The sequence below is a fragment of the Coregonus lavaretus genome (assembly GCF_964263955.1).
Source record: "Coregonus lavaretus genome assembly, chromosome: 14".
NCBI lineage: Eukaryota > Metazoa > Chordata > Actinopteri > Salmoniformes > Salmonidae > Coregonus > Coregonus lavaretus.
Genome location: NC_140001.1, coordinates 2,714,503 through 2,858,681, shown reverse-complemented (window position 1 = coordinate 2,858,681; position 144,179 = coordinate 2,714,503). Strand labels below are relative to the sequence as shown.

General features: G+C 43.5%; 2 protein-coding genes across 3 annotated transcripts in view; both read left to right on the top strand.

Moving 5' to 3' along the window:
- LOC311141774 (WD repeat and FYVE domain-containing protein 3-like) overlaps positions 1–8,417 on the top strand; it is a gene marked incomplete at its 5' end in the record, with an annotated part of 22,541 nt that extends 14,124 nt beyond the window's left edge. The window contains 7 exons of the mRNA XM_084177227.1: positions 2,747–2,929; positions 4,354–4,450; positions 4,927–5,085; positions 6,053–6,325; positions 7,385–7,496; positions 7,719–7,916; positions 8,255–8,417. Coding sequence (XP_084033353.1) covers positions 2,747–2,929; positions 4,354–4,450; positions 4,927–5,085; positions 6,053–6,325; positions 7,385–7,496; positions 7,719–7,916; positions 8,255–8,375 — 1,143 coding nt within the window. The 3' untranslated portion in view covers positions 8,376–8,417. The remainder of the gene's footprint in view (positions 1–2,746; positions 2,930–4,353; positions 4,451–4,926; positions 5,086–6,052; positions 6,326–7,384; positions 7,497–7,718; positions 7,917–8,254) is intronic.
- Positions 8,418–30,359: 21,942 nt separating this feature from the next.
- Positions 30,360–129,906, top strand: LOC311141711 (phosphatidate cytidylyltransferase 1-like). 2 transcript variants are annotated; one of them, XM_084177135.1, is made up of 13 exons: positions 30,360–30,669; positions 62,901–63,043; positions 68,279–68,375; positions 92,223–92,320; positions 104,581–104,720; positions 114,850–114,908; positions 116,167–116,249; positions 118,917–119,004; positions 121,589–121,657; positions 121,810–121,962; positions 123,035–123,154; positions 124,520–124,623; positions 129,688–129,906. In XM_084177135.1, exons 1-13 carry the CDS (start codon positions 30,622–30,624, stop codon positions 129,821–129,823), a joined length of 1,338 nt encoding a protein of 445 aa, XP_084033261.1. In that variant the 5' UTR covers positions 30,360–30,621; the 3' UTR covers positions 129,824–129,906. The 2 variants fall into 2 exon arrangements, with proteins under 2 accessions (XP_084033261.1, XP_084033262.1); XM_084177136.1 differs by having other exon boundaries at positions 129,476–129,780.
- The last annotated feature ends 14,273 nt before the right edge of the window (positions 129,907–144,179 follow it).

Below are 144,179 nucleotides of genomic sequence, written 5' to 3'. Positions count from 1 at the left end.
TCGCTGTAGAATGCTGTGGTAGCCATGCTGGTTAAGTGTGCCTTGAATTCTAAATTAATCACTGACAGTGTCACCAGCAAAGCACCCCCACACCATAACACCTCCTCCTCCATGCTTCACGGTGGGAACCACACATGCGGAGATCATCTGTTCACCTACTCTGTATCTCACAAAGACACAGCAGTTGGAACCAAAAATCTCAAATTTGGACTCATCAGACCAAAGGACAAATTTCCACCGGTCTAATGTCCATTGCTCGTGTTTCTTGGCCCAAGCAAGTCTCTTCTTATTATTGGTGTCCTTTAATAGCGGTTTCTTTGCAGCAATTCGACCATGAAGGCCTGATTCACAGTCTCCTCTGAACAGTTGATGTTTAAATGTGTCTGTTACTTGAACTCTGTGAAGCATTTATTTGGGCTGCAATTTCTGAGGCTGGTAACTCTAATGAACTTATCCTCTGCAGCAGAGGTAACTCTGGGTCTTCCTTTCCTGTGGCGGTCCTCATGAGAGCCAGTTTCATCATAGCGCTTGATGGTTTTTGCGACTGCACTTGAAGAAACGTTCAAAGTTCTTGACATTTCCCTGATTGACTGACCTTCATGTCTTAAAGTAATGATGGACTGTCATTTCTCTTTGCTTATTTGAGCTGTTCTTGCCATAATTTGGACTTGGTCTTTTACCAAATAGGGCTATCTTCTGTATACCCCTCCCCCTACCTTGTCACAACACAACTGATTGGCTCAAACGCATTAAGAAGGAAATAAATTCCACAAATTAACTTTTAACAAGGCACACCTGTTAATTGAAATGCATTCCAGGTGACTACCTCATAAAGCTGGCTGAGAGAATGCCAAGAGTGTGCAAAGCTGTCATCAAGGCTTTATATAGCTAGCTACATCTATGGGCTTTATATAGCTAGCTACATCTATGGGCTTTATATAGCTAGCTACATCTATGGGCTTTATATAGCTAGCTACATCTATGGGCTTTTATATAGCTAGCTACATATATGGGCTTTATATAGCTAGCTACATCTATGGCCTTTATATAGCTAGCTACATCTATGGGCTTTATATAGCTAGCTACATCTATGGGCTTTATATAGCTAGCTACATCTATGGGCTTTTATATAGCTAGCTACATCTATGGGCTTTTATATAGCTAGCTACATATATGGGCTTTATATAGCTAGCTACATCTATGGGCTTTATATAGCTAGCTACATCTATGGCCTTTATATAGCTAGCTACATCTATGGCCTTTATATAGCTAGCTACATCTATGGCCTTTATATAGCTAGCTACATCTATGGCCTTTATATAGCTAGCTACATCTATGGCCTTTATATAGCTAGCTACATCTATGGCCTTTATATAGCTAGCTACATCTATGGGCTTTTATAAAGCTAGCTACATTTATGGGCTTTATGTAGCTAGCTACATCTATGGCCTTTATATAGCTAGCTACATCTATGGCCTTTATGTAGCTAGCTACATCTATGGGCTTTATGTAGCTAGCTACATCTATGGGCTTTTATATAGCTAGCTACATCTATGGGCTTTATATAGCTAACTACATCTATGGGCTTTTATATAGCTAGCTACATCTATGGGCTTTATATAGCTAGCTACATCTATGGGCTTTATATAGCTAGCTACATCTATGGGCTTTATATAACTAGCTACATCTATGGGCTTTATATATCTAGCTACATCTATGGGCTTTATATAGCTAGCTACATCTATGGCCTTTATATAGCTAGCTACATCTATGGGCTTTATATAGCTAGCTACATCTATGGGCTTTATATAACTAGCTACATCTATGGGCTTTATATAGCTACCTACATCTATGGGCTTTATATATCTAGCTACATCTATGGGCTTTATATATCTAGCTACATCTATGGGCTTTATATAGCTAGCTACATCTATGGGCTTTATATAGCTAGCTACATCTATGGGCTTTTATGTTTTTCTGTCATGCGTAATGTGGGGTAGCCTGTCATAGGCTATGTATTGGATAACGGCGCAATCATTTGGGCTTTTTAGGGCTTGGGATCAGAAAATGTTTTTAATGTATGACTCAGGTAACATCAGGCTTGAATCACGCTGTTTGAAGCTCTAATCAAATCCAGACATATTTAAATGCTTTAGAATGACGCTTCCCGTTTTGGCGGGAAATACCGTTTTACCCGGGAGAACATTTGTAAAATACCGGGAAAATATATAACCCTAATTCACACACACACACACACACACACACACTCACACACACACTCATTCATATACACACACAATGAACGCACACACACACTCATATACACTCACAATGAACGCACACACACATTCATATACACACACAATGCACACACACACACACATATACACACACAATACACACTCATTCATATACACTCACAATGAACGCACACACACACTCATATACACACACAATGCACACACACACACACACATATACACACACAATACACACTCATTCATATACACTCACAATGAACGCACACACACTTTGAATTGCATGTTTCTAAGGTTTTTTTTAATGGGATCCTGTGGCCAAATAACGTAACATAATATGCCTAAAATATCTAGATATTTAAGATATGGACCAAAAAACTGTCTCTGGGTATCAACACCAACTGGGATGAGTGGATGATGTCCACATGTCAAAATCCTGACTCTCTCTGTGTGTGTGTGTGTGTGTGTGTGTGTGTGTGTGTATACAGGGAGACATAGTGTCGGCAGCGGGGACCTACATCCATGTGTGGAGCATCAACGGCAGTCCCATAACCAGCGCCAACACCTTCACAGGCCGCTCCCAACTGATCCTCTGCTGCTGCGTGTCAGAGATGAACGAATGGGACACGCAGAACGTCATCGTCACCGGACACTCCGACGGCGTCGTCAGGGTAGCCACCACTTCCTGTTCCTCTTGCTGCTTCTCCTTCCAACAGCTTGTGTTCTTGGCACGGTTTCAGATTAAGCCCTGGCACTGGAATAAAAAGCTAGCTCGATGAGGAATCTCATTGATCTTTAGTGTCTGGGAAATCGCCCCTGAATGTCCGTCACAAGTATGCACATTTGAGTTTTTATGCTTCAAAATGAATTCCTCATCCAGGATATTAAAGGTCCCACAGTAAGTGAACCATCCTGAACAGTCAACATCAGGTTTCTTCAGGAAATGTGATGATATTTGGATGAAACCAGATCAAAGTATGAAAAATGACAGATAAAGTTTGATCATAAACTTACTGGTCCCCTCCAATGTCAAATACTTGGGAGGTGGGATTTTTTTAAGGGCATTTTGTGACATCACAATATCCTCTCATTTTAATACACCGATGGTAACATCTTATTCTCTTACCTAATTTAAATAAGTACCGCCTTGTAACCAACATGGCAGAAGGCGTGTTCGCAGAGGGGCGTGGTTTACATAGCTAGGTAGCTAAGTCTACAGGTGCCAAAAGGTGACTGCACCATGTCAGAAAATGTCATTAGAGGCTTCCCCTATTCATTTAAGGCAAAGGTACTTATAGCTTTCATCTGTGTCTGGTGTTAGCAAGTCACTGGCTCGCCAGGTCTTCAGCCAGCATGGATCATAAGCCGGGGAAGGGTTGCCCAAAACTCTTGACGCAGTTGTCATGTCTTTACATCAAACGATGCCAAACGGAAGACTCACACAAACTTCTTGACATCATTGATAGTCATCATGATATATGAACATTGTCTGGCAGTCAATATATATAATGAATTATGTCACCCCTGTCCAGTTTACACTGAAATTGTCCAAGATTAAGTAGCTAGCTAGCTAGCTTGATAAACTGGTGCTGACAATTCACAAATAATTTGTGAAACCATGATGTGATGTATGACCAGATTGGATGTTGCATGCAATGTTCAATGTTGTTTGAGTTGATTTGCGGTATCAGCAAATTAGCTTGAGATGATCTCACTGCGTCCATGTTGCTTGACACAGCCGTTTTCAGTCAAGGTGAACTCCCCGCTCACTCAGCCTGCTAATGTAGCTCCCTGCCCACTCAGCCTGCTAATGTAGCTCCCTGCCCACTCAGCCTGCTAATGTAGCTCCCCGCTCACTCAGCCTGCTAATGTAGCTCCCCGCTCACTCAGCCTGCTAATGTAGCTCCCTGCCCACTCAGACTTCCTGATAGTTAGACATGAGAGAAAGTACATTTTCTCAAAATATGAGCACTTCTAATGGGGAAAACAATGTAGGGGTGATGTTTTGGTCACTCAAAAGGCTATTTTACATGGGAATCAGAATGAATGTTCAGGACCTTTTTAAAGTGTTCTAATGTCATCTTCCTTCCTGTAGTTCTGGAGGATGGAGTTCCTACAAGTCCCAGAAACCCCTGCTCCAGAGCCCATTGAGCCTCCTGATTTACCTGACTGCTGTACTGAGGACAAGCTGGGTAGGTCTCTCAGTGTGTGGGTGTGTAGGTAAGTCTCTGAGAGTGTTGTGGGGGTCATAATCCCACCTCAGAGAGAACCAGAATGGTGGGTGGTCTGTGTGTTTGAGGGGTTTGGGATCTCTGAATGCACACCATATGTCACCCTATTCACTATACGGCGCAGTAGACTACAGCACGATGTAGCAATAGGGTGTCATTTGGGTAAGATCCTGTGACTATTAGCCAATCAGATCCTGTGTCTTGTCACTATTAGCCAATCAGATCCTGTGTCCTGTGACTATTAGCCAATCAGATCCTGTGGCCTGTCACTATTAGCCAATCAGATCCTGTGGCCTGTCACTATTAGCCAATCAGATCCTGTGGCCTGTCACTATTAGCCAATCAGATCCTGTGTCCTGTCACTATTAGCCAATCAGATCCTGTGTCCTGTGACTATAGCCAATCAAGTTAATGTTCTTCCTCTCTTCCTACTCTAGCAGAGGCACCAGAGACCCACAACGCTGACGACGACAGCAGCGAGTCAGACGGAGACGAGCCCAACCTCGGCACAGAGTCAAAACCCTCCCCTCGCCCCAACGCCACAGCCGGGGGAGGATCAGGCAGCCAACCAGGCAGCACCGTCCACAGACCGAAAGGTGAGTTTACCAGTCAGTCAGTAAACCAGTCAGTCAGTCAGTAAGCCAGCCAGTCAGTAAGCCAGTCAGTCAGTCAGTCAGTCAGTCAGTCAGTAAGCCAGTCAGTCAGTAAGCCAGCCAGTCAGTAAGCCAGTCAGTCAGTCAGTCAGTAAGCCAGTCAGTAAGCCAGTCAGTCAGCCAGTCAGTCAGTCAGTCAGTCAGTAAGCCAGTCAGTCAGTAAGCCAGTCAGTCAGTCAGTCAGTCAGTCAGTCAGTCAGTAAGCCAGTCAGTCAGTAAGCCAGTCAGTCAGTCAGTCAGTAAGCCAGTAAGCCAGTCAGCCAGTCAGCCAGTCAGTCAGTCAGTAAGCCAGTCAGTCAGTAAGCCAGTCAGTCAGTCAGTCAGTAAGCCAGTCAGTCAGTAAGCCAGTCAGTCAGTAAGCCAGTCAGTAAGCCAGTCAGTAAGCCAGTCAGTCAGTCAGCCAGTCAGTCAGTCAGTCAGTAAGCCAGTCAGTAAGCCAGTCTGTAAGCCAGTCTGTAAGCCAGTCTGTAAGCCAGTCAGTAAGCCAGTAAGCCAGTCAGTCAGTAAGCCAGTCAGTAAGCCAGTCTGTAAGCCAGTCTGTAAGCCAGTCTGTAAGCCAGTCAGTAAGCCAGTAAGCCAGTCAGTAAGCCAGTCTGTAAGCCAGTCAGTAAGCCAGTCAGTCAGTATCTGTATTGCCCCAATTGTTCTTAATTGACTTACCTGTATATAATAAAGGCTCAATAAAATCAATAAAAAGAGGTGGAGTGTGTGACAATGTTTACCATTTGAAGACATCAATTGAATAGTTCCCCAGTCAGCGTCTCAGCCTGCAACGGTGTGGACCTGTCATCAGCAGCACCTCATATGGATCCACCAGCTGGCGCTCTCTTCCTTGGTCCTTTGAGCCGGGTGGTCATGTTGAAGAGCGCGACACTGGTTTTTATATACACATTGTAATCTCTTTCTGCAGTTCCTGGGGGGCCGGGGACCACCTGGTTAGCAGACAGCGGGTCAGACGACTCCCGCCGCTGGTCAGACAACCTCAGCCTGGACGAGAAGGACGGCTTTGTGTTCGTCAACTACTCCGAGGGACAGACGGGAAAGACACAGACACCCCCCAAACCAGGGGTCCACCCTCCCCCCCAGCCTCACCCTCCCCACCCCATAGCAGGCCATGGGGGGGTCCCTCAGCCCTTACACCCCACCACCATGGAGGCGAGGCCCTATAACCAGCTCAGAGCAGGTACAGACCAGACCACAGCACTACAGCTCACTATACACAACAACAGCATTATGTGTGTTATGCAATGCAGTGTGGATGTTTATGTTCCTGGCTGGCTGGAGTGGGTCCTGTCTGGCTGGAGTGTGTCCTGTCTGGCTGGTGTGTGTCCTGTCTGGCTGGAGTGTGTCCTGTCTGGCTGGTGTGTGTCCTGTCTGGCTGGTGTGTGTCCTGTCTGGCTGGAGTGTGTCCTGTCTGGCTGGAGTGTGTCCTGTCTGGCTGGAGTGTGTCCTGTCTGGCTGGAGTGTGTCCTGTCTGGCTGGTGTGTGTCCTGTCTGGCTGGAGTGTGTCCTGTCTGGATGGAGTGTGTCCTGTCTGGCTGGAGTGTGTCCTGTCTGGATGGAGTGTGTCCTGTCTGGCTGGAGTGTGTCCTGTCTGGCTGGAGTGTGTCCTGTCTGGCTGGAGTGTGTCCTGTCTGGCTGGTGTGTGTCCTGTCTGGCTGGAGTGTATCCTGTCTGGCTGGAGTGTGTCCTGTCTGGATGGAGTGTGTCCTGTCTGGATGGAGTGTGTCCTGTCTGGCTGGAGTGTGTCCTGTCTGGGTGGAGTGTGTCCTGTCTGGCTGGAGTGTGTCCTGTCTGGCTAGAGTGTGTCCTGTCTGGCTGGTGTGTGTCCTGTCTGGCTGGAGTGTGTCCTGTCTGGCTGGTGTGTGTGTCCTGTCTGGCTGGAGTGTGTCCTGTCTGGCTGGTGTGTGTCCTGTCTGGCTGGAGTGTGTCCTGTCTGGCTGGAGTGTGTCCTGTCTGGCTGGAGTGTGTCCTGTCTGGCTGGTGCATTGTTCAAGCGTTTGTGTGTGTGTGTGTGTGTGTGTGTGTGTGTGTGTGTGTGTGTGTGTGTGTGTGTGTGTGTGTGTGTGTGTGTGTGTGTGTGTGTGTGTGTGTGTGTGTGTGTGTGTGTGTGTGTGTGTGTGTGTGTGTGTGTGTGTGTGTGTGTGTGTGTGTGTGTGTGTGTGTGTGTGTGTGTGTGTGTGTGTGTGTGTGTGTGTGTGTGTGTGTGTGTGTGTGTGTGTGTGTGTGTGTGTGTGTGTAGGCTACAGATGGGAACGTCAGCTGGTGTTCCGGAGCAAACTGACCATGCACACGGCATTCAACCGGAAGGACAACGCTCAGCCAGCCGAGATCACATCCCTCGCCATCTCCAAGTAGGTGGACTGTGTGTGTTTGAGACCTCAACATGGAGCTTGTCTTGAGAAAGGTGCCTGACAGTAATTAAAAAGGAGGATGGAGGGATCGGGAATTTGAAGGACCATAAATGTAACTTTAGGTGTTGGTTATAGATAGCAATCACTCATCCTCCCCCTCCTCCATCCCTTTCACCCCCCCCCCCCCCCCCCACCCTCCTCCTCCACCCCTTCCTCCCCCAGGGACCACAGTAAGATCCTGGTGGGTGACGGTCGTGGCAGGGTGTTCAGCTGGTCAGTGAGTGACCAGCCTGGTCGTTCTGCTGCTGACCACTGGGTGAAGGACGAAGTGGTGGACTGCTGTTCGGGATGTACCGTGCGCTTCTCCCTCGCGGAGAGACGCCACCACTGCAGAAACTGTGGTCAGCTCTTCTGTCAGAAGTACGTCCTGGCCTGCATGTTAGGGTTGAAGGTGTACCAATGGAGAATCAACAGAATAATAACAACAATTTTAAAACATTGAATCTTCAACCGTCAGATGCGTTGTACCGTCATCATCATCATCAGCCTTTAGCTTGCAGCGTCAGTCACTATTATGGCCTTTCACAGAAAAACGCAGAATGGTTAATGCTGAATGAATATGAAATGGTTAACCCAAAATTAACACGCCGTAATAGAACAAATTTTAATATTATAAAGTCCCTAAAAATAATCCCAAGGACCTTTACCGGTGCATTATGCCTGTCTCTCTCTCTCTCCATCTCTTCTCTCTATCCCAGGTGTAGTCGTTTCCAGTCTGAGATCAAGCGTCTGAAGATCTCGTCCCCGGTGAGGGTCTGTCAGAACTGTTACTGCAACCTGCAGCACGAACGCGGCACTGAGGACGGATGCAGAAACTAACCAAGGTCCCTGGTCCCACATCACTACAGCAGGGAGCCTGTGTTGTACCCCCCCCCCCCCCCCCCCACTCACCCCTGCCTCTCTAAAATACTACCCCACCCATCTCTTACACCCACCCTACACACACACACACACACACACACACACGTGTCCAGTAATCACAGGTAACACACTGAATGACGTAGGTTAAAAGGGATCACCGATTGAAGTGGCGATTGTTTCCGTAACTGTGGTGGTTGGTTCAGTATGACGAAGACGAGTGGGTAGGAAAAAGCCTATGAAATAGAGAGATAGAGAAATGTGAGGAGGGTTCATTAACAATCTCATTTCTGCTTTCTTTCCCAGTCCCAAAATAAACCTCTGGCATCACGCCATCCTCCGTGTATCACCTAGTAATTTAGATCTTAGAGACGACACTAAAGGGTGGGAAGCCACCTTCCGCTCAAAACCTGAGATAAAACTTGTTTATATTGTAAATACTTACATTGGCCTTTTTAACTAGAGCAGGAAAAAACTAAGAAAAAACTAGTTATAATGGTTGTTGGACAGAAAACAGTCATTGCCTGCGACTAATCACTCTTGACTCCAAAACGATTGTGTAACGTGTCAATAATGTCACTAGTCACGGAAGCCCAGAGGGAAATATAACTGCTGCGTCCCATTTCCCTTTATATAGTGCACTACTTTTGACCAGAGCCCTTCCCACAGGGAATATGGTGCCATTTGGGACACAGTCAATGATAATGATGGGGGACTATGAATGTTGTTATAATAATAATAATAATAATAATAATAATAATAAATGTTTGGTGTGGGTTGACATTACTAGCATGTCTAGTTATGCAATTTACTTCTTAATTTGTTTTAATTTTATGTGATTTGATTTGTGAGTGGCCCACAGGATCAAGACATTGCCATCAAAGTGAGATTGTGTATTTATTTTTGCGAAATTGCTTTGATATCTCCATGTGCGTAATGCCTCTGAAGTATGTATGAACTAGCGTGTCTTCCGTTTGTCACAGTTTAGGTCACAGAATATTACGTTTGTTGCTGCTTGTCAAGACTGGAGAAAAGACTGGAGAAATGCTCATTTCAGTTTCTAGACATTCCTTGCTTTTTACTTGCTACCTCAGCTGATGCTGTGAGAGATGCTGTGAGAGATGCTGTGAGAGATGCAGATGTTAGTAGTGTGTTTCCTGGAGGGAAATAATCCTAGGTTTATCATCTGAAATAGAATTATGAATATAGTATATCAAGTGGGCTCCATAATTATTGGCACTCTTTATAAAGATGAGCAAAAGATTGTATAAAATAAATAATTCAAATTCTGAACTATATTTTATGCAACAACAAAAAAAAGGGAAATTATATTATTTTATATTAATACAATTGCTCAGAGAAAGAGATTTTGTTAAATACGTTTATTTTTTCTCACCAAGGTGGGCGTCGGAATTGACACCCCTAAAGATTCTTATAAATAAAGTCAAAGGTTTAGTTTTTGGTCCCATATTCCTAGCACGCAATGACTATATCAAGCTTGTGACTCTACAAACTTGTTGGATGCATTTGCAGTTCATTTTGGTTGTGTTTCAGATTATTTTGTGACCAAAATAAATTAATATTAAATAATGTGTTGTGTCATTTTGGAGTCACTTTTATTGGAAATAAGAATACGATATGTTTCTAAACACTTAAACATTCATGTGGATGCTACTACGATTACGGATAATCCTGAATGAAATGTGAATAATAATGATGAGTGAGAAAGTTACAGAGGGTCAAAGATCATACCCAAAGACCTCCCTTGTAATTGGTAAAGGTGAGAGGTTAGCTTGGGGCTATGACCTTTGACCCTCTTTCATTATTCACGATTAATTCAGGACTATCCGTAACCATGGTAGCATCCACATTAATGTTGTAAGTGTTTAGAAACATATTAATATTCTTATTTCCAATAAAACTCAAAGAAATGATAAAATACAGTATTTGCCATTCATTTCTGTTGTTGACTCCAATGCTTCCCACAGTTGTGTCAAGTTGGCTGGATGTCCTTTTGGGTGGTGGACCATTCTTGATACACACGGGAAACTGTTGAGTGTGAAAAACCCAGCAGCGTTGCAGTTCTTGACACAAACCAGTGCGCCTGGCAACTACTACCATACCCCGTTCAAAGGAATTTAATTATTTTGTCTTACCCATTCACCCTCTGAATGGCACACGTACACAATCCATGTCTCAATTGTCTCAAGGCTTAAAAATCCTTCTTTAACCTGTCTCCTCCCCTTCATCTACACTGATTGAAGTGGATTTAACAAATGACATCAATAAGGGATCAGAGCTTTCACCTGGATTAAACTGGTCAGTCTATGTCATGGAATGAGCAGGTGTTCTTAATGTTTTGTCCACTCAGACCCAGTTAACCAGCGAGACCTATCTAGTAGCAGCAGTAGAAACCCTTCCTTCATTTTTATCACATCATTATATTTTTGTAGTATTATTACAAACTATCCTTCTCCATGTCTCTTCAGTACCTGTAAGCACCTTCTAGTTCATTTCACAGTGTTGTTCCTTATGAAGAGAATATGTGGCTTGTTTGTCTGTTAGATGCCGATTTGATGTAGAGTTTGTAAATAATCTATTGTGATGATTGATGAGCGTCCTTTTTCCCCCTATCTCAAACTGGCGGCCCGCGGGCCAAATGTGGCTCACAAGCCGACTTTAATGCGGTCTCCGGTTGTGTTAATGAATGTGTCTCTGAAGTCGCGGATCTCTAGGAGAGGTATATCTCTAGCTCCGGTAGAATGTGTAGTGAGAGATGTTCTGAGATGTTTGCGAGTGTTTCACACAGAAATAGAATCTCACCCATTATGCCATATTTGACTTGAATGGGGAGGCCTGTTCTATAGATTGTATTTCTGTGGTTTCACACCTACTGAGATGAAAGGTTACTGGAGTGGCTGGAGATCTGTTGTACAGTTGGTACTGGGACATTTGGGGATACAAGGATCACCTCAATATATACATACAGGGGGGAGAACAAGTATTTGATACACTGCCGACTTTGCAGGTTTTCCTACTTACAAAGTATGTAGAGGTCTGTAATTTTTTATCATAGGTACACTTCAACTGTGAATGACAGAATCTAAAAAAAAAATCCAGAAAATCACATTGTATGATTTTTAAGTAATTAATTTGCATTTTATTGCATGGCATAAGTATTTGATCACCTACCAACCAGTAAGAATTCCGGCTCTCACAGACCTGTTAGTTTTTCTTTAAGAAGCCCTCCTGTTCTCCACTCATTACCTGTATTAACTGCACCTGTTTGAACTTGTTACCTGTATAAAAGACACCTGTCCACACACTCAATCAAACAGACTCCAACCTCTTTCCACAATGGCCAAGACCAGAGAGCTGTGTAAGGACATCAGGGATAAAATTGTAGACCTGCACAAGGCTGGGATGGGCTACAGGACAATAGGCAAGCAGCTTGGTAAGAAGGCAACAACTGTTGGCGCAATTATTAGAAAATTGAAGATGTTCAAAATGACCGTCAATCACCCTCAGTCTGGGGCTCCATGCAAGATCTCACCTCGTGGGGCATCAATGATCATGAGGAAGGTGAGGGATCAGCCCAGAACTACACGGCAGGACCTGGTCAATGACCTGAAGAGAGCTGGGACCACAGTCTCAAAGAAAACCATTAGTAACACACTACGCCGTCATGGATTAAAATCCTGCAGCGCACGCAAGGTCCCCCTGCTCAAGCCAGCGCATGTCCAGGCCCGTCTGAAGTTTGCCAATGACCATCTGGATGATCCAGAGGAGGAATTGGAGAAGGTCATGTGGTCTGATGAGACAAAAATAGAGCTTTTTGGTCTAAACTCCACTCGCTGTGTTTGGAGGAAGAAGAAGGATGAGTACAACCTCAAGAACACCATCCCAACCGTGAAGCATGGAGGTGGAAACATTCTTCTTTGGGGATGCTTTTCTGCAAAGGGGACAGGACGACTGCACCGTATTGAGGGGAGGATGGATGGGGCCATGTATCGCAAGATCTTGGCCAACAACCTCCTTCCCTCAGTAAGAGGATTGAAGATGGGTCGTGGCTGGGTCTTCCAGCATGACAACGACCCGAAACACACAGCCAGGGCAACTAAGGAGTGGCTCCATAAGAAGCATCTCAAGGTCCTGGAGTGGCCTAGCCAGTCTCCAGACCTGAACCCAATAGAAAATCTTTGGAGGGAGCTGAAAGTCCGTATTGCCCAGCGACAGCCCCGAAACCTGAAGGATCTGGAGAAGGTCTGTATGGAGGAGTGGGCCAAAATCCCTGCTGCAGTGTGTGCAAACCTGGTCAAGATCTACAGGAAACGTATGATCTCTGTAATTGCAAACAAAGGTTTCTGTAACAAATGGATTTTTGGATTTTTGTTTTAGATTCCGTCTCTCACAGTTGAAGTGTACCTATGATAAAAATTACAGACCTCTACATGCTTTGTAAGTAGGAAAACCTGCAAAATCGGCAGTGTATCAAATACTTGTTCTCCCCACTGTATATGAGAGAGAGAGAGAGAGAGAGAGAGAGAGAGAGAGAGAGAGAGAGAGAGAGAGAGAGAATTTGTTGATCACCTCGATAGATAGATACTGAACAAAAATATAAATGCAACAATTTCATTGATTTTACTGAGTTACAGTTCATATGCGGAAATCAGTCAATTGAAATAAATTCATTAGGCCCTAATCTATGGATCTCACATGACTGGGAATACAGATACGCATCTGTTGGTCACAGTTACCTTACAAAAAATGGGCCTCACAATGGGCCTCAGGATCTCGTCACGGTATTTATGTGCATTAAAATTGACATTGATAAAATGCAAAGTTCGTTGTCCGTAGCTTATGCCTGCCCATACCATAACCCCACCTCCACCATGGGGCACTCTGTTTACAACGTTGACATCAGCAAACCGCTCGCCAACACGACACCATACACGTGGTCTGCGGTTGTGAGGCCGGTTGGACGTACTGCCAAATTCTCTAAAATGAGGTTGGAGGCGGCTTATGGTAGAGAAATTAACATTCAATTCTCTGGCAACAGCTCTGGTGGACGTTCCTGCAGTCAGCATGCCAATTGCACGCTCCCTCAACTTGAGACATCTGTGGCATTGTGTTGTGTGACAAAACAGCACATTTAGAGTGGCCTTTTATTGTCCCCAGCACAAGGTGCACCTGTGTAACGATCATGTTGTTTAATGAGCTACTTGATATGACACACCTGTCAGGTGGATGGATTATCTTGGCAAAGGAGAAATGCTCACTAACAGGGATGTAAACAAATTTGTGCCCAACATTTTAGAGAAATAATATTTTTGTACGTATGGAAAATGTATGGGATCTTTTATTTCATCTCATGAAACATGGGACCAACACTTTACATGTTGCGTTTATATTTTTGTTCATACTATTATATTATACTGACCAAGGATGATCTCCGTATTTTATTGTAGCATGAAAACCGTTGGTCACAAGAAAATAGATAGTTTTTGCTCGTCACATTTCACTCTTAATGTCGCTAGCTAGCTATGTAGCGTACGTTAGAAATATTAAGCACAAAAGGTTTTGTACGTGTGGAGACCGTGAAGTGCGAACATAGTTTGTTGTCAGCCCTCCTCGTTTATTGGTCGTGTATACTTCTGTATGTTGATGATGCTGTGGGCGACAGTGCATTGAAGTGCTGCTTTGTTTACTAGAAATAACTTTGTAATTTGACACTTTCTTTAAACTTTTTGGAGTCTCTTTGGAGTCTCTTTTGACAAGTAAAACACTTTTAAAGAGCTGTTACACAAGTGCAGTCAATGAGTAGTTAATGATCAATCACAGTCTGATTTTTCCCCTGCCATATAATATACACTTTTATTACTAATGTTATATCACTCGAGGTATGTACTAATGTTATATCACTCGAGGTATGTACTGTATCTAGTGTGAAATCATCATGACACCCAGCTGATACGATTTGGCTTATTGTTATTATTATTATTATTATTATTAATATTATTGTTATATTAATCTGAGTTTATTATTTGCACCTTCTCATGTACAAAATAAAGTTTAGATGAATAGGAATCATGATTTTTATCGAATGCAATTTTATGTTGTTGGGCTATCATTTTAAAGAAAGGGTGAATTTCAGTGTATTTATGCAATTATTAACCTTTTTTTATTTTTATTTTTTTAAAGATTATTTTAATTTCAGCAAGTTTGGTTACTTGTTGCATGCCAGGTTAACACAACTGACTTTCTGTGTCAGTGTACATGTTTTAATGTCACTATAATTGTTTATTCTGTTGTGTTTCTTCCGTGTTTTCAAGGCATTGTCAATCATGAGTTGTTATATGAGTTGTTATAAGATGTTATAAGCCCCGAGCGACAGGTCTGTGTACAGTTACGACAGAAGTGCCGGAGATGTGCTCCAACTCTGGGCGGACTTTTGTACTCTTTATGGAAAAAATAAGGACTGATCAAAATTGAATCCTGGATTATTTTTGGTGGTCTTGTATTAGACTGCATTACTACAGTATATAGTGTGCAATCTGTGGTGATGATGATGGCTGAATGTTCATTGTATATTTGTGTTCAGTACAACGAGAAAAAACGTAGAATAACTCCTACATAAACTGTTACAAAAAATGCAATAGATCTGGTACTTATTATTTTTATTTAATTTCAATTAAATACTTGCTGTTTACCACCAAATTGAGCTGTGTATGTGTGTTTTATTTGTAATTTGTGACCGAATGACTCGATTCGGTCTTATGTAGCAAAATTTGAAATTGTGTTTTTTACATTGGATAAAAGTAGAGACTAAGAGCTAGAAAATGGAATATCATACACTTCAGTTGAGGAACAATGGGAAAGTAATTCTGCTTTGAAAGTTGATAAACTTGTAACCCACTTTTGAGAAAATGGCCCTTGAATGTTTTGGTAAACCTACTGGAGAGCTCTTCTTTGTCTACACCCATTCAGCATCGTTCACACCCTCTTAAGCCTTAGCCCCACCCATCTCTTTAAGGTTTCCCATGTGAGGCCATGTGCTGAACAGAGTGAGTACGGTGGTGAACTAAACAACCAGAGATTTCAAGACTAAAGGCTGGTTTATGCTACATCTATCGACATGTCTGTAGACAGTTGTCGCAGTGACATCATCAACATTCTATTGTCGTCCTTATTCTTTATATTTCACTTCCTGTTTACCACCATGACATCATCAACATTCTATTGTCGTCCTTATTCTTTATATTTCACTTCCTGTTTACCACCATGACATCATCAACATTCTATTGTCGTCCGACATCAAACCTGTCATTGTCGTTATGAAAAAGTATAAACACAAAAAACGACAGGCTGCATGTCGTCTGCAGCCTGGTGGTCCAAAAGAGCATAACTGGTGCATTTTAACACCAATAAACCCATCCGTTTAAAAATGAATTTAGTATATATGTAAATCTAGCAAACCAGGCAACTAAAATAAAATGTTGGTTTGTTTCTAGCTTGTTAGCTAGCTAGCTAACATTAAGTTAACTGTCTAATCAAATCAAATCAAATCACGTTTTATTGGCCACATGCGCCAAATACAACAGGTGCAGACATTACAGTGAAATGCTTACTTACAGCCCTTAACCAACAGTGCATTTATTTTAACAAAAAAAGTAAAAATAAAACAACAACAAAAAAAGTGTTGAGAAAAAAAGAGCAGAAGTAAAATAAAATAACAGTAGGGAGGCTATATATACAGGGGGGTACCGGTGCAGAGTCAATGTGCGGGGGCACCGGCTAGTTGAGATAGTTGAAGTAATATGTACATGTGGGTAGAGTTAAAGTGACTATGCATAAATAATTAACAGAGTAGCAGCAGCGTAAAAAGGATGGGGTGGGGGGGCAGTGCAAATAGTCCGGATAGCCATGATTAGCTGTTCAGGAGTCTTATGGCTTGGGGGTAAAAGCTGTTGAGAAGTCTTTTGGACCTAGACTTGGCACTCTGGTACCGCTTGCCGTGCGGTAGCAGGGAGAACAGTCTATGACTAGGGTGGCTGGAGTCTTTGACAATTTTGAGGGCCTTCCTCTGACACCACCTGGTATAGAGGTCCTGGATGGCAGGAAGCTTGGCCCCAGTGATGTACTGGGCCGTACGCACTACCCTCTGTAGTGCCTTGCGGTCGGAGGCTAAGCAGTTGCCATACCAGGCGGTGATGCAACCAGTCAGGATGCTCTCGATGGTGCAGCTGTAGAATTGTTTGAGGATCTGAGGACCCATGCCAAATATTTTCAGTCTCCTGAGGGGGAATAGGCTTTGTCGTGCCCTCTTCACGACTGTCTTGGTGTGTTTGGACCATGATAGTTCGTTGGTGATGTGGACACCAAGGAACTTGAAGCTCTCAACCTGTTCCACTACAGCCCGTCGATGAGAATGGGGGCGTGCTCAGTCCTCTTTTTTTTCCCTGTAGTCCACAATCATCTCCTTTGTCTTGGTCACGTTGAGGGAGAGGTTGTTATCCTGGCACCATACGGCCAGGTCTCTGACCTCCTCCCTATAGGCTGTCTCATCGTTGTCGGTGATCAGGCCTACCACTGTTGTGTCGTCTGCAAACTTAATGATGGTGTTGGAGTCGTGCCTGGCCATGCAGTCATGGGTGAACAGAGAGTACAGGAGGGGACTGAGCACGCACCCCTGAGGGGCCCCCGTGTTGAGGATCAGTGTTGCAGATGTGTTGTTACCTACCCTTACCACCTGGGGGCGGCCCGTCAGGAAGTCCAGGATCCAGTTGCAGAGGGAGGTGTTTAGTCCCAGGATCCTTAGCTTAGTGATGAGCTTAGAGGGCACTATGGTGTTGAATGCTGAGCTGTAGTCAATGAATAGCATTCTCACGTAGGTGTTCCTCTTGTCCAGGTGGGAAAGGGCAGTGTGGAGTGCAATAGAGATTGCATCATCTGTGGATCTGTTGGGGCGGTATGCAAATTGGAGTGGGTCTAGGGTTTCTGGGATAATGCTGTTGATGTGAGCCATGACCAGCCTTTCAAAGCACTTCATGGCTACAGACGTCAGTGCTACGGGTCGGTAGTCATTTAGGCAGGTTATCTTAGAGTCCTTGGGCACGGGGACTATGGTGGTCTGCTTGAAACATGTTGGTATTACAGACTCAGTCAGGGACATGTTGAAAATGTCAGTGAAGACACTTGCCAGTTGGTTAGCACATGCTCGGAGTACACGTCCTGGTAATCCGTCTGGCCCTGCAGCCTTGTGAATGTTGACCTGCTTAAAAGTCTTACTCACATCGGCTACGGAGAGCGTGATCACATAGTCATCCGGAACAGCTGGTGCTCTCATGCATGCTTCAGTGTTGCTTGCCTCGAAGCGAGCATAGAAGTGGTTTAGCTCGTCTGGAAGTCTTGTGTCACTGGGCAGCTTGCGGCTTTGCTTCCCTTTATAGTCTGTAATAGTTTTCAAGCCCTGCCACATCCGACGAGCGTCAGAGCCGGTGTAGTACGATTCAATCTTAGTCCTGTATTGACTCTTTGCCTGTTTGATGGTTTGTCGGAGGGCATAGCGGGATTTCTTATAAGCGTCCGGGTTAGAGTCCCGTTCCTTGAAAGCGGCAGCTCTACCCTTTAGCTCAGTGCGGATGTTTCCTGTAATCCATGGCTTCTGGTTGGGGTACGGTCACTGTGGGGACGACATCATCGATGCACTTATTGATGAAGCCAGTGACTGATGTGGTGTACTCTCAATGCTATCTGAAGAATCCCGGAACATGTTCCAGTCTGTGCTAGCAAAACAGTCCTGTAGCTTAGCATCTGCGTCATCTGACCACTTTTTTATTAACCGAGTCACTGGTGCTTCCTGCTTTAGTTTTTGCTTATAAGCAGGAATCATGAGGATAGAGTTATGGTCAGATTTGCCAAATGGAGGGCGAGGGCGAGCTTTGTATACGTCTCTGTGTGTGGAGTAAAGGTGGTCTAGAGTTTTTTTCCTCTGGTTGCACATTTAACATGCTGGTAGAAATTAGGTAGAACGGATTTAGGTTTCCCTGGATTAAATTCCCCGGCCACTAGCCAGTTCAAATAATGAACATATAGCTGACAACGTTTTAACTTGAGCTAATTTTATTCATTATTACAGGAAAATAAACTCACAAGAAGATCATTATTTAGAAGTTAATGGCAAGCTAATTACTGAAAATAGCTTAGGGTTGTGAGTGTGACGAAATTAAAGCAGGGCATTCTACCGGAGAATTTTAGAACTTGGACACTGTCTCGTTGGCTTAACGTTATATCCTAATTTGACTTTGGTGCAGGTCATGTTGTTCTTCAATGAACCATAATCCCAACTCATAACGTTACTACCATGCATGAATCTGCAGGTAGCTAAAGCTAACCAACTACGTTCAATGTCAGCTACATAGCTAACATTAGGTTATAACTAGCAATACAAATGGCTTTCTGAGATCTGAATAATATTACTACACAGATCATACATGTAGCGTTAGCTAGCTAGCTAGCCAGCCAGCTAACGTTAGCTAGCTAGCAAACAGTACGCTTTAACTTCCTCAACTATCCTCAATGAAATGATAAAATATACAGACCACAAATTCCAATTGGCTATACTTAAACTCTAATCTCATCCTCAGCTCTGGCATCTTCCCCAATATTTGGAACCAAGGACTGATCACCCCAATCCACAAAAGTTGAAACAAATATGACCTCAATCACTACCGTGGGATATGCGTCAACAGCAACCTTGGGAAAATCCTCTGCATTATCATTAACAGCAGACTCGTACATTTCCTCAGTGAAAACAATGTACTGAGCAAATGTCAAATTGGCTTTTTACCAAATTACCGTACGACAGACCACGTATTCACCCTGCACACCCTAATTGACAAACAAACAAACCAAAACATGCTTTGTTGATTTCAAAAAAGCTTTTGACTCATAAGGTGTATGCACCAATTTGATAGAAAGTGGTGTTGGGGGAAAAACATACAACATTATAAAATCCATGTACACAAACAACAATTGTGCAGTTAAAATTGGCAAAAAACACACATTTCTTTCCACAGGGCCATGGGGTGAGACAGGGATGCAGCTTAAGCCCCACCCTCTTCAACATATATATCAACGAATTGGCGAGGGCACTAGAACAGTCTGCAGCACCCGGCCTCACCCTACTAGAATCTGAAGTCAAATGTCTGCTGTTTGCTGATGATCTGGTGCTTCTGTCACCAACCAAGGAGGGCCTACAGCAGCACCTAGATCTTCTGCACAGATTCTGTCAGACCTGTGCCCTGACAGTAAATCTCAGTAAGACAAAAATAATGGTGTTCCAAAAAAGGTCCAGTTGCCAGGACCACAAATACACATTCCATCTAGATTCCATCTAGACACCGTTGTCCTAGAGCACACAAAAAACTAGACATACCTCGGCCTAAACATCAGCGCCACAGGTAACTTCCACAAAGCTGTGAACGATCTGAGAGACAAGGCAAGAAGGGCCTTCTATGCCATCAAAAGGAACATAAAATTCGACATACCAATTAGGATCTGGCTAGAAATACTTGAATCAATTATAGAACCCATTGCCCTTTATGGTTGTGAGGTCTGGGGTCCACTCACCAACCAAGAATTCACAAAATGGGATTAACACCAAATTGAGACTCTGCATGCAGAATTCTGCAAAAATATCCTCTGTGTACAGAGCAGAATTAGGCCGATACCCACTAATTATCAAAATCCAGAAAAGAGCCATTAACTTCTACAACCACCTAAAAGGAATCGATTCCCAAACCTTCCATAACAAAGCCATCACCTACAGAGAGTTTAACCTGGAGAAGAGTCCCCTAAGTAAGCTGGTCCTGGGGCTCTGTTCACAAACACAAACAGACCCCACAGAGCCCCAGGACAGCAACACAATTAGACCCAGCCAAATCATGACAAAAATATAATTTCTTGACACATTGGAAAGAATTAACAAAAAAACTGAGCAAACTAGAATGCTATTTGGCCCTAAACAGAGAGTACACAGTGGCAGAATACCTGACCACTGTGACTGACCCTAACTTAAGGAAAGCTTTGACTATGTACAGACTCAGTGAACATAGCCTTGCTATTGAGAAAGGCCGCCGTAGGCAGACCTGGCTCTCAAGAGAAGACAGGCTATGTGCACACTGCCCACAAAATGAGGTGGAAACTGAGCTGCACTTCCTAACCTCCTGCCAAATGTATGACCATATTAGAGACACATATTTCCCTCAGATTACACAGATTCACAAAGAATTAGAAAACAAACCCAATTTTGATAAACTCCATTATCTACTGGGTGAAAAACCACAGTGTGCCATCACAGCAGCAATATTTGTGACCTGTTGCCACAAGAAAAGGGCAACCAGTGAAGAACAAACACCATTGTAAATACAACCCATATTTATGTTTATTTATTTTCCCTTTTTGTACTTTAACTATTTGTACATCATTATAACGCTGTATATATACATAATATGACATTTGAAATGTCTTTATTCTTTTGGAACTTTTGTGAGTGTAATGTTTACTGTTAATTTGTATTGTTTATTTCACTTTTGTTTATTATCTACTTCACTTGCTTTGGCAATGTTAACATATGTTTCCCATGACAATAAAGCTCATTAAATTGAAATTGAATTGAATTGAGTGTGAGAGTGCGCTAGCTAGTTGATAGGACTAAGATTTTTGTGACACAGAAGATAGACCACAGCCTGTCGGTTCCAATGGGAGCAAATGAATCATAGTGGGTAGAACAAGCAAGGAGGTGGGCAGATCCGAGCACAAGCTAGCGATATCCTATTGGCCCGTTCTAGCATGTATTTGTTTATTTCTGTTAGGAAACGCCTACTCTGTGAAGTGGGCGTCTGCAATAACTCAATTCGCCCTTGCACTCCTTCTAAACAACACCATTTGTAGGAACTTTGGCAAAGGGAAAAACTTCGTCCACACTGTTTGTAACAGATTCATGTTTTGGGAACAGAAAACTGTATTGAGATCAAATGTTTAATCTTTGAGAAAATTAGCAGAACGTTGGCCAAAATCCATCTTGCTCCATCTTCCCCCACTGCCGGCCAGTTGGCTTTCTGTAATCACCATATTTGGTGGTGAGCGGAAACGCAAACCGGATGCTTCAGATTTATACATCCGGTGAAACATCTCACTTATTGTTCCTATCTGTGGATAGGATGTGCATAATGGCAGTAACATCAGCAGCGTTAAGACTACTGGTTTTTTGATTTTGCCTTCAAAATAAAAGTCTTCAATACAAAATCTGTATTTTTTGCAGCTTTGCATCGTGCACAATGTAAAAAAAAAAAAGATAACTACATGGGGAAAAAATCTAAACTAAAGAGAATTACTACTTCAAATAGGATAAAGAATATATGGTGGGGCACATTGAGAAATGGTTGGAGCTTAAGTAAATTAATGTAAGTAACATAATAGCCTACTGGTATGTTTATTATTATTTACAATTAAGATTCAAGTTAAAATAAATCATTATTTTGATTGTATGATTCTTATTAATTTACTGATGCTATTGTTCAAGGATGCAATTTTGAGGTGCAATGTTTAAGAAATGTCTTACTGTATCTTTGTTGTATTGCACAAACAAATTGCACTGTACAGGAAAAATGATCGATTGTGTGTCTATAAAACCAGGGTACTCTCTAGAGTCCCCACAATACAAAACAGGTGAGTTTGAACAAAAAGATAAGTCATAGGAAGTGTTGCAGGACTTTTACTGAGGTCGAACAGCTTAAAATGGGACGCCTGGACACTAGCAGCCCCCCCCCCGCACCTCTCTGATTCAGAGGGGTTGGGTTAAACGCGGAAGACACATTTTTATTTATTTATTTTTATTTAACCTTTATTTAACCAGGTAAGCCAGTTGAGAACAAGTTCTCATTTACAACTGCGACCTGGCCAAGATAAAGCAAAGCAGTGCGATAAAAACAACAACACAGAGTTACATATGGGGTAAAAAAAACATAAAGTCAAAAAATACAACAGAAAATATATATACAGTGTGTGCAAATGTAGCAAGTTATGGAGGTAAGGCAATAAATAGGCTATAGTGCAAAATAATTACAATTAGTATTAAAACTGGAATGCTAGATGTGCAAGAGATTATGTGCAAATAGAGATACTGCGGTGCAAAAGAGCAAAATAAATAACAATATAGGGATGAGGTAGTTGGGTGGGCTAATTTCAGATGGGCTGTGTACAGGTGCAGTGATCGGTAAGGTGCTCTGACAACTGATGCTTAAAGTTAGTGAGGGAGATAAGAGTCTCCAGCTTCAGAGATTTTTGCAATTCGTTCCAGTCATTGGCAGCAGAGAACTGGAAGGAATGGCGGCCAAAGGAGGTGTTGGCTTTGGGAATGACCAGTGAGATATACCTGCTGGAGCGCAGACTACAGGTGGGTGCTGCTATGGTGACCAATGACCTAAGATAAGGCGGGGATTTGCCTAGCAGTGATTTATAGATGGCCTGGAGCCAGTGGGTTTGACGACGAACATGTAGTGAGGACCAGCCAACAAGAGCGTACAGGTCACAGTGGTGGGTAGTGTATGGGGCTTTGGAGACAAAACGGATGGCACTGTGATAGACTACATCCAATTTGCTGAGTAGAGTGTTGGAGGCTATTTTGTAAATGACATCGCCGAAGTCAAGGATCGGTAGGATAGTCAGTTTTACGAGGGCATGTTTGGCAGCATGAGTGAAGGAGGCTTTGTTGCGAAATAGGAAGCCGATTCTAGATTTAACTTTGGATTGGAGATTCTTAATGTGAGTCTGGAAGGAGAGTTTACAGTCTAACCAGACACCTAGGTATTTGTAGTTGTCCACATACTCTAGGTCAGACCCGTTGAGAGTGGTGATTCTAGTCGGGTGGGCGGGTGCCAGCAGCGTTCGATTGAAGAGCATGCATTTAGTTTTACTAGTGTTTAAGAGCAGTTGGAGGCTACTGAAGGAGTGTTGTATGGCATTGAAGCTCGTTTGGAGGTTTGTTAACACAGTGTCCAATGAAGGGCCAGATGTATACAAAATGGTGTCGTCTGCGTAGAGGTGGATCTGAGAGTCACCAGCAGCAAGAGCGACATCATTGATATACACGGAGAAAAGAGTCGGCCCAAGAATTGAACCCTGTGGCACCCCCATAGAGACTGCCATAGGTCCAGACAACAGGCCCTCCGATTTGACACACTGAACTCTATCTGAGAAGTAGTTGGTGAACCAGGCGAGGCAGTCATTTGAGAAACCAAGGCTATTTAGTCTGCCAATAAGAATGCGGTGGTTGACAGAGTCGAAAGCCTTGGCCAGGTCGATGAAGACTGCTGCACAGTACTGTCTATTATCGATCGTGGTTATAATATCGTTTAGGACCTTGAGCGTGGCTGAAGTGCACCCATGACCAGCTCGGAAACTGGATTGCATAGCGGAGAAGGTACGGTGGGATTCGAAATGGTCGGTGATCTGTTTGTTAACTTGGCTTTCAAATACTTTCGAAAGGCAGGGCAGGATGGATATAGGTCTGTAACAGTTTGGATCTAGAGTGTCACCCCCTTTGAAGAGGGGGATGACCGCGGCACCTTTCCAATCTCTGGGGATCTCAGACGTTACGAAAGAGAGGTTGAACAGACTAGTAATAGGGGTTGCGACAATTTCGGCGGCTAGTTTTAGAAAGAAAGGGTCCAGATTGTCTAGCCCAGCTGATTTGTAGGGGTCCAGATTTTGCAGCTCTTTCAGTTGAATGCATTCAGTTGTACAACTGACTAGGTATCCCCCTTTTCCCTTTTATACGGAAACAAATATTGCACTGTACAGGCAAAACTATCGATTGTGTGTCTAATTTCAGTGGTTTCAGAGTCCCGCAATAAGATCTACGATGCTAATATTTGTGAAAAAAACGATTGTTATTTCGAGTTTGGACGTTAGCACATTGGGCACAGTGATTGGCGTCAGTATGTGTTACACCTGTGCTGGCTTGTCATCTCTGTCACGATCGTCATATGGACCAGACCAAGGCGCAGCGTGACAGAAAAACCCACCATGCAACGACCAAGCAGCGTGTCCAGGGGCAGCTCTTGGGCTGGACATGGGAGGAAGCGCCGGGAGAAGAGACGGTGGAGGCGCGCCGTAGAGAGGAGCAACGGCGTGATCAGGGTCGTCGTCGGGTGGTCGAAAGGCAACCCCAGAACATTTTTAGGGGGGGGCACACGGCATGGACGACGGGGCTGACGGAGGCAAAAAAGGGGCGGATTCTGGAGGCCACCAGGTTACGGATACACCGCCCTGTACGTCCTGTGCGGATGCCTCACACAGAGTGTGTGAGGGTAGGCATTCAGCCAGGACGGGTTGTGGCCGCTCTTCACTCCAGGGCTCCTATCCGTCTCCACAGCCCGGTTCGGCCTGTCCCTGCTCCACGCACCAAGCCTACGGTGTGCGTCGCCAGCCCAGTCCGGCCAGTCCCTGCTCCACGCACCAAGCCTACGGTGTGCGTCGCCAGCCCGGTCCGGCCTGTCCCTGCTCCACGCACCAAGCCTACGGTGTGCGTCGCCAGCCCGGCCCGGCCTGTTCCTGCCACTCGCACCAAGTCTACGGTGCGCGTCGCCAGCCCGGCCCGGCCTGTTCCTGCCACTCGCACCAAGTATACGGTGCGCGTCGCCAGCCCGGCCCGGCCTGTTCCTGCCACTCGCACCAAGTCTACGGTGCGCGTCGCCAGCCCGGCCCGGCCTGTTCCTGCCACTCGCACCAAGCCAGGGGTGCGAGTCGTCAGCCTGGTAAGGCCCGTCCCTCCTCCACGCACCAAGCCAGGGGTGCGAGTCGTCAGCCTGGTAAGGCCCGTCCCTCCTCCACGCACCAAGCCAGGGGTGCGAGTCGTCAGCCTGGTAAGGCCCGTCCCTCCTCCACGCACCAAGCCAGGGGTGCGAGTCGTCAGCCTGGTAAGGCATTTACATTTACATTTTAGTCATTTAGCAGACGCTCTTATCCAGAGCGACTTACAGGAGCAATTAGGGTTAAGTGCCTTGCTCAAGGGCACATTAACGTCATTTAGCAGACGCTCTTAGCCAGAGCGACTCACAAATTGGTGCGTTCACCCTATAGCCAGTGGGATAACCACTTTACAATTTGGGGGGGGGTTAGAAGGAACACTTTATCCTATCCCAGGTATTCCTTAAAGAGGTGGGGTTTCAAATGTCTCCGGAAGGTGGTGAGTGACTCCGCTGTCCTGGCGTCGTGAGGGAGCTTGTTCCACCATTGGGGTGCCAGAGCAGCGAACAGTTTTGACTGGGCTGAGCGGGAGCTATGCTTCCGCAGAGGAAGGGGAGCCAGCAGGCCAGAGGTGGATGAACGCAATGCCCTCGTTTGGGTGTAGGGACTGATCAGAGCCTGAAGGTACAGAGGTGCCGTTCCCCTCACTGCTCCATAGGCAAGCACCATGGTCTTGTAGCGGATGCGAGCTTCAACTGGAAGCCAGTGGAGTGTGCGGAGGAGGGGGGTGACGTGAGAGAACTTGGGAAGGTTGAACACCAGACGGGCTGCGGCATTCTGGATGAGTTGTAGGGGTTTAATGGCACAGGCAGGGAGGCCAGCCAACAGCGAGTTGCAGTAGTCCAGACGGGAGATGACAAGTGCCTGGATTAGGACCTGTGCCGCTTCCTGTGTAAGGCAGGGTCGTACTCTCCGAATGTTGTAGAGCATGAACCTGCAGGAGCGGGTCACCGCCTTGATGGACGTCCCTCCTCCACGCACCAAGCCAGGGGTGCGAGTCGTCAGCCTGGTAAGGCCCGTCCCTCCTCCACGCACCAAGCCAGGGGTGCGAGTCGTCAGCCTGGTAAGGCCCGTCCCTCCTCCACGCACCAAGCCAGGGGTGCGCGTCGTCAGCCTGGTAAGGCCCGTTCCTCCTCCACGCACCAAGCCAGGGGTGCGCGTCGTCAGTCCAGCACAACCCGTGCCTGGGTCACCGGTGCCTGGTAAGGTACCGGTCAACTGCTCCACTATGGAGCTGAAGCTAACCGCTCCTGCTAAGTCCAGTTCGGCTCCAGCCGGCGGGGCCAGACTGGACCAGGGGCGCTATGGGGGGTGTATTGGAGGGTGGTGGTCAAGGCCGGAGCCAGAACCGCCGCCGAGGAGGTATGCCCGCCCAGCCCTCCCCTGTTTTGTTTAGTTGAGGCGCGGTCGAGGTCCGCGCCTTTAGGGGGGGGTACTGTCACACCCTGGCTCTGTGACTCATTATGTTGAGCCAGGGTGTGTTCATTCTATGTGTGTATTTCTATGTTGGGGGTTCTAGTTTGTTGATTTCTATGTTTGCCTGAGTGACTCCCAATCAGAGGCAACGAGTGTCAGCTGTTGGCTGGTTGTCTCTGATTGGGAGCCATATTTAAACTGTATGTTTTCCCTTTGTGTTTGTGGGTTTTTGTTCCGTATTCGGTCATTGATACCGTGGACTTCATGAGTCGTTTCTTGTTTTGTATTGTGTTTAAACTTTAACTAATTAAAGTATGTTTGTTCATCACGCTGCGCCTTGGTCTGTTCCATATGACGATCGTGACAATCTCGTTAGTCAGAAGGCATTTCACCTGTGCTGGCATATTTAAGAGCGGTTGGCCCAGTGCTCCATTTGGCATGAGAGATGTTCAAATCAAATCAAATCTCATTTGTCACATACACGTGTTTAGCAGATGTTATAGCGGGTGTAGCGAAATGCTTGTGCTTCTAGCTCCGACAGTGCAGTAATATCTAACAAGTAATATCTAACAATTTCACAACATATACCCAATACACACAAATCTAAGCAAGGAATGGAATTTAAGAATATATACATATATGGACTAGCGATACAGTAGAATATTATAGAATACAGTCTATACATATGAGATGAGTAGTGCAAGATATTGTAAACATTATTAAAGTGACTAGTGTTCCATTTCTTAAAGTGGCCAGTGATTTCAATAGGCAGCAGCAGCCTCTAATGTGCTATTGATGGCTATTTAACAGTCTGATGGCTTTGAGATAGAAGCTGTTTTTCAGTCTCTCGGTCCCAGCTTTGATGCACCTGTACTGACCTCGCCTTCTGGATGATAGCGGGGTGAACAGGCCGTGGCTCGGGTGGTTGATGTCCTTGATGCTCTTTTTGGCCTTCCTGTGACATCGGGTGCTGTAGGTGTCCTGGAGGGCGGGTAGTTTGCCCCCGGTAATGTGTTCGGCAGACCGCACCACCCTCTGGAGAGCCCTGCGGTTGCGGGCGGTGCAGTTGCCGTACCAGGCGGTGATACAGCCCGACTGGATGCTCTCAATTGTGCATCTGTAAAAGTTTGTGAGGGTTTTAGGTGCCAAGCCAAATTTCTTCAGCCTCCTGAGGTTGAAAAGGCTCTGTTGCGCCTTCTTCACCACACTGTCTGCGTGGGTTGGAAGGGCTTGACCGTGGTTTAACGCGTCCTCTTTGAGTGTGATAAAAAAACAAAGCCCTTTGTTTTGCACCAGTTGCTTCTATCTCCATATTATAAGTTGGTGTTGGTTTTTAGTTTGGTTTGCCTTTTCTGGGGCAAATCTAGTGGGCACTTATCGTGGGTGTCTTTTAGGACCCAGATTCTTGTTGCTAGGCAACATTCAGTGGACACCGCCCCCATGAGTGTCTGAGAACCCCTCCTAAAAACCCTACCTGTTTGTCTATGGCTTATTTGTTTGTCCCTATTTCTGTTGAGCAATGACCTTTTTTGGTTTTCTTATTGGGGAACGTAACACTTTTCACAGTCGTGTTCTGTGGGTGTCCCTGACTAGGTTGATACGCCATTTAATTGACCCAAGATCCATATGTGAGGCTGTACATTGCAATATGAATGTTCAATACACACAATAGGCTGAATAGGAAGGTCATTTCCCACAGTTAAAATTCCCTTATGAGCTATGACGCTAGTATTTGTGTAAACTCTTCATAGGTCCCTTGTAGCTCAGTTGGTAGAGCATGGCGCTTGCAACGCCAGAGTTGTGGGTTCGATTCCCACGGGGGGCCAGTATGAAAATGTATGCACTCACTAACTGTAAGTAGCTCTGGATAAGAGCGTCTGCTAAATTACTAAAATGTAAATAGAATAAGTAAGGCTGTACAGTGATATTATAACCGCGATCGATAATAGACAGTACTGTGCAGCCGTTTTCATTGACCTGGCCAAGGCTTTCGACTCTGTCAACCACCGCATTCTTATTGGCAGACTAAATATCCTTGGTTTCTCAAATGACTGCCTCGCCTGGTTCACCAACTACTTCTCAGATAGAGTTCAATGTGTCAAATCGGAGGGCCTGTTGTCTGGACCTATGGCAGTCTCTATGGGGGTGCCACAGGGTTCAATTCTTGGGCCGACTCTTTTCTCTGTGTATATCAATGACGTCGCTCTTGCTGCTGGTGACTCTCAGATCCACCTCTATGCAGACGACACCATTTTGTATACATCTGGCCCTTCATTGGACACTGTGTTAACAAACCTCCAAACGAGCTTCAATGCCATACAACACTCCTTCAGTAGCCTCCAACTGCTCTTAAACACTAGTAAAACTAAATGCATGCTCTTCAACCGAACGCTGCTTGCACCCGCCCACCCGACTAGAATCACTACTCTCGACGGGTCTGACCTAGAGTATGTGGACAACTACAAATATCTAGGTGTCTGGTTAGACTGTAAACTCTCCTTCCAGACTCACATTAAGAATCTCCAATCCAAAGTTAAATCTAGAATCGGTTTCCTATTTCGCAACAAAGCCTCCTTCACTCATGCTGCCAAACATGCCCTCGTAAAACTGACTATCCTACCGATCCTTGACTTCGGCGATGTCATTTACAAAATAGCCTCCAACACTCTACTCAGCAAATTGGATGTAGTCTATCACAGTGCCATCCGTTTTGTCTCCAAAGCCCCATATACTACCCACCACTGTGACCTGTACGCTCTTGTTGGCTGGTCCTCACTACATATTCGTCGCCAAACCCACTGGCTCCAGGCCATCTATAAATCACTGCTAGGCAAATCCCCACCTTATCTTAGCTCATTGGTCACCATAGCAACACCCACCCGTAGTCTGCGCTCCAGCAGGTATATCTCACTGGTCATCCCCAAAGCCAACACCTCCTTTGGCCGCCATTCCTTCCAGTTCTCTGCTGCCAATGACTGGAACAAATTGCAAAAATCTCTGAAGCTGGAGACACTTATCTCCCTCACTAACTTTAAGCATCAGTTGTCAGAGCACCTTACCGATCACTGCACCTGTACACAGCCCATCTGAAATTAGCCCGCCCAACTACCTCATCCCTATATTGTTATTTATTTTGCTCATTTGTACCTCGGTATCTCTATTTGCACATCATCTCTTGCACATCTATCATTCCAGTGTTAATACTAATTGTAATTATTTTGCACTATAGCCTATTTATTGCCTTACCTCCATAACTTGCTACATTTGCACACACTGTATATATATTTATTTCTGTTGTATTTTTGACTTTTTGTTTTACCCCATATGTAACTCTGTGTTGTTTTTATCGCACTGCTTTGCTTTATCTTGGCCAGGTCGCAGTTGTAAATGAGAACTTGTTCTCAACTGGTTTACCTGGTTAAATAAAGGTGAAATAAAAAATAAAATAAATAAACAGTGCATGTAAGTATGCCCCCAATGCAATTCTGAAATCTATACATCCAAATTGAGATTTAAACTGTAAAATTAACTAATTGTCTTTTTATGAATTTATATAAAAACATTCCAACCTTGTTTAGCATTATCTAGTACAAAAATGGCATGATTCGACTATGTGTCCCTTTTGCATCACTTTCAATGGGGGACATTTTATTTTGAAGGCGAACAGCAAATTCCACTATTGTGGCTTATCCTTAGTGTCTAGTTTCACATGAGTTCAGACACCTGAGATGGCGAACGATAACTGTGGTGATAAACAAATGCAGGCACGCATTCGGTTGAGAGTAGTAGAGAGGGTGCGTACTTTTGTGAATGTCCTGTCAGAATAACAGCAGAGCACATTGCAGAATCGGAAAAACCGACGGTTATTTTAATGGTAGCCGAAGATCTTCATAACCGGATTACGAGGGCTGACATTCAATTCGAAGCTCGTTAGTTGTCTTCAGACTCGTTTATGTGTCGTTAGTGAAATAAGGAAGACATGACTGAGCTAAGGAAGAGAGGAGGAGGAGGGGGGGATCCTGACAAGGTAAGAAACTTAACTAAGAATACATGTTTCTATCTCTTTCGTGCTCAAATTTGCTCCCTGGGGCTAGCGAGATAGCGAGTTGTAGCTAGCTAATCTCCTTCCTCGCTAATTAGCTTAGTTAGCTAGCTAGGTAGATCATGTTCAGTAAACGTTAACTAGCTAGCACGATAACTATGTGAATGTCACGTTGATGTTACCATATCGGCGGGCATTTAATAACTTTATAACCCTATAAGTTGTGCCATTTTAGCGAATAGTGGCGTATTTGGTTACACGAATAATGATTTGCCTGACAGTCACATATTGCTAGCTAGCTAACATGCTATCGAGCTGCTGGCTAACATGTCAAACCAGTTGACTCGGTGCTTTAACTCGTGACCCACACAGAACTGTGCTTAAAAAGATGTCCAGCAAAACAAAGATCAACAGTTTAGCTGACACAATGTAGCCAAATGTTTTATACTTTTTTTCCCCCCAAAATAGATTATTGGACGCTCTTTGCTTGCCTTGGACCCAAAGCTTCGGAGTAAGTTGCTTCCTCATTGGAAGACAGCCACGCTGTCATTTTGACAAAGTACTAGCCTGACTCCCTGGGGTGGATCTAGGCAAGGCTAGCCTCATTTTGCTCGTAATCATTTACAATATCTAATAACACGAGGAGCAATGTGTCTAGGGTCTAGTTAATAACATGATTATTGTTATATGCCATTTAGCAGACGCTTTGTGGATACATTTTACGTATGGGTGGTCCCGGGAATCGAACCCACTACCCTGGCGTTACAAGCGCCGTGCTCTACCAACTGAGCTACAGAGGACCACATTTTATTAAATTAAATGAATGGATACATTTTAAAAAAATACGACTTGGTATGGTATTCTTAGACATTCTGAAGAATACCAAGTTGTAAAAAGCCACCTCTTTGGAGTTATGAAATAGCAAGGCTACATGGTATGCCAGCATTGTAAACATCATGTCAACAGCCTGAGTTGTGGCGCTATAATCATATGTTTACTTCGTGGTGGTGCATTACACATTGGTATGGTGAGGCTTCTCTGTGTAGCAATATTGAGGAGACTGGTTAATTCTAGTTACCCTCCATTCAACGAAATGGACAGGCCATTGAAAAGCATGACATACATGGCCATGTTAACTATTTAAAAAACTACACCAATAGGGAATGCATTCCGGATTGATAATGACTGACCCTGGCCGTGACCCCACTCTCCGAAAGTGTCTCGGGAGTTGGGATATGCAAAGAAATATGTTTCCAATTCACATATTCGTATAACACACGCTTGTACAAATGATTTATTATATCATTCACTCCTTTTCACCCTATGGACCCTGGTTAAAAGTAGTAGACTATAGGGAATAGGGTGCCATTTTGGACACAATCAGGGTCTAGTTTACATTGTACAGAACTAACGGAGTGGCTGCTGATCCAACTTTTTTGGGATAATAATAATAATAATATGCCATTATCCAAAGCGACTTAGTCATGCATGCATACATTTTTACGTATGGGTGGTCCCGGGGATCGAACCCACTACCCTGGCGTTACAAGCGCCGTGCTCTACCAGCTGAGCTACAGAGGACCGCTCTGGTACACGTAGAGAACAGGTCCAACAGACCAAAAGATCCAGAGATTCCCGAAGCTTCCGCGCATGTGCGACTCACTCAACAGCGAGCGCCCCTAGGAAAAATACACACCATCTGCTCTAAGAATCCATTCAAAACAACACTTTAGGCTACTTCAACACAACCCTGTGTAACTTAAGATCTAAATGCATATCCCCATGAAATTCATTGAGATCAAATGGTTACTATGCAGAATGATGCTGCATGGATGTTTCACCAGTAAAATGTGAAGAATGATCATTCACGATTGAATGCGGTGGTGTTTTTACAGCAGAGACTGGGTAAAGAGCCTGTTCTCTAGGAGTAGAGACTGGGTAAAGAGCCTGTTCTCTAGGAGTAGAGACTGGGTAAAGAGCCTGTTCTCTAGGAGTAGAGACTGGGTAAAGAGCCTGTTCTCTAGGAGTAGAGACTGGGTAAAGAGCCTGTTCTCTAGGAGTAGAGACTGTGTAAAGAGCCTGTTTTCTAGGAGTAGAGACTGGGTAAAGAGCCTGTTCTCTAGGAGTAGAGACTGTGTAAAGAGCCTGTTCTCTAGGAGTAGAGACTGTGTAAAGAGCCTGTTCTCTAGGAGTAGAGACTGGGTAAAGAGCCTGTTCTCTAGGAGTAGAGACTGGGTAAAGAGCCTGTTCTCTAGGAGTAGAGACTGGGTAAAGAGCCTGTTCTCTAGGAGTAGAGACTGGGTAAAGAGCCTGTTCTCTAGGAGTAGAGACTGGGTAAAGAGCCTGTTCTCTAGGAGTAGAGACTGGGTAAAGAGCCTGTTCTCTAGGAGTAGAGACTGGGTAAAGAGCCTGTTCTCTAGGAGTAGAGACTGGGTAAAGTAGAGAATTAACATGTGCAGAAGCTTCAGGAAGCTCTCTATCTTTTGGTCCCGTGGACAAAAGATCGCGAAAAAGTTGAATCCACAGCCACAGCCTACATTGTATATGGCTCTGGGTTATCCTAGTGCTTCTTTCCCGCTAGACTTTCTGCTGCTTCAAAGGTTCATTGGGACCCCTCCCTCTCTCTGCCCGCTATGGACTTGTGTGGCGTCTGTCAAAGGTTCACACACACTAGTCTATCTGGCTGTGTGTGTGTGTGTGTGTGTGTGTGTGTGTGTGTGTGTGTGTGGCTGCATTACACAACGTAAATAGTGATTCATAACATGTCGTCTGACTTGATTTAACTCTGGGAAAGTGTGTCCCAAATGGCACCCTATTCCCATAGGACTCTGGTCTAAAGTAGTGCACTATATAGGGAATAGGGTGCCATTCTCTGGTCTAAAGTAGTGCACTATATAGGGAATAGGGTGCCATTCTCTGGTCTAAAGTAGTGCACTATATAGGGAATAGGGTGCCATTCTCTGGTCTAAAGTAGTGCACTATATAGGGAATAGGGTGCCATTCTCTGGTCTAAAGTAGTGCACTATATAGGGAATAGGGTGCCATTCTCTGGTCTAAAGTAGTGCACTATATAGGGAATAGGGTGCCATTCTCTGGTCTAAAGTAGTGCACTATATAGGGAATAGGGTGCCATTCTCTGGTCTAAAGTAGTGCACTATATAGGGAATAGGGTGCCATTCTCTGGTCTAAAGTAGTGCACTATATAGGGAATAGGGTGCCGTTCTCTGGTCTAAAGTAGTGCACTATATAGGGAATAGGGTGCCATTCTCTGGTCTAAAGTAGTGCACTATATAGGAAATAGGGTGCCATTCTCTGGTCTAAAGTAGTGCACTATATAGGGAATAGGGTGCCATTCTCTGGTCTAAAGTAGTGCACTATATAGGAAATAGGGTGCCATTCTCTGGTCTAAAGTAGTGCACTATATAGGGAATAGGGTGCCATTCTCTGGTCTAAAGTAGTGCACTATATAGGAAATAGGGTGCCATTCTCTGGTCTAAAGTAGTGCACTATATAGGAAATAGGGTGCCATTCTCTGGTCTAAAGTAGTGCACTATATAGGAAATAGGGTGCCATTCTCTGGTCTAAAGTAGTGCACTATATAGGGAATAGGGTGCCATTCTCTGGTCTAAAGTAGTGCACTATATAGGAAATAGGGTGCCATTCTCTGGTCTAAAGTAGTGCACTACATAGGGAATAGGGTGCCATTCTCTGGTCTAAAGTAGTGCACTATATAGGGAATAGGGTGCCATTCTCTGGTCTAAAGTAGTGCACTATATAGGAAATAGGGTGCCGTTTGGGAAGTAGTTTATGTGTTATAATGTCTTAGAGATGGTGCCAAAGTGGTGATTGGAAAGCAGCCCACAATGTAGGTTAGACAGCCACAAGAGTCCCAGAACAGGTTATGTGGTTATTACAGTCACACAAGCCAGCCTAGTTAACTGTTCTATAGAGTGGTAGGCAGGCAGCTAACTGTTCTATAGGGTGGTAGGCAGCCTAGCTAACTGTTCTATAGAGTGGTAGGCAGGCAGCTAACTGTTCTATAGGGTGGTAGGCAGGCAGCTAACTGCTCTATAGAGTGGTAGGCAGGCAGCTAACTGTTCTATAGAGTGGTAGGCAGGCAGCTAACTGTTCTATAGGGTGGTAGGCAGGCAGGCAGCTAACTGTTCTATAGAGTGGTAGGCAGGCAGCTAACTGTTCTATAGAGTGGTAGGCAGGCAGTTAACTGTTCTATAGGGTGGTAGGCAAGCAGCTAACTGTTCTATAGGGTGGTAGGCAGGCAGCTAACTGTTCTATAGAGTGGTAGGCAGGCAGCTAACTGTTCTATAGGGTGGTAGGCAGGCAGGCAGCTAACTGTTCTATAGAGTGGTAGGCAGGCAGCTAACTGTTCTATAGAGTGGTAGGCAGGCAGTTAACTGTTCTATAGGGTGGTAGGCAGGCAGCTAACTGTTCTATAGAGTGGTAGGCAGGCAGCTAACTGTTCTATAGAGTGGTAGGCAGGCAGCTAACTGTTCTATAGGGTGGTAGGCAGGCAGGCAGCTAACTGTTCTATAGAGTGGTAGGCAGGCAGCTAACTGTTCTATAGAGTGGTAGGCAGGCAACTGTTCTATAGAGTGGTAGGCAGGCAGCTAACTGTTCTATAGAGTGGTAGGCAGGCAGCTAACTGTTCTATAGGGTGGTAGGCAGGCAGGCAGCTAACTGTTCTATAGAGTGGTAGGCAGGCAGCTAACTGTTCTATAGAGTGGTAGGCAGGCAGTTAACTGTTCTATAGGGTGGTAGGCAGGCAGTTAACTGTTCTATAGGGTGGTAGGCAAGCAGCTAACTGTTCTATAGGGTGGTAGGCAGGCAGCTAACTGTTCTATAGAGTGGTAGGCAGGCAGCTAACTGTTCTATAGGGTGGTAGGCAGGCAGCTAACTGTTCTATAGGGTGGTAGGCAGGCAGCTAACTGTTCTATAGGGTGGTAGGCAGGCAGCTAACTGTTCTATAGAGTGGTAGGCAGGCAGCTAACTGTTCTATAGAGTGGTAGGCAGGCAGCTAACTGTTCTATAGAGTGGTAGGCAGGCAGTTAACTGTTCTATAGGGTGGTAGGCAGGCAGTTAACTGTTCTATAGGGTGGTAGGCAAGCAGCTAACTGTTCTATAGGGTGGTAGGCAGGCAGCTAACTGTTCTATAGGGTGGTAGGCAGGCAGCTAACTGTTCTACAGAGTGGTAGCCAGCCTAGTTAACTGCTCTATAGAGTGGTAGGCAGGCAGCTAACTGTTCTATAGGGTGGTAGGCAGGCAGCTAACTGCTCTATAGAGTGGTAGGCAGGCAGCTAACTGTTCTATAGAGTGGTAGGCAGGCAGCTAACTGTTCTATAGGGTGGTAGGCAGGCAGCTAACTGTTCTATAGGGTGGTAGGCAGGCAGCTAACTGTTCTATAGAGTGGTAGGCAGGCAGTTAACTGTTCTATAGAGTGGTAGGCAGGCAGCTAACTGTTCTACAGAGTGGTAGCCAGCCTAGTTAACTGCTCTATAGAGTGGTAGGCAGGCAGCTAACTGTTCTATAGGGTGGTAGGCAGGCAGCTAACTGTTCTATAGGGTGGTAGGCAGGCAGCTAACTGTTCTATAGGGTGGTAGGCAGGCAGCTAACTGTTCTATAGAGTGGTAGGCAGGCAGCTAACTGTTCTATAGAGTGGTAGGCAGGCAGCTAACTGTTCTATAGAGTGGTAGGCAGGCAGCTAACTGCTCTATAGAGTGGTAGGCAGGCAGCTAACTGTTCTATAGAGTGGTAGGCAGGCAGCTAACTGTTCTATAGAGTGGTTGTCCGGCAGCTAACTGTTCTATAGGGTGGTAGGCAGGCAGTTAACTGTTCTATAGAGTGGTAGCCAGCCTAGTTAACTGCTCTATAGAGTGGTAGGCAGGCAGCTAACTGTTCTATAGGGTGGTAGGCAGGCAGCTAACTGTTCTATAGGGTGGTAGGCAGGCAGCTAACTGTTCTATAGGGTGGTAGGCAGGCAGCTAACTGTTCTATAGAGTGGTAGGCAGGCAGCTAACTGTTCTATAGAGTGGTAGGCAGGCAGCTAACTGTTCTATAGAGTGGTAGGCAGGCAGCTAACTGCTCTATAGAGTGGTAGGCAGGCAGCTAACTGTTCTATAGAGTGGTAGGCAGGCAGCTAACTGTTCTATAGAGTGGTTGTCCGGCAGCTAACTGTTCTATAGGGTGGTAGGCAGGCAGCTAACTGTTCTATAGGGTGGTAGGCAGGCAGCTAACTGTTCTATAGAGTGGTAGGCAGGCAGCTAACTGCTCTATAGAGTGGTTGTCCGGCAGCTAACTGTTCTATAGAGTGGTTGTCCGGTAGCTAACTGTTCTATAGAGTGGTAGGCAGGCAGTTAACTGTTCTATAGAGTGGTAGGCAGGCAGCTAACTGTTCTACAGAGTGGTAGCCAGCCTAGTTAACTGTTCTATAGAGTGGTAGGCAGGCAGCTAACTGTTCTATAGAGTGGTCGGCAGGCAGTTAACTGTTCTATAGAGTGGTAGGCAGGCAGTTAACTGTTCTATAGAGTGGTAGGCAGGCAGCTAACTGTTCTATAGGGTGGTAGGCAGGCAGCTAACTGTTCTATAGAGTGGTCGGCAGGCAGTTAACTGTTCTATAGAGTGGTAGGCAGGCAGTTAACTGTTCTATAGAGTGGTTGTCCGGCAGCTAACTGTTCTATAGAGTAGTAGGCAGGCAGCTAACTGTTCTATAGGGTGGTAGGCAGGCAGTTAACTGCTCTATAGAGTGGTAGGCAGGCAGCTAACTGCTCTATAGAGTGGTAGGCAGGCAGCTAACTGTTCTATAGAGTAGTAGGCAGGCAGCTAACTGTTCTATAGAGTGGTAGGCAGGCAGCTAACTGTTCTATAGAGTGGTAGGCAGGCAGCTAACTGTTCTATAGAGTAGTAGGCAGGCAGCTAACTGTTCTATAGAGTGGTAGGCAGGCAGCTAACTGTTCTATAGGGTGGTAGGCAGGCAGTTAACTGTTCAATAGAGTGGTAGGCAGGCAGCTAACTGTTCTATAGAGTGGTTGTCCGGCAGCTAACTGTTCTATAGAGTAGTAGGCAGGCAGCTAACTGTTCTATAGAGTGGTAGGCAGGCAGCTAACTGTTCTATAGAGTGGTAGGCAGGCAGCTAACTGTTCTATAGGGTGGTAGGCAGGCAGCTAACTGTTCTATAGGGTGGTAGGCAGGCAGCTAACTGTTCTATAGGGTGGTAGGCAGGCAGGCAGCTAACTGTTCTATAGAGTGGTAGGCAGGCAGCTAACTGTTCTATAGAGTGGTAGGCAGGCAGCTAACTGCTCTATAGAGTGGTTGTCCGGCAGCTAACTGTTCTATAGAGTAGTATGCAGGCAGCTAACTGTTCTATAGGGTGGTAGGCAGGCAGCTAACTGTTCTATAGGGTGGTAGGCAGGCAGCTAACTGTTCTATAGGGTGGTAGGCAGGCAGCTAACTGTTCTATAGGGTGGTAGGCAGGCAGGCAGCTAACTGTTCTATAGAGTGGTAGGCAGGCAGCTAACTGTTCTATAGGGTGGCAGGCAGGCAGCTAACTGTTCTATAGAGTGGTAGGCAGGCAGCTAACTGTTCTATAGGGTGGTAGGCAGGCAGGCAGCTAACTGTTCTATAGGGTGGTAGGCAGGCAGCTAACTGTTCTATAGGGTGGTAGGCAGGCAGCTAACTGTTCTATAGGGTGGTAGGCAGGCAGCTAACTGTTCTATAGGGTGGTAGGCAGGCAGCTAACTGTTCTATAGGGTGGTAGGCAGGCAGCTAACTGTTCTATAGGGTGGTAGGCAGGCAGCTAACTGTTCTATAGAGTGGTAGGCAGGCAGCTAACTGTTCTATAGAGTGGTAGGCAGGCAGTTAACTGTTCTATAGGGTGGTAGGCAGGCAGCTAACTGTTCTATAGAGTGGTAGGCAGGCAGTTAACTGTTCTATAGGGTGGTAGGCAGGCAGCTAACTGTTCTATAGGGTGGTAGGCAGGCAGGCAGCTAACTGTTCTATAGAGTGGTAGGCAGGCAGCTAACTGTTCTATAGGGTGGTAGGCAGGCAGGCAGCTAACTGTTCTATAGAGTGGTAGGCAGGCAGCTAACTGTTCTATAGGGTGGTAGGCAGGCAGGCAGCTAACTGTTCTATAGGGTGGTAGGCAGGCAGTTAACTGTTCTATAGAGTGGTAGGCAGGCAGCTAACTGTTCTATAGGGTGGTAGGCAGGCAGCTAACTGTTCTATAGGGTGGTAGGCAGGCAGCTAACTGTTCTATAGGGTGGTAGGCAGGCAGTTAACTGTTCTATAGGGTGGTAGGCAGGCAGCTAACTGTTCTATAGGGTGGTAGGCAGGCAGCTAATCCCAAAGACCTATAGTATGATCTTGGAAAATGGCCATTGAAACAGTTCACACACACACTGACCTTGACATGTGTTGTGTAGTAGTGAGTTAAATGGATTACCTCCATCACAGCGGAGGTAAATCATTGTTCTTGTTCCTGACCTTGTATGGTCAGGCTATCCTCTGATTAGGTTCTGGGGGCTAGTGGGACACACACAGCCTTGTTGCTGCTTGGTAATGGAACCCCCATGCAGTGATACATTAGCCTGGTCCCAGATCAGTTGTCTCCTATGGCCATTGGGACACACGCAGCCTTGTTGCTGCTTGGTAATGGAACCCCCATGCAGTGATACATTAGCCTGGTCCCAGATCAGTTGTCTCCTATGGCCATTGGCAAGACGGCACTTACATCTAGGACCAGGCTAGTTTTAAATCAGGGAAAATGGATCTGTTCTCACTCCTTTCCCTAGCAGCGAGCCAGCACTGTGCTTTCCACACACACACGCACACACGCGCACACACACACACACACACACACTAACACACACGCACGCACACGCACGCACGCACGCACGCACGCACGCACGCACACACACACACACACACACACACTAACACACGCACACGCACGCACGCACGCACACACTAACACACGCACGCACGCACGCACACACACACACTAACACACGCACGCACGCACACACACGCACGCAGCCTTCACTGTGCTCGCTTTTCCTCAGCCTGGCTGACACTTTAATTAGGTCATCAAGAGGCTATGTTAAGGTAATAGTATGTCAGGGATTCATATTTTCTACCAAGTTTCAATACCAGGAATAATTCGCATTTATCCAGAGAGTCACGGAAAATAACGCAAAAAAGTTCCCATTTTAAAGAGTTCCCAAACCAAGATATGGTCACTATGCCATGGTTCACCCCTAAATAAGAGAGGGTGCTTCGCCACCTTGTCTGCTTGGCTGCACCACTATGTAGAGATTTCAGAGAAAATTATACTGATATTTAGTAATGATAGTTACTCCATCTTTGATCGCCAATGACATTATTGTGAATTTATTAAACAGGAAGTTTATGAATTCCGAGCGTTACCATGTTCCTCAATTAATTTAGCGCATTTCAAAAGTAGGCCATCTTGACATAAAGCATGCTCAGGACTACAGCGTTGAGGAATCGTACAAACTTTGTAACGGCAGTCAAACAAAAGTCAAATGACCGATGTTGCTAAGCTTGCTAGATAACCTCCAACGAATGACAGATCTATATTTGGCAAAATCAGTTGATTTATACCGAGAGCAGATCAGCTCACGAATAACGAAAATAGTTTAAATATCAAGGTATAAAATTTTCCCTCATGCCTCTGAATTGTTAACAGACTTTGCCTATGTAGTGAATTGTGCATAGGCCTATCAAATTCTTGACTGTCTGAAGAGTCACACTGACAGCTCAGAGGCCCACGTTTATAACTGTAGGGGTTTCCTGTAGGGTTTATGAACGGCATTCGGGTCCCGTGTGCAGTCCTGCGGTGTCGATTTTATGCGTGTGCTTTGAATTTCTGGCGACTTTGTGTGAAGTAAATATGCTAGTCTAAAGGTTTCCAGGTGACAACCTGTTTGGATAATGAGCAATTTCATTCTTTGCTTGTGGATTTTGTGGAATTGCATTAGTGCGACATTGGGGGAAATTGTGTTGTCATTGAATATTTTTTTCTGGAAATGTGAAGTGTTCCCGGTAACAGTCCCGGGGATCCCGGTTACCCATGTTAATCTCTATCAATGCTGTGCAATTTAAAATAAGTTAGTAGTGTAGGCAGCTGACGACGGGGCCTGAAAGCCATAGTTAACCCTAAACACAAAATTAAACATTGGTCTTATCGTTTTAAGCAGCCAATGGCAGCACCGCTTTGTTATATCTTTACCTATATTACCTTAGCCTGGGTACCAGGCTGTTTGTGCCATCATGCCACTATGTCAAACATAAGCATGATAAGGAGTTGACATCTAGGACCATGCTAATATTACCTGGTGGTCTAGGCTGGATCACCCACATCCATCTTCCTCTGGATTTAAGCTATCCTTCAAGATGTTTTTGTTTTTTGTTTTTAGCATGTGAACATTTGTACCATCTTAGCAAACAAAACAAAGATGTTCGCACTCAGCATTAACCCGGGAACAATTATAGTATAGGCTAGCTCAGGCCTCTGCCTAGAGAGTCAGTTTACAGTGAAACAATGGTGGAGAGATTACCCTTCAATGGGGCCTGGCTGTGGCGTGTAACGTGTCTGCATTTGACAGTTCATCCATCTCAATAATGTGGCGTCCCTCCCTAACTGTGAAATGTGTTGAGTCCGAATCAACAGGTGTCAATGATTAACAAATATTATAGCGAGAATCTACACAATGATTCTAAATATTATACTGTAGCTAGAATCTACACATTGATTTTCCAAATATTATAGCCAGAATCTACACAATGATTACAAATATTATAGCTAGAATCTACACAATGATAATATAGACTATTGATAGGTTATATGCATGGTCTAATATGTTAAAATAATTGTAACGTTTTTACCAATATGTTATTGGGCTAATTTCTGGAGATGGAAATTATATGGTGTGTCAGCATAATTTTATTTTCATACATTTTGGAGTAGAATGTACTTTTTAAAATGTCACCAGAACTGAGCTTCTCAGTTCTTATAATAATAATAATAATAATATACCATTTAGCAGATGCTTTTATCCAAAGCGACTTAGTCATGTGTGCATACATTTTTACGTATGGGTGGTCCCGGGGATCGAACCCACTACCCTGGCGTTACAAGTGCCATGCTCTACCAATTGAGCTAAATAAACATAAACATTTTCCTGGGGAGGACTCCGGACCCCCTAAGCAAGGAGACTGGAATTGGTCAAATACACAGTTTAATACTTGCACAAAATGATCCTCTTTTCCTAAAAGCATGATGGTGATCATGATGATCATCACTTTTTTCATGACTTTTTTTTTTTACACGAAAGGGGAGGTTAACTTGGCCCCGCAGACAATCAATTAGGGGTTTAACGGTTCACCAAACCCACAGTTCGGTAGGTATTAAGGTTTTGGGGTCTCTGTTTGGTTTCGGTACAGCGGGAAAATGAAAGGTAATTCACAATGTTCCTCGCATTGTCTGTTTTCAAGTTTTAATGTCACGTGCACAAGTACAGTGAAATACCCTTTCTTGCAAACTCAAAACCCAAAAATGCAATAATCAACAATGTAATACTAGGAAAAACACATGAGAAATAATAAGAAATATGAAGAACACAACGTAAGCATACTGTATACAGGGTCAGTTCCAGTACCATATTAACAATGTGCAGGGATACTGGAGTGATAGAGGTAGATATGTATAGGGGTAAGGTGACTATATACAGGGTCAGTTCCAATACCATATTAACAATGTGCAGTGATGGAGGTAGATATGTATAGGGGTAAGGTGACTATATACAGGGTCAGTTCAATACCATATTAACAATGTGCAGGGATACTGGAGTGATGGAGGTAGATATGTATAGGGGTCAGGGGACAGGGATACTGGAGTGATAGTTGAAAGTATTCAGACCCCTTGACCTTTTCCACATTTTGTTATGTTACAGCCTTATTCTGAAAATTGATTAAATAAAACAATGTCCTCAGCAATCTACACACAACACCCCATAATGACAAAGCAAAAACAGGCTTTTAGAAATGTTCGCAAATGTATAAAAAAACAAACAAACAGATACCTTATTTACATAAGTATTCAGACCATTTGCTATGAGGCTCGGAATTGAGCTCAGGTGCATCCTGTTTCCATTGATCACCCTTGAGATGTTTCTACAACTTAATTGGACATGATTTGGAAAGGCACACACCTGTCTATATAAGGTCCCAGGAGTGGCTTCGGGACAAGTCTCTGAATGTCCTTGAGTGGCCCAGCCAGAGCCCGGACTTGAACCCGATCGAACATCTCTGGAGAGACCTGAAAATAGCTGTGCAGCAACGCTCCCCATCCAACCTGACAGAGCTTGAGAGGATCTGCAGAGAAGAATGGGAGAAACTCGCCAAATACAGGTGTGCCAAGCTTGTAGCGTCATACCCAAGAAGACTCGAGGCTGTAATCGCTGCCAGTGGTGCTTCAACAAAGTACTGAGTAAAGGGTCTGAATACTTATGTAAATGTTATATTTCCGGTTGTTATTTTTAATAAATTAGCTAACATTTCTAAAAACCAGTTTTTGCTTTGTCATTATGGGGTATTGTGTGAAGATAAATTGATTTTTTATTTTTTTTAAATCAATTTTAGAATAAGGTTGTAACTTAAAAAATGTGGAAAAGTCAAGGGGTCTGGATACTTTCCGAAGGCACTGTAGATGTCCTGGATGGCAGGGAGCTTGGCCCCAGTGATTTACTGGGCTGTCCGCACCTCCCTCTGTAGCACCATGCGATGGAGGGCGGTGTTATTGCCATACCAAGCGGTGATGCAGCCAGTGAAGATGCTCTCAATGGTATACATGTAGAACTTTTTGAGGATTTGAGGGCCCATGCCAAACTCTTTCTACCTCCTGAGGGGGAAGAGGCGCTGTCGTGCCTTCTTCACGACTGTGCGTGTGTTTGGACCATTTTAAGTCTTTAGTGATTTGGAGACCGAGGAACTTGAAGCCCTCGACCTGCTCCACTGCCGCCCGTCGATGTGGATGTGCAATGTGACTGCATTATGTTGGGCCTCCAGTTTCCACTCTAATGCTGCATTTATAACCATGTGGGAGGTGGGAATTTACCAGTTGTGAAGTCGTAAATACTAGTTGGATGCATTCATGTGCTTTGAACTCTTGAGAAACGCCGATTTGGCTAATGGCCAAGAAGCTGTGTCAACCATAAACTAACAGCTATCATGCTTGGAAACTAATTAGAGTTCAAAAAAACACATGAATAGATTGCTTTTTATATATGTTCTGTAGCATTTAACTGCCAGAAATGCTGTTATAGATGCCATTTCCTAAGTAGGTGACGTCGGAGGTCACCATGTGGGAGAAGTGGGTGACAGAAGGGTTTTCCGCTACTAATAATAACCAGTTGAAGGGCCGTTGAAGTGGATTTTTCCCCAGTTATGAACCCACCATGACAATGCCTCTTTCAGTGCCAGATGCACACTTGTGACTTTCGTAAAGGGGGAGTGTCTATAGCTACTTCCACACCGGGGGTAACGTGATGGGCTGCCACTTAAGTAAGCACTACACAGGGTGCATTGTCCAATTTGTTGAAAACATTAGCTTTGGCTTGCTTATACTACCCGTTTGCTGAAATGGGTGCAAGAGGGAAGTTCGTGACGTGGCTCGAGCACTTTCACCAGGTGCTCAAACACCCTATTCTCAACCACCGAGAATGGGCGCATATCCGCATCTTAAAACCAAAGACTGTAAAAAATAGGAACATATCGCTCTTGTAATTTTTTGGGTCAGAATCAGCTGCCAAGGGCTGCTTGAATGCAGAGGGGAGACGATGTTGTGTTTTATTTCTGTTTCCGTCTTGCCCTGGGACACTGGGGTGATGTCTGGGACACTGGGGTGATGTCTGGGACACTGGGGTGATTTTGGTGTAAAATATATCAACGTATTTGAGGTGTTGGCAGCTGCGTGGGCTATTCTCATTGAGCGTGGCGACATACTGTTAACGTTTTATCCACAACTCTCTGTCCATCGCTGTTGTAATCTACTGGGAATCCAAAATGTTCCCAAACTGGAGATTTAAACGATGTTCGCCTCACAAAAGGACAGTTTGAAATGCGCCAATTAAGATTAGATTGTTTAATTTTTTTGTACTTTTACCCCTTTTTCTCCCCAATTTCGTGATATCCAATTGGTAGTTAGTCTTGTCCCATCGCTGCAACTCCCCTATGGACTCGGGAGAGGCGAAGGTCGAGAGCCATGAGTCCTCCGAAACACGACCCTACCAAGCCGCACTTGACACACTGCTCGCTTAACCCGGAAGCCAGCTGCACTAATGTGTCAGAGGAAACACCGTCCAGCTGGTGGCCAAAGTCAGCTTGCAGGTGCCTGGCCTGCCACAAGGAGTCGCTAGAGCGCGATGGGACAAGGAAATCCCGGCCGGCCAAATCCCTAACCCGGACGACACTGGGCCAATTGTGCGCCACCTCATGGGTCTCCCGGTCACGGACGGCTGTGACACAGCCTGGGACCGAACCCGGGTCTGTAGTGACGCCTCAAGCACTGCGATGCAGTGTCTTAGACCACTGCACCACAAATTTAGAATTTTTATTTTAACGGAATAGCCTGAAATGTATTTTTCAGATCAGATTTACTCGAGGCATTGGCCTATAGGCCTAGTCTTGCTATGTTACATGTGTTTATGTATTCATTCGGGTTCACAGTGCGGATCGAACCGAGGTCCCTGTACCGAATGGTTTGGAATGAACAAGGTGTACCATTACACCACTACAGTCGATCTAAGATAAAAAAATAAAAAAAATAGATTTATGTTTCAGTTATGGGATGTTTTTGTTGTTGTTGCTTTAACCCCTGTTTATGACAGCAGTGCAAAGGCCCTACGTTCAGACATACTGTGGAGCTAGCAGGTGTAGGATGAAGTAGTCCCTAGATGCTGATCTTCGGTCAGTTTAGCATTTTCCCCCGATAATGTATACAAATACGAGGCACCAAACCTGCTCCCGAGTGGCGCAGTGGCCAGTGCTTGAGGCGTCACTACAGACCCCCTGGTTCGATTCCAGGCTGTATCACAACCGGCCGTGATTGGGAGTCCCATAGGGCGGCGCACAATTGGCCTAGCGTCGTCCGGGTTTGGCTGATGTAGGCCGTCATTGTAAATAAGAATTTGTTCTTAACTGACTTGCCTAGTTAAATAAAGGTAAAAAATAATAATAAAAAAAAAAACAGGTTTGGTTAACTCTTGAGGTCCCCCCAACCTAGGTAATTAAGCCTTTAGTTTTAACGCCCCCACTCCCCCCCCCCCCCATGTTTGGAATAATTTACAATCCTCATTACATCTTGAATCCCTGGTGCTAATAGGATCGTTTTTAGAAATGCTGATGAGGAATGAATACACTGAGGTTGGCGACCATTGAGAATGAGACCCTGGTCTCATTTGGGCTCCCCTGAATAAATAAAAGTTATATAAAAAAACATAAAATGGTTACGGTTAGGATTGGCTGATGGGAAGCTGATCCTAGATCTGCCTAGGGGTGTAGCTAGCACAGGGTTCCAACTTGATTTAGGTTTCCAGCCTAGACTGTAAATGCTTTCCTCTCTTCTTTCATTCCAGAACTGTCACGAGAATTTCTATCTCTAATTTAAACTCAAGCTTGAATAATTCCCAGAGGTTGTAACGCTCTGGTTTTTCATGAATTAAACGAAGGTCCACAACCAGCAAGAATGATCTGTATTATTTAATCATGGAGAGCTCTACCGCCAAAACACACACGCAGCCTTTTATAACCCTTCACACAAAGGAACTTTGCTCCGCCCACCTTTAGGCGGCCTGTACATTTCCACAACTAGTTTCTAAGTCCCCTCCCTCCTGGAATGTTTGTCTCAGCAGTTTCTAACTCACGCCCTCTGTTAGGGTTATCATTATAAACCCACTAACAGTTCACACAGTCATCATCAGTATCGGGGTGAACAATTTTAGTCATAATCATAATTCCTCTATCAATCCACCATTTGACTACATTTTTACACCCTCAGGATAAATGTATTTACAAGCATGATCAATCTCAGAGATTAGTTCTATTTTACTACTTCCAACCACAGGTCTTCTTTTTGAAATTTTCCATATGATCTTCATACGTCAGAACTAATAAACGTTTCATCCAATTGCGGTCTTTCAGGGTCAAAGTCCTCGTCATCCACCAAGCCTGAAGGATCGTTTTTCACATTCCACTGGTCAGAGTCCGGATTCCGTCCATATCTCTCCATCTGTTGAGACACTGCATTCTCCAATGCCTTACTCACATCCATCGGACACAGGGAACAAGACAACAACAACCACATAATACAAGCAATTGCATCCAATTGCGGTGGCTGCCCCCCAAGATGGTGGCTGCTATGGTTTTCCATTTACCAAACATTTCATCAAACCACCCTATCAAAGATGTATTAACTCTTGAGTTCTCAGCCCATTCTTCACTTAGAGCAGTCAATCCTGCAAGAGCTCTGGTGACTGTCCCATCCGGTGCGGTGTTGTTAGGGATAGATGTGCAACAATGGCCCACCATTCTATAGACACCGCCCCTTTCTGCCTGATCTAGAGCCAACCTATTTTCCCAAGTCATGAGCGAGGTGGCGGATAATTGTTCAGAGATCCCCTTTACTGCATCCCTAGTCTTGCCAACAAATCGTTGTTGGTCGTAATAGATATAATTAATCCAATCCACATTTTTGTTTATTGTCACCCACCAGAAGCACGTTGTGCTAAACCCTTCCCCTACTTGTTTCAGGCTTTGTATTCATCCGGTACCCCCCCTTGGTACCCCAATCACATTCATCTAAATAGGGCTATTCTCCTTCTTGTCAAAACTCCTCCTACATCTGTTTAACCCTTTCCTTGGTTCCTGGTGACTAATTCTGACTAGCTGAATCAGTAGAACCGGGGCGCACGTACCTAGCCACCCTTTTGGCATTATCTGCCTTTATACTGCCTTTACTGGCACACTGTCACAAGTGTCAGTGTAATGCGGTGGATCGAAGTCAGGCGCAGGACACAGAACTCGAAGAAACGTTATTTACTGAAAATGAGTAAAGAAATACAATACAGAAAATACCTCCACACAGGGAGGAACTAACCCGCTCACCAACGACACACGAAACGAAAACAACCACGCACAAAACACATTGGGAGCCACTGGGTTAAATAGGGAAGGCGTAGTTACAATAATGGGCAACCGGTGTGTGACAATCAGACAACAGGTGCAACATAGAAACATAGAACATAGATCGGCAGCAGCTAGTATTGCGGTGACGACGAACGCCGAAGCCTGCCCGAGCAAGGAGGAGGGGCAGCCTCGGCAGAATCCGTGACACACACGCCCACCACACATTGGTTACAGGGCCTGTAAGGTTCAGAATTCTCCCCTGTGCTTCTGAACTTAAGTCAGTCACATTACTACTATCTCCAATTGATAATTGGTGATGTCTTTTTGTTTCTCTTTACCCTCCATCTGGATGTCCAGTCCTGCCCGGTCTCATATCCCCGTCCCCAAGTGTGTTTAAACACTTGAGTCTAGGAACAATCCACCGTGGGGCCCGAACACGAATATAATGGGATTTTATAATCCCAAATTGTTTATTGACATGTACCCCACCCGTTGGCTACGTCCCTAACCCTTATTTTGAATCATACAGTCTGCCCTTCTCTGACTCCTATTTTGTAGGCCACTCATCCTTGACGGTCAGTATGTCGGGTCGCTTCTCTTTTACTTTTTAACAATGGTAAGGGCTTAGCGTAATTGGTGCGGTGTGGTGGTGGATCTTGACATATCAGGACCATTGCCGAGACTATGATGCAGCACAGTTTACCCATATTCCCAAAAAACGCCAACCCTCTCCTGCCCTCAGTCATTCTGCTTGGTACCACCCCATACTCACACCCTGAGAACACACTACAGTGATGATAGGTTGGGGTAGGAGATCTTTGTTAACAGAGGTGATCCCCAGACCCCATTGGTCCAGTTCTTCTCTCTAACTCTGCGCGTGTTCAGTGGTGCTTGTATGTGTTCTTACCTTTTTGCAGTGGGTAACATGGACCCAGGTTGCTCTTTCTGCTATTCTAATGGCAAAGGCAGTGACCAATATAACCTGATAGGGCCCTTCCCAACAGGCCTGCTTCCAGTTTTTCTTCTTTTAGGGACTGGATCCACACCCAGTCTCCAGGTTATATAGAGTGGGTCACCTTCTCCTTTAGTTCACCTGTAGGGCACAAAACCTCTGACATACGGGTGTGGTTAATAAACTACCTTCTCATGTGTTCTGCTAGGGTGCTCTCAATTTCTATCTCTGCCTGCTCTGGTCCTCCTAACTCAGGCATTCTGTATGGTCTACCAAATACCTTCTCCAGTGGCAATAACCCTTCTTTATCTGGAGTTATCCTGATCGTCATTAATACTATCGGTAGACATTGTACCCAATTTCATTGTACCCATGGCTCTGCCCATGTGTCAATATTGCGGCATCTCTAAAAAATGATTTAGGTAATATTGGTAACTTATCCTTATGCCATCTCTTTTTCTTTTGAGACTGCCTAACTCCACTAAACTGCTCCCCCTAGCCCTGGGCAACATTCCAATGAGATAAGCTAATCTCTTTCTCTTAATTTAATCATCGCAACCTGTTGCATTGATGTTTTAAAATATAAACCTATTGTTTAATAACTTCATACTTACAATGTTTATTTAATCCATCATCCTAATAGTAACAACTATATCCCATTGTTCAACGTACCATAAACAGATTATCGTTTTTAGAATTAAAGAACTGTCTGCATAACTCACTGTTGTTTAAACAAACTATATCATGTAATAATAATTACCAATTATCAAAGAACATTATATTCAACTATCTAGATATGTTCTTCATATCATCGCAATGCTTCCTACATATTTTGTAACATAGAAAACCCTCTACCATATCTATCATTCTCTACCGCTGACTCTCCATCTAACGGTACTTCCAACAGATGACAAATTATTTTTAATTAGTCAAAACAAACAAAACATCTATTCACAGCAATGCAACTTTAATCCTATCCGCTATGTGTTGGTAAGACAATTCCTTTCACGTAATGTTATCAATTCATCTAGTAATCTCGGTCAATAGCATCAATGTAAAAGATTTGCTTTCTGTCCCTTCCTGTGCTCGAACCAGGAACCCTCTACACATATCGACAACAATTACCATCGAAATACCATTACCAGTCGCTCTACAAAATCCGCTATCCTTGCAAAGCAACCACTTCCAGTTCACAGAGCTAGCTCTCACCGCTAACTAGCGAGCCATTTCACACCGATAACATTCAATCCCCTGTGACTTCCTTCTCCACAGCAACCACAGATCCCTGTACTCCCTAATTTAACCCATAATGTCCCTTACAGCGCTCTCACGTGCTCAAAATGAATAAATTAGCAGTCAACGAGTCAAATCCACATTCATTGATTTGGAAATAGATCTGGCGATTTTTAATAAAACGGATTATGTTTTCCCTTGCGACATAATGAAATTCCTTTATTACATCATATTCGCTCCATAATGAGTTTTATTTTGATGGAAACCCTAAATTGGCTTTGTACAATAGTATAACTTACTTCTTTAACCACTTTACTTACGGTCAGTTTATTCCTTAAATCTCATCTCGATCACATTATCCAACTACGGTACAAACTTAGAAAACCCATAGTAATTCATTCCCCACCCATGACGTACATCTACCTTTTGGGTGAGCAAGTTTAATACAGACATGGCACTCTAATTAGGATTTTCTCATTACTATTTCCACATCGTCACAACTCCATATAGAACGTTAGAAACTTTCTTCTAGGTACTCACATCAAATAATCCCTTCGTGGTGTTTTTAACCAATTCTTATCACTTCTTCAAACATTTTACCAGCAGAACTATATGAAAACCCACATTTACATAAGTATTCAGACCTTTTACTCAGTACTTTGTTGAAGCACCTTTGGCAGCGTATTACAGCCTCGAGTCTTCTTGGGTATGACGCTACAAGCTTGGCACACCTGTATTTGGGGAGTTTCTCCCATTCTTCTCTGCAGATCCAGTTTTCTATGTTTTATAAATGAGCAAAAATGTCTAACAACCTGTTTTTGCTTTGTCATTATGGGGTATTGTGTGTAGATTGATGAGGGGAAAAATACAATTTAATGCATTTTATAGTAAGGCTGTAACCTATATGATGGTCTGTATAGACAGTAGGGACAGTATATGAATAGAAAACTCCAGCCACAGCAGCAGCAGCAGCTTACTAGACTCCAGCCACAGCAGCAGTAGCTTACTAGACTCCAGCCACAGCAGCAGCAGTAGCTTACTAGACTCCAGCCACAGCAGCAGCAGCTTACTAGACTCCAGCCACAGCAGCAGCAGCTTACTAGACTCCAGCCACAGCAGCAGCAGCTTACTAGACTCCAGCCACAGCAGCAGCAGCTTACTAGACTCCAGCCACAGCAGCAGCAGTAGCTTACTAGACTCCAGCCACAGCAGCAGCAGCTTACTAGACTCCAGCCACAGCAGCAGCAGCTTACTAGACTCCAGCCACAGCAGCAGCAGTAGCTTACTAGACTCCAGCCACAGCAGCAGCAGCAGCTTACTAGACTCCAGCCACAGCAGCAGTAGCTTACTAGACTCCAGCCACAGCAGCAGTAGCTTACTAGACTCCAGCCACAGCAGCAGTAGCTTACTAGACTCCAGCCACAGCAGCAGCAGCTTACTAGACTCCAGCCACAGCAGCAGCAGTAGCTTACTAGACTCCAGCCACAGCAGCAGCAGCAGCTTACTAGACTCCAGCCACAGCAGCAGCAGCAGCTTACTAGACTCCAGCCACAGCAGCAGCAGCAGCTTACTAGACTCCAGCCACAGCAGCAGCAGCTTACTAGACTCCAGCCACAGCAGCAGCAGCTTACTAGACTCCAGCCACAGCAGCAGCAGCAGCTTACTAGACTCCAGCCACAGCAGCAGCAGCTTACTAGACTCCAGCCACAGCAGCAGCAGCTTACTAGACTCCAGCCACAGCAGCAGCAGTAGCTTACTAGACTCCAGCCACAGCAGCAGCAGTAGCTTACTAGACTCCAGCCACAGCAGCAGCAGCAGCTTACTAGACTCCAGCCACAGCAGCAGTAGCTTACTAGACTCCAGCCACAGCAGCAGCAGCGGCTTACTAGACTCCAGCCACAGCAGCAGCAGCTTACTAGACTCCAGCCACAGCAGCAGCAGTAGCTTACTAGACTCCAGCCACAGCAGCAGCAGTAGCTTACTAGACTCCAGCCACAGCAGCAGTAGCTTACTAGACTCCAGCCACAGCAGCAGCAGTAGCTTACTAGACTCCAGCCACAGCAGCAGCAGCTTACTAGACTCCAGCCACAGCAGCAGCAGTAGCTTACTAGACTCCAGCCACAGCAGCAGTAGCTTACTAGACTCCAGCCACAGCAGCAGTAGCTTACTAGACTCCAGCCACAGCAGCAGTAGCTTACTAGACTCCAGCCACAGCAGCAGTAGCTTACTAGACTCCAGCCACAGCAGCAGCAGCAGCTTACTAGACTCCAGCCACAGCAGCAGCAGCAGCTTACTAGACTCCAGCCACAGCAGCAGCAGCTTACTAGACTCCAGCCACAGCAGCAGCAGTAGCTTGCTAGACCCCAGCCACAGCAGCAGCAGCAGCTTGCTAGACCCCAGCCACAGCAGCAGCAGCAGCAGCAGCAGCTTACTAGACTCCAGCCACAGCAGCAGCAGCTTACTAGACTCCAGCCACAGCAGCAGCAGCAGCTTACTAGACTCCAGCCACAGCAGCAGCAGTAGCTTACTAGACCCCAGCCACAGCAGCAGCAGCTTACTAGACCCCAGCCACAGCAGCAGCAGCTTACTAGACTCCAGCCACAGCAGCAGCAGCTTACTAGACTCCAGCCACAGCAGCAGCAGTAGCTTACTAGACCCCAGCCACAGCAGCAGTAGCTTACTAGACCCCAGCCACAGCAGCAGCAGCTTACTAGACCCCAGCCACAGCAGCAGTAGCTTACTAGACCCCAGCCACAGCAGCAGCAGCTTACTAGACTCCAGCCACAGCAGCAGCAGTAGCTTACTAGACCCCAGCCACAGCAGCAGTAGCTTACTAGACCCCAGCCACAGCAGCAGCAGCTTACTAGACCCCAGCCACAGCAGCAGTAGCTTACTAGACCCCAGCCACAGCAGCAGCAGCAGCTTGCTAGACCCCAGCCACAGCAGCAGCAGCAGCTTACTAGACTCCAGCCACAGCAGCAGCAGCAGCTTACTAGACTCCAGCCACAGCAGCAGCAGCAGCAGCAGCAGCAGCTTACTAGACCCCAGCCACAGCAGCAGCAGCAGCAGCAGTAGCTTGCTAGACCCCAGCCACAGCAGCAGCAGCAGCAGCAGCAGCTTGCTAGACCCCAGCCACAGCAGCAGCAGCAGCAGCAGCAGCTTACTAGACTCCAGCCACAGCAGCAGCAGTAGCTTACTAGACTCCAGCCACAGCAGCAGCAGTAGCTTACTAGACTCCAGCCACAGCAGCAGCCGTAGCTTACTAGACTCCAGCCACAGCAGCCGTAGCTTACTAGACTCCAGCCACAGCAGCAGCAGCAGCTTACTAGACTCCAGCCACAGCAGCAGCAGCAGCAGCAGCAGCTTACTAGACTCCAGCCACAGCAGCAGTAGCTTACTAGACTCCAGCCACAGCAGCAGCAGCAGCTTACTAGACTCCAGCCACAGCAGCAGTAGCTTACTAGACTCCAGCCACAGCAGCAGTAGCTTACTAGACTCCAGCCACAGCAGCAGCAGTAGCTTACTAGACTCCAGCCACAGCAGCAGCAGCAGCTTACTAGACTCCAGCCACAGCAGCAGCAGTAGCTTGCTAGACTCCAGCCACAGCAGCAGCAGTAGCTTGCTAGACTCCAGCCACAGCAGCAGCAGCAGCTTGCTAGACTCCAGGTAGGCCAAACACAGCCTGGCACTACAAAGCAGCACAGAACAGAGTGCATGTTTGTTGGTCTGACTTTTTGTCCGTGTTTATTTGGCTGTTTGCTGCCCTAGTGAGGATGAATCCCTAATCAGGCTGGGCCTCTGTTTTCTGCCACCTCTGCAAAGCAGTTAAAGGGACCAGGGTGAAATAGTGGGGACCGTCCAGACATTGTGCAAGAATTTAAAGGGAAGGTGACATAGAGGCACCAGATACCATCAGGGCGACTGTTCAATCTCTGGATAGATACAGGGGTCAGTGTGTGAACCTCACTGCTCTCCCTCTCCTTAGCCTTTCATTCATTTCCTCCTCAATGGTGCTCTTACTGATTCTGTAGCATGGCCTTGGTGGTGTACTGTTCTCTCTCTCTCACACACACACACACACACACACACACACACACACACACACACACACACACACAGGGGTGTTTCTTCCCCGGCTGTTGGGGATTATCCTCGTCTCATTTACTGAGTAGCTCATCACCTACTGTTTATCCCCCCTCTCCTCTCTCTACCCCCCTCTCCTCTCTCTCAAATGGTCATACATTTGGCAGGAGGTAGGAAGTAGGAAGTGCAGCTCAGTTTCCACCTCATTTTGTGGGCAAGTGTGCACATAGCCTGTCTTCTCTTTGAGAGCCAGGTCTGCCTACGGCTGCCTTTCTCAATAGCAAAGCTATGCTCACTGAGTCTGTACATAGTCAAAGCTTTCATTAAGTTTGGGTCAGTCACAGTGGTCAGGTATTCTGCCACTGTGTACTCTCTGTTTAGAGCCAAATAGCATTCTAGTTTGCTCTGTTTTTTTGTTTGTTCTTTCCAATGTGTCAAGTAATTCTCTTTCTTTTCTCATGATTTGGTTGGGTCTAATTGTGTTGTTGTCCTGGGGCTCTGTGGGGTATGTTTGTGTTTGTGAACAGAGCTGTCTCTCTCAATTTCTATGTAAGACATTTCTCTTCTCCAGACCATTTCCGGAGACCTTCTCCCTTACCTCACCTCGCTCATCAACTCATCCTTGTCCGCTGGCTATGTCCCTTCCATCTTCAAGAAAGCGAGAGTTGCACCCCTCCTCAAAAAACCTACACTCAATCCCTCTGATGTCAACAACTACAGACCAGTATCCCTTCTTTCTTTTCTCTCCAAAACTCTTGAGTGTGCCGTCTCTAGCCAACTCTCCTGCTATCTCTTTCAGAATGACCTTCTTGATCCAAACCAGTCAGGTTTCAAGACTGATCATTCAACTGAGACTGCTCTTCTCTGTGTCACGAAGGCTCTCCGCACTGCTAAAGCTAACTCTCTCTCCTCTGCTCTCATCCTTCTAGACCTATCTGCTGCCTTTGATACTGTGAACCATCAGATCCTCCTCTCCACCCTCTCCAAGTTGGGCATCTCCGGCGTGGCTCACTCTTGGATTGCGTCCTATCTGACAGGTCGCTCCTACCAGGTGGCGTGGTGACAATCTGTCTCCGCACCACGTGCTCTCACCACTGGTGTCCCCCAGGGTTCAGTTCTAGGCCCTCTCCTATTCTCTCTATACACCAAGTCACTTGGCTCTGTCATATCCTCACATGGTCTCTCATATCATTGCTACGCAGACGACACACAATTAATCTTCTCCTTTACCCCTTCTGATAACCAAGTGGCGAATCGCATCTCTGCATGTCTGGCAGACATATCAGTGTGGATGTCGGATCACCACCTCAAGCTGAACCTCGGCAAGACGGAGCTGCTCTTCCTCCCGGGGAAGGACTGCCCGCTCCATGATCTTGCCATCACGGTTGACAACTCTGTTGTGTCCTCCTCCCAGAGTGCAAAGAACCTTGGCGTGACCCTGGACAACACCCTGTCGTTCTCCGCTAACATCAAAGCGGTGACTCGATCCTGCAGGTTCATGCTCTACAACATTTGCAGAGTACGACCCTACCTTACACAGGAAGCGGCACAGGTCCTAATCCAGGCACTTGTCATCTCCCGTCTGGATTACTGCAACTCGCTGTTGGCTGGGCTCCCTGCCTGTGCCATTAAACCCCTACAACTCATCCAGAACGCTGCAGCCCGTCTGGTGTTCAACCTTCCCAAGTTCTCTCACGTCACCCCGCTCCTCCGCACACTCCACTGGCTTCCAGTTGAAGCTCGCATCTGTTACAAGACCATGGTGCTTGCCTACGGAGCTGTGAGGGGAACGGCACCTCCTTACCTTCAGGCTCTGATCAGTCCCTACACCCAAATGATGGGAATATGATCTACAGTGCCGTGAAAGTACTTTCTGATTTTCTCTATTGTAGCATATTTTTTTTATACTGAATGTTATCAGATCTTCAACCAAAACCGAATATCAGATAATGGGAACCTTGAGTTTACAAATAACAAAAAGTATACTTATTTTATTTAATTATATTGTTCAGGTTCATCATCAGCAATAGTTTTGGTAATTTTGGTTTTAAACAATCCGTGTATACGGTCATTTTTAGATATACGGGGTAAAGTTGATAATTTCATAACGGACCATTTTTGCGAGGCGCACTGCATGACCGAAGCAAGAGGAGAAGATCTCTCCATTAACTTCCAAACGATCAAAAACATTAGATTTTGAGATATGGGGGGGGTGAAATCCAAAAGTTTTGCTATATATTCATTAGCTGTGTCATAGCTAATTTGTAAACAATAAATATTGAATACATTACTAGCTCAAACACTACATCTGCAAAAATGACAAGTTAATTAGTGGGTGATGGTGATTTCAGAACCAAAGTGGGAAGACAAAAAACTGGCTACATTGCCCCTCCTCTCATGAGCTCCATCAACAACAGATTTTAATTTAAGAATGGAAAAGGAATATGTTTATGCCACAAATGTTAGTGCATCGAATCGCATCAATTCATTCTCTAATCAAACCGAATCGTACCACACTGAGATAACATTAGCAGTTTTTTTTAAAGCCAATTTCCTGCAATTCTACACATTCTGCCATGGCTTATGCTGTCTGAGTGACTAAAACATGACCAAATCAATGGGGCCATCACAGAAATACTCCTGAATGCAGCATTTTTAGATTTTCCCTGACAGTCTAGCTTTTATTTTAGTGATTGTTAGATCTCAAAGATGATCTTATTAAAATATCTAGGTCCATTTATCTTTTCTACAAACGTATTTTGTTGTAGGTCTTTTAAGTTTACATGGTAAATGTTTTTCCATCCCGACAAGTATATAAAACATAGTAATATTTTTTGGGGTACAGAAAAAATCCTGTCAAGGTTGAGTAGGAATCTACGCCTACATGTCTGTCTGAGCCTAGTGCACTCACAGCTACGCACACACACACACCACACACTCAACACACACCACACACACACACACACGCAACACACACACACACTCAACACACACACTCAACACACACACACACACACACACACCACACACACACACAACACACAACACACACACACACACACTCAACACACACACACACTCAACACACACACACACTCAACACACACACACTGTCACAGCTGACCCCCTTCTCAACCCAACACACACCCTCAACTCCTCTTGCTCCCAATGACCCCTGGTGAACACCACATTCAGTAGCCACTAGGTCTCCCAATGACCCCTGGTGAACACCACATTCAGTAGCCACTAGGTCTCCCAATGACCCCTGGTGAACACCACATTCAGTAGCCACTAGGTCTCCCAATTACCCCTGGTGAACACCACATTCAGTAGCCACTAGGTCTCCCAATTACCCCTGGTGAACACCACATTCAGTAGCCACTAGGTCTCCCAAAGTACCCCTGGTGAACACCACATTCAGTAGCCACTAGGTCTCCCAAGTACCCCTGGTGAACACCACATTCAGTAGCCACTAGGTCTCCCAATGACCCCTGGTGTCCCATGTCTCTCTCTCCCCCCTCCCTCCGTATATAGCGGTTTTAGTGAGGGAAACCATGAAAGGGAAGATGTTCTAAAACATCAGCATCCCTATGAAGAGAGAGAGAGAGACCCATTTACCTCACCATGTTTCAAAAATAACCTGGCCCTAAGTAACATCTTGTAGACTGGCCAACGAAGACAGCACCATATTATACCCATAGGGAGAAACGTTAACTGCCTTCAAAAGCACTGCGTGAAAAAGGAATATCCCAATTGTCTTCTAATTTAGCTAAGTAGGCCAATTCAGAACTTTTGATCTGGTCTGGACTAAGACCGGTTAGCACTGTGGTGGTTGGCTCTTCTGTCCTGCTCAGAGTTAATCGAAAACAGGTTCAATATTTATTAGACAGCAATTAACATGTTTACCTCCCAGAGTGGAGCGTTACCTACTGACCTAGTGGCACTAGCCAACGCCATGCCAACTGCATAATGACATGACAGTGTTGATATCTCTAGAACTTTTCAGACTAGCCAACGCCGTGCCAACTGCATAAGGAACTGACAGTGTTGTCATATCTCTGTTAGTAGGGGTGTAACGGTTCACCAAAACCACGGTCCGGTACGTTTTGGTCACTGTTCGGTTCCGGTACAGCAAAAAAAAAAAATGAAATGGCAACAGTTACTGTAGTACATTAGATATACAGGTTATGTCTTTTTTAATAAGTATAGCACCTTATATGTAGGCCTAAGTTCCAGCTTCTGTGACATCATTCATAATGTTCCTGGCATTGTCTGTGACATCATTCATAATGTTCCTGGCATTGTCTGTGACATCATTCATAATGTTCCTGGCATTGTCTGTGACATCATTCATAATGTTCCTGGCATTGTCTGTGACATCATTCATAATGTTCCTGGCATTGTCTGTGACATCATTCATAATGTTCCTGGCATTGTCTGTGACATCATTCATAATGTTCCTGGCATTGTCTGTGACATCATTCATAATGTTCCTGGCATTGTCTGTGACATCATTCATAATGTTCCTGGCATTGTCTGTGACATCATTCATAATGTTCCTGGCATTGTCTGTGACATCATTCATAATGTTCCTGGCATTGTCTGTGACAGGGATTGTTATGTTGTGCCTCGCAAGTTTCCACTCTGACACTTGTGACTCCCTCAAAGGGAATAAAACAAATAATTGACAACTTTGTCTATGGCTTGCTTATAAGAGTGGGTGTACCACCTGTTCGCTGAAATGGGTGCAAGAGGGAAGCTCGTAACGTGGCTCGAGCACTTTGACCAGGTGCTGAAAAAAAAAAAAAAAACTGTTCTCAACCACCGAGAAATGGCATAAATCTGTGGCTATAAACATACCTATCGCTATTGTAATTTCTTTGGCCCAGTCAGAAATCAGCTGCCAGGCGCTTTCTTTGGCTGCGGACCGAACTGAGGTCGCCGTACCGAACGGTTCGGTACAAATACGTGTACCATTACACCCCTAATCAATAGCATGTAGCATTGCTCCAATAGCATGTAGCATTGCTCCAATAGCATGTAGCATTGCTCCCTCCAATAGCATGTAGCATTGCGTCAGTAGAAAACAGTCGTGGTCAAAAGTTTTGAGAATGACACAAATGCTAATTTTCACAAGTCTGCTGCCTCAGTTTTGATGATGGCAATTTGCATATACTCCAGAATGTCATGAAGAGTGATCAGATGAATTGCAATTAATTGCAAAGTCCCTCTTTGCCATGAAAATGAACTTAATCCCCCAAAAAACAATTCCACTGCATTTCAGCCCTGCCACAAAAGGACCAGCTGCCATCATGTCAGTGATTCTCTTTAACACAGGTGAGAGTGTTGACGAGGACAAGGCTGGAGATCACTCTGTCATGCTGATTGAGTTAGAATAACAGACTGGAAGCTTCAAAAGGAGGGTGGTGCTTGAAATCATTGTTCTTCCTCTGTTAACCATGGTTACCTGCAAGGAAACACGTGCCATCATCATTGCTTTGCACAAAAAGGGCTTTACAGGGAAGGATATTGCTGCTAGTAAGATTGCACCTAAATCAACCATTTATCGGATCATCAAGAACTTCAAGGAGAGAGGTTCAATTGTTTTGAAGAAGACGTCAGGGCGCCCTGAAAGTCCAGCACGCGCCAGGACCGTCTCCTAAAGTTGATTCAGCTGCGGAATCGGGGCACCACCAGTGCAGAGCTTGCTCAGGAATGGCAGCAGGCAGGTGTGAGTGCATCTGCACGCACAGTGAGGCAAAGACTTTTGGAAGATGGCCTGGTGTCAAGAAGGGCAGCAAAGAAGCCACTTCTCTCCAGGAAAAACATCAGGGACAGACTGATATTCTGCAAAAGGTACAGGGATTGGACTGCTGAGGACTGGGGTAAAGTCATTTTCTCTGATGAATCCCCTTTCCGATTGTTTGGGGCATCCGGAAAACACCTTGTCCGGAGAAGACAAGGTGAGTGCTACCATCAGTCCTGTGTCATGCCAACAGTAAAGCATCCTGAGACCATTCATGTGTGGGGTTGCTTCTCAGCCAAGGGAGTGGGCTCACTCACATTTTTGCCTAAGAACACAGCCATGAATAAAGAATGGTACCAACACATCCTCTGAGAGCAACTTCTCCCAACCATCCAAGAACAGTTTGGTGACGACCAATGCCTTTTCCAGCATGATGGAGCACCTTGCCATAAGGCAAAAGTGTTAACGAAGTGGCTCGGGAAACAAAACATTGACATTTTGGGTCCATGGCCAGGAAACTCCCCAGACCTTAATCCCATTGAGAATTTGTGGTTGATCCTCAAGAAGCGGGTGGACAAACAAAACCCCACAAATTCTGACAAACTCCAAGCATTGAATTATGCAAGAATGGGCTGCCATCAGTCAGGATGTGGCCCAGAAGTTAATTGACAGCATGCCAGGGCAGATTGCAGAGGTCTTGAAAAAGTCAACACTGCAAATATTGACACTTTGCATAAACTTAATGTAATTGTCAATAAAAGCCTTTGACACCGTATGGAATGCTTGTAATTATACTTGAGTATACCATAGTAACATCTAAACAAAAATATCTAAAAACACTGAAGCAGCGAACTTTGTGAAGACCAATACTTACTTCTCAAAACTTTTGACCACAACTGTAGAATTGCATCATGTAGCATCTACAGCATGTACGCTATTTCTGTTGTGTAAAATACACCTAGAGGCCTAGATCATGCCCCAATGTTGATCCATGTTGCTATTGTCTGCCAAGCGTTTATGTAGTTTGAAGATTTTCAATGTTTCCTCGGGATATGCAACCCAAAAAAAAACATCAAGCGCTATGATGAAACTGTCTGTCCATGAGGACCGCCACAGGACAGGAAGACCCAGAGTTAACTCTGCTGCAGAGGATAAGTTCAATAGAGTTACCAGCCTCAGAAATTGGGAGGGACACCACAGTAATTAACAAGGCACACCTGCTAATTGAAATGCATTCCAGGTGACTACCTCATGAAACTGGTTGAGAGAATGCCAAGAGTCTGCAAAGCTGTCATCAAGGCAAAGGGTGGCTACTTTGAAGAATCTCAAATATAAAATATTTGGTGTGTTATTTCATAGTTTTGATGTCTTCACTATTATTCTACAATGTAGAAAATAGTAAAAATAAAGAAAAACCCTTGAATAAGTAGGTGTGTCAACCATATTAATATAATGATTCTACTGGGTGTGACTGAATGGGGCATTGCTTTCAGTGCAAGTTGCAAAATTATTTAAACTTTCCCACATTTCCTGATTTTCCAGAAATCCCTGTTGGAGGAGATCATATGTAGGCTAGCCAGTTTTTATTCTAGGTCTATACTCCAGTACTGTAGCGGAATGACTAGTCTAATCTAGTATATTTAGATCTATACTCCAGTACCGTAGCATAATGACTAGTCTAATCTAGTATCTTTAGATCTATACTCCAGTACTGTAGCATAATGACTAGTCTAATCTAGTATCTTTAGATCTATACTCCAGTACTGTAGCAGAATGACTAGTCTAATCTAGTATCTTTAGATCTATACTCCAGTACTGTAGCATAATGACTAGTCTAATCTAGTATCTTTAGATCTATACTCCAGTACTGTAGCGGAATGACTAGTCTAATCTAGTATCTTTAGATATATACTCCAGTACTGTAGCATAATGACTAGTCTAATCTAGTATCTTTAGATCTATACTCCAGTACTGTAGCAGAATGACTAGTCTAATCTAGTATCTTTAGATCTATACTCCAGTACTGTAGCATAATGACTAGTCTAATCTAGTATCTTTAGATCTATACTCCAGTACTGTAGCGGAATGACTAGTCTAATCTAGTATCTTTATATCTATACTCCAGTACTGTAGCATAATGACTAGTCTAATCTAGTATCTTTAGATCTATACTCCAGTACTGTAGCATAATGACTAGTCTAATCTAGTATCTTTAGATCTATACTCCAGTACTGTAGCGGAATGACTAGTCTAATCTAGTATCATTAGATCTATACTCCAGTACTGTAGCATAATGACTAGTCTAATCTAGTATCTTTAGATCTATACTCCAGTACCGTAGCATAATGACTAGTCTAATCTAGTATCTTTAGATCTATACTCCAGTACTGTAGCGGAATGACTAGTCTAATCTAGTATCTTTAGATCTATACTCCAGTACTGTAGCATAATGACTAGTCTAATCTAGTATCTTTAGATCTATACTCCAGTACTGTAGCATAATGACTAGTCTAATCTAGTATCTTTAGATCTATACTCCAGTACTGTAGCGGAATGACTAGTCTAATCTAGAATCTTTAGATCTATACTCCAGTACTGTAGCGGAATGACTAGTCTAATCTAGTATCTTTAGATCTATACTCCAGTACTGTAGCGGAATGACTAGTCTAATCTAGTATCTTTAGATCTATACTCCAGTACTGTAGCATAATGACTAGTCTAATCTAGTATCTTTAGATCTATACTCCAGTACTGTAGCGGAATGACTAGTCTAATCTAGTATATTTAGATCATGGCTGCATTGTTTTTCTTTGTTGCTGACACACTAGTATTTCTACTATACAGTAGTATTTCTACTATACAGTAGTATTTATACTATACACTAGTATTTCTAGTCTGACTTGCTCCCTCCCTCGCTCCTTTCTCCTGTGTGTGTGTGTGTGTGTGTGTGTGTGTGTGTGTGTGTGTGTGTGTGTGTGTGTGTGTTAGGAGACAGATGGAGAGGACAGACTGGGCCTGGCTGGAGGAGATGGAGACAGTGAGTCTAAAGCAGACACCCCATCCGTTCCTCCCTCCACAGCAGACCACACTCCACAGTTCCTCAAAGAGGCCGTGGAGGGCCTCAACCCCAGGTAACACACACACACAAACATCCTCCCAGGACAGCGAGGGTAGAGCGAGAGAGAGGTGGGATGTACCTCTATACTACACATTGAATGCACTATAATAACCATTCCCAGAAATGTGTTTTGAGCCACACACACAAACATAACGTTTGGGTTACGATCAGCATTATAGAGTAATGAGAGGTGAGGGACACCATGGTAGTCCAGCATTATAGAGTAATGAGAGGTGAGGGACACCACGGTAGTCCAGCATTATAGAGTAATGAGAGGTGAGGGACACCACGGTAGTCCAGCATTATAGAGTAATGAGAGGTGAGGGACACCGTGGTAGTCCAGCATTATAGAGTAATGAGAGGTGAGGGACACCACGGTAGTCCAGCATTATAGAGTAATGAGAGGTGAGGGACACCATGGTAGTCCAGCATTATAGAGTAATGAGAGGTGAGGGACACCATGGTAGTCCAGCATTATAGAGTAATGAGAGGTGAGGGACACCATGGTAGTCCAGCATTATAGAGTAATGAGAGGTGAGGGACACCATGGTAGTCCACCATTATAGAGTAATGAGAGGTGAGGGACACCACGGTAGTCCAGCATTATAGAGTAATGAGAGGTGAGGGACACCATGGTAGTCCAGCATTATAGAGTAATGAGAGGTGAAGGACACCATGGTAGTCCAGCATTATAGAGTAATGAGAGGTGAGGGACACCACGGTAGTCCAGCATTATAGAGTAATGAGAGGTGAGGGACACCACGGTAGTCCAGCATTATAGAGTAATGAGAGGTGAGGGACACCGTGGTAGTCCAGCATTATAGAGTAATGAGAGGTGAGGGACACCATGGTAGTCCAGCATTATAGAGTAATGAGAGGTGAGGGACACCATGGTAGTCCAGCATTATAGAGTAATGAGAGGTGAAGGACACCATGGTAGTCCAGCATTATAGAGTAATGAGAGGTGAGGGACACCACGGTAGTCCAGCATTATAGAGTAATGAGAGGTGAGGGACACCACGGTAGTCCAGCATTATAGAGTAATGAGAGGTGAGGGACACCGTGGTAGTCCAGCATTATAGAGTAATGAGAGGTGAGGGACACCATGGTAGTCCAGCATTATAGAGTAATGAGAGGTGAGGGACACCATGGTAGTCCAGCATTATAGAGTAATGAGAGGTGAGGGACACCACGGTAGTCCAGCATTATAGAGTAATGAGAGGTGAGGGACACCACGGTAGTCCAGCATTATAGAGTAATGAGAGGTGAGGGACACCACGGTAGTCCAGCATTATAGAGTAATGAGAGGTGAGGGACACCACGGTAGTCCAGCATTATAGAGTAATGAGAGGTGAGGGACACCACGGTAGTCCAGCATTATAGAGTAATGAGAGGTGAGGGACACCGTGGTAGTCCAGCATTATAGAGTAATGAGAGGTGAGGGACACCATGGTAGTCCAGCATTATAGAGTAATGAGAGGTGAGGGACACCACGGTAGTCTACCATTATAGAGTAATGAGAGGTGAGGGACACCATGGTAGTCCAGCATTATAGAGTAATGAGAGGTGTGGGACACCATGGTAGTCCAGCATTATAGAGTAATGAGAGGTGAGGGACACCACGGTAGTCCAGCATTATAGAGTAATGAGAGGTGAAGGACACCATGGTAGTCCAGCATTATAGAGTAATGAGAGGTGAGGGACACCACGGTAGTCCAGCATTATAGAGTAATGAGAGGTGAGGGACACCATGGTAGTCCAGCATTATAGAGTAATGAGAGGTGAGGGACACCACGGTAGTCCAGCATTATAGAGTAATGAGAGGTGAGGGACACCATGGTAGTCCAGCATTATAGAGTAATGAGAGGTGAGGGACACCATGGTAGTCCAGCATTATAGAGTAATGAGAGGTGAGGGACACCACGGTAGTCCAGCATTATAGAGTAATGAGAGGTGAGGGACACCATGGTAGTCCAGCATTATAGAGTAATGAGAGGTGAGGGACACCGTGGTAGTCCAGCATTATATAGTAATGAGAGGTGAGGGACACCGTGGTAGTCCAGCATTATAGAGTAATGAGAGGTGAGGGACACCATGGTAGTCCAGCATTATAGAGTAATGAGAGGTGAGAAGGACACCATGGTAGTCCAGCATTATAGAGTAATGAGAGGTGAGGGACACCACGGTAGTCCAGCATTATAGAGTAATGAGAGGTGAGGGACACCATGGTAGTCCAGCATTATAGAGTAATGAGAGGTGAGGGACACCAGGTGAGGGACACCATGGTAGTCCAGCATTATAGAGTAATGAGAGGTGAGGGACACCACGGTAGTCCAGCATTATAGAGTAATGAGAGGTGAGGGACACCACGGTAGTCCAGCATTATAGAGTAATGAGAGGTGAGGGACACCACGGTAGTCCAGCATTATAGAGTTATGAGAGGTGAGGGACACCATGGTAGTCCAGCATTATAGAGTAATGAGAGGTGAGGGACACCACGGTAGTCTACCATTATAGAGTAATGAGAGGTGAGGGACACCATGGTAGTCCAGCATTATAGAGTAATGAGAGGTGAGGGACACCACGGTAGTCCAGCATTATAGAGTAATGAGAGGTGAGGGACACCATGGTAGTCCAGCATTATAGAGTAATGAGAGGTGAGGGACACCACGGTAGTCCAGCATTATAGAGTAATGAGAGGTGAGGGACACCACGGTAGTCCAGCATTATAGAGTAATGAGAGGTGAGGGACACCATGGTAGTCCAGCATTATAGAGTAATGAGAGGTGAGGGACACCACGGTAGTCCAGCATTATAGAGTAATGAGAGGTGAGGGACACCACGGTAGTCCAGCATTATAGAGTAATGAGAGGTGAGGGACACCGTGGTAGTCCAGCATTATAGATTAATGAGAGGTGAGGGACACCACGGTAGTCCAGCATTATAGAGTAATGAGAGGTGAGGGACACCACGGTAGTCCAGCATTATAGAGTAATGAGAGGTGAGGGACACCACGGTAGTCCAGCATTATAGAGTAATGAGAGGTGAGGGACACCACGGTAGTCCAGCATTATAGAGTAATGAGAGGTGAGGGACACCGTGGTAGTCCAGCATTATAGAGTAATGAGAGGTGAGGGACACCATGGTAGTCCAGCATTATAGAGTAATGAGAGGTGAGGGACACCACGGTAGTCTACCATTATAGAGTAATGAGAGGTGAGGGACACCATGGTAGTCCAGCATTATAGAGTAATGAGAGGTGAGGGACACCACGGTAGTCCAGCATTATAGAGTAATGAGAGGTGAGGGACACCGTGGTAGTCCAGCATTATATAGTAATGAGAGGTGAGGGACACCGTGGTAGTCCAGCATTATAGAGTAATGAGAGGTGAGGGACACCATGGTAGTCCAGCATTATAGAGTAATGAGAGGTGAGAAGGACACCATGGTAGTCCAGCATTATAGAGTAATGAGAGGTGAGGGACACCACGGTAGTCCAGCATTATAGAGTAATGAGAGGTGAGGGACACCACGGTAGTCCAGCATTATAGAGTAATGAGAGGTGAGGGACACCATGGTAGTCCAGCATTATAGAGTAATGAGAGGTGAGGGACACCACGGTAGTCCAGCATTATAGAGTAATGAGAGGTGAGGGACACCACGGTAGTCCAGCATTATAGAGTAATGAGAGGTGAGGGACACCATGGTAGTCCAGCATTATAGAGTAATGAGAGGTGAGGGACACCATGGTAGTCCAGCATTATAGAGTAATGAGAGGTGAGGGACACCATGGTAGTCCAGCATTATAGAGTAATGAGAGGTGAGGGACACCATGGTAGTCCAGCATTATAGAGTAATGAGAGGTGTGGGACACCATGGTAGTCCAGCATTATAGAGTAATGAGAGGTGAGGGACACCACGGTAGTCCAGCATTATAGAGTAATGAGAGGTGAGGGACACCACGGTAGTCCAGCATTATAGAGTAATGAGAGGTGAGGGACACCACGGTAGTCCAGCATTATAGAGTAATGAGAGGCGAGGGACACCATGGTAGTCCAGCATTATAGAGTAATGAGAGGTGAGGGACACCACGGTAGTCCAGCATTATAGAGTAATGAGAGGTGAGGGACACCGTGGTAGTCCAGCATTATAGAGTAATGAGAGGTGAGGGACACCACGGTAGTCCAGCATTATAGAGTTATGAGAGGTGAGGGACACCATGGTAGTCCAGCATTATAGAGTAATGAGAGGTGAGGGACACCACGGTAGTCCAGCATTATAGAGTAATGAGAGGTGAGGGACACCATGGTAGTCCAGCATTATAGAGTAATGAGAGGTGAGGGACACCATGGTAGTCCACCATTATAGAGTAATGAGAGGTGAGGGACACCATGGATAATCCTGAATGAATCGTGAAAAAGTTCATATAGTGGTACGCACATGTCATGCCCCCAAAAAATGCTAACCTCCCCTGTTATTGAAATGGTAAGAGGTTAGCATGTCTTGGGGGTATGATATAAAATGCTAACCACCCCTGTTGTTGTAATGGTGAGAGGTTAGCATGTCTTGGGGGTATGATATAAAATGCTAACCACCCCTGTTGTTGTAATGGTGAGAGGTTAGCATGTCTTGGGGGTATGATATAAAATGCTAACCACCCCTGTTGTTGTAATGGTGAGAGGTTAGCATGTCTTGGGGGTATGATATTTGTGCGTCTAACTTTCTCACTCATCATTATTCACGATTCATTCAGGACTATCAGTAATCATGGTAGCATCCACATTTAATATAGAAGTGTTTAGAAACATATTATATTCTTATAGTGAATTTGTCCAGTACTTTTGGTCCCCTCAGATAGGGGGACTATGTATAAACATTGCTGTAATTTCTAAACGGTTCTGCCGATATGGATGAAAATACCCTCAAATTAAAGTTGACAGTGTGCACTTTAACCTCAGGGTCATTGTATAATTTCAAATCCAACGTGCTGGAGTACAGAGCCAAAACAACAAAATATATGTCACTGTCCCAATACTGTTGGACCTCACTGTAGGTGTCCAATGACCGATAGCTTTGTTCAACTGCAAAAAACAGGATAGCTTTGTTTTAAAGACTGTGTATAGATAATGGGGTTTTATGTAGGCCTACAATGTTGTTTGTGTGTATTGATGGGTTTGTGTGTATTGATGGTTTTGTGTGTATCTGTGTGTATTGATGGTTTTGTGTGTATCTGTGTCTCTGTTTCCAGGTGGAAGAACTGCTGTATACGAGGGGTTCTGTCCATGGCCATGATATCAGGATTCTTCATGATGATCTACCTTGGACCTGTCATGCTCATATTAGTGGTAGGTGGCTTTATAACATCATGTTCATATTAGTGGTAGGTGGCTTTATAACATCATGTTCATATTAGTGGTAGGTGGCTTTATAACATCATGTTCATATTAGTGGTAGGTGGCTTTATAACAACATGTTCATATTAGTGGTAGGAGGCTTTATAACATCATGTTCATATTAGTGGTAGGTGGCTTTATAACATCATGTTCATATTAGTGGTAGGTGGCTTTATAACATCATGTTCATATTAGTGGTAGGTGGCTTTATAACATCATGTTCATATTAGTGGTAGGTGGCTTTATAACATCATGTTCATATTAGTGGTAGGTGGCTTTATAACATGTTCATATTAGTGGTAGGTGGCTTTATAACTTCATGTTCATATTAGTGGTAGGTGGCTTTATAACATCATGTTCATATTAGTGGTAGGTGGCTTTATAACATCATGTTCATATTAGTGGTAGGTGGCTTTATAACATCATGTTCATATTAGTGGTAGGTGGCTTTATAACATCATGTTCATATTAGTGGTAGGTGGCTTTATAACATCATGTTCATATTAGTGGTAGGTGGCTTTATAACATCATGTTCATATTAGTGGTAGGTTGCTTTAACATCATGTTCATATTAGTGGTAGGTGGCTTTATAACATCATGTTCATATTAGTGGTAGGTGGCTTTATAACATCATGTTCATATTAGTGGTAGGTGGCTTTATAACATCATGTTCATATTAGTGGTAGGTGGCTTTATAACATCATGTTCATATTAGTGGTAGGTGGCTTTATAACATCAGGTTCATATTAGTGGTAGGTGGCTTTATAACATCATGTTCATATTAGTGGTAGGTGGCTTTATGACGTTCATATTAGTGGTAGGTGGCTTTATGACGTTCATATTAGTGGTAGGTGGCTTTATAACATCATGTTCATATTAGTGGTAGGTGGCTTTATAACATCATGTCAATATTAGTGGTAGGTGGCTTTATGACATGTTCATATTAGTGGTAGGTGGCTTTATAACATCATGTTCATATTAGTGGTAGGAGGCTTTATAACATCATGTTCATATTAGTGGTAGGTGGCTTTATGACGTTCATATTAGTGGTAGGTGGCTTTATAACATGTTCATATTAGTGGTAGGTGGCTTTATAACATGTTCATATTAGTGGTAGGTGGCTTTATAACTTAATGTTCATATTAGTGGTAGGTGGCTTCATAACATGTTCATATTAGTGGTAGGTGGCTTTATAACATCATGTTCATATTAGTGGTAGGTGGCTTTATAACATCATGTTCATATTAGTGGTAGGTGGCTTTATAACTTAATGTTCATATTAGTGGTAGGTGGCTTCATAACATGTTCATATTAGTGGTAGGAGGCTTTATAACATCATGTTCATATTAGTGGTAGATGGCTTTATAACATCATGTTCATATTAGTGGTGGGTGTGTTTATAACATCATGTTCATATTAGTGGTAGGAGGCTTTATAACATGTTCATATTAGTGGTAGGTGGCTTTATAACATCATGTTCATATTAGTGGTAGGTGGCTTTATAACATCATGTTCATATTAGTGGTAGGAGGCTTTATAACATCATGTTCATATTAGTGGTAGGTGGCTTTATAACATCATGTTCATATTAGTGGTAGGTGGCTTCATAACATGTTCATATTAGTGGTAGGTGGCTTTATAACATCATGTTCATATTAGTGGTAGGTGGCTTTATAACATCATGTTCATATTAGTGGTAGGTGGCTTTATAACAACATGTTCATATTAGTGGTAGGTGGCTTTATAACATGTTCATATTAGTGGTAGGTGGCTTTATAACATCATGTTCATATTAGTGGTAGGTGGCTTTATAACATCATGTTCATATTAGTGGTAGGTGGCTTTATAACAACATGTTCATATTAGTGGTAGGTGGCTTTATAACATGTTCATATTAGTGGTAGGTGGCTTTATAACATCATGTTCATATTAGTGGTAGGTGGCTTTATAACATCATGTTCATATTAGTGGTAGGTGGCTTTATAACAACATGTTCATATTAGTGGTAGGTGGCTTTATAACATCATGTTCATATTAGTGGTAGGTGGCTTTATAACATTATGTTCATATTAGTGGTAGGTGGCTTTATAACATCATGTTCATATTAGTGGTAGGTGGCTTTATAACATCATGTTCATATTAGTGGTAGGTGGCTTTATGACATCATGTTCATATTAGTGGTAGGTAGCTTTATGACGTTCATATTAGTGGTAGGTGGCTTTATAACATGTTTATATGTGTGGTTGGAGGCTTTATAACATGTTCATATTAGTGGTAGGTGGCTTTATAACATCATGTTCATATTAGTGGTAGGTGGCTTTATGACGTTCATATCAGTGGTAGGTGGCTTTATAACATCATGTTCATATCAGTGGTAGGTGGCTTTATAACATCATGTTCATATTAGTGGTAGGTGGCTTTATAACATCATGTTCATATTAGTGGTAGGTGGCTTTATAACATCATGTTCATATTAGTGGTAGGTGGCTTTATAACATCATGTTCATATTAGTGGTAGGTGGCTTTATAACATCATGTTCATATTAGTGGTAGGTGGCTTTATAACATCATGTTCATATTAGTGGTAGGTGGCTTTATAACATCATGTTCATATTAGTGGTAGGTGGCTTTATAACAACATGTTCATATTAGTGGTAGGTGGCTTTATGACATCATGTTCATATTAGTGGTAGGTGGCTTTATGACGTTCATATCAGTGGTAGGTGGCTTTATAACATGTTCATATCAGTGGGTGGTGGCTTCATAACATGTTCATATTAGTGGTAGGTGGCTTTATAACGTCATGTTCATATTAGTGGTAGGTATGTTCATAACATCATGTTCATATTAGTGGTAGGAGGCTTTATAACATGTTCATATTAGTGGTAGGTGGCTTTATAACATCTTGTTCATATTAGTGGTAGGTGGCTTTATAACATCATGTTCATATTAGTGGTAGGTGACTTTATGACATCATGTTCATATTAGTGGTAGGTGGCTTTATAACATGTTCATATTAGTGGTAGTTGGCTTTATAACATCATGTTCATATTAGTGGTAGGTGGCTTTATAACATCATGTTCATATTAGTGGTAGGTGGCTTTATAACATCATGTTCATATTAGTGGTAGGTGGCTTTATAACATCATGTTCATATTAGTGGTAGGTGGCTTTATAACATCATGTTCATATTAGTGGTAGGTGGCTTTATGACGTTCATATTAGTGGTAGGTGGCTTTATAACATCATGTTCATATTAGTGGTAGGAGGCTTTATAACATCATGTTCATATTAGTGGTAGGTGGCTTTATGACGTTCATATTAGTGGTAGTTGGCTTTATGACATCATGTTCATATTAGTGGTAGGTGGCTTTATAACATCATGTTCATATTAGTGGTAGGTGGCTTTATGACGTTCATATTAGTGGTAGGTGGCTTTATGACATCATGTTCATATTAGTGGTAGGTGGCTTTATAACATCATGTTCATATTAGTGGTAGGTGGCTTTATAACATGTTCATATTAGTGGTAGGTGGCTTTATAACATCATGTTCATATTAGTGGTAGGTGGCTTTATGACGTTCATATCAGTGGTAGGTGGCTTTATAACATCATGTTCATATCAGTGGTAGGTGGCTTTATAACATCATGTTCATATTAGTGGTAGGTGGCTTTATAACATCATGTTCATATTAGTGGTAGGTGGCTTTATAACATCATGTTCATATTAGTGGTAGGTGGCTTTATAACATCATGTTCATATTAGTGGTAGGTGGCTTTATAACATCATGTTCATATTAGTGGTAGGTGGCTTTATAACATCATGTTCATATTAGTGGTAGGTGGCTTTATAACATCATGTTCATATTAGTGGTAGGTGGCTTTATAACAACATGTTCATATTAGTGGTAGGTGGCTTTATGACATCATGTTCATATTAGTGGTAGGTGGCTTTATGACGTTCATATCAGTGGTAGGTGGCTTTATAACATGTTCATATCAGTGGGTGGTGGCTTCATAACATGTTCATATTAGTGGTAGGTGGCTTTATAACGTCATGTTCATATTAGTGGTAGGTATGTTCATAACATCATGTTCATATTAGTGGTAGGAGGCTTTATAACATGTTCATATTAGTGGTAGGTGGCTTTATAACATCTTGTTCATATTAGTGGTAGGTGGCTTTATAACATCATGTTCATATTAGTGGTAGGTGACTTTATGACATCATGTTCATATTAGTGGTAGGTGGCTTTATAACATGTTCATATTAGTGGTAGTTGCTTTATAACATCATGTTCATATTAGTGGTAGGTGGCTTTATAACATCATGTTCATATTAGTGGTAGGTGGCTTTATAACATGTTCATATTAGTGGTAGGTGGCTTTATAACATCTTGTTCATATTAGTGGTAGGTGGCTTTATAACATCATGTTCATATTAGTGGTAGGTGACTTTATGACATCATGTTCATATTAGTGGTAGGTGGCTTTATAACATGTTCATATTAGTGGTAGTTGGCTTTATAACATCATGTTCATATTAGTGGTAGGTGGCTTTATAACATCATGTTCATATTAGTGGTAGGTGGCTTTATAACATCATGTTCATATTAGTGGTAGGTGGCTTTATAACATCATGTTCATATTAGTGGTAGGTGGCTTTATAACATCATGTTCATATTAGTGGTAGGTGGCTTTATGACGTTCATATTAGTGGTAGGTGGCTTTATAACATCATGTTCATATTAGTGGTAGGAGGCTTTATAACATCATGTTCATATTAGTGGTAGGTGGCTTTATGACGTTCATATTAGTGGTAGTTGGCTTTATGACATCATGTTCATATTAGTGGTAGGTGGCTTTATAACATCATGTTCATATTAGTGGTAGGTGGCTTTATGACGTTCATATTAGTGGTAGGTGGCTTTATGACATCATGTTCATATTAGTGGTAGGTGGCTTTATAACATCATGTTCATATTAGTGGTAGGTGGCTTTATAACATGTTCATATTAGTGGTAGGTGGCTTTATAACATCATGTTCATATTAGTGGTAGGTGGCTTTATGACGTTCATATCAGTGGTAGGTGGCTTTATAACATCATGTTCATATCAGTGGTAGGTGGCTTTATAACATCATGTTCATATTAGTGGTAGGTGGCTTTATAACATCATGTTCATATTAGTGGTAGGTGGCTTTATAACATCATGTTCATATTAGTGGTAGGTGGCTTTATAACATCATGTTCATATTAGTGGTAGGTGGCTTTATAACATCATGTTCATATTAGTGGTAGGTGGCTTTATAACATCATGTTCATATTAGTGGTAGGTGGCTTTATAACATCATGTTCATATTAGTGGTAGGTGGCTTTATAACAACATGTTCATATTAGTGGTAGGTGGCTTTATGACATCATGTTCATATTAGTGGTAGGTGGCTTTATGACGTTCATATCAGTGGTAGGTGGCTTTATAACATGTTCATATCAGTGGGTGGTGGCTTCATAACATGTTCATATTAGTGGTAGGTGGCTTTATAACGTCATGTTCATATTAGTGGTAGGTATGTTCATAACATCATGTTCATATTAGTGGTAGGAGGCTTTATAACATGTTCATATTAGTGGTAGGTGGCTTTATAACATCTTGTTCATATTAGTGGTAGGTGGCTTTATAACATCATGTTCATATTAGTGGTAGGTGACTTTATGACATCATGTTCATATTAGTGGTAGGTGGCTTTATAACATGTTCATATTAGTGGTAGTTGCTTTATAACATCATGTTCATATTAGTGGTAGGTGGCTTTATAACATCATGTTCATATTAGTGGTAGGTGGCTTTATAACATCATGTTCATATTAGTGGTAGGTGGCTTTATAACATCATGTTCATATTAGTGGTAGGTGGCTTTATAACATCATGTTCATATTAGTGGTAGGTGGCTTTATGACGTTCATATTAGTGGTAGGTGGCTTTATAACATCATGTTCATATTAGTGGTAGGAGGCTTTATAACATCATGTTCATATTAGTGGTAGGTGGCTTTATGACGTTCATATTAGTGGTAGGTGGCTTTATGACATCATGTTCATATTAGTGGTAGGTGGCTTTATAACATCATGTTCATATTAGTGGTAGGTGGCTTTATGACGTTCATATTAGTGGTAGGTGGCTTTATGACATCATGTTCATATTAATGGTAGGTGGCTTTATAACATCATGTTCATATTAGTGGTAGGTGGCTTTATAACATGTTCATATTAGTGGTAGGTGGCTTTATAACATCATGTTCATATTAGTGGTAGGTGGCTTTATAACATCATGTTCATATTAGTGGTAGGTGGCTTTATAACATCATGTTCATATTAGTGGTAGGTGGCTTTATAACATCATGTTCATATTAGTAGTAGGTGGCTTTATAACATCATGTTCATATTAGTGGTAGGTGGCTTTATAACATCATGTTCATATTAGTGGTAGGTGGCTTTATAACATCATGTTCATATTAGTGGTAGGTGGCTTTATAACATCATGTTCATATTAGTGGAAGGTGGCTTTATAACATGCTCATATTAGTGGTAGGTGGCTTTATAACATGTTCATATTAGTGGTAGGTGGCTTTATAACTTAATGTTCATATTAGTGGTAGGTGGCTTTATAACTTAATGTTCATATTAGTGGTAGGTGGCTTTATAACTTAATGTTCATATTAGTGGTAGGTGGCTTTATAACATCATGTTCATGTTAGTGGTAGGTGGCTTTATAACATCATGCTCATATTAGTGGTAGGTGGCTTTATAACATCATGTTCATATTAGTGGTAGGTGGCTTTATAACATCATGTTCATATCAGTGGTAGGTGGCTTTATAACATCATGTTCATATTAGTGGTAGGTGGCTTTATAACAACATGTTCATATTAGTGGTAGATGGCTTTATAACATCATGTTCATATTAGTGGTAGGTGGCTTTATAACATCATGTTCATGTTAGTGGTAGGTGGCTTTATAACATCATGCTCATATTAGTGGTAGGTGGCTTTATAACATCATGTTCATATTAGTGGTAGATGGCTTTATAACATCATGTTCATATTAGTGGTAGGTGGCTTTATAACATCATGTTCATATTAGTGGTAGGTGGCTTTATAACATCATGTTCATATTAGTGGAAGGTGGCTTTATAACATGCTCATATTAGTGGTAGGTGGCTTTATAACATGTTCATATTAGTGGTAGGTGGCTTTATAACTTAATGTTCATATTAGTGGTAGGTGGCTTTATAACTTAATGTTCATATTAGTGGTAGGTGGCTTTATAACTTAATGTTCATATTAGTGGTAGGTGGCTTTATAACATCATGTTCATGTTAGTGGTAGGTGGCTTTATAACATCATGCTCATATTAGTGGTAGGTGGCTTTATAACATCATGTTCATATTAGTGGTAGGTGGCTTTATAACATCATGTTCATATTAGTGGTAGGTGGCTTTATAACATCATGTTCATATTAGTGGTAGGTGGCTTTATAACATCATGTTCATATTAGTGGTAGGTTGCTTTAACATCATGTTCATATTAGTGGTAGGTGGCTTTATAACATCATGTTCATATTAGTGGTAGGTGGCTTTATAACATCATGTTCATATTAGTGGTAGGTGGCTTTATAACATCATGTTCATATTAGTGGTAGGTGGCTTTATAACATCATGTTCATATTAGTGGTAGGTGGCTTTATAACATCATGTTCATATTAGTGGTAGGTGGCTTTATAACATCATGTTCATATTAGTGGTAGGTGGCTTTATGACGTTCATATTAGTGGTAGGTGGCTTTATGACGTTCATATTAGTGGTAGGTGGCTTTATAACATCATGTTCATATTAGTGGTAGGTGGCTTTATAACATCATGTCAATATTAGTGGTAGGTGGCTTTATGACATGTTCATATTAGTGGTAGGTGGCTTTATAACATCATGTTCATATTAGTGGTAGGAGGCTTTATAACATCATGTTCATATTAGTGGTAGGTGGCTTTATGACGTTCATATTAGTGGTAGGTGGCTTTATAACATGTTCATATTAGTGGTAGGTGGCTTTATAACATGTTCATATTAGTGGTAGGTGGCTTTATAACTTAATGTTCATATTAGTGGTAGGTGGCTTCATAACATGTTCATATTAGTGGTAGGTGGCTTTATAACATCATGTTCATATTAGTGGTAGGTGGCTTTATAACATCATGTTCATATTAGTGGTAGGTGGCTTCATAACATGTTCATATTAGTGGTAGGAGGCTTTATAACATCATGTTCATATTAGTGGTAGATGGCTTTATAACATCATGTTCATATTAGTGGTGGGTGTGTTTATAACATCATGTTCATATTAGTGGTAGGAGGCTTTATAACATGTTCATATTAGTGGTAGGTGGCTTTATAACATCATGTTCATATTAGTGGTAGGTGGCTTTATAACATCATGTTCATATTAGTGGTAGGTGGCTTTATAACATCATGTTCATATTAGTGGTAGGAGGCTTTATAACATCATGTTCATATTAGTGGTAGGTGGCTTTATAACATCATGTTCATATTAGTGGTAGGTGGCTTTATAACATCATGTTCATATTAGTGGTAGGTGGCTTTATAACATCATGTTCATATTAGTGGTAGGTGGCTTTATAACATCATGTTCATATTAGTGGTAGGTGGCTTTATAACAACATGTTCATATTAGTGGTAGGTGGCTTTATAACATGTTCATATTAGTGGTAGGTGGCTTTATAACATCATGTTCATATTAGTGGTAGGTGGCTTTATAACATCATGTTCATATTAGTGGTAGGTGGCTTAATAACAACATGTTCATATTAGTGGTAGGTGGCTTTATAACATGTTCATATTAGTGGTAGGTGGCTTTATAACATCATGTTCATATTAGTGGTAGGTGGCTTTATAACATCATGTTCATATTAGTGGTAGGTGGCTTTATAACAACATGTTCATATTAGTGGTAGGTGGCTTTATAACATCATGTTCATATTAGTGGTAGGTGGCTTTATAACATTATGTTCATATTAGTGGTAGGTGGCTTTATAACATCATGTTCATATTAGTGGTAGGTGGCTTTATAACATCATGTTCATATTAGTGGTAGGTGGCTTTATGACATCATGTTCATATTAGTGGTAGGTAGCTTTATGACGTTCATATTAGTGGTAGGTGGCTTTATAACATGTTTATATGTGTGGTTGGAGGCTTTATAACATGTTCATATTAGTGGTAGGTGGCTTTATAACATCATGTTCATATTAGTGGTAGGTGGCTTTATGACGTTCATATCAGTGGTAGGTGGCTTTATAACATCATGTTCATATCAGTGGTAGGTGGCTTTATAACATCATGTTCATATTAGTGGTAGGTGGCTTTATAACATCATGTTCATATTAGTGGTAGGTGGCTTTATAACATCATGTTCATATTAGTGGTAGGTGGCTTTATAACATCATGTTCATATTAGTGGTAGGTGGCTTTATAACATCATGTTCATATTAGTGGTAGGTGGCTTTATAACATCATGTTCATATTAGTGGTAGGTGGCTTTATAACATCATGTTCATATTAGTGGTAGGTGGCTTTATAACAACATGTTCATATTAGTGGTAGGTGGCTTTATGACATCATGTTCATATTAGTGGTAGGTGGCTTTATGACGTTCATATCAGTGGTAGGTGGCTTTATAACATGTTCATATCAGTGGGTGGTGGCTTCATAACATGTTCATATTAGTGGTAGGTGGCTTTATAACGTCATGTTCATATTAGTGGTAGGTATGTTCATAACATCATGTTCATATTAGTGGTAGGAGGCTTTATAACATGTTCATATTAGTGGTAGGTGGCTTTATAACATCTTGTTCATATTAGTGGTAGGTGGCTTTATAACATCATGTTCATATTAGTGGTAGGTGACTTTATGACATCATGTTCATATTAGTGGTAGGTGGCTTTATAACATGTTCATATTAGTGGTAGTTGGCTTTATAACATCATGTTCATATTAGTGGTAGGTGGCTTTATAACATCATGTTCATATTAGTGGTAGGTGGCTTTATAACATCATGTTCATATTAGTGGTAGGTGGCTTTATAACATCATGTTCATATTAGTGGTAGGTGGCTTTATAACATCATGTTCATATTAGTGGTAGGTGGCTTTATGACGTTCATATTAGTGGTAGGTGGCTTTATAACATCATGTTCATATTAGTGGTAGGAGGCTTTATAACATCATGTTCATATTAGTGGTAGGTGGCTTTATGACGTTCATATTAGTGGTAGGTGGCTTTATGACATCATGTTCATATTAGTGGTAGGTGGCTTTATAACATCATGTTCATATTAGTGGTAGGTGGCTTTATGACGTTCATATTAGTGGTAGGTGGCTTTATGACATCATGTTCATATTAGTGGTAGGTGGCTTTATAACATCATGTTCATATTAGTGGTAGGTGGCTTTATAACATGTTCATATTAGTGGTAGGTGGCTTTATAACATCATGTTCATATTAGTGGTAGGTGGCTTTATGACGTTCATATCAGTGGTAGGTGGCTTTATAACATCATGTTCATATCAGTGGTAGGTGGCTTTATAACATCATGTTCATATTAGTGGTAGGTGGCTTTATAACATCATGTTCATATTAGTGGTAGGTGGCTTTATAACATCATGTTCATATTAGTGGTAGGTGGCTTTATAACATCATGTTCATATTAGTGGTAGGTGGCTTTATAACATCATGTTCATATTAGTGGTAGGTGGCTTTATGACGTTCATATTAGTGGTAGGTGGCTTTATAACATCATGTTCATATTAGTGGTAGGAGGCTTTATAACATCATGTTCATATTAGTGGTAGGTGGCTTTATGACGTTCATATTAGTGGTAGTTGGCTTTATGACATCATGTTCATATTAGTGGTAGGTGGCTTTATAACATCATGTTCATATTAGTGGTAGGTGGCTTTATGACGTTCATATTAGTGGTAGGTGGCTTTATGACATCATGTTCATATTAGTGGTAGGTGGCTTTATAACATCATGTTCATATTAGTGGTAGGTGGCTTTATAACATGTTCATATTAGTGGTAGGTGGCTTTATAACATCATGTTCATATTAGTGGTAGGTGGCTTTATGACGTTCATATCAGTGGTAGGTGGCTTTATAACATCATGTTCATATCAGTGGTAGGTGGCTTTATAACATCATGTTCATATTAGTGGTAGGTGGCTTTATAACATCATGTTCATATTAGTGGTAGGTGGCTTTATAACATCATGTTCATATTAGTGGTAGGTGGCTTTATAACATCATGTTCATATTAGTGGTAGGTGGCTTTATAACATCATGTTCATATTAGTGGTAGGTGGCTTTATAACATCATGTTCATATTAGTGGTAGGTGGCTTTATAACATCATGTTCATATTAGTGGTAGGTGGCTTTATAACAACATGTTCATATTAGTGGTAGGTGGCTTTATGACATCATGTTCATATTAGTGGTAGGTGGCTTTATGACGTTCATATCAGTGGTAGGTGGCTTTATAACATGTTCATATCAGTGGGTGGTGGCTTCATAACATGTTCATATTAGTGGTAGGTGGCTTTATAACGTCATGTTCATATTAGTGGTAGGTATGTTCATAACATCATGTTCATATTAGTGGTAGGAGGCTTTATAACATGTTCATATTAGTGGTAGGTGGCTTTATAACATCTTGTTCATATTAGTGGTAGGTGGCTTTATAACATCATGTTCATATTAGTGGTAGGTGACTTTATGACATCATGTTCATATTAGTGGTAGGTGGCTTTATAACATGTTCATATTAGTGGTAGTTGCTTTATAACATCATGTTCATATTAGTGGTAGGTGGCTTTATAACATCATGTTCATATTAGTGGTAGGTGGCTTTATAACATCATGTTCATATTAGTGGTAGGTGGCTTTATAACATCATGTTCATATTAGTGGTAGGTGGCTTTATAACATCATGTTCATATTAGTGGTAGGTGGCTTTATGACGTTCATATTAGTGGTAGGTGGCTTTATAACATCATGTTCATATTAGTGGTAGGAGGCTTTATAACATCATGTTCATATTAGTGGTAGGTGGCTTTATGACGTTCATATTAGTGGTAGGTGGCTTTATGACATCATGTTCATATTAGTGGTAGGTGGCTTTATAACATCATGTTCATATTAGTGGTAGGTGGCTTTATGACGTTCATATTAGTGGTAGGTGGCTTTATGACATCATGTTCATATTAATGGTAGGTGGCTTTATAACATCATGTTCATATTAGTGGTAGGTGGCTTTATAACATGTTCATATTAGTGGTAGGTGGCTTTATAACATCATGTTCATATTAGTGGTAGGTGGCTTTATAACATCATGTTCATATTAGTGGTAGGTGGCTTTATAACATCATGTTCATATTAGTGGTAGGTGGCTTTATAACATCATGTTCATATTAGTAGTAGGTGGCTTTATAACATCATGTTCATATTAGTGGTAGGTGGCTTTATAACATCATGTTCATATTAGTGGTAGGTGGCTTTATAACATCATGTTCATATTAGTGGTAGGTGGCTTTATAACATCATGTTCATATTAGTGGAAGGTGGCTTTATAACATGCTCATATTAGTGGTAGGTGGCTTTATAACATGTTCATATTAGTGGTAGGTGGCTTTATAACTTAATGTTCATATTAGTGGTAGGTGGCTTTATAACTTAATGTTCATATTAGTGGTAGGTGGCTTTATAACTTAATGTTCATATTAGTGGTAGGTGGCTTTATAACATCATGTTCATGTTAGTGGTAGGTGGCTTTATAACATCATGCTCATATTAGTGGTAGGTGGCTTTATAACATCATGTTCATATTAGTGGTAGGTGGCTTTATAACATCATGTTCATATCAGTGGTAGGTGGCTTTATAACATCATGTTCATATTAGTGGTAGGTGGCTTTATAACAACATGTTCATATTAGTGGTAGATGGCTTTATAACATCATGTTCATATTAGTGGTAGGTGGCTTTATAACATCATGTTCATGTTAGTGGTAGGTGGCTTTATAACATCATGCTCATATTAGTGGTAGGTGGCTTTATAACATCATGTTCATATTAGTGGTAGATGGCTTTATAACATCATGTTCATATTAGTGGTAGGTGGCTTTATAACATCATGTTCATATTAGTGGTAGGTGGCTTTATAACATCATGTTCATATTAGTGGAAGGTGGCTTTATAACATGCTCATATTAGTGGTAGGTGGCTTTATAACATGTTCATATTAGTGGTAGGTGGCTTTATAACTTAATGTTCATATTAGTGGTAGGTGGCTTTATAACTTAATGTTCATATTAGTGGTAGGTGGCTTTATAACTTAATGTTCATATTAGTGGTAGGTGGCTTTATAACATCATGTTCATGTTAGTGGTAGGTGGCTTTATAACATCATGCTCATATTAGTGGTAGGTGGCTTTATAACATCATGTTCATATTAGTGGTAGGTGGCTTTATAACATCATGTTCATATTAGTGGTAGGTGGCTTTATAACATCATGTTCATATTAGTGGTAGGTGGCTTTATAACATCATGTTCATATTAGTGGTAGGTTGCTTTAACATCATGTTCATATTAGTGGTAGGTGGCTTTATAACATCATGTTCATATTAGTGGTAGGTGGCTTTATAACATCATGTTCATATTAGTGGTAGGTGGCTTTATAACATCATGTTCATATTAGTGGTAGGTGGCTTTATAACATCATGTTCATATTAGTGGTAGGTGGCTTTATAACATCATGTTCATATTAGTGGTAGGTGGCTTTATAACATCATGTTCATATTAGTGGTAGGTGGCTTTATGACGTTCATATTAGTGGTAGGTGGCTTTATGACGTTCATATTAGTGGTAGGTGGCTTTATAACATCATGTTCATATTAGTGGTAGGTGGCTTTATAACATCATGTCAATATTAGTGGTAGGTGGCTTTATGACATGTTCATATTAGTGGTAGGTGGCTTTATAACATCATGTTCATATTAGTGGTAGGAGGCTTTATAACATCATGTTCATATTAGTGGTAGGTGGCTTTATGACGTTCATATTAGTGGTAGGTGGCTTTATAACATGTTCATATTAGTGGTAGGTGGCTTTATAACATGTTCATATTAGTGGTAGGTGGCTTTATAACTTAATGTTCATATTAGTGGTAGGTGGCTTCATAACATGTTCATATTAGTGGTAGGTGGCTTTATAACATCATGTTCATATTAGTGGTAGGTGGCTTTATAACATCATGTTCATATTAGTGGTAGGTGGCTTCATAACATGTTCATATTAGTGGTAGGAGGCTTTATAACATCATGTTCATATTAGTGGTAGATGGCTTTATAACATCATGTTCATATTAGTGGTGGGTGTGTTTATAACATCATGTTCATATTAGTGGTAGGAGGCTTTATAACATGTTCATATTAGTGGTAGGTGGCTTTATAACATCATGTTCATATTAGTGGTAGGTGGCTTTATAACATCATGTTCATATTAGTGGTAGGTGGCTTTATAACATCATGTTCATATTAGTGGTAGGAGGCTTTATAACATCATGTTCATATTAGTGGTAGGTGGCTTTATAACATCATGTTCATATTAGTGGTAGGTGGCTTTATAACATCATGTTCATATTAGTGGTAGGTGGCTTTATAACATCATGTTCATATTAGTGGTAGGTGGCTTTATAACATCATGTTCATATTAGTGGTAGGTGGCTTTATAACAACATGTTCATATTAGTGGTAGGTGGCTTTATAACATGTTCATATTAGTGGTAGGTGGCTTTATAACATCATGTTCATATTAGTGGTAGGTGGCTTTATAACATCATGTTCATATTAGTGGTAGGTGGCTTTATAACAACATGTTCATATTAGTGGTAGGTGGCTTTATAACATGTTCATATTAGTGGTAGGTGGCTTTATAACATCATGTTCATATTAGTGGTAGGTGGCTTTATAACATCATGTTCATATTAGTGGTAGGTGGCTTTATAACAACATGTTCATATTAGTGGTAGGTGGCTTTATAACATCATGTTCATATTAGTGGTAGGTGGCTTTATAACATTATGTTCATATTAGTGGTAGGTGGCTTTATAACATCATGTTCATATTAGTGGTAGGTGGCTTTATAACATCATGTTCATATTAGTGGTAGGTGGCTTTATGACATCATGTTCATATTAGTGGTAGGTAGCTTTATGACGTTCATATTAGTGGTAGGTGGCTTTATAACATGTTTATATGTGTGGTTGGAGGCTTTATAACATGTTCATATTAGTGGTAGGTGGCTTTATAACATCATGTTCATATTAGTGGTAGGTGGCTTTATGACGTTCATATCAGTGGTAGGTGGCTTTATAACATCATGTTCATATCAGTGGTAGGTGGCTTTATAACATCATGTTCATATTAGTGGTAGGTGGCTTTATAACATCATGTTCATATTAGTGGTAGGTGGCTTTATAACATCATGTTCATATTAGTGGTAGGTGGCTTTATAACATCATGTTCATATTAGTGGTAGGTGGCTTTATAACATCATGTTCATATTAGTGGTAGGTGGCTTTATAACATCATGTTCATATTAGTGGTAGGTGGCTTTATAACATCATGTTCATATTAGTGGTAGGTGGCTTTATAACAACATGTTCATATTAGTGGTAGGTGGCTTTATGACATCATGTTCATATTAGTGGTAGGTGGCTTTATGACGTTCATATCAGTGGTAGGTGGCTTTATAACATGTTCATATCAGTGGGTGGTGGCTTCATAACATGTTCATATTAGTGGTAGGTGGCTTTATAACGTCATGTTCATATTAGTGGTAGGTATGTTCATAACATCATGTTCATATTAGTGGTAGGAGGCTTTATAACATGTTCATATTAGTGGTAGGTGGCTTTATAACATCTTGTTCATATTAGTGGTAGGTGGCTTTATAACATCATGTTCATATTAGTGGTAGGTGACTTTATGACATCATGTTCATATTAGTGGTAGGTGGCTTTATAACATGTTCATATTAGTGGTAGTTGGCTTTATAACATCATGTTCATATTAGTGGTAGGTGGCTTTATAACATCATGTTCATATTAGTGGTAGGTGGCTTTATAACATCATGTTCATATTAGTGGTAGGTGGCTTTATAACATCATGTTCATATTAGTGGTAGGTGGCTTTATAACATCATGTTCATATTAGTGGTAGGTGGCTTTATGACGTTCATATTAGTGGTAGGTGGCTTTATAACATCATGTTCATATTAGTGGTAGGAGGCTTTATAACATCATGTTCATATTAGTGGTAGGTGGCTTTATGACGTTCATATTAGTGGTAGGTGGCTTTATGACATCATGTTCATATTAGTGGTAGGTGGCTTTATAACATCATGTTCATATTAGTGGTAGGTGGCTTTATGACGTTCATATTAGTGGTAGGTGGCTTTATGACATCATGTTCATATTAGTGGTAGGTGGCTTTATAACATCATGTTCATATTAGTGGTAGGTGGCTTTATAACATGTTCATATTAGTGGTAGGTGGCTTTATAACATCATGTTCATATTAGTGGTAGGTGGCTTTATGACGTTCATATCAGTGGTAGGTGGCTTTATAACATCATGTTCATATCAGTGGTAGGTGGCTTTATAACATCATGTTCATATTAGTGGTAGGTGGCTTTATAACATCATGTTCATATTAGTGGTAGGTGGCTTTATAACATCATGTTCATATTAGTGGTAGGTGGCTTTATAACATCATGTTCATATTAGTGGTAGGTGGCTTTATAACATCATGTTCATATTAGTGGTAGGTGGCTTTATAACATCATGTTCATATTAGTGGTAGGTGGCTTTATAACATCATGTTCATATTAGTGGTAGGTGGCTTTATAACAACATGTTCATATTAGTGGTAGGTGGCTTTATGACATCATGTTCATATTAGTGGTAGGTGGCTTTATGACGTTCATATCAGTGGTAGGTGGCTTTATAACATGTTCATATCAGTGGGTGGTGGCTTCATAACATGTTCATATTAGTGGTAGGTGGCTTTATAACGTCATGTTCATATTAGTGGTAGGTATGTTCATAACATCATGTTCATATTAGTGGTAGGAGGCTTTATAACATGTTCATATTAGTGGTAGGTGGCTTTATAACATCTTGTTCATATTATGGTAGGTGGCTTTATAACATCATGTTCATATTAGTGGTAGGTGACTTTATGACATCATGTTCATATTAGTGGTAGGTGGCTTTATAACATGTTCATATTAGTGGTAGTTGGCTTTATAACATCATGTTCATATTAGTGGTAGGTGGCTTTATAACATCATGTTCATATTAGTGGTAGGTGGCTTTATAACATCATGTTCATATTAGTGGTAGGTGGCTTTATAACATCATGTTCATATTAGTGGTAGGTGGCTTTATAACATCATGTTCATATTAGTGGTAGGTGGCTTTATGACGTTCATATTAGTGGTAGGTGGCTTTATAACATCATGTTCATATTAGTGGTAGGAGGCTTTATAACATCATGTTCATATTAGTGGTAGGTGGCTTTATGACGTTCATATTAGTGGTAGGTGGCTTTATGACATCATGTTCATATTAGTGGTAGGTGGCTTTATAACATCATGTTCATATTAGTGGTAGGTGGCTTTATGACGTTCATATTAGTGGTAGGTGGCTTTATGACATCATGTTCATATTAGTGGTAGGTGGCTTTATAACATCATGTTCATATTAGTGGTAGGTGGCTTTATAACATGTTCATATTAGTGGTAGGTGGCTTTATAACATCATGTTCATATTAGTGGTAGGTGGCTTTATAACATCATGTTCATATTAGTGGTAGGTGGCTTTATAACATCATGTTCATATTAGTGGTAGGTGGCTTTATAACATCATGTTCATATTAGTGGTAGGTGGCTTTATAACATCATGTTCATATTAGTGGTAGGTGGCTTCATAACATCATGTTCATATTAGTGGTAGGTGGCTTTATAACATCATGTTCATATCAGTGGTAGGTGGCTTTATAACATCATGTTCATATTAGTGGTAGGTGGCTTTATAACATCATGTTCATATTAGTGGTAGGTGGCTTTATAACATCATGTTCATATTAGTGGTAGGTGGCTTTATAACATCATGTTCATATTAGTGGTAGGTGGCTTTATAACATCATGTTCATATTAGTGGTAGGTGGCTTTATAACATCATGTTCATATCAGTGGTAGGTGGCTTTATAACATCATGTTCATATTAGTGGTAGGTGGCTTTATAACATCATGTTCATATTAGTGGTAGGTGGCTTTATGACGTTCATATTAGTGGTAGGTGGCTTTATAACATCATGTTCATATTAGTGGTAGGTGGCTTTATAACATCATGTTCATATTAGTGGTAGGTGGCTTTATAACATGTTCATATTAGTGGTAGGTGGCTTTATAACATCATGTTCATATTAGTGGTAGGTGGCTTTATAACATCATGTTCATATTAGTGGTAGGTGGCTTTATAACATCATGTTCATATTAGTGGTAGGTGGCTTTATAACATCATGTTCATATTAGTGGTAGGTGGCTTTATAACATCATGTTCATATTAGTGGTAGGTGGCTTTATAACATCATGTTCATATTAGTGGTAGGTGGCTTTATAACATCATGTTCATATTAGTGGTAGGTGGCTTTATAACATCATGTTCATATTAGTGGTAGGTGGCTTTATAACATCATGTTCATATTAGTGGTAGGTGGCTTTATAACATGTTCATATTAGTGGTAGGTGGCTTTATAACATCATGTTCATATTAGTGGTAGGTGGCTTTATAACATCATGTTCATATTAGTGGTAGGTGGCTTTATAACATCATGTTCATATTAGTGGTAGGTGGCTTTATAACATCATGTTCATATTAGTGGTAGGTGGCTTTATAACATCATGTTCATATTAGTGGTAGGTGGCTTTATAACATCATGTTCATATTAGTGGTAGGTGGCTTTATGACGTTCATATTAGTGGTAGGTGGCTTTATAACATCATGTTCATATTAGTGGTAGGTGGCTTTATAACATCATGTTCATATTAGTGGTAGGTGGCATTATAACATCATGTTCATATTAGTGGTAGGTGGCTTTATAACATCATGTTCATATTAGTGGTAGGTGGCTTTATAACATCATGTTCATATTAGTGGTAGGTGGCTTTATAACATGTACAGTTCCAGTTAAAAGTTTGGACACACCTACTCATTCCAGGGTTTTTCTTTATTTTTACTATTTTCTACATTGTTAGAATAATAGTGAAGGCATCATAATTATGAAATAACACATATGGAATCATGCAGTAACCCCAAAAGTCTTAAACAAATCAAAATATATTTTATATTTGAGATTCTTCAAATAGCCACCATTTTCTTTGATGACAGTTTGCACACTCTTGTTATTCTCTCAACCATCTTCACCTGGAATGCTTTCCAACAGTCTTGAAGGAGTTCCCACATTTTCTCAGCACTTGTTGGCTGCTTTTCCTTCACTCTGCGGTCAGACTCATCCCAAACCATCTCAATTGGGTTGAGGTCGGGGGATTGTGGAGGGCAGGTCATTTGATGCAACACTCCATCACTCTCCTTCTTGGTAAAATAGCCCTTACACAGTCTGGAGGTGTGTTGGGTCATTGTCCTGTTGAAAAACAAATGATAGTCCCACTAAGCCCAAACCAAATGTGATGGCGTATCGCTGCAGAATGCTGCGGTAGCCATGCTGGTTAAGTGTGCCTTGAATTCTAAATAAATCCCTGACAGTTTCACCAGCAAAACACCATAACACCTCCTCCTCCATGCTTTATGCTGGGAAATACACATGCAGAGATAATCCGTTCACCCACACCGCGTCTCACAAAGACACGGCGGTTGGAACCAAAAATATCAAATTTGGACTCATCAGACCAAAGGACACATTTCCACCGGTCTAATGTCCATTGCTCGTGTTTCGTGGCCAGAGCAAGTCTCTTCTTCTTATTGGTGTCCTTTAGTTATGGTTTCTTTACAGCAATTTTACTATGAAGGCCTGATTCACACAGTCTCTTCTGAACAGTTGATGTTGAGATGTGTCTGGTTTATTTCATTTTTTTAGGGGTATATCAGCTTAATATTGCAGATAGATTGTAACTTCCGTCAACGTAATTGTCTGCATCACTTCCAATCCCCCATGTTTTTATACATACATACATACATACATACATACATACATATCCTATTAAAAATATATTTTCCCCTTTATTACTTTCCAACCCCACCACCCCTTCCCTACTTGGAGTAAACTAGTGAACACAATGCTTAGGCCTCTACTTCCAGCTTATACATACTATCTACATTTTATGGACACAGTCAATTTTACAATAATTATATTTTGTTTGTTTTTTCTCGAACTTCCTCTACCCTCAACCTCTCCGATCATTTTCATGATGTCCATCCGGTTTGCTTCTATATGCCATATCTTTCTAACTGTGCTCTTTCACAAAAGCTCTCAACCTACAACCTATATACTTATTATGGACACAGTATGCTTACATTATTAGTTATCTTGTTATTATTAGTTGTTGTTAGTTGTTATTAGTCCCATCCTTCAGCTCCATTTAACACCTCCCATCTATCTTTTAACACCATCCATATTGGATTTCTATTTGCCATATATATTTCAACTGTACTGTGATGTTTTACAAAAGTTCTCATTGTTTCTACAGATTGTAAATTGAAAATAAACATTTTTGCTAAAAGTATTATTATATTATTGAATGATTGACTATGACTTTTCAGATCACCCAGTAGTGCTATCTGCAGAGTTAGCTCCAGGTAAATATTGCAACCCTTCAGCCATTTCAGGACCTGTGTCCAAAAACAAGCTACAAATGGACAGTACCAAAACAAATGATCTAATGATTCTGTCTCTTCGCAGCAAAAGGTAGAAGGATTACTGTTATCCTATCCCAGGTATTCCTTAAAGAGGTAGGGTTTCAAGTGTCTCCGGAAGGTGGTCAGTGACTCCTCTGTCCTGGCGTCGTGGGGGAGCTTGTTCCGCCATTGGGGTGCCAGAGCAGCGAAGGAAAGAAATTCCACAAATTAACTTTTAAGAAGGCACACCTGTTAATTGAAATGCCTTTCAGGTGACTACCTCATGAAGCTGGTTGAGAGAATGCCAAGAGTGTGCAAAGCTGTCATCAAGGCAAAGGGTGGCTATTTTAAGAATCTCAAATATAAAATATAAAACACTTTTTTTGGTTACAACATGATTCCATATGTGTTATATCATAGTTTTGATGTCTTCACTATTATTCTACAATATAAAGAATAAAGAAAAAATGTTGAATAAGTAGGTGTTTCCAAACTTTGGACTGGTAATGTTCATATTAGTGGCTTTATAACATCGTGTTTATATTAGTGGTAGGTGGCTTATAACATCATGTTCATATTAGTGGTAGGTGGCTTTATAACATCATGTTCATATTAGTGGTAGGTGGCTTTATAACATCATGTTCATATTAGTGGTAGGTAGCTTTATAACATCATGTTCATATAAGTGGTAGGTGGCTTTATAACATCATGTTCATATTAGTGGTAGATGGCTTTATGACGTTCATATTAGTGTTAGGTGGCTTTATAACATCATGTTCATATTAGTGGTAGGTGGCTTTATAACATCATGTTCATATTAGTGGTAGGTGGCTTTATAACATCATGTTCATATTAGTGGTAGGTGGCTTTATAACATCATGTTCATATTAGTGGTAGGTGGCTTCATAACATCATGTTCATATTAGTGGTAGGTGGCTTTATAACATCATGTTCATATTAGTGGTAGGTGGCTTTATAACATAATGTTCATATTAGTGGTAGGTGGCTTTATAACATCATGTTCATATTAGTGGTAGGTGGCTTTATAACATCATGTTCATATTAGTGGTAGGTGGCTTTATAACATCGTGTTCATATTAGTGGTAGGTGGCTTTATAACATCGTGTTCATATTAGTGGTAGTTGGCTTTATAACATCGTGTTCATATTAGTGGTAGGTGGCTTTATAACATCATGTTCATATTAGTGGTAGGTGGCTTTATAACATCATGTTCATATTAGTGGTAGGTGGCTTTATAACATCATGTTCATATTAGTGGTAGGTGGCTTTATAACATCATGTTCATATTAGTGGTACGTGTCTGTGAACCATTACCCCCCCCCCCCCCACATTACAGGATTCCCTCCCAGTTTGTTCCCTGCTGATTCTAGACTCCACTAAGCTCAATTTCTGAAAAACGATTTACAAGTATACACAGTAACTCCTTTTCACCAACCAACCCTCAGTCCTAACCAGTGGTGGGATTTCTTAGTTGAAAAGTAATACATCACATATTAGTAGTTACTATGTAACCAAAGGAAGGCGTTATGTTGCAGCGAGGCGAGCCACCCACACTCTACCAAAGATACTAATATGCAGTGGCGATTTTAACATGAATATTTTTGTGGGGGCAAACTCAATCAACAAAGCTCATATGCATCGAAACCTCTATACTACACATTGAATGCACTATAATAACCATTCCCAGAAATGTGTTTTGAGCCGCACACACAAACATAACGTTTGGGTTACGATCACCATTATAGAGTAATGAGAGGTGAGGGACACCATGGTAGTCCAGCATTATAGAGTAATGGGAGGTGAGGGACACCATGGTAGTCCAGCATTATAGAGTAATGAGAGGTGAGAGGGACACCATGGTAGTCCACCATTATAGAGTAATGAGAGGTGAGGGACACCACGGTAGTCCAGCATTATAGAGTAATGAGAGGTGAGGGACACCATGGTAGTCCAGCATTATAGAGTAATGGGAGGTGAGGGACACCATGGTAGTCCAGCATTATAGAGTAATGAGAGGTGAGAGGGACACCATGGTAGTCCACCATTATAGAGTAATGAGAGGTGAGGGACACCACGGTAGTCCAGCATTATAGAGTAATGAGAGGTGAGGGACACCATGGTAGTCCAGCATTATAGAGTAATGAGAGGTGAGGGACACCATGGTAGTCCAGCATTATAGATTAATGAGAGGTGAGGGACACCTCTCAAAAAATGTTTATTTTACTTCAGGATCAATTTCAGCAACGGTCTGCAATGTTTTGTGACATTAGGGTATTGGGATGCAGCCAAAACACCCGAGTGCTCTGCCTGCCGGTTTCACAGATAACCCGCTTAACAATAAAGTAACAACGATTTATAACGCTATTGCCTCGCTTCATCTATTGCATAGTTACAGTGGACTTTGCTATCACAGAATCGATCAACTGCAAAGATCAGAGGTGCACCCTCTATCCATTTTTATGGACAGCCGTCATGAATTCTCCAGATCAGATCATGGAAACATCATGTCCGGTGGGGAAATATTTTCTGAGAGTAACTTAAAGGTAACGCACGTGTTATTTGAAAAAGTAGCTAATAATATTACCACATTTCTGAATGTACATTACCGCAAAAAGTTATATTACTACTGTAACGCCTTACCCCCAACACTGGTCCTAACTCCTCTCCCCCCTCTCTTTCCCTTTCTGTCTCTCTCTCCCCCCCTCTCTCTCTCTCTCTCCTCCTTGGTAGGTGATGACCATCCAGATCAAGTGTTTTCAGGAGATCATAGAGATCGGCTACAGGGTCTACCATTCCTACGAGCTTCCCTGGTTCAGGACACTCAGCTGGTGAGGACCAACTAGATCTATCTTTCAATCTCTTGGTGATTATTTTCTCTCTCCCCCTCTGTCTCTCACCCTCCCCCTCTCTGTCTCTCTCTTGTTTTCCTATCGCACACAGAACCTTAAAGGTTACATTTACACATTTACCAGCTCTGTGCCTCTCTCCCCCTTTCTCTCTCCTCCTCTCCCCCTTTCTCTCTCCTCCTCTCCCCCTTTCTCTCTCCTCCTCTCCCCCTTTCTCTCTCCTCCTCTCCCCCTTTCTCTCTCCTCCTCTCCCCTTCTCTCTCCTCCTCTCCCCCTCTCTCTCCTTCCCCTCTGCCCCGCTCTCTCCTTCCCCTCTCCCCCTCTCTCCCTCACTCTTCTGACTCCCTCTCTCTTTTCTCTGACTCCTCTCTTTTCTCTGACTCCTCTCTTTTCTCTGACTCCTCTCTCTTTTCTCTGTCTCCCTCTCTCTTCTCTCTCCTCTCTGTCTCTCTCTCTTCTCTCCCTATCTCCTCTCTCCTCTCCCTCTCGGTCTCACTCTCTACCTCTCTCTGTCTCACTCTCTTCTGTCTCCCTCTGTCTCCCTCTCGCTTCTCTCTGACTCCCTCTGTCTCTCTTTCTCTTCTCTGACTCCTCTCTTCAATCACACACAGAACCTTAAAGGTTACATTTACACATTTACCAGCTCTGTGCCTCTCTCCCCTCTCCCCCTTTCTCTCTCCTCTTCTCGCCCTCTCTCTCCTTCCCCTCTCCCCCTCTCTCCCTCTCGCTTCTCTCTGACTCCCTCTCGCTTCTCTCTGACTCCCTCTCTCTTCTCTCTGTCTCCCTCTCTTCTCTCTGACTCCCTCTCTCTGCCTCCCTCTCTCTGTCTCCCTCTCTCTTCTCTCTGACTCCCTCTCGCCTCCCTCTCTCCTCTCTGCCTCCCTCTCTCCTCTCTCTGCCTCCCTCTCTCCTCTCTCTGACTCCCTCTCTCTTCTCTCTTCTCTCTCCCTCTCTCTTCTCTCTCCCCTCTCCCTCTCTCTCTCCCTCTCTCTTCTCTCTGACTGCATCTCTTCTCTGACTCATCTCTCTGACTCTCTCTCTTCTCTCTGACTCTCTCTCTGCCTCCCTCTCTCCCCTCTCTGTCTCCCTCTATCCTCTCTCTCCCTCTCTCCCTCTCCCTCTCGCCTCCCTCTCTCCTCTCTTTCTCCTTCTCTGCCTCCCTCTCTTTTCTCTGACTCCCTCTCTTTTCTCTGACTCCCTCTTTTCTCTGACTCCCTCTCTCCTCTCTGCCTCCCTCTCTCTCTCTCTCTGTCTCCCTCTCTCTGTCTCCCTCTCTCCTCTCTCTTTCTCCTTCTCTGCCTCCCTCTCTTTTCTCTGACTCCCTCTCTTTTCTCTGACTCCCTCTTTTCTCTGACTCCCTCTCTCCTCTCTCTAGCTCCCTCTCTCCCCTCTCTGCCTTCCTTCTCTGTCTCCCTCTCTCCTCTCTCTTTCTCCCTCTCTTCTCTCTGACTCCCTCTATCCTCTCTCTTTCTCCTTCTCTCTGCCTCCCTCTCTTCTCTCTGACTCCTATCTTTTCTCTGCCTCCCTCTCTCCTCTCTCTGTCTCCCTCTCTCTTCTCTCTGCCTCCCTCTCTCCTCTGTATTTATCCCTCTCCTCTCTCTGTCTCCCTCTCTCTTCTCTCTGACTCCCTCTTCTCTCTCCCCTCTCCCTCTCTCTGCCTCCCTCTCTCTTCTCTGTCTCCCTCTCTCTTCTCTCTGTCTCCCTCTCTCCTCTCTCTGCCTCCCTCTCTTCTCTCTGTCTCCCTCTCTCCTCTCTCCTTCTCTCTTCTCTCTGACTCCTCTCTATTCTCTCTGACTCCTCTCTCTGACTTTCTCTCTTCTCTCTGACTCCTCTCTCTGACGCTCTCTGCCTCCCTCTCCCCTCTCTTCCTCCCTCTCTTTCTCTCCCTCTCTCCTCTCTCTCTCTCCTCTCTCTCTCTCTCTCTCTCTCTCTCTCTCTCTCTCTCTCTCTTTCTCTCTTCCTCTTTCTCTCTTCCTCTCTCCCTCTCTCTTCTCTCTGCCTCCCTCTCTCCTCTCTCTGTCTCCCTCTCTCCTCTCTCTGTATCCCTCTCTCCTCTCTCTCTCTGACTCCCTCTCTTCTCTGACTCCTCTCTTCTCTCTGACTCCTCTTTCTTCTCCCTGCCCCCCCCCTCTTCTCTCTGCCTCCCTCTCTTCTCTGTCTCCCTCTCTCCTCTCTGCCTCCCTCTCCCCTCTCTCTGACTCCCTCACTCCTCTCTCTGCCTCCCTCCCTCCATCACCATCTCTCCTCTCTCTGTATCCCTCTCTCCTCTCTCTTCTCCCCCTCCCCCCCTTATCTCTGCCTCCCTCTCTTCTCTCTGTCTCCCTCTCCTCTCTCTGCCTCCCTCTCTCCTCTCTCTTCCTCCCTCTTTCTGGCTCCCTCCCTCTTTCTGTCTACCTCTCTGCCTCCCTCTCTTCTCCGTCTCTCCCTCTCTCTTCTATCTACCTCCTTCTTTCTCCTCTCTGTCTCCCTCTTTTCTCTCTGTCTACCTCTCTCCTGTCTCCCTCTCTCCGTCTCCCCCTCTCCTCTCTCCTCTCTCCCCCTCTCCTCTCTCCGTCTCCCCCTCTCCTCTCTCCCTCTCTTCTATCTACCTCCCTCTCTCCTCTCTCTGTCTCCTCTCTCTTCTCTCTGACTCCCTCTCTCTTCTCTCTGACTCCCTCTTTCGTCTCCCTCTCTCCTCTCTCCCTCCCTCCTCTCTCTGTGTCTCTCTCTCTCTCTCTCTGTCACTCACTCACTGTCTTTTCTCCCTCTCTCCCTCTCTCCTCTCTCTGTCCCTCTCTCCCTCTCTCCTCTCTCTGTCTTCCTCTCTCCTCTCTCTGCCTCCCTCTCTCTGCCTCCCTCTCTCTGTCTCCCTCTCTCTTCTCTCTGACTCCCTCTCGCCTCCCTCTCTCCTCTCTGCCTCCCTCTCGCCTCCCTCTCTCCTCTCTGCCTCCCTCTCTCCTCTCTCTGCCTCCCTCTCTCCTCTCTCTGACTCCCTCTCTCTTCTCTCTTCTCTCTCCCTCTCTCTTCTCTCTCCTCTCTCCCTCTCTCTTCTCTCTGACTGCATCTCTTCTCTGACTCTTCTCTCTGACTCTCTCTCTGCCTCCCTCTCTCCCCTCTCTGTCTCCCTCTATCCTCTCTCTCCCTCTCTCCCTCTCCCTCTCGCCTCCCTCTCTCCTCTCTTTCTCCTTCTCTGCCTCCCTCTCTTTTCTCTGACTCCCTCTCTTTTCTCTGACTCCCTCTTTTCTCTGACTCCCTCTCTCCTCTCTGCCTCCCTCTCTCTCTCTCTCTGTCTCCCTCTCTCTGTCTCCCTCTCTCCTCTCTCTTTCTCCTTCTCTGCCTCCCTCTCTTTTCTCTGACTCCCTCTCTTTTCTCTGACTCCCTCTTTTCTCTGACTCCCTCTCTCCTCTCTCTAGCTCCCTCTCTCCCCTCTCTGCCTTCCTCTCTCTGTCTCCCTCTCTCCTCTCTCTTTCTCCCTCTCTTCTCTCTGACTCCCTCTATCCTCTCTCTTTCTCCTTCTCTCTGCCTCCCTCTCTTCTCTCTGACTCCTATCTTTTCTCTGCCTCCCTCTCTCCTCTCTCTGTCTCCCTCTCTCCTCTCTCTGTCTCCCTCTCTCTTCTCTCTGCCTCCCTCTCTCCTCTGTATTTATCCCTCTCCTCTCTCTGTCTCCCTCTCTCTTCTCTCTGACTCCCTCTTCTCTCTCCCCTCTCCCTCTCTCTGCCTCCCTCTCTCTTCTCTGTCTCCCTCTCTCTTCTCTCTGTCTCCCTCTCTCCTCTCTCTGCCTCCCTCTCTTCTCTCTGTCTCCCTCTCTCCTCTCTCTGTCTCCTTCTCTCTTCTCTCTGACTCCTCTCTATTCTCTCTGACTCCTCTCTCTGACTTTCTCTCTTCTCTCTGACTCCTCTCTCTGACGCTCTCTGCCTCCCTCTCCCCTCTCTTCCTCCCTCTCTTTCTCTCCCTCTCTCCTCTCTCTCTCTCCTCTCTCTCTCTCTCTCTCTCTCTCTTTCTCTCTTCCTCTTTCTCTCTCCCTCTCTCTTCTCTCTGCCTCCCTCTCTCCTCTCTCTGTCTCCCTCTCTCCTCTCTCTGTCTCCCTCTCTCCTCTCTCTGTCTCCCTCTCTCCTCTCTCTCTCTGACTCCCTCTCTTCTCTGACTCCTCTCTTCTCTCTGACTCCTCTTTCTTCTCTCTGCCCCCCCCTCTTCTCTCTGCCTCCCTCTCTTCTCTGTCTCCCTCTCTCCTCTCTGCCTCCCTCTCCCCTCTCTCTGACTCCCTCACTCCTCTCTCTGCCTCCCTCCCTCCATCACCATCTCTCCTCTCTCTGTATCCCTCTCTCCTCTCTCTTCTCCCCCTCCCCCCCTTATCTCTGCCTCCCCCCCTTATCTCTGCCTCCCTCTCTTCTCTCTGTCTCCCTCTCCTCTCTCTGCCTCCCTCTCTCCTCTCTCCTCTCTCTGCCTCCCTCTTTCTGGCTCCCTCCCTCTTTCTGTCTACCTCTCTGCCTCCCTCTCTTCTCCGTCTCTCCCTCTCTCTTCTATCTACCTCCTTCTTTCTCCTCTCTGTCTCCCTCTTTTCTCTCTGTCTACCTCTCTCTCCTGTCTCCCTCTCTCCGTCTCCCCCTCTCCTCTCTCCTCTCTCCCCCTCTCCTCTCTCCGTCTCCCCCTCTCCTCTCTCCCTCTCTTCTATCTACCTCCCTCTCTCCTCTCTCTGTCTCCTCTCTCTTCTCTCTGACTCCCTCTCTCTTCTCTCTGACTCCCTCTTTCGTCTCCCTCTCTCCTCTCTCCCTCCCTCCTCTCTCTGTGTCTCTCTCTCTCTCTCTCTCTCTCTCTCACTCACTCACTGTCTTTTCTCCCTCTCTCCCTCTCTCCTCTCTCTGTCCCTCTCTCCCTCTCTCCTCTCTCTGTCTCCCTCTCTCCCTGTCTCTTCTTTCTGCCTTCCTCTTTCTTCTCTCCCCTCTCTGTCTCCCTCTCTCTTCTTTCTGCCTTCCTCTTTCTTCTCTCCCCTCTCTGTCTCCCTCTCTCCCTCTCTCTTCTTTCTGCCTTCCTCTTTCTTCTCTCCCCTCTCTGTCTCCCTCTCTCTTCTTTCTGCCTTCCTCTTTCTTCTCTCCCCTCTCTGTCTCCCTCTCTCCCCTCTCTGTCTCCCTCTCTCTTCTTTCTGCCTTCCTCTTTCTTCTCTCCTCTCTGCGTCTCTGAAAAATAGAGTGCCACCAACTGGTGCCAGGTTTGATTATCCAGTGCATTCGGAAAGTATTCAGACCCTTTGACTTTTTCCACATTTTGTTACGTTACAGCCTTATTCTAAAATTGATTAAATGGTTTTTTCCCTCATCAATCTACACGCAATACCCCATAATGACAAAGCAAAAACAGGTTTTTAAAATTTTAGCAAATGTATTACAAATAAAAAACAGAAATACCTTATTTCCATAAGTATTCAGACCCTTTGCTATGAGACTCTAAATAGAGCTCAGTTGCATTCTGTTTCCATTGATCCTCCTTTCTACCACTTGATTGGAGTCCACCTGTGGTAAATTCAATTGATTGGACATGATTTGGAAAGGCACACACCAGTCTATATAAGGTTCCACAGTTGACAGTGAATGTCAGAGCAAAAACCAAGCCATGAGGTCAAAGGAATTGTCCGTAGAGCTCCGAGACAGGATTGTGTTGAGGCACAGATCTGGGGAAGGGTACCAAAACATGTCTGCAGCATTGAAGGTCCCCAAGAACACAGTGGCCTCCATCATTCTTAAATGGAAGAAATTTGGAACCACCAAGACTCTTCCTAGAGCTGGCCGCCCGGCCAAACTGAGTAATCGGGGGAGAAGGGCCTTGGTCAGGGAGGTGACCAAGAACCCGATGGTCACTCTGACAGAGCTCCAGATTTCCTCTGTGGAGATGGGAGAACCTTCCAGAAGGACAACCTAAAGGACTCTCAGACCATGAGAAACAAGATTCTCTGGTTTGATGAAACCAAGATTGAACTCTTTGTCCTGAATGCCAAGCATCACGTCTGGAGGAAACCTGGCACCATCCCTACGGTGAAGCATGGTGGTGGCAGCATCATGCTGTGGGGATGTTTTTCAGCGGCAGGGACTGGGAGGCTAGTCAGGATCGAGGGAAATATGAACGGAGCAAAGTACAGAGAGATCCATGATGACAACCTGCTCCAGAGCGCTCAGGACCTCAGACTGGGGCGAAGGTTTACCTTCCAACAGGACAACGACCCTAAGCACATTGTCAAGACAACGCACGAGTGGCTTCGGGACAAGTCTCTGAATGTCCTTGAGTAGCCCAACCATAGCCCGGACTTGAACCCGATCTAACATCTCTGGGAAGACCTGAAAATAGCTGTGCAGCGATGCTCCCCATCCAACCTGACAGAGCTTGAGAGGATCTTCAGAGAAGAATGGGAGAAACTCCCCAAATAGAGGTGTGCCAAGCTTGTAGCATCATACCCAAGAAGACTCAAGGCTGTAATCGCTGCCAAAGGTGCTTCAACAAAGTACTGAGTAAAGGGTCTGAATACTTATGTAAATGTAATTTCAATTATTATTTTTTTATACATTTGCTTTGTCATTATGGGGTATTGTGTGAGGGGGAAAAAAATATTTAATACATTTTAAAATAAGGCTGTAACGTAACAAAGTGTAAAGTCAAGGGGTCTGAATACTTTCCGAATGCACTGTAGGTGCAACTGTCCCAGCGTCCCGGATAGAGGAAGTAGAATGACCATTTACATTTTAGTAATTTAGCAGACGCTCTTATCCAGAGCGACTTACAGTTAGTGAGTGCATACATTTACATTTACATTTTAGTCATTTAGCAGACGCTCTTATCCAGAGGGACTTACAGGAGAAATTAGGGTTAAGTGCCTTGCTCAAGGGCACATTTACGTCATTTAGCAGACGCTCTTATCCAGAGCGACTCACCAATTGGTGCGTTCACCCTATAGCCAGTGGGATAACCACTTACAATTTGTTTTGGGGGGGGGGGGGGGTAGAAGGATTACTTTATCCTATCCCAGGTATTCCTTAAAGAGGTGGGGTTTCAAATGTCTCCGGAAGGTGGTGAGTGACTCCGCTGTCCTGGCGTCGTGAGGGAGCTTGTTCCACCATTGGGGTGCCAGAGCAGCGAACAGTTTTGACTGGGCTGAGCGGGAACTATGCTTCCGCAGAGGAAGGGGAGCCAGCAGGCCAGAGGTGGATGAACGCAATGCCCTCGTTTGGGTGTAGGGACTGATCAGACCCCGAAGGTACAGAGGTGCCGTTCCCCTCACTGCTCCATAGGCAAGCACCATGGTCTTGTAGCGGATGCGAGCTTCAACTGGAAGCCAGTGGAGTGTGCGGAGGAGGGGGACGTGAGAAAACTTGGGAAGGTTGAACACCAGACGGGCTGCGGCATTCTGGATGAGTTGTAGGGGTTTAATGGCACAGGCAGGGAGGCCAGCCAACAGCAAGTTGCAGTAGTCCAGACGGGAGATGACAAGTGCCTGGATTAGGACCTGTGCCGCTTCCTGTGTAAGGCAGGGTCGTACTCTCCGAATGTTGTAGAGCATGAACCTGCAGGAGCGGGTCACCGCCTTGATGTTGGCGGAGAACGACAGGGTGTTGTCCAGGGTCACGCCTAGGCTCTTCGCACTCTGGGAGGAGGACACAGCGGAGTTGTCAACCGTGATGGCGAGATCATGGAATGGGCAGTCCTTCCCCGGGAGGAAGAGCAGCTCCGTCTTGCCAGGGTTCAGCTTGAGGTGGTGATCCGTCATCCATACTGATATGTCTGCCAGACATGCAGAGATGCGATTCGCCACCTGGTTATCAGAAGGGGGAAAGGAGAAGATTAGTTGTGTATCGTCAGCGTAGCAATGATAGGAGAGGCCATGTGAGGATATGACAGAGCCAAGTGACTTGGTGTATAGGGAGAAAAGGAGAGGGCCTAGAACTGAGCCCTGGGGGACACCAGTGGTGAGAGCACATGGTGCGGAGACAGCTTCTCGCCACGCCACTTGGTAGGAGCGACCGGTCAGGTAGGACGCAATCCAGGAGTGAGCCGCGCCGGAGATGCCCAGCTCGGAGAGGGTGGAGAGGAGGATCTGATGGTTCACAGTATCAAAGGCAGCAGATAGGTCTAGAAGGATGAGAGCAGAGGAGAGAGAGTTAGCTTTAGGATTCAGCAGGGAGGAAAATGTGGCAAAGAGCTTCCTAGGGTTAGAGGCAGATGCTTGGAATTTAGAGTGGTAGAAAGTGGCCTTAGCAGCAGAAACAGATGAAGAAAATGTAGAGAGGAGGGAGTGAAAAGATGCCAGGTCGGCAGGGAGTTTAGTTTTCTTCCATTTCCGCTCCGCTGCCCGGAGCTCTGTTCTGTGAGCTCGCAATGAGTCATCAAGCCACGGAGCTGGAGGGGAGGACCGAGCCGGCCGGGAGGATAGGGGACACAGAGAGTCAAAGGATGCAGAAAGGGAGGAGAGGAGGGTTGAGGAGGCAGAATCAGGAGATTGGAGGGAGAAGGATTGAGCAGAGGGAAGAGATGATAGGATGGAAGAGGAGAGAGTAGTCGGAGAGAGAGAGCGAAGGTTGCGGCGGCGCATTACCATCTGTGTAGGGGCAGAGTGAGTAGTGTGGGAGGAGAGCGAGAGAGAAAAGGAAACAAAGTAGTGGTCGGAGACATGGAGGGGAGTTGCAGTGAGATTAGTAGAAGAGCAGCATCTAGTAAAGATGAGGTCAAGCGTATTGCCTGCCTTGTGAGTAGGGGGGGACGGTGAGAGGGTGAGGTCAAAAGAGGAGAGGAGTGGAAAGAAGGAGGCAGAGAGAAATGAGTCAAATGTGGACATAGGGAGGTTGAAATCCCCCAAAACTGTGAGGGGTGAGCCATCCTCAGGAAAGGAACTTATCAAGGCGTCAAGCTCATTGATGAACTCTCCAAGGGAACCTGGAGGGCGATAGATGACAAGGATATTAAGCTTAAATGGGCTAGTGACTGTGACAGCATGGAATTCAAATGAGGAGATAGACAGATGGGTTAGGGGGAAAATTGAGAATGTCCACTTGGGAGAGATGAGGATTCCTGTGCCACCACCCCTCTGACCAGATGCTCTCGGGGTATGCGAGAACACATGGTCAGACGAGGAGAGAGCAGTAGGAGTAGCAGTGTTTTCAGTGGTAATCCATGTTTCCGTCAGCGCCAGGAAGTCGAGGGACTGGAGATTAGCATAGGCTGGGATGAAGTCAGCTTTGTTGGCAGCAGAACGGCAGTTCCAGAGGCTGCCTGAGACCTGGAACTCCAGGTGTGGGGTGCGTGCAGGGACCACCAGGTTAGAGAGGCAGCAGCCACGCGGTGTGGGGCGTTTGTGTAGCCTGTGCAGAGAGGAGAGAACAGGGATAGGCAGAGGCATAGTTGACAGGCTGTAGCAAATGGCTACAATAATGCAGAGGAGATCGGAATGAAATGAACTAAACATCTGGGAGAGTAGAGAGCAGGGCCTCCCTCACCAAAAACTACTACCTCAGAAACTATAATTGTTTCACTGAACCACCCGAACAAAAACTCTACCAACTTCCACCTTTAGAAATCAGAATTGTTGTGAACCACAGCGATTCAATGTTTAAAGGAATAGACTCAACCCACTTTATTCAGCTAGCTAACTATGACACCATAGCTAACTAGCATGCTAGCATCCAAAAACACACAGTTTAGCACCAACACTTGGTCACAACAAACCACCAATAGTGTGTTAACACACTAAGCAGATAATTCGTGTCCGTGTCTGTTGGCTAGCTAGCAATGGCCACTGTGTTGACCTTGTTTGAAGAACGGCTAGCTAGCTAGCTTCGTGCTACCCCCGGCACCGCCGAACAACAATGCCAACCCACAGTAACTACCCACAACAGCCCACGATGCCTAGCTATGACGCCATAGCTAACTAGCATGCTAGCATCCAATAACACACAGTTTAGCACCAATACTTGGTTACAACAAACTACCAAGAGTGTGTTAACACACTAAACAGATAATTCATGTCCGTGTCTAGTTCCTTTCGTAACGCAGCAAAAATTAAACGTTGGCTAGCTAGCACATTAACATTGGAAACAACTCTCCACCGTTGCACTAAACAGATAATTACCAATAAACGTTACCAGTAGCTACCCGCTAGCTAGCTAGCATACCAAGAGTGTGTTAACACACAAAACAGATAATTCATGTCCGTGTCTAGTTCCTTTCATAACGCAGCAAAAAAATTAAACGTTGGCTAGCTAGCACATTAGCTAGCACATTAACATTGGAAACCACTCTCCACCATTGCACTAAACAGATAATAACCAATAAACGTTACCAGTAGCTACCCGCTAGCTAGCTAGCCTCGTGCTTCGCCGGGCTCCGCCGTAACAATACTTAAACAATACATAAACAATACTTACCTACAATAGTTGCCTACGGAAACCTACAATAACTACCTAAATAAACTACCTACCTACGATCTAAATACATGGTTTAAGCTTTACTCAACATCATATGAGAAGCCAAGCTTACCTCCTGCTAGAGAAAACACAACCTCTCCCGACGAAGTCAGCACTGCAGTTCCGGTGTAATATAATGTTTTGGACAGTAGTAGTTGCTTAACCCTTAAAAGAGAGAGAGAGAGAGAGAGAGAGAGAGAGAGAGAGAGAGAAGGCAATCCAGGCATGCAGGGTAGCATGGGGAGATCATTCAACAGCGTTGAATGATACCATCCACATTTTTCATACTGGCCCCCCATGGGAATCGAACCCACAATCCTGGCGTTGCAAGCGCCATGCTCTACCAACTGAGCTACAGGAGGCAGCAGGAGACAGAGATACAATTCATACTTTATCACCACACACCAAACAGGAGACGGGGATACCATCCACACTTTATCACCACACACCAAACAGGAGACGGGGATACCATTCATACTTTATCACCACACACCAAACAGGAGACGGGGATACCATCCACACTTTATCACCAAACAGACACACAGCAAACAGGAATGGAGGAGGAAATGGGGATCCACGCACTAACACAGGGTTAGGAAGTCCAGGGTGGAGACTTGTCCTTGTAGGAAGGGTCCAGTGGTGAGTTGTTTTGAGGTGTTGCAGAGTTCTTCTGACCTGTTGTCTGTCTGGACATTACATTTGACATTTTAGTCATTTAGCAGACGCTCTTATCCAGAGCGACTTACAGTTCTAGTGAGTGCATACATTTTTCATACTGGCCCCCCCGTGGGAATCGAACCCACAACCCTGGCGTTGCAAGCGCCATGCTCTACCAACTGAGCTACACTGGACCAGTTAAATGAAAGTACACACAACATGCCCTCTGAACAGACCAACCCTCACCAAGCAAACTCTAACCTCTGAACAGACCAACCCTCACAGAGCAAACTCTTAACCTCTGAACAGACCAACCCTCACAGAGCAAACTCTTAACCTCTGAACAGACCAACCCTCACCAAGCAAACTCTTAACCTCTGAACAGACCAACCCTCACCAAGCAAACTCTAACCTCTGAACAGACCAACCCTCACCAAGCAAACTCTAACCTCTGAACAGACCAACCCTCACCAAGCAAACTCTAACCTCTGAACAGACCAACCCTCACCAAGCAAACTCTTAACCTCTGAACAGACCAACCCTCACCAAGCAAACTCTAACCTCTGAACAGACCAACCCTCACCAAGCAATCTCTAACCTCTGAACAGACCAACCCTCACCAAGCAATCTCTAACCTCTGAACAGACCAACCCTCACCAAGCAAACTCTTAACCTCTGAACAGACCAACCCTCACCAAGCAAACTCTTAACCTCTGAACAGACCAACCCTCACAGAGCAAACTCTAACCTCTGAACAGACCAACCCTCACCAAGCAAACTCTTAACCTCTGAACAGACCAACCCTCACCAAGCAAACTCTTAACCTCTGAACAGACCAACCCTCACCAAGCAAACTCTTAACCTCTGAACAGACCAACCCTCACAGAGCAAACTCTAACCTCTGAACAGACCAACCCTCACCAAGCAATCTCTAACCTCTGAACAGACCAACCCTCACAGAGCAAACTCTAACCTCTGAACAGACCAACCCTCACCAAGCAAACTCTTAACCTCTGAACAGACCAACCCTCACCAAGCAAACTCTTAACCTCTGAACAAAAACACACGTGAAACCAAAGGAAGGAATACAAGATCCTTGTTTTTCTTCAGGTACTTTAGCCTGCTGATTTGTGTGAATTGATACTGACTTGTTTTCCCTTCGTTTAGGTACTTCCTGATTTGTGTGAACTACTTCTTCTATGGTGAGACGTTGGCGGAGTACTTTGGTGCGTTGGTTCAGAGAGAGGAACCGCTCCAGTTCCTGGTCCGATACCATCGCTTCATCTCCTTCGCTCTCTACCTGGCAGGTGAGGCTCGGTGTAACGCCGTCAGTACAAGGAAGTACAAGTGTAAGATAGAAACACATAATGTTATATATAAGCCTGTGCAGTTCTTATCGCCATAGTGATATGAATCTGTTGTTTGTGCCACCCGGCTGCTCTTATAAAAATGGTAATAAACCATAAACGTTAAACGGTCTGTCGGTAAATCCATCCAGAAACAGCAGTAATAATACACTGGTCTATAACACCATAGAAACAGCAGTAATAATACACTGGTCTATAACACCATAGAAACAGCAGTAATAATACACTGGTCTATAACACCATAGAAACAGCAGTAATAATACACTGGTCTGTAACTAAATGTATACAGGCACATTTGAACAGGCTAGCCCAGTGTTTCCCAAACTAGGGGGGTCGACTATTTTTAAATGTGTTCACGAGAGAAACTCCTGAAATAAAAATATATTGCGCTTGGTTCACAGAACATGAAACATGACATAATACAGAACATGAATAGACAAGAACAGCTCAAGGACAGAACTACATAAAACGTTTTTTTTTGCTGGGTAGTTTTATTGAAAAGACAAGGCCGACATGAAACATTGACTACTAGCCAGACTAAGTCCCTCCACACTGCAGTTGGTGATTAACTAACAGGGCGATAAAGTATGTTTCTCAGATCAAATCAAATCAAATTTTATTTGCCACATGCGCCGAATACAACAGGTGTAGACATTACCATGAAATGCTTACTTACAGCCCTTAACCAACAATGCATTTATTTCTTAATAAAAAAGTAAAATAAATAAAATAAAAAAATAAAAAGAGCAGAAGTAAAGTAAAATAAAATAACAGTAGGAAGGCTATATACAGGGGGGTACCGGTGCAGAGTCAATGTGCGGGGGCACCGGCTAGTTGAAGTAATATGTACATGTGGGTAGAGTTAAAGTGACTATGCATAAATAATTAACAGAGTAGCAGCAGCGTATAAAGATGGGGTGGGGGTGCAAATTGTCCGGGTAGCCATGATTAGCTGTTCAGGAGTCTTATGGCTTGGGGGTAGAAGCTGTTGAGAAGCCTTTTGGACCTAGACTTGGCGCTCCGGTACCGCTTGCCGTGCGGTAGCAGAGAGAACAGTCTATGACTAGGGTGGCTGGAATCTTTGACCATTTTGAGGCCTTTCTCTGACACCGCCTGGTATAGAGGTCCTGGATGGCAGGAAGCTCGGCCCCAGTGATGTACTGGGCCGTACGCACTATCCTCTGTAGTGCCTTGCGGTCGGAGGCCGAGCAGTTGCCATACCAGGCGGTGATGCAACCAGTCAGGATGCTCTCGATGGTGCAGCTGTATAACTTTTTGAGGATCTGAGGACCCATGCCAAATCTTTTCAGTCTCCTGAGGGGGAATAGGCTTTGTCGTGCCCTCTTCACGACTGTCTTGATGTGTTTGGACCATGATAGTTCTTTGGTGATGTGGACACCAAGGAACTTGAAGCTCTCAACCTGTTCCACTACAGCCCCGTCGATGAGAATGGGGGCGTGCTCGGTCCTCCTTTTCCTGTAGTCCATAATCATCTCCTTTGTCTTGATCACGTTGAGGGAGAGGTTGTTATCCTGGCACCACACGGCCAGGTCTCTGACCTCCTCCCTATAGGCTGTCTCATCGTTGTCGGTGATCAGGCCTACCACTGTTGTGTCGTCAGCAAACTTAATGATGGTGTTGGAGTCGTGCCTGGCTATGCAGTCATGGGTGAACAGGGAGTACAGGAGGCGACTGAGCACACACCCCTGAGGGGCCCCCGTGTTGAGGATCAGCGTGGCAGATGTGTTGTTACCTACCCTTACCACCTGGGGGCTGCCCGTCAGGAAGTCCAAGATCCAGTTGCAGAGGGAGGTGTTTAGTCCCAGTGTCCTTAGCTTAGTGATGGGCTTTGAGGGCACTATGGTGTTGAACGCTGAGCTGTAGTCAATGAATAGCTTTCTCACCTAGGTGTTCCTTTTGTCCAGGTTGGAAAGGGCAGTGTGGAGTGCAATAGAGATTGCATCATCTGTGGATCTGTTGGGGCGGTATGGAAATTGGAGTGGGTCTAGGGTTTCTGAGATATTGGTGTTGATGTGAGCCATGACCAGCCTTTCAAAGCACTTCATGGCTACAGACGTCAGTGCTACGGGTCGGTAGTCATTTTGGCAGGTTACCTTAGTGTTCTTGGGCACTGGGACTATGGTGGTCTTCTTGAAACATGTTGGTATTACAGACTCAGTCAGGGACATGTTGAAAATGTCAGTGAAGACACTTGCCAGTTGGTCAGCGCATGCTCGAAGTACACGTCCTGGTAATCCGTCTGGCCCTGCGGCTTTGTGAATGTTGACCTGTTTAAAGGTCTTACTCACATCGGCTACGGAGAGCGTGATCACACAGTCGTCCGCAACAGCTGATGCTCTCATGCATGCTTCAGTGTTGCTTGCCTCGAAGCGAGCATAGAAGTAATTTAGCTCGTCTGGCAGGTAGGCTCGTGTCACTGGGCAGCTCGCGGCTGCGCTTCCCTTTGTAGTCCGTAATAGTTTGCAAGCCCTGCCACATGCTTTAGTTTTTGCTTGTAAGCAGGAATCAGGAGAATATAATTATGGTCAGATTTGCCAAATGGAGGGCGAGGGAGAGCTTTGTTACGCGTCTCTGTTTGTGGAGTAAAGGTGGTCTAGATTTTTATAATTTTTTCTCTCGTGCACCAGCTGTTGTTTACAAATAGACACAGACCACCACCCCTTGTCTTATCGGAGTCAGCTGTTCTATCTTGCCGATGCACTGAAAACCCCGCCAGCTGTATGTTATCCATGTCGTCGTTCAGCCACGACTCGGTGAAACATAAGATATTACAGTTTTGAATGTCCCGTTGGTAGGATATTCTTGATCGGAGCTCATCCATTTTATTATACAATGATTGTACGTTGGCTAATAGGACTTATGGTAGAGGCAGATTACCCACTGGCTGTCGGATCCTTACAAGGCACCCCGACCTACGTCCCCGGTATCTCCGTCTCTTCTTCATGCGAATGACGGGGATTTGGGCCTTGTCGGGTGTCTGAAGTAAATCCTTCGCGTCCGACTCGTTAAAGAAAATATCTTCGTCCAGTACGAGGTGAGTAATCGCTGTCCTGATATGGGGTGTCTTTGACTTGACCCTGTCTGGAGTGTGACTGTCTGTCTGTTTCTGTCACAGCCAGTTAAAATCCACAGCTCTGCTGAACAGACAAAATCTGCCCGGCGACTCAATACACAACTTCTTCCTAGGGGCTCTCATATTGGCTGCTTGCTTTGTGGCGAAACCCGACCCACAATGAGCCTTTTAATCGACACCTTCAGCACAAATGTGACTGACCGGCTCAATTCGGTCTCATGTAGCAAAATTTGAAATAGTGTCTTTTACATTGGATAGAAGTAGAGACTCAGAGCTAGAAAATGGTATATCCTCTGGAAAATGTGTTAGCTGTGGGGGGAAATTTAGCGGGGGTAGCGGGGGTTTGGGAGGGTTCCGGATAAAACTCAAACCATCTAAAATATCATTTCCACCCCCAGAAATGAGCTCAATAACGTATTGGTAAAATGATTATAGTATACAGGATGCAATTTAAGGTTGAGTGCTGCAGCTATCTAAAGAAACACAACAGAGACCTTCTGAAAAAAAAAAAAAGTTAATCTTGACAAAATTAACAGAGGGAACATTTGACTGAACATGAATTAGAGCCCACTAATTCATGTTCATCACAAAAGGAGGGCGTTGGAAATCTCTTTCCAGGTTCTGACAAAAACCTAGTTCTGACGTAGTTTACAGCCTTTGTCAGAGCACTTCATTCTTCTGGGCTTTTGTAAAAAGATGTCCAACGCCCTCCTGTAATTGAGCTCCTTGATGGAGAGCTGCATGCAGGCGGCTAGATGCTGTCCCTGCAGTCTGTTCCTGAAGTCTGTTCTGACCTGCAATAACAGAGATAATAATGATAATAATAATAATAATAATAATAACTAAATATGCATAAACATTTTTAGCCCTTATCCTAATTAAAGGAAATTTGACTAACCATGTGGCATATTATATAGCCACGGCTTCAGTCTGTCAATTTCAAGCCTTTGGGCCCATCTGGATTGCCGGTGGTGCGCACTTGGCCTCTCTCCTCTCTCCTCTGTTCCTCTCTGCTCTCCTCTCTCCTTTCCTCTGTTCTCCTCTCTCCTCCTCTCTCTCCTTTCCTCTGTTCCTCTCTCCTCTCCTCTGTTCCTCTCTGCTCTCCTCTCTCCTCTCCTCTGTTCCTCTCTGCTCTCCTCTCTCCTTTCCTCTGTTCCACTCTGCTCTCCTCTCCTCTCCTCTGTTCCTCTCTGCTCTCCTCTCTCCTCTCCTCTGTTCCACTCTGCTCTGCTCTCCTCTCCTCTGTTCCTCTCTCCTCTCCTCTGTTCCTCTCTGCTCTCTTTTCTCCTTCCATCGCCCCTCTCCTCTCCTCTGTTCCACTCTGCTCTGCTCTCCTCTCCTCTGTTCCTCTCTCCTCTCCTCTGTTCCTCTCTGCTCTCCTCTCTCCTCTCCTCTGTTCCTCTCTCCTCTCCTCTGTTCCTCTCTGCTCTCCTCTCTCCTTTCCTCTGTTCCTCTGCTCTCCTCTCTCCTCTCCTCTGTTCCTCTCTGCTCTCCTCTCTCCTCTCCTCTGTTCCACTCTGCTCTACTCTGTTCCTCTCTGCTCTCCTCTCTCCTTTCCTCTGTTCCTCTCTGCTCTCTTTTCTCCTTCCATCGCCCCTCTCCTCTCCTCCATTCTGTCCCTCATGCATCCCTACCTCACTCCCGGGATTCTGCCTCTTCTCGGTCTAGTAAAGTAAGCCATACACTTGTTATGAAAACGATAGTTTAAACTTTTAAAGAGTTGGCTAACTAAAGAAAGTTTCATTTAATTCAGGATGATTTGACGTTAGCTAGCTAAGTTAACGTTACCTGACACCCTTGTCCCCGCTCCCCCTTTCTCTTTCGCTGCTGAGGCTGGAAATATTTCAATGAACTCATCTGAGAAAAATAAATCAAATCGAAGACAGATAAATGTAGCTATCTTGCTTGTACTTGATAGTTCCAAATGAACTAGCTAGCTAACTTGCTAGACTAGTAACGTTAGTTAACCTTGTTTCTATCTTCAAAATACTTTGTGGATATTGGATAGCTAATTGCCGTTACAATTGTGGCAGCAATATTATAGATCTATATGATGTTAGTAGTTTTTAGGTTATAGCTAGCTTATGTAGTTGGCTAGCTAACGTTAGTCAAACAAGCAAGCTAATGTACCTTTTCTTGCAGTTTCTCACGCGGGAGCACTCTGAGGTGATTCAAGTGAATTGTGTTTCGCCCCGCAGAGCTTCTGTATTGCGCACTGGTCACTCGCGCACTGCACTGGTCCCAGGCGTGCCGTTTCTCGTGCAAGTGCATTCTGAAGTGATTAAAGTTAATTGTTCTGCGCCGCCGCAGAGCGTCTGTATCGAGCACTGGTCACTCACGCACTGGTCACTGGCGAGCTGTGTTTCTTGGTTTGCAGGCTGCCTGCCACAGCTAACAGAGCTAAATAACCTTCAGAACTGTGTTGAACCCAGACAGATGATCTATTTACCAAGAAAAGCGAATGTGCTTTACTGAACTTTATTGAAACTATGTTTGGTAGAAATAGGATGTTTCTTTTGGTGTAGCGGCAATGATTCTGCCGTGGCGCCACACGTAAATGAACGCAGAGGAAACACTGTCATACACTACAGTTGAGGAACAATGGGAAAGTATTTATGCTTTGAAAGTAGATAAACTTGTAACATCACTTTTGAGAAAATGGCCCTTGAATGTTTTGGTAAACCTATTGGAGAGCTCTTCTTTGTCTACACCTATTCAGCATCGTTTCACACCCTCTTAAGCCTTAGCACCACCCATCTCTTTAAGGATTCACATGTGAGGCCATGTGCTAAACAGAGTGAGTACGGTAGTGTACTAAACAACCAAAGATCTCTAGACTAAAGGCTGGTTTATACTACGTCTATCAACATGTCTGTAGACAGTTGTCGCAGTGACGTCATGAACATTCTATTGTCGTCCGACATCAAACTTGTCGTTATTGTTATGAAAAAGTATAAACACAAAAACGACAGGCTGCATGACATCAGCAAGCCTGGTTGTGCAAAATAGTCAGGAAGTCAAGAATCCAGTTGCAGAGGTGTTAATGTAATTGTATTTTATTTGTTAATTTTTTTTTACTTGAGTTTATTTTGTAACATTTTTTAAACTCTATTTTCTTACAACTACATTGTTGGTTGAGGGCTTGTAAGTAAGCATTTCACGGTAAGGTCTACACCTGTTGTATTCGGTGCAAGTGACAAATAACATTTAATTTGATTTTAAACACTAATAAACCCATCTGTTTTAAAAATGAATGTAGTATAGGTCAATCTAGCAAACCAGACAACTAAAAGCAACTTTCTAAACAATGGTTCATTTCTAGCTTGTTAGCTAGCTAGCTAACGAGTTCAAATAATGACCATATTTCGTGAGTGTGATGAAATAAAAGCAGTGAATTCTACCAGAGAATTTTAGAACTTGGACACTGTCTCGTTGGCCTAACTTTATATCCTAATTTGACTTGGGTGCAGGTCGTGTTGTTCTTCACATTACCGTCTCTGGTAAACTCACACTACGTTTATTTGTCACATGCACAGGATACAGAAGGTGTAAACCATAAAGTGAAGTGGTTACTTGCATAGTGGAGTCTTTTGTTTAAACATCTAGCTAGATAGCTAAACAATGAACCATAATCCCAACTCATAACGTTACTACCCTGCCTGAATCTGCAGGTAGCTAGTTCAATGTTAGCTAGCTAGTTAACATTAGGCTGTAACTAGCAATGCAAATGGCTCTGAGATATGAATAATATTACTACATAGATCATACACGTAACTTTAGCAAGCGAGCAAGCCAGCTAACGTTAGCCAGCTAGCTAACAGTAACTTGTAAGTTTCTGACAAAATTAGAATCGTATAATATCTGAAGATGTAGCTAGCTACGCTCGCTTACACTTCTCCCTCTGTCACGAATGCCATGGTTGCCCTTAGTTTGAAGATGTAATTGTTTTATACAACAGCCTTCTTTGTGTTCTCTTTTCTCCATATGTGACTCGTTTCAGGAAACTAGGCGTATGTCGCGGGTCACTACTTCACAGGAGAGCCATTTGAACTAACTTTTTTATTTTAAACCAAATTCATTTTTTGGCAGAAATGCCTTCTGGAACATGTGAACTTTCATGTGCCTTAACAACAAAATTGTATGCCATCTGTAAATACGAATACAATTGTTAAATTATGAGCCTAGTTGGTTTAGCCACAGAAAAAGACAGCAACCTTCACGCTAGCCATGATTGGCTGAGATAATGAGTGGGCTGGATAGGCCGAGAGATGAGTTCGGATTGGTCTGCCGTATAGAACGCTTCTGTCTATTTGAGCTGGTCAGTATGTCTAGGTAATCCTGTCTAACGCTGCTTTTTTTAAACGATATCGCGTAGTAGAACTGCATAAGTGTTGCTCTCCACGAGTTTTGAAACCAGTGGAATTAGAGTATGATAGCTAAGGAGATGGAGAAAACACCTGTCTCCGGATTACATCTTCAATCAAACTAAGGGCAACCATGGCATCCGTGAAAGGGAGAAACGTCCATCCATGATGTATACGGGTAAGATAGTCTAGCTAGTTACATTTTCAGATAACACACGTTTCTAATTTTGACAGATGTTTTCATTTCAAGTTAAAGTGTACTGTTAGCAAGCTAGCTAACATTACGTGTATGATCTGTGTAGTAATATTATTCGTATCTCAGAGCCATTTGCTTTGCTAGTTATAGCCAAATGTTAGCAAGCTAACATTGAACCTGATTGGTTAGCTACCTGCAGATTCATGAAGGGTAGTAACGTCATGAGTTGGGATTATGGTTAATTGTTTAGCTAGCTAGCTAGCTACATGTCTTAACAAAAGACTCCACTATGCAAGTATCCATTTCAATAGGGAGAGTAAAATGGTCAGTGAGCTGTTCTCTCATTTGTGTCTGGAAGGAGCTAGCCAACGTTAGCCAGTTAGCTTGGGTCAACGTTAGCCAGTTAGCTTGGGTCAACGTTAGCCAGTTAGCTTGGGTGCTTGACTGCTGTTGTTAGATCAGCTAGCTAACGTTATATGTGTGTGATCTGTGTAATAATATTATTCGTATCTCAGAGCCATTTGCTTTGTTAGTTATAGCCTAATGTTAGCTAGCTAGCTAACATTGAACCTGGTTGGTTAGCTACCTGCAGATTAATGCAGGGTAGTAACGTTATGAGTTGGGATTATGGTTCATTGTTTAGCTAGCTAGCTACATGTCTTAACAAAAGACTCCACTATGCAAGTAACCATTTCAATAGAATGTTCATGATGTCAATGCGACAACTGTTGATAGATGTAGCTGGTAAATTTGCTCTGGCTATCTACTCCGATTTCAGAGCGCTCTCGTCTGAGTGTGCCAGAACGCAGAATAACTGACGAATTTACGAACAATCAACACCCGTTGAATATGGCTGGTGTCGGTAAACGTTGGCAAAAAAGCGTAAATTGTTGCCAGCATCACAGTTGCAGTCACCAACGCTCTGGAGAACATGAAAACAGCCTAACCAGCTCTGCTAGGGCGAGTAAAATGGTCAGAGTGAGATGTTCTCTGATTTGTGTCTGGAAGTAGCTAGCAAGCTAGCCAATGTTAGCCAGTTAGCTTGGGTGCTTTACTGTTGTTAGGACAGAATGCTCGGATCAACCCTTAAAGAGATGGGTGGGGCTAAGGCTTAAGAGGGTGTGAGCGATGCTGAATGGGACAAAGAAGGGCTCTCCACTAGGTACCAAAACATTCAAAGGCCATTTTCTCAAACGTGACGTTACAAGTTTATCAACTTTCAAAACAGAATTACTTTCCCATTGTTCCTCAACTGTAGTGTATGATATACAATTTTCTAGCTCTGTGTATCTACTTTTATCCATTGTAAAAATAAAAAATAAATCACATTTTGCTACATAAGACCGAATCAAGCCGGTCGGTCACAAATGGAGGTCTATTAGCCTGGTCCCACATCTGTTTGTGCTGTCTTGACAACTCAGCTTGATATTGGCAATATGAGTTTAGCAAGAACGCACAAACAGATCTGGGACCGGGCTACAAATCTATAGGTCTTCAATCAATCCAATGGAGTTTGTTTTCTGAGGTTGCGTTGTTCGTTGTGTAAAATATTGAATTGGCATTTGGGGGAAACAGCACCACTGTTCACCACAGGACCTTCTATTATAATTATTTAGTTTTTGTTGATTAAACGGAGAAGAGGAGTCTATGGCATTTTGCTAAAATACATTTAGCAAGCGATGATGTCCGAGGGAACAAAATAGTGTTTGTTGTTAGTAACTTCTTTGTTGTTGTACTATCCCAAATGGACAGTTTGACCAATTTAAGTATTCCAGCTTTAAAAGAACAATGTTTGAAAATATGACGTTGCGTTCATTCAATAGAGCAGGGAATGTCATGTGACTACAAACACCCTCTCACTGTTACCATCAGGCCTTATACATTGACTGATTGGTTGATAGCTAAGGATGTAACGATTCACCCGATACGCATCGGTCCCCCGATTCAAATGTTTAAGATGCGGGAGCATCGGTCCGCGGATCCCAAACTGATAAAAAAACAAAAAAAGCATGTATTGGTCAGAAAGCCGATTTGGACGTTACTTAACGCTGGTTCACTAGCATTATTGGCTCATATTACATTATTTCTATCTTCTGAAAAATATATATTTTGTGACAATTGATGCGTCCTCTCTTTCAGTGCCGAACTGCATGTAACTGTGGAGTCATTGATCTATAGCTCTGACAGATCCAGCTCATGAGCGCCATCAACAACAGATTTAAACTTAGAATGGAAAAGGAATATGTTTATTGCAACAAATGTTAGTGCATCGCATTGATTCACTGAATCGTTTCAAACTTACACGTATTGGTTCCTGTATGGTATCAGTCTAGATACGTGTGGGCATATGGATGATGATGATGATGATGATGATGATGATGATGATGATGATGTTGTTCTTCTTTCTTTTCACAGGTTTCTGCATGTTTGTTCTGAGTTTAGTGAAGAAACATTACCGCCTGCAGTTTTATATGGTGTGTATGAGCCAAGTAACCCTGGCAACACCACCATCCTGTCACTCTGCACACCACACAATACAGCTGGGCTCCCCAACTACATTCAGCCACGGATGGTCAGGGGGAACATGGTGTTCAATCATTTGTACAGTGCAAATTGACCCGCAAGAATCCCAAACAGAGATTAGTATTTGACCAAAAAAAAACAGAATCATTTCAAACGTCGATTACATTGGGATACGATCACATATGCCTCTTTGTGTGTGGGAGTACTTGGGAACAGATTTCCTAAATTTAAAATCACTTTGAGCTGATTTCCTGGTGATTTTAGTATTTTATATCCAGAACTTGGATAACCCCCTGCTATTGGGGAACCCTGCTATACGGCGTACAGCGTACAGCGTACTGCGTACTCCATCCCAGTTTACAGGCACTACTGGCACTCTATTCCCTATGTACTGCATCTGTTTTTGACCTTTTGAGTAAAAGGTAGAGCACTGCGTAGTGAAATGATGAATACATTTGACAGCTCTTTCTAGATGGAAAAGTAGAGCACCACATGGGGTGTAGTTTCAGGCCAGCCAGATAGACATACACTAGAGTGCTGTGTTAAAGCCATCTTTATCAGCCTTCGCTTTGTGTCGTAGATGTCAGTGGGTGTAGTGGTGTGTGGAGTGACAGCATTGCCTATCTAGAGACTGTATTTCTATATCTGTAGCCTGTCTGCCTATCTAGAGACTGTGTTTCTATATCTGTAGCCTGTCTGCCTATCTAGAGACTATATCTGTAGCCTGTCTGCCTATCTAGAGACTGTATTTCTATATCTGTAGCCTGTCTGCCTATCTAGAGACTGTATTTCTATATATGTAGCCTGTCTGCCTATCTAGAGACTGTGTTTCTATATCTGTAGCCTGTCTGCCTATCTAGAGACTATATCTGTAGCCTGTCTGCCTATCTAGAGACTGTATTTCTATATCTGTAGCCTGTCTGCCTATCTAGAGACTGTATTTCTATATCTGTAGCCTGTCTGCCTATCTAGAGACTGTATTTCTATATCTGTAGCCTGTCTGCCTATCTAGAGACTGTATTTCTATATCTGTAGCCTGTCTGCCTATCTAGAGACTGTATTTCTATATCTGTAGCCTGTCTGCCTATCTCTGCATTCTACCTACCAACATTGTTATTGTGAGTGGTCAGGCTACATTCCCCACTGCTAACTGTGTGTGTGTGTGTGTGTGTGTGTGTGTGTGTGTGTGTGTGTGGTTTGCCCCTCCAGTTTGCGTGGACCCATGTAACCCTGCTGATAGTGGTGACTCAGTCTCACCTGGTCATTCAGAACCTGTTTGAAGGAATGATCTGGTAAGAAACACACAGTATCAGTGTTCTGGTAGGAAAGCAAACACGACACGCCCAGATACCTGTCCCTGAAACACGACACGCCCAGATACCTGTCCCTGAAACACGACACGCCCAGATACCTGTCCCTGAAACACGACACGCCCAGATACCTGTCCCTGAAACACGACACGCCCAGATACCTGTCCCTGAAACACGACACGCCCAGATACCTGTCCCTGAAACACGACACGCCCAGATACCTGTCCCTGAAACACGACACGCCCAGATACCTGTCCCTGAAACACGACACGCCCAGATACCTGTCCCTGAAACACGACACGCCCAGATACCTGTCCCTGAAACACGACACGCCCAGATACCTGTCCCTGAAACACGACACGCCCAGATACCTGTCCCTGAAACACGACACGCCCAGATACCTGTCCCTGAAACACGACACGCCCAGAGACCTGTCCCTGAAACACGACACGCCCAGAGACCTGTCCCTGAAACACGACACGCCCAGAGACCTGTCCCTGAAACACGACACGCCCAGAGACCTGTCCCTGAAACACGACACGCCCAGAGACCTGTCCCTGAAACACGACACGCCCAGAGACCTGTCCCTGAAACACGACACGCCCAGATACCTGTCCCTGAAACACGACACGCCCAGATACCTGTCCCTGAAACACGACACGCCCAGATACCTGTCCCTGAAACACGACACGCCCAGATACCTGTCCCTGAAACACGACACGCCCAGATACCTGTCCCTGAAACACGACACGCCCAGATACCTGTCCCTGAAACACGACACGCCCAGATACCTGTCCCTGAAACACGACACGCCCAGATACCTGTCCCTGAAACACGACACGCCCAGATACCTGTCCCTGAAACACGACACGCCCATATACCTGTCCCTGAAACACGACACGCCCAGATACCTGTCCCTGAAACACGACACGCCCAGATACCTGTCCCTGAAACACGACACGCCCAGATACCTGTCCCTGAAACACGACACGCCCAGATACCTGTCCCTGAAACACGACACGCCCAGATACCTGTCCCTGAAACACGACACGCCCAGATACCTGTCCCTGAAACACGACACGCCCAGATACCTGTCCCTGAAACACGACACGCCCAGATACCTGTCCCTGAAACACGACACGCCCAGATACCTGTCCCTGAAACACGACACGCCCAGATACCTGTCCCTGAGAAACCTGTTGTTTCTCTCCTCTCCTCTCCACTGATACTGTAGTAGTCTGATTTCACCTTGTGTATTAATGTAAACAGTATGTCCAATGATCTGGTAAGAAATGATCTGGTAAGAAATGAAACAACGCACCCAGACCTGTCTCGTCTTCAGTGCACCAGCTATAGTAATAATATTATGGTAGTCAGCTCTGAACCCTATGGTAGTGTCACGAGAATTTCTATCTCTAATTCAACCTAAGCTTGAATCATTACCAGGGGTTGTAAGGCTCTGATTTTAATCATCAATGATTCAAGGTCCACAACCAGCAAGAATGATCTGTATTTTTAATCATGGAGAGCTCTGGCGCCAAAAAATACATACACAGCCTTTATACCCCCTGACACACAAAGGCACTTTGCTCCGCCCACCTTTAAACAGCTCCTCAGTCCCCTTCACCCTGGAATGCTTTCTCAGCAGTTTCTAACTCCTCCCCCTCTGTTAGTGGGTTGACACTACATTATAACTCTTAACACCGTTCACACATTTATACTGTATTTGGGGTGAAATCCTTTAGTCATTATTCTTAAAATACAAATTAATCTATCAGGTAGTCAGCCCTGACTCCTATGGTAGTCAGCCCTGAACCCTATGGTAGTCAGCTCTGAACCCTATGGTAGTCAGCCCTGAACCCTATGGTAGTCAGCCCTGAACCCTATGGTAGTCAGCTCTGAACCCTATGGTAGTCAGCCCTGAACCCTATGGTAGTCAGCCCTGAACCCTATGGTAGTCAGCCCTGAACCCTATGGTAGTCAGCCCTGAACCCTATGGTAGTCAGCTCTGAACCCTACGGTAGTCAGCTCTGAGCCCTGTGGTAGTCAGCTCTGAGCCCTGTGGTAGTCAGCTCTGAACCCTATGGTAGTCAGCCCTGAACCCTATGGTAGTCAGCTCTGAACCCTACGGTAGTCAGCTCTGAGCCCTGTGGTAGTCAGCCCTGAGTCCTATGGTAGTCAGCTCTGAGTCCTATGGTAGTCAGCTCTGAGCCCTGTGGTAGTCAGCCCTGAGTCCTGTGGTAGTCAGCTCTGAGTCCTATGGTAGTCAGCTCTGAACCCTATGGTAGTCAGCCCTGAGTCCTGTGGTAGTCAGCTCTGAGTCCTGTGGTAGTCAGCTCTGAGCCCTGTGGTAGTCAGCCCTGAGCCCTGTGGTAGTCAGCCCTGAGCCCTGTGGTAGTCAGCCCTGAGCCCTGTGGTAGTCAGCTCTGAGTCCTGTGGTAGTCAGCTCTAAGCCCTGTGGTAGTCAGCTCTGAGCCCTGTGGTAGTCAGCGCTGAGCCCAAATACAGAGGTGCTCCTCATGCTCTGTATTCAAACTGTATTTTGTAAAACAATATTTGTAAACGGTAAAGATGCTCGTTGGTCAAATGTAAAGATAACGTAAGGTCGGAGTTGACATTTGTTAGCATTGTTTGAACGTTGTTTTCCAGGTTCCTCGTCCCTGTCTCCATAGTGATCTGCAATGACATCATGGCCTACCTGTTTGGTTTCTTCTTTGGCAGAACACCACTCATTAAGGTACATTTACTGTATATTGTATTATATTATACACTCAGTGGCCAGTTCACCAGAATTGATCACTCCTACAGACAGTGAGTCACATGGCCGTGGCTTGCTATATAAAACGGACGGACTGGCATCGAGGCATTCAGTTACTGTTCAATTGAACGTTAGAATGGGCAAAACAAGAGACTTTGAGCGTGGTATGATCGTCGGTGCCAGGCGCGCTAGTTCCAGTATCTCAGAAACGTCCGGCTTCCTGGGCTTTTCACGCACAACAGTGTCTAGGGTTTACCAAGAATGATACGCAAAACATCCAGTCATCGGCAGTCCTGTGGGTGAGAACAGCTTGTTGATGAGAGGTCAAAGGACAATGGCAAGAATCGTGCAAGCTGACAGGCGGGCCACAAACAGACAAATAACGGCGCAGTACAACAGTGGTGTGCAGAACGCCATCTCGGGAACGCACAACTCGTCGGTCCTTGTCACGGATGGGCTATTGCAGCAGACAACCACACCGGGTTCCACTCCTATCAGGTAAAAACAAGAAGAAGCGGCTCCAGTGGGCACGCCATCACCACCACTGGACCATTGAGGAGTGAGAAAACATCCCCCGGGCCGACGAATCCCAGGTCCTGTTGCGTCATGCTGATGGCAGAGTCAGGATTTGGCGTAAGCAGCATGAGTCCATGGCCACGTCCTGCCTGGTGTCAACGGTACAGGCTGGTGGCGGTGATTCTGGGGGATGTTTTCCAGGCACCAGTAGATCTATAAATGTAGGCCTATTTTAACACTTTAATTTTTCTAAATGAAAATATAGCCATGTGACATTGCTATACAAGGATATACCATGACATTTCAAATGATTTAATTTAATAAAAACAACAAACTTTTCAATATAGTTTTTTATGACGTGTGCCCCATTTAAAAAAGGCCGGTACCTTGACGCACGTAGCTTGTTCTTTACAGTGTGTTGGCCAATCAAAGTGACTGACTTTACAGTCAGAGGTTCCGTGTGTAGCAGGTCGAGTGAGTTCACTAATACAATGCAAGATGGAATAAAATCACAAAATTCAAAGCGAAATTATCAGGAGTAGGCTACAGCGAGGGAGGGGGGAGAAAGTGCAGCATGTAACGTTAGCCAAGTAGCCTAGCTAGCTAGCTTCTGTAGGTTACTCCATTCAAGACCGGCACTTATAAGTTGATGATGAATATTGTAGCTGCTACAAGTTACCGAATCTTGGCTGTAGCCCAATTGAATCTCTCTCCCTCCATCCGCTTGCTCCCATCTCACACACACCATCCCCTCACCAGTGGCAGAAATAACCGGAGCTGTTAATGGACGAGGGGGAGAGATGCAGTTGTCGGTTGTGCAAACCCACAGTTTCATCAGCTGTCCGGGTGGCTGGTCTCAGACGATCCCGCAGGTGAAGAAGCAGGATGTGGAGTTCCTGGGCTGGCGTGGTTACCTGTGGTCTGCGGTTGTGATGCCGGTTGGACGTACTGCCAAATTCTCTAAAGTGAGGCGCCTTATGGTAGAGAAATGAACATTAAATTCTCTGGCAACAGCTATGGTGGACATTCTTGCAGTCAGCATGCCAATTGCACGCTCCCTCAAAACCTGAGACATTTGTGGCATTGTGTTGTGTGACAAAACTGCACATTTTAGTGGCCTTTTATTGTCCCCAGCACAAGGTGCACCTGTGTAATGATCATGCGGTTTAATCAGCTTCTTGATATGCCACACCTGTCAGGTGGATGGATTATCTTGGCAAAGGAGAAATGCTCACTAACAGGGATGTAAAATGTGTGCACAAAATGTGAGAGAAATAAGCTTTTTATGTGTGAAAAATGTCTGGGATCTTTTTAATTCAGCTCATGAAACATGGGACCAACACTTTACATGTTGCATTTATATTTTTGTTCAGTGTACATAGTCCCTGTCTTGACTGCATCAAACCGAGAGAAGCTAGTTAAGCTAGCCAGCTAACGTTAGCTAAGCTAATTGAGACTACATGTCTTCAACTGTGCTCTTTCTCCCCTTCCGAAACCCTACATATGTTGTAGCCTGTCCTTCTTTAACTTGTAGTTCTGTCATGTTAATTCCATCTTCCATTGATTAGCCTAGATATCTCCTAATAGCTAGCCACAGGGAAGCTCTGACTGTAGTCTAGTGCTGGTTTGATGACTTGTGATTGGACGACAACAGCAAGCTACACGCGCCACTCTGGGGAAAAGCAGGAGCACCAGCAGCATAAATTATACCATTTTCTATCTCCGCGGGCATTTTATGATTTTTTTATTTTCTTATCGTTTTAATGGAAAATCCATCTTTAAAAATCATTTTAAATCTTAAGAAAAATCGTCCATTTTTCACACCCCTAGTGTGAAACACTGTCATCCCTGTGTGAAAGATGGCCTCTGTTCCTGTACGCGTCGATACTCGACGCTCAATTCAGTTTCCTGTTCACTCAGTTCAGGAAGTGGAATTGCCATTAAAATCAATAAATGAATTGAAAAAGACCTCCATACAAAAGAAATCAAATAATTGTCATAACATTGCGTTACAAATTAAATGTATTAATATTGTTATTTATTACAGCTGTCTCCCAAGAAGACGTGGGAGGGATTCATAGGAGGATTCTTTGGAACCCTGGTCTTTGGATTCATAGTGAGTAAATATACTACAGTAAAATAAAGTTACTATGACAGTGGTATTACTTTACATTACAGCGCGGTATAAAGTGTAACAACGTGGTAATAGTATGCTAAGTAATCGGCCCCTTATTGATGATGCCTGCTGGTTTTCTTCTCTCCTGTTAGCTGGCCTACCTGCTAGCTCAGTTCCGGTACTTTGTCTGTCCCGCGGAATACAACAGTGAGACCAATCGTTTCACTGCGGAGTGTGAACCCTCAGACATCTTCGTGATGCACGAGTACACATTGCCCTTCGCTGTCCAGAGCATCCTCAGATGGGTAAGGGGACCTTATGGTTGCACATTTCCAGAAACTTTCCCAAAATTCCCTGTTTTTTCCAGAAATCCTGTCTGAAGAATTCCTGTTTGGAGGATTCCCTCGCAGCTTATTCTCTGCTGGTCCCAGAAATAATCCAACTGGGCAAAGCAGTGACATTTGGGAACGTTTTTGGGCTTTAGCCACCAGGGTGAAAGGTAATCTGGTCGTAGGAGAAGGGCAGCACCTCTAGGTTGAATGCTTTATTCTATCTCATTGTTAAATCACTTCAGTCCTGCCCTCACCTGCTCTGACAAGTAGTGAAAAATAATTCAAAATATGGCTTTCATGTGGTCCTGGATGGCTTTCATGTGGTCCTGGATGGCTTTCATGTGGTCCTGGATGGCTTTCATGTGGTCCTGGGATGGCTTTCATGTGGTCCTGGGATGGCTTTCATGTGGTCCTGGGATGGCTTTCATGTGGTCCTGGGATGGCTTTCATGTGGTCCTGGGATGGCTTTCATGTGGTCCTGGGATGGCTTTCATGTGGTCCTGGGATGGCTTTCATGTGGTCCTGGGATGGCTTTCATGTGGTCCTGGGATGGCTTTCATGTGGTCCTGGGATGGCTTAGACACTTATAGGCAGACTTTTGTGTTCTTAGGCTGCGTTTACACAGGAAGACCAATTCTGGGCAAAAGAGCTGATCTGATTGGTCAAAAGACCAATTAGTGGAAAAATATCCGAATTGTGATGCCTGTGTAAACGCAGCCTTAGTTACTGGTCTGGTGAGAATGGAAGTCGGAGAGACATGATCAATGCTCAGTTGTATTTTACTACATGTTGTTCAAACATTTACTAACTAGCTGGTTCCAACTAACTAGCTGGTTCCAACTAACTAGCTGGTTCCAACTAAATAGTGGTGCTTGTTTCAATGAATCCAAGGGAAACGCTAAATTTTGTGTCTGTGTGTCTCTGTGTGTGTGTATGTGTCTGTGTGTCTGTGTGTCTGTGTGTCTCTGTGTCTCTGTGTGTCTCTGTGTGTCTCTGTGTGTGTGTGTGTGTGTGTGTGTGTGTGTGTGTGTCTACGTCTCTACAGAAAACGGTGAACCTGTACCCATTCCAGATCCACAGCGTGGCGCTCTCCACCTTCGGCTCTCTGATTGGTCCCTTTGGAGGATTCTTCGCCAGCGGATTCAAACGAGCCTTCAAGATAAAAGTGAGAACAGAGACATGCGCACACACATTTTTTTACATTTTAGTCATTTTAGCAGACGCTCTTATCCAGAGCGACTTACAGTTAGTGAGTTTCATACTGGCCCCTAGTGGGAATCGAACCCACAACCCTGGCGTTGCAAGGCGCCATGCTCTACCAACTGAGCTACAGGGGACTACACACAGGCCTCGCTTGGCTATGCTTGTTTATTTGTCTGAATATTTGTGTAGGATGATTTCCATGGATACCTTAAAGACACAATCAGTGATTTCTCTGTAACTAGTCTTGGGCGGTATCCAGATTGTCATACTGACGTACTGTTCTTCTGCCTTCCCGGGATTTACGGTATTTCCAGCGTAGTACGCTAGGGGGCGCTGAATGCGCAGAAAAAAGCCCAATGGGAGTCGATTACCAGAATGCTAACAAAATTAGCGCAAGTAATAGCGAATTGTCATGGACGCTTTTAGCTAAATGCTAACAAGCGAAAATGAACAAACTAATTGCAGACAGTCAAATCCAGCTCATAAAGTTATACAAGTATAGCTAGTAACCATTTTTGGTGAGTGTGGACATTTACAAGTGAAAGTGAATGAGAGAAATTGTGCAAAATGAACAACGTTGCGATGCATGCTTGTCTGAAGGAAGAGCAGCATGTTTACATGGAGAAGAACGGAGAAGGGGAAAACAACGCTAGTAGGAAGCACAGGGACAAAATGGCAGCTGTACAGAACTCATCCAGAGGAACGGAGGAGGGAAAAACAACGCTAGTAGGAAGCACAGGCACAAAATGGCAGCTGTACAGATAACTCATCCAGAGCGCTTTGACTTCTCAAACACGGCAGAAAGCTAACACCACTTCTCCTCATTAATTCAGCCACTTACATAGCTAACTAACAAGTAACCAAATTCACAGCTGGAGAGTGTATAGCACACCTTAGACAGTTTATAAAGATATCTGATAGCAAACATTTAGTAGTGAATTGCACACAAGTGCATACTTCATCACCTCATGTGCGCCGTACAACAGAGAGAGAGACTCAACGCTTTGGACTCCCCCTTTCTCCCATTGTGCTCGTTATAATGAACACAGTGACTGGCTGCTGTTCTGGGGAACTACGGTAAGCTTCATAATGAAAAGTAATGTGACAGGGTGAAATGAAGAACGCGACTTGCTTTATCTCCTCTAGCGTATTGCTCAAGTTGACCGCAGGTATAAACTTAAAGTAGCTACAAATATTCAAATGTATCGAAAACTTCAAAGAAATAGTTTCAACGGTATTGAAAAACCATCTTGTGGGTATTTCCAAATACCCTAGTATATACGGTATACCGCCCAACCCTAGTAATAACTTCTCTCTCTCCTGTCAGGACTTTGCAGACACCATCCCTGGTCACGGGGGCATCATGGATCGCTTCGACTGTCAGTATCTGATGGCTACCTTCACTCACGTTTACATAGCCAGCTTCATCAGGTAATGGTCGTGGTTTTAACATAGCCAGCTTCATCAGGTAATGGTCGTGGTATTAACATAGCCAGCTTCATCAGGTAAGGGTCGTGGTTTTAACATAGCCAGCTTCATCAGGTAATGGTCGTGGTATTAACACAGCCAGCTTCATCAGGTAAGGGTCGTGGTTTTAACATAGCCAGCTTCATCAGGTAAGGGTCGTGGTATTAACATAGCCAGCTTCATCAGGTAAGGGTTGTGGTATTAACATAGCCAGCTTCATCAGGTAATGGTCGTGGTATTAACATAGCCAGTTTCATCAGGTAAGGGTCGTGGTTTTAACATAGCCAGCTTCATCAGGTAAGGGTTGTGGTATTAACATAGCCAGCTTCATCAGGTAATGGTCGTGACATTAACATAGCCAGCTTCATCAGGTAAGGGTCGTGACATTAACATAATTTACATAGTTTATATAGTCAGTTTACATCAGCTTTTATCAGGTATGGATAATCAATAGGTACCAACTGTTCATTTAAAGGGGCAATTAGCAGTCAAAACAATAACAAAACGTTCTCCTCGATTCGGTAAAAAGCTGAGGGACGGGGCTGAAGAAATGTAACCACTCGCCAATTCATACTCAGAGTTATGGATGCAAGGACTGACCATCCATGACATCAAAATTATAGTTTTTTGGGACAAAAATCCATATGCCGATAAATTGACTGAATCTACGTGATAACGATAAATAGAATGATACTTTTTTTTTTATTTCCCTTTAAACTACTACTAGTTTGATGGTTGGAGACATTAATTGTCCCATTAACAATCACCCATATTTGCAAACTTATTTCATTTGAAACTTCACATTTCTCTAGTATAGGCTACTTATCGAAATTAACAATATCAGCAAAATGCCTGCAATAAGTGGTCCGTATGGTCGGTGTTGATAAGATGTCCGGGTGGTCGGTGTCGATAAGATGTCCATATGGTCGGTGTTGATAAGTGGTCCGTATGGTCGGTGTCGATAAGTGGTCCGTATGGTCGGTGTGGATAAGTGGTCCGTATGGTCGGTGTCGATAAGATGTCCGGGTGGTCGGTGTTGATAAGATGTCCGGGTGGTCGGTGTTGATAAGATGTCCGGGTGGTCGGTGTGGATAAGATGTCCGGGTGGTCGGTGTTGATAAGATGTCCGGGTGGTCGGTGTGGATAAGTGGTCCGTATGGTCGGTGTCGATAAGATGTCCGGGTGGTCGGTGTGGATAAGATGTCCGGGTGGTCGGTGTTGATAAGATGTCCGGGTGGTCGGTGTGGATAAGATGTCCGTATGGTCGGTGTGGATAAGATGTCCGTATGGTCGGTGTTGATAAGTGGTCCGTATGGTCGGTGTTGATAAGATGTCCGTATGGTCGGTGTCGATAAGATGTCCGGGTGGTCGGTGTGGATAAGATGTCCGTATGGTCGGTGTGGATAAGATGTCCGTATGGTCGGTGTTGATAAGATGTCCGTATGGTCGGTGTGGATAAGATGTCCGGGTGGTCGGTGTGGATAAGATGTCCGGGTGGTCGGTGTCGATAAGATGTCCGTATGGTCGGTGTGGATAAGATGTCCGTATGGTCGGTGTCGATAAGATGTCCGTATGGTCGGTGTCGATAAGATGTCCGTATGGTCGGTGTGGATAAGATGTCCGTATGGTCGGTGTCGATAAGATGTCCGTATGGTCGGTGTCGATAAGATGTCTGTATGGTCGGTGTGGATAAGTGGTCCGTATGGTCGGTGTTGATAAGATGTCCGGGTGGTCGGTGTTGATAAGTGGTCGGTGTGGATAAGATGTCCGTATGGTCGGTGTCGATAAGATGTCCGTATGGTCGGTGTGGATAAGTGGTCCGTGTGGTCGGTGTGGATAAGATGTCCGTATGGTCGGTGTCGATAAGATGTCCGTATGGTCGGTGTGGATAAGTGGTCCGTATGGTCGGTGTTGATAAGATGTCCGTATGGTCGGTGTTGATAAGTGGTCCGTATGGTCGGTGTGGATAAGTGGTCCGTATGGTCGGTGTGGATAAGATGTCCGTATGGTCGGTGTTGATAAGTGGTCCGTATGGTCGGTGTGGATAAGTGGTCCGTATGGTCGGTGTGGATAAGTGGTCCGTATGGTCGGTGTGGATAAGTGGTCCGTATGGTCGGTGTGGATAAGATGTCCGTATGGTCGGTGTTGATAAGTGGTCCGTATGGTCGGTGTGGATAAGATGTCCGGGTGGTTGGTGTGGATAAGATGTCCGTATGGTCGGTGTCGATAAGATGTCCGTATGGTCGGTGTGGATAAGTGGTCCGTATGGTCGGTGTGGATAAGTGGTCCGTATGGTCGGTGTTGATAAGATGTCCGGGTGGTCGGTGTTGATAAGTGGTCCGTATGGTCGGTGTGGATATGATGTCCGGGTGGTCGGTGTTGATAAGATGTCCGGGTGGTCGGTGTTGATAAGTGGTCCGTATGGTCGGTGTCGATAAGATGTCCGTATGGTCGGTGTGGATAAGTGGTCCGTATGGTCGGTGTGGATAAGTGGTCCGTATGGTCGGTGTTGATAAGATGTCCGGGTGGTCGGTGTTGATAAGTGGTCCGTATGGTCGGTGTTGATAAGATGTCCGGGTGGTCGGTGTTGATAAGTGGTCCGTATGGTCGGTGTTGATAAGATGTCCGGGTGGTCGGTGTGGATAATGTTTGATTTATCGTCCCAGCTCTAGGGTTTAACCATGTTTTTGAGGCTATATTGTGTTTGTTTACATTTTACTTTTGTTGACTAACATTGGAGTAAAACAAGCTTATATTTGGGTTCTTGATCAAGAGGCATTTTAATGGTTAAATGTCATCAGTTTCAAATGGATGTAGCCCCCTTTAAAAACTGCCTCAGCAGTTGGATAAGATGTCCGCCTCCAAGCTGTTTGCTGTAGATAAGGGGCTGCCGTCTATCTGATGGCCAGATGGAGAGCGATGGTGGCCAGCCATAAAAATAGGATTGTGAAAGACCTTCTGTATCTAATATGCGATGGTGTGTTGATGACTGGTGTGTTTTATCTGTTCCAGGGATCCCAACCCCAGTAATATGTTAACAATGATGATGCCTGTCTTGTGGTTTTAATGACAGGTTAATGGTAGTTAGTTATGTATTATGGCTGAACCTGTCCTGTGGTTTGATAATAGGTTTGGGGTAATTAGTGATGTATTATGGCTGAGCCTGTCCTGTGGTTTGATAATAGGTTTGGGGTAATTAGCGATGTATTATGGCTGAACCTGTCCTGTGGTTTGATAATAGGTTTGGGGTAATTAGTGATGTATTATGGCTGAACCTATCCTGTGGTTTGATAATAGGTTTGGGGTAATTAGTGATGTATTATGGCTGAGCCTGTCCTGTGGTTTGATAATAGGTTTGGGGTAATTAGTGATGTATTATGGCTGAACCTGTCCTGTGGTTTGATAATAGGTTTGGGGTAATTAGCGATGTATTATGGCTGAGCCTGTCCTGTGGTTTGATAATAGGTTTGGGGTAATTAGTGATGTATTATGGCTGAGCCTGTCCTGTGGTTTGATAATAGGTTTGGGGTAATTAGTGATGTATTATGGCTGAACCTGTCCTGTGGTTTGATAATAGGTTTGGGGTAATTAGTGATGTATTATGGCTGAACCTATCCTGTGGTTTGATAATAGGTTTGGGGTAATTAGTGATGTATTATGGCTGAGCCTGTCCTGTGGTTTGATAATAGGTTTGGGGTAATTAGTGATGTATTATGGCTGAACCTGTCCTGTGGTTTGATAATAGGTTTGGGGTAATTAGTGATGTATTATGGCTGAACCTGTCCTGTGGTTTGATAATAGGTTTGGGGTAATTAGTGATGTATTATGGCTGAACCTGTCCTGTGGTTTGATAATAGGTTTGGGGTAATTAGTGATGTATTATGGCTGAGCCTGTCCTGTGGTTTGATAATAGGTTTGGGGTAATTAGTGATGTATTATGGCTGAGCCTGTCCTGTGGTTTGATAATAGGTTTGGGGTAATTAGTGATGTATTATGGCTGAACCTGTCCTGTGGTTTGATAATAGGTTTGGGGTAATTAGTGATGTATTATGGCTGAACCTATCCTGTGGTTTGATAATAGGTTTGGGGTAATTAGTGATGTATTATGGCTGAGCCTGTCCTGTGGTTTGATAATAGGTTTGGGGTAATTAGTGATGTATTATGGCTGAACCTGTCCTGTGGTTTGATAATAGGTTTGGGGTAATTAGTGATGTATTATGGCTGAACCTGTCCTGTGGTTTGATAATAGGTTTGGGGTAATTAGTGATGTATTATGGCTGAACCTGTCCTGTGGTTTGATAATAGGTTTGGGGTAATTAGTGATGTATTATGGCTGAGCCTGTCCTGTGGTTTGATAATAGGTTTGGGGTAATTAGTGATGTATTATGGCTGAGCCTGTCCTGTGGTTTGATAATAGGTTTGGGGTAATTAGTGATGTATTATGGCTGAACCTGTCCTGTGGTTTGATAATAGGTTTGGGGTAATTAGTGATGTATAATGGCTGAACCTGTCCTGTGGTTTGATAATAGGTTTGGGGTAATTAGTGATGCATTATGGCTGAACCTATCCTGTGGTTTGATAATAGGTTTGGGGTAATTAGTGATATATTATGGCTGAGCCTGTCCTGTGGTTTGATAATAGGTTTGGGGTAATTAGTGATGCATTATGGCTGAACCTATCCTGTGGTTTGATAATAGGTTTGGGGTAATTAGTGATATATTATGGCTGAGCCTGTCCTGTGGTTTGATAATAGGTTTGGGGTAATTAGTGATGCATTATGGCTGAACCTATCCTGTGTATCCATATTCCAGGCCAGAGGTCCCAACCCCAGCAGCTGGTTATGTTATGTTATAATATGTAATGTTAATGTGACGTCTGTCTTCCAGAGGTCCCAACCCCAGCAGCTGGTTATGTTATGTTATAATATGTAATGTTGATGTGACGTCTGTCTTCCAGAGGTCCCAACCCCAGCAGCTGGTTATGTAATGTTGATGTTATGTTAATGTTGATGTGATGTCTGTCTTCCAGAGGTCCCAACCCCAGCAAGGTGTTACAGCAGCTGTTGGTCCTGCAGCCAGAGCAGCAGCTGACTATCTTCTACACCATGAGAGACCGCCTCAGAGACAGGGGAATACTGCCCCCTGCTGCCACGGATGCCTTGTAGAACACACATGCAAGAGGAGGATAATGTGTGTGTGTGTGTGTGTGTGTGTGTGTGTGTGTGTGTGTGTGAGAGAGAGAGGAAGAGTTTGGCTGTGTGTGTGTGTGTGTGAGAGAGAGAGGAAGAGTTTGGCTGTGTGTGTGTGTGTGTCTGAGAGAAATTGTCTTTGGCTGCTTGTGTGTGTGTGGCTTGCACCTTCTTCCAGACACTCATCTGCCCAGCGTCTGTTTTTTGTTGTTGTTGTTTTTTACCAGTCATTAATGTGAACTAAGGTGTTGCTCCCAGCATCAAGGAGTTACCAATAACAGCAGCAACAACAACACGTTCAGACTGTCATAGCTACCACTGGGACCTGCATGAGTACCTGAGTACCTAACTACACAAACAAACTGACAAACTGCTTCAACCGACCGTTATGCTAGCTAGCAGCATCAGCCGACCGTTATGCTAGCTAGCAGCATCAGCCGACCGTTATGCTACCAAGCTAGCTAGCAGCAGCATCAACCGACCGTTATGCTAGCTAGCAGCATCAGCCGACCGTTATGCTATCAAGCTAGCTAGCAGCAGCATCAACCAACTGTTATGCTGACAAGCTAGCTAGCTAAAGACTAAAGGCTGCGTTGCTCTGAAGAAACAGAATGTCTTCCTAAACAAAATGGATCCTAACTAAGCACACAGATGGTTTGTTTCATAACATACTGTAGGGGACAGTGGGTGACTGATGGCTGGCTGGCTGGCTGGCTGGCTGGCTTGCTGGCTGGCTGACTGGCGGTTTCCCTGTGGATGTATGGAGAATATTGCACTGATTTTAGCTGACCCGAAGAAAGAGACGTGGTAAAGCTTACAATACCAGGTTACCAGCATATCCTGGGTTACTGTCTTGGTGTTGTATGTGGTTGGAGCAACAGCAGGGTCTTATTCACTAGACTCCAAACGGAGGAAAACGGACCGAAACAGGGAGGGACCGACCTGAATTTGTCCAATAAGAAAAGCCTCTTTTTACTTTCCGTTGCGTAGTGCTCCGGTGTGAATACGACCCAGAGGACAGAAGTGTGTTTTTGTATATAAGCTGCTCCAACATGTTTTCAAGATACTAAAATACACTGGACTTGGGCATGGCCGTTAGTATGATCTGTCTATCAGAGATAATGGTCTTCACTTCACTTAATGTAGAAGAATTTTTTAATTTTTTTTTATGATACTATCGAAAAACATGAAGCATGTTTCTAAGTTCTATCGTTCATTACTGCTAGAAAAAGCCGTTTTCTTTCCTATGAACTAGTTTTAGGTTCTAGATATACCTACTGTAGGGATTGGCAGTTGACCTCGCCCTATACATAGATGGAGCTTGTGCATTGGCATGGATGTAGACACTAAACAAACCCAGTAACTATAGCAACCAGCACATGTGCACTTATATGTCCAACGTATTACTGTACATAGAATACATCATATATTTAGCTGAACAAAATACCTAATATAAGATCTGTGACTTGTCAAAAGATACTATTATATGATAGTCATATTTTCAAACAAAACTATTCAATGGGGTGTTAATAATCATTTGTAGCAATAGCATGAACAAGCTATGGGGTTGAATAGGTAGCTAGCTGGGGGATAAGGATAGATAGATAGATAGATAGATAGATAGATAGATAGATAGAGGGATAGATAGAGGGATAGATAGATAGACAGACAGACAGACAGACAGACAGACAGACAGACAGACAGACAGACAGACAGACAGACAGACAGATAGGGCTATGGGGTTGAATAGGTAGCTAGCTGGGGGATAAGGATAGATAGATAGACAGATACCTATATATACATACACTGAGTGTATAAAACATTAGGAACACCTTCCTAATATTGAGTTGCACCCCATTTTGCCCTCAGAACAGCCCCAATTCGTCGGGGCATGGACTCTACAAGGTGTCAAGCGTTCCACAGGGGATGCTGGCCCATGTTGACTCCAATGCTTCCCACGGTTGTGTCAAGTTGGCTGGATGTCCTTTTGGGTGGTGGACCGTTCTTGATGCACACGGGAAACTGTTGAGCGTGGAAAAACCCAGCAGCGTTGCAGTTCTTGACACAAACCGGTGCGCCTGGCACCTACTACCATACCCCGTTCAAAGGCACTTAAGCCTTTAATCTTACCCATTCACCCTCTGAATTGCACACATACACAGTCCATGTTTCAATTGTCTCAAGGCATAAAAATCCTTCTTTAACCTGTCTCCTCCCCTTCATCTACACTGATTGAAGGTGACATCAATAAGGGATCATAGCTTTCAACTGGATTCATCTGGTCAGTCCGTAATGGAAAGAGCAGGTGTTCTTAATGTTTTGCATACTCAGTGTATATACACATAAGTTGAACTGGTGTTTGCTGCTGTGGGAACGTGTGGGGTAACTTAAACATTTACTTGAGATTGTGAGAAAAAATACTTTTGTGCTTCCTTCCTGTCTAGCCTGTTAACCAATGAATTTCATTGCACTGTATTAGTAGTTCAGTGTCCATTCCAACACACTTCAGCTGAGCCACTCCCAGCGGTTCCAATATTCCTCTTCTTACTAGACTCAATGTTTTGTCGAACTGTAAAGAAGAACGATATTTTAGAAGTCTACTTATTTGTTGAATTGTTCTTAAAGGGGTTAGAAATTATTTAATTAAAGGTAGTTTGCGAGTGGTAACATTTGATGTTAGGATTACAGTGTGAGACGAAGTACATTAGGGGTGTGTGTATAATACATATATAAAATATATTATATTCAGAAGAATATTTTATCTTTAATATGCAAGGGTTGATTTGAATCTATGACGATAATATGGATGGGATTTCTGTGTCGGGCTGGTATTCAATCAAACACACAGTACAGGAAAATCTGCACTGTGGAAAAACAACATCACTACTGCACAAAACTTGAAAAACACCACATTTTAAGTCATGTGATTCATAGACAATGTTTACTGGGTGAAGAAAGATTCAGAAAATAAAACTTGGATTTGAAAGATTTTATGAAAGAGTGCTGTTTTTTTTTAGTATTGGAAGACTTTTTCCTGATTTTTCCGTCTTGTCTTTGATTGAATGGAACCCATCTGTTCTGATTAACAGAGAGAGAGAGAGAGATCCATCCTGAAACGTTTACCAAAGCACGATCCGAATATTAGAAACACTGACCGACTCCCTTCATGAATGACACAGTATCAACTCCTAGCCTGGCTAAACCAGACTTGAAAGCTGGTGAACGCAGCGTTCCAATCTGGGTTCACCAGGCTAAGCAACTCCATGGCCCAGTCCCAAACAGACAGAACCCTCCTTATGCTCTCCCTTGGGCCTTGTTCAACCCCTCTAGCTGATCTGAAAGGACCTAGTGTGGGCAAGAGAGGGGTTTTGTTTCGTTTGGGATGTGCCATAGGACCCTAGCCTGGTTCCAGATGTGTTTTTGTACTGCCTGCCATTTTAATATGATAATTATCACAAGACCATTACAATGTTCATAGGAGTTGGGGGAACTCCCTATTTATTGACTGTGTGCAGTAATGCCTGTGTCCCGTTGTCCTGTTCTCAGTACGTACTATTGTTGGGGTATGTCCTGCTGGCAAACCAAAAAGGAAATTAGCCTGGTTCCTGATCTCATTGTGCTGTCCCTAGTGCAAACTCTTGATGGCATGTCATTGTCACGCTGCTGTAGGAGTCAACAGGACACCACAAACCGATCTGGGACCAGGCTGAAAGGAAATGGAAAGTCTGCTGTGTTGATTTTGATTTTCTAGGGTTTTTTACAAATTTAAAATTGATTTCCTCAAGAATTACATTTTATTTTGTGCTTCCTGGCGTCTTTTTCATATTTAAATAATTACTGTGGGGAGTTCTGTGGACTTTGGGACCAATTCTCTACTGTATAATTGTAGCTTAGTTACAGGTAGAAGAACCATTTGGTGGTGAAAAAGGTGCTACGTAGAACCTTGCATTAGTGAAAGGAAAAAAACAGTTATTTCCAGATGGTTCTCCTATGGGGGACAATTTAATAACCCTTTCTTTCTAGGTAGCGCCTTCTTTTCTAAGAGTGTACTGCGTTCAAAACAACCCAGTGTGACCAAAAGTAGAGCTGTCGAAAGCAAAAGATGTGGTCGAGCTTACGAGACTTTCTAAGCTATGATACGGTTGTACTAGTTCAAATGAGGTCTAAGTTATTGCGTGGTTTAAGTGATACTACTGTGATGATCTGTTATGATACTATATAAGCCTAATACTGTTAGCAGCATGGTAGTATTGCAACGAACGCGACCTTAAGTGTCAGATATAAACCAATTGTCAGGTAATTATGAATTTGAAGAATAAATAAACCCTTGCTCACCAGAATAATGTCATAGAATGAATGCTTCAATATAGTAGACATTGGTAACGTTTTCTGTCATCTCTGCTTCTTTCGTGGAGCAAAGACAAAAAAAAAGGGAGATATTCTGTTCAAAATGTCCAAATGACAGCAGTTTGACCGGTTGTAAGTAAATATAAATCTGTGAAAATGTGCAAAAGTTGAGGGGTCTCATGTCTTTTACATTTGTAATTTATTTGTTTTTTTGATTGCTTATGCAGAATTATTTTATTTTTTTATATAGATTTTTTTTTAAATATCTTTAACAACAACAAAAAAACGTAGTAAACAAACACAAATACAAAACACATAAAACCATAGGGAGATGTTTTCCTGATAAATGATCTGCTATTTACATGGTCACGATATTCTGTTATGTGCCCTTAAGGAAACACAATAATTGTTCCCATATCTTTTTGGAATCTTTCTCCTGCCTCTTTGCTAAGATGATTTCAGACTATGTTTTTAATTAACATATTCATCCGTAATGTTTTAATTAACATATTCATCCACTACGTGAACACTGGCTCATTAGAGCTTTTCCATTGTTTCAAGACCAGCCTTAACACAGACACAATACTTAAACATTATATTTCAATTCTGTCTGGTTAATCCCTCTTATTTCAGACTTGTCACTCAACAGACACGGTATTGGTGACCTGGGTACCTTGGATCAAACTCCGTCTCCCATGCACTGTAAGGCTTTGTCCCATAGGGGGTGCACAACCGAGCTTTCCCACGGTGCATGTAGGAGGGTTCCTTTTGCCCCCCTTCACATTGACAACACACGTCAATCCTGTGACAAACCCATCCTATGTAACCTTAGGGGAGTAAAATAAAATCTATGAAAAACTTTAAATTGTATACCTTTTCTCTTGGCTTCTGACAACCATGTCTTATCTCGCATTGTAAATCCCTTTCCCACAATTCTCAAGTTAACAGTTGTCATTATTAACCTTTTTAACAGCATTTTGTAACATAAAGAAGCTGATTGTACCAAATTTGTAGTGAAAAAGAAAGCTTCTACAACATTGTTACTGTTACATTTACATCATTTAGCAGACGCTCTTGCCTTTTTGACATAACGGCACCACCTAGTGTTGACACACAGCTTTTTCATTAGCATATCTCCATATACCTTATTATCACACCGCTTTTAATTAGCGTATATAATAATAATAATATGCCATTTAGCAGACGCTTTTATCCAAAGCGACTTACAGTCATGTGTGCATACATTTTTTGTGTATGGGTGGTCCCGGGGATCGAACCCACTACCCTGGGCGTTACAAGCGCCGTGCGAGTGCTCTACCAGCTGAGGACCACATGTCTCCATCACACCGTTTATACTTATTCCGCATTTCTTCAAGTGACAAAAAGACCTAATTATTGTGCAGGTCACCCAGAGTATGAACCCCTTCTCATACTCATTTTGACCAATAGCAGGATTCTACCGTTCAGAAGCATATCTTTGTTTATGTAGAGACTCTTTGACCCTTGTACGTATTGATAATCACACGGCCCTAGAATGGCCGAGGATTGCTCTGCATTTCTGTATCATTGGCTCTTTTTTAGGGGATATAATATATAACGACAGGTAGCTTAGTGGTTAAGAGCGTCTGCTAAATGACTAAAATGTAAATGTAACGTCCAAAAGGAGCTGTCAAACCACTTTGTTTGTTCACCCGCCCGCAACTGCCAGACTATGTGATAACCCACCCGATCTTAACCCGCTAATATAGAACATGCGCTGTAGGCTAGTCGGAGACGGAGGAACGTTTTATTTTATTTTTTACAGATGATGCAGGATTTTCTTTGCTTCGTTTCTGCTTTAGGCCTAATTTCCGGATATTTGTTAGTCAACTTGTCTATAATTAGATAAATGCAGCTTCTCTTCTGTCATTATATGTTGCCCTGGAAGAATAAATAAACCCTTACTCACCAGAATAATGTCATAGAATGAATGCTTCAATATAGCAGACATTGGTAACGTTTTATGTCATCTCTGCTTCTTTCGTGGAGCAAAAAGACAAAAAAGGGAGATATTCTGTTCAAAAGGTCCAAATGACATCAGTTTGACCGGTTGTAAGTAAATATAAATAATACATCTGTGAAAACAACCCAACAAGTTTCTGATAAGATTTCAGTTAGTACACATAAAATATGCATCCAAGCCTATCAGCTTTTATGACCCTGATAAAGAGGCCACCTGTACAGAGGCTTTCTAACTGTGGATTCGCATTCTCTCAAGTTGCTGAAAGAAAGGAATCCTATTTCTCCACTCCTGTTCCTGAGGCAAAATGTATAATCAAAAAAAATATAATCGCAACATGCAACAAATTCAACAATTTTCCTGAGTTAAAGTTCATATAAGGAAATCAGTCAATTGAAATAAATTCATGAGCCCCCTAATCTATGGATTTGACATGACTGGGCAGGTGCATGGTGGTAAATAAATCCTATATATTTTTTTAATCTTTACAATAATATAGATCTGAAGATATCTTCTCACCACATTATGCTTCACCCCTGTTTGCTGACAATGTCACGAAAAACGATGTGCAGGCTTCAGTGTGGCAGAAGTCCATGTGTTTTCGTGATTCTGCACATCAGATAGCTCGCAACAATGACCAGAAGCTGCCATGTGGGGAATCGGTTCAGTTAGTTTTATCTTGTTCTTGATACCGTGTCTCGTTTTGAGGTGTTGACTGATTTCACGTCTATGCTAATATTGCTAAAATTAGCTGGCTAACCAACAACTGTAAGGATGTGTTTGAGTGCTCATTGAGCACATTTATTTATAATAAACATTTAGAGACTAAATATAGTTGACATGTTGTCAACAATCTGAGCCAACCATGTCAGTTTTGTTGCTAAACAACCAAGCAGGAAGCAGAAAAACCCCACAGGGTTACTTTGTTTTGGTGTAGAGCTCAGGGATGTAGAAATGTAACCTCTCAAATTCATAGGAGCTAATGGATGCAAGGACTGACCGTCCATCTTTACAAACGTTGGTGAAAAATATGGGTTGTTTATGAATTCGAAGGACCAATAAAAAAGGAAACAAAACGTAGGCGGTGGATTTTAGGCCGGCAGCAAACACCACAGGGTGTCCGGTCAGAACAGGAGGAAGCAGTCGTTCCAGTCCAAGGTTTAATGAAGATCCACACACACAACACCACTCTCTCTGATACTAATTGTGGTTATTTAGCTGCACGCACAATAAACATCAGAAAGAAAAGCAATTTCCTCTAAAGGAGGTTGGTCATCAGAACTCCTTGTACTCCTGAGTGGCGCAGTGGTCTGAGGTACTGCATCGCAGTGCTAACTGTGCCACTAGAGATCCTGGTTCGAATCCAGGCTCTGTCGCAGCCGGCCGCGACCGGGAGACTCATGGGCGGCGCACAATTGGCCCAGCGTTGTCCAGGGTAGGGGAGGGAATGGCCGGCAGGGATGTAGCTCAGTTGATAGAGCATGGCGTTTGCAACGCCAGGGTTGTGGGTTCGATTCCCACGGGGGGCCAGTATAAAAAAAATATGTATTCACTAACTGTAAGTCGCTCTGGATAAGAGCGTCTGCTAAATGACTAAAATGTAAATGTAAATGTAGAACGGAAACTACAGACTGCCTGAGGCCCTGCCTGGTCGGGTATTACGCTAAGTCCCGGGGGGGGGAGAGGCTGCTGGTTGGCTAATCCAATTATGATGATTGGTGTGACCTTATTCCAATAGGAAAACCAAAAGAAAGTTGGGGTCTTGGAAAGGAGATGAGCTGGCCGTTTTTTTTATTTTTTTACAAGTGGAGTAAAACTATCTTATTTTGGGGGTTCTGATGGTGTATGATAGTTAAACTAAGCTTGTGGGGCCCGATACAGGAAATGTACCCTTACGAAAAAAAGATTGCAGTCCTCTGTAGCTCAGCTGGTAGAGCACGGCGCTTGTAACGCCAAGGTAGTGGGTTCGTTCCCCGGGACCACCCATACACAAAAAAAATGTATGCACGCATGACTGTAAGTCGCTTTGGATAAAAGCGTCTGCTAAATGGCATATTATTATTATTATTATTATAAGAGTGCAGTATAACTGCACTATGCGGCAAATACTGCGTCCAAAATACTTGTTTTTTTTTACTGCAGTAATTTTGCAGTTAAGAGTGCAGTATAACTGCCGTACACTGCAGTTATTCTGCAATTACTGCGTCCAAAATACCACAGTTGACTGCAGTTACTGCACTTTTATTGCAGTTTCAAAACTGCAATCTTTTTTTGCAAGGGACATCTTTCCTACGCACTTCTCAGTAGTTGGTATTCAGACTTACCTAATGCAGGCGTGGTTCCCTTGCCTGCGCTGAATACATTGAATTCAACCACTGAAAACCCTCCCACTTGCTGGCCAACATATTTTCTCGTGGACTTTTATATTCAATAGGGTTTTCAGTAAATGTATCTAAAGCCATCCCTTTAAATATGGTGTACCTTTTAATTAGAAAATTCTCGACAGACTCAGTAGAATGTATGGAGAGACGGTTCAGAATATTAGGGATCAATGAAAGAAAGCCATGTAAATACACACATATTCATCTCCTTTTCAGCACCAATTGTCAGATTTAAAAATATTCTGATCTTGAATACTATTTAGGGTTAGGAAAGTATTTATGAATAATACTGTAGTGTCGAGTAAAAGTTGCTAGTCATTGCTGATAAACAAAGGAGTCCGCTCATACTGAACCTTGATCATAAGTTTATTCATATCACAAGCTTTCAGCATGAGTTTACAGGTGTCAAGATCACCCGGAGAACGGCGTCCCAGATTGCAATGGCCGCTCTAACCTCTTCGTCGTTTTTACCCAGTATATATAATCTTCCCAAGATATGGGTGGCTCCCTCTACTGTCCAATCCCCTGTCTACAACACACAGACTTCTCTGTCCTATCCGAGCTCCTTCCTCTTCTCCCTCTCTCTCTCGGCCCGGGTGATGTGGGTTGTTATCACTATGTGTCCAGGGATGACTGGGAGGGGAGAAGAAGCAGAGTTCACATTCAACTTAGGGGATCAGGTATCAACTTATATGCAATGGACACAGGGAATTAAGAACAGAACCCCCAATTGGATCTCAATGATTCTATACTCATTTCAATTGAGCAAGGCATGGTATTTGTCAATAAAGTGCAATAATTCCCGTCCTGAATTGACCTGACCCTAAGTTTAACATGAGTCCCAAATGGCACCTATTCCTTATATAGTGCCAGGGCCGGCCCTAGGCATATACGATCGCTTAGGGCCCCATGGCCACTAGCCGCCCCCCCCCCCCCCCCCCCCCCCCGTCAAAACAAGTCATTTACATATTTGTTTGTCTATTTTTTAGGAACTCTTTCGGGGTCTCAACTAACTCTTGAGAGTTAGAATAGTAAATGACACCAGGTACAATTTCTAAACTTGGTTGTTAAATCAGCAGTATTTTTCTTGTATGTCAGTCAGTCACTCAATTAGCCATGTTAGCTAACATATTTTAGATTGGTAAGTTAGTCTAGCCAGCTAACTTGTAGTAATCATGATCGAATTACGGACCAGGCACGAAGGGCACGTGCCCAGGGGTCTTGACCTGCAGTGAGCCCCCATTGATTTTGTTAGTCACTCTCATTCAGATATCATCTTAACATGGCATTAGTCATGGCAAAATGTGTAGAATTGCAGGAAATTAGCTTCAAAACTGAAAACATTTATCTCCATCCCATGGCAAAATGTGCAGAACTACCAGTAATTAGCTTTAAAACTGCAACATTTTCTTTCAACCCGATGGCAAAATGTGTAGAATTTAAGGAAATTAGCTTTCAAACTGCAGTTTTCACTCAACCCCATGGCAAAATGTTTAGAACTGCAGGAAATTATCTTTAAAACTGCAAATTCTTCTCTCCACCCCATGGCAAAATGTGTAAAATTGCATGAAATGTTTTCTATAATTGTAAAATCTTCTCTCCACCCCATGGTAGAATTGCAACAAACTTGTTTAAAAACTGCAATATTTTGTCTTCCCATTGCAAAGTGTATATTTGGAGGAAATGTACTCAAAAACCTAAACAAAATGTTGCTTAGGGCCCCCAAAAGGCTATGGTGCACTACTTTTTACCAGGGTCATTGAGATCCAGTTGGGTTTTCAATTCTACATTCCCTGTGTACATTACATTTAAGTTGATACCAGATCAGCTTGTCCATTTTGGGTCAGTAGTTTATATTGAAACAATGATGCAACATGATGACCGGTGTGGAACTTATGTGTGTGTAGAAGAGACTAAAGATGATGATGATGATGTCATAAGCAGAGGGAAAACAGGTCTTACCAACGTTGATGATCTTATGGCCCTCCTCCTTCTCTCTCTGATATGTTCTCTCTATCTTTCTGAGGTTCCTCTTCTCCCACTTCTTATTCACCCAGCCCACAGCTCTCCTTCGGATACTTTTATCGGCTGGGACAAGATCCTCCTTGTCATCTTCATTCTTCTTCTCCTCTTCAGGGTTCTCCTCCTCCTCTTCAGGGTTCTCCTCCTCCTCTTCAGGGTTCTCCTCCTCCTCTTCAGGGTTCTCCTCCTCCTCTTCAGGGTTCTCCTCCTCCTCTTCAGGGTTCTCCTCCTCCTCTTTAGGGTTCTCCTCCTCCTCTTCAGGGTTCTCCTTCTCCTCTTCAGGGTTCTCCTCCTCCTCTTCAGGGTTCTCCTCCTCCTCTTCAGGGTTCTCCTCCTCCTCTTCAGGGTTCTCCTCCTCCTCTTCAGGGTTCTCCTCCTCCTCTTCAGGGTTCTCCTCCTCCTCTTCAGGGTTCTCCTCCTCCTCTTCAGGGTTCTCCTTCTCCTCTTCAGGGTTCTCTACTCACCCCTCTTGTACTTCTCAAGGATCTTCCTTATTTCCTCTTCCTCCCTTTTGTTAGCCTCTATCATCTTCTCCCTCTCTCTGATTAAAGCTAAATGGCCTTGAATGGCTCTCTTTCTCTCCTCCTCTCTCTCCTCCTCTCTCTCCTCCTTCTCTCTCTGATATGTTCTCTCTATCTTTCTGAGGTTCCTCTTCTCCCACTTCTTATTCAACCAGCCCACAGCTCTCCTTCGGATACTTTTATCGGCTGGGACAAGATCCTCCTTGTCATCTTCATTCTCCTCCTCCTCTTCAGGGTTCTTCTCCTCCTCTCTCTCCTCCTCTCTCTCCTCCTCTCTCTCCTCCTCTCTCTCCTCCTCTCTCTGACTCTCCTCCTCTCTTAGTCTGAACCTTTCTTTCTGTCTAGCAATTTCAATCTCTCGTTTTTTAGCCTGCTCCTCTTGTCGTCTTGCCCTCTCCTGTTTTCTTTCCATCTCCAGCAGTCTTTCCTCCTTCTCCCTCCTGATTTGTTGTCCTCTTTCCATCTGTTCTCGTTCCCCCTTCAACACTTCTAACCTCCTCTGTTTACGCCTGTTGAAGACTTCCCGTGCTTTTTCTTTAACATTAACTACTACATGCTTCTTCATGCTTACTTCCTTTCTTCTCTCTTCTTCTCTTTCTCTTTCCTCCTCCTCTGCTTCCTTAATCACTTTCTGCTTTTCTTCCCTCTCTCTCTCCAGTTCATTCTGTCCCTCAATCTTTTCTTCCTCCATCTCTTTGTGTTGCTGATCTTTTAATTCCATCTCTCTCTGATTCTGAGTCTCTTTCTCCATTTGTTTCTGTCTCTCCTCTTGTTGTTGTCGTCTGTCTATCTCTCTTCTCTCTCTCTGTCTCTTGTTCCCCCTCTCCCTTTCTTCCTCTTCCATCTCTATTTGCTGTTTAAATCTTTCTTCTTCATGCTTTCTTTCAATCTCTCTCTGTCTCTCTTCTTCTTCTATTTTTTTCTCTCTTCTCCATTCTCTTTCTTTCAATCTCTCTCTGTCTCTCTTCTTCTTCTTCTATTTTTTTCTGTCTCTTCTCCATACTCTTCCTTTCTATCTCCTTGCATCTTTTGTTCTCCCTCTCCCTTTCTTCCTCTTCCATCTCTATTTGCTGCTTAAATATTTCTTCTTCATGCTTTCTTTCAATCTCTCTCTGTCTCTCTTCTTCTTCTATTTTTTTCTGTCTCTTCTCCATTCTCTTTCTTTCAATCTCTCTCTGTCTCTCTTCTTCTTCTATTTTTTTCTGTCTCTTCTCCATTCTCTTTCTTTCAATCTCTCTCTGTCTCTCTTCTTCTTCTTCTATTTTTTTCTGTCTCTTCTCCATACTCTTCCTTTCTATCTCCTTGCATCTTTTGTTCTCCCTCTCCCTTTCTTCCTCTTCCATCTCTATTTGCTGTTTAAATCTTTCTTCTTCATGCTTTCTTTCAATCTCTCTCTGTCTCTCTTCTTCTTCTATTTTTTTCTGTCTCTTCTCCATTCTCTTTCTTTCAATCTCTCTCTGTCTCTCTTCTTCTTCTTCTATTTTTTTCTGTCTCTTCTCCATACTCTTCCTTTCTATCTCCTTGCATCTTTTGTTCTCCCTCTCCCTTTCTTCCTCTTCCATCTCTATTTGCTGTTTAAATCTTTCTTCTTCATGCTTTCTTTCAATCTCTCTCTGTCTCTCTTCTTCTTCTATTTTTTTCTGTCTCTTCTCCATTCTCTTTCTTTCCATCTCTCTCTGTCTCTCTTCTTCTTCTTCTATTTTTTTCTGTCTCTTCTCCATACTCTTCCTTTCTATCTCCTTGCATCTTTTGTTCTCCCTCCCCCTTTCTTCCTCTTCCATCTCTATTTGCTGTTTAAATCTTTCTTCTTCATGCTTTCTTTCAATCTCTCTCTGTCTCTCTTCTTCTTCTATTTTTTTCTGTCTCTTCTCCATTCTCTTTCTTTCAATCTCTCTCTGTCTCTCTTCTTCTTCTTCTATTTTTTTCTGTCTCTTCTCCATACTCTTCCTTTCTATCTCCTTGCATCTTTTGTTCTCCCTCTCCCTTTCTTCCTCTTCCATCTCTATTTGCTGTTTAAATCTTTCTTCTTCATGCTTTCTTTCAATCTCTCTCTGTCTCTCTTCTTCTTCTATTTTTTTCTGTCTCTTCTCCATTCTCTTTCTTTCAATCTCTCTCTGTCTCTCTTCTTCTTCTTCTATTTTTTTCTGTCTCTTCTCCATACTCTTCCTTTCTATCTCCTTGCATCTTTTGTTCTCCCTCTCCCTTTCTTCCTCTTCCATCTCTATTTGCTGTTTAAATCTTTCTTCTTCATGCTTTCTTTCAATCTCTCTCTGTCTCTCTTCTTCTTCTATTTTTTTCTGTCTCTTCTCCATTCTCTTTCTTTCAATCTCTCTCTGTCTCTCTTCTTCTTCTTCTATTTTTTTCTGTCTCTTCTCCATACTCTTCCTTTCTATCTCCTTGCATCTTTTGTTCTCCCTCTCCCTTTCTTCCTCTTCCATCTCTATTTGCTGTTTAAATCTTTCTTCTTCATGCTTTCTTTAAATCTCTCTCTGTCTCTCTTCTTCTTCTATTTTTTTCTGTCTCTTCTCCATTCTCTTTCTTTCAATCTCTCTCTGTCTCTCTTCTTCTTCTTCTATTTTTTTCTGTCTCTTCTCCATACTCTTCCTTTCTATCTCCTTGCATCTTTTGTTCTCCCTCTCCCTTTCTTCCTCTTCCATCTCTATTGGCTGTTTACATCTTTCTTCTTCATGCTTTCTTTCAATCTCTCTTTGTCTCTCTTCTTCTTTTTCTATTTTTTTCTGTCTCTTCTCCATACTCTTCCTTTCTATCTCCTTGCATCTTTTGTTCTCCCTCTCCCTTTCTTCCTCTTCCATCTCTATTTGCTGTTTAAATCTTTCTTCTTCATGCTTTCTTTCAATCTCTCTCTGTCTCTCTTCTTCTTCTATTTTTTTCTGTCTCTTCTCCATTCTCTTTCTTTCAATCTCTCTCTGTCTCTCTTCTTCTTCTTCTATTTTTTTCTGTCTCTTCTCCATACTCTTCCTTTCTATCTCCTTGCATCTTTTGTTCTCCCTCTCCCTTTCTTCCTCTTCCATCTCTATTTGCTGTTTAAATCTTTCTTCTTC

Excerpts from the sequence above, each read along its gene's own strand:
- LOC311141711 (XM_084177135.1), top strand. The coding sequence starts at position 30,622 with ATGACTGAGCTAAGGAAGAGAGGAGGAGGAGGGGGGGATCCTGACAAG. Across the intron at positions 92,321-104,580 it reads TGGTTCAGGACACTCAGCTG|GTACTTCCTGATTTGTGTGA; the intron begins GTGAGGACCAAC and ends CCCTTCGTTTAG. Across the intron at positions 124,624-129,687 it reads TACATAGCCAGCTTCATCAG|AGGTCCCAACCCCAGCAAGG; the intron begins GTAATGGTCGTG and ends TCTGTCTTCCAG.